Source organism: Microchirus variegatus (assembly GCF_963457635.1).
Source record: "Microchirus variegatus genome assembly, chromosome: 1".
Lineage (NCBI taxonomy): Eukaryota > Metazoa > Chordata > Actinopteri > Pleuronectiformes > Soleidae > Microchirus > Microchirus variegatus.
In genome coordinates this window covers 27,876-172,054 of record NC_139802.1, presented here as the reverse complement: position 1 = coordinate 172,054, position 144,179 = coordinate 27,876, and the positions used below count along the sequence as shown (strand labels likewise).

Sequence of the window (144,179 nt, the reverse complement as noted above, 5' to 3'; positions counted from 1 at the left end):
TAGTGTGTATCTGCATCATTACCTTGTTTATGAAGCCCTGAAGGTTCTAAACAAACAGTTCAGTCACTGCTGAGAACACTGTGTTTTATTGTAATCTCAGGCTCAGCGAGATCTCTGAAAAAACCCGGTCCGGTTACGTAAACATCGGTTCTCCTGAACAACAGATCCTCCTGCTCCGGGCACTAGTCCGGGCACATCCTGTTGCGTACATTGAACCACAGAAGAAGAATAACGTCCGTTGTGGAGGTTTTTCACGAGCGACAGTGTCTTCTGACTCTGGGTCTGACTCTGGGTCAAAGGTCGTCAAAGGGACTGAGGCGACTGAAACTTGACACAACAAGCCATTTTATCTCCAATCATTTATTTGGTGAAAGGTTTTAAACTATGGCTACTGTCCATTCAAGCATTTTTGGTGTATATTATTAAATGTAAATAATGTTGTCCAGATAAACAGTATTTGCAGATGTTACCCCTGAGATCTGTGGGGTTTAAATATAATAAATAAATCATTGAGAAAATTAAGACGAATGATAACCAATGGCAAAAGAAAAGCAACGTCCTTCAAAAGACTAAGAAAACATGAGGTTCAGCTGTAGTTCAAGCTTTCAGAGTTCATCAGCAGAAACTCTGGATACCATGAGAATGTCATGACATGGGCTGAAGACATGAACAGGCAACTATTAACAGGAAGATTTGTAATCTGAAATTTTGTTAACAACTGAGCAAAGATCACATGGAATGATTGAAAGTGCCAAAGTGAAACTGTACAAGAAAACTTTGATTTAGAGAGATTGCAAGTCAAAATTGTGTTCAGTTCACTAGACTAACAGTGAACCTAAATACTTTGTGAAAAATAGGGAACGATGCATCGTGACACGATTAAAAATCAGTACAAATGTGTGACGATTCGACAAAAATGAACCGCGAATGCGAGAGAAGTAGGTTATGTTTTTTTTCCTCTTTCTTCTTTTTTAGAAATAGGTTACGTTATCTTAAAAAAAGTCACTGGTTGGTGACTTACGTCACTACGTAGATACGGGGCACAGAACGAGGGAAGACATAGCGACGGTAGGCAACAACTTTGAGATAGAGGATGCACCGAGCTGTTTACAATCACTTGTGTGGCGGCATTTTGGATTTACCCATATACACAAATACAGACAGACAAAACCAAAACGGCATGTAAATATCGCAAGAGACTGCTAACATATAGCTGAAACACGGGTAACATGCAGCAGCATATTAGCCGCCACCACAGCGAGAAGCAAAGTAACGTTACGCCACCTGTGAGCTGCCAAACTATAATACGTCATATCTTAACAGACACAGCACATGTTTAGACTCTAAATGACAAATTTCTCACCTCAAATTATCTTAAAACTGTGTTCCGTGACACAGAAAAGTGAGAAAGTGAGAAACAACAGTCTTTCTCTCTCGGACGCCATTGCTCACTGTCGCCAAAAGCATAACAACCTTGCGTAGCGACCCCTACTGATCGGGCGGGAAATTGCAGTGCGTATCCGTCACCACGACACAGAAGTATGAAGGCTCGAGGCGTCTCCGTGGTTACGCAGTCATAGAAGTATAATGTGGCCTTTTACTTGTCAGAGTGTTTCTAAAGAAAGGAGATATTTTTCATGTTTTTTGTTGTTTAAGATGTTTTACAGAGTTTCTGTAAAGAAAGCACCTCTAAGATTTTTTCCTACGAATAAAAAATCATTTTATTTGGTCATAATTTGTCTGTAGCTCATTTTGATTAAAAAAATAATAATAATTGTGAGAAAATCGTATTGTGAACAGAAAATCGTGAATCCTTACATCCCTAGTGAAAAACACACATGATTTCATACTGCTAAATACCAAATGTACCACTGTCTCTGTAATACCACCTGACAGAACGTGGCATTTGACAAGTGAATACCTGAGGGTGACAGACTCGTGTGCTAATTCCTAGTAGCTGCTGTAAAAGCAGTGTGATAATAATGGATTGTCTGTCATAGAGATCTGGAGGGTGGAGTACATGTCAGGTGGATTGGCATCTATCTCCTGATGTGTCAGGTCCATTTGCATCTCCATATGGTCTCAAGTCTGCTTTTAGCCATTAGCTTTCTGTCTCTTGTCAGATTCCTTCATTCTTTCTATTTCTCAGCCCCTTTTTCAGTCTGTTCAAGACTCGTGTGCATCGCGCTTATTCCTGCATTTGCCAATTTCTTTTCATTTTCAAACTCGAAAGTCCCTCAATTCTTTTGCACTCAATCTTTGAATGAAGGATGAGGATATTTAAATCAGAATTAATATATGACCGTCATTATGTGAGTGACATTAACCATACACAGTTAATAAAGTGCAGCTCTTGGTTCACCTCTCACACATTTGCACTAACCTGTTTCACAAATCTTTGTCTTCATTCCCTGCTTTCTGTCCTCTACTGCTCAGTAACATCATGTATTTTTCACGGTTGACAGATTGTGCAAAAAGGGTTTCAAATCATTGTCAGCCTTGACCTTTCCTTTGATAATTGGTCCTCATGCACGACATATATTTTGTGGGCGTGAATGTGTTTCAGTGAATAAGTGTGCATACAGTGTGCGAGAGCTTGCTCGTCTCCAGGAACAAAAGCAACATCCTAATTAGAATGCCATGTTCTTTTTCTTTCATTTCTTTCCAAAATAAAAGGGAGGGGGTGGGAGTTTAAAATGTATTAGGAAAAGGTCACATGGAACAGTCCAGCGACTAATAGTTTCATATCGTACCACCCACCACCACTATGTTCTAGCTCCATCTGTCCTTCACCAAAGCATTCTTCAGACAAACGCAGCTCATCTTGCGTTGCAAGGCAGCCACAGACAGCAGCTATCAGCCTGTCACGCCTCATCTGACTGTTTCCCCTCTTAACAGGGAGCAGATACAGCAGTAGCACAATGACACTGTACATTCACAACCATTAAAGGTGCCATATGTAAGAATGTGGCCAAAAACGTTTACTACATTCAAATTCAAAATACCGAGGTCTTTTATGTTTGGTTTTCTGACGTAACTGGTAGAGCTGGGCGATATATATCGAAAATTTGTCGTTATCGAAATTAACGACGTTAATCGATGTCATTTTGCCGTTATCGATACATTCGGTAATTAAAAAAAATTAAAAAAAGAAAACTAAATAAAAGTTGTATTTGGCTGTGTGTGTGTAGGTAGACAGGCTGCCTGTATGTGCATGTCCCTTTAAGACACTCGGACACTTATATCAGGCAAATGGTCAATTATGCAAATTAGGCGATGACGTCATTTAGCAACTTCAAAATGATCGTTCCTTTATCGTTATCGAGGTGAGCTGCTCAATATATAGTGATATTGATTTGAGGCCATATCGCTCAGCCCTAGTAACTGGCAACCCGTGGTTGCTCGGCAGCTGAGACTCTACTGACTGCAAAGATTGGTAGACGGCGGTAGGTGGCGCCACATGCCAAAACATGATTTCAAAACATAATTTGCAGTCTGCAAAATAAATTGTTTAATGCAAATATTTTGTCTGTACTGTTGTTGTTGGTGAGTTCAGTTTGTTATATGAACATTATTCCTGAGTCTCTGTGACATATTAGGAGGAATATTTTTATTTTTTTTATTTTATTTTTTTAAATAGAAAACATTTCTCCCATGTTCTATTTCATTATTTCAGGAAAAGAGCTAAAGTCCTAATGATGAGTGTGTCAATTGACTCAGTTCTGAATGAAAAGCCCATTTCAATGAGTAACTGACAATACTGACGGATCTCTAGCTATGTCAATTTAGTCATTTAACATCAGATCCAAATTCCAAAACAGCTGTTAACTTGGCTCCTTTACAGCATAAACATGAATAAACATAATTTGCTTTTTAAAATTAGTTTTCACTATATAATATTTACACATTTATGGAATTCTCTGACTAGCGACCTGTACTGCGATGAGTTTTTCCTTGTCCATGTTCATTCAACGGTGAAAACACCCACAGTTTCTCAGAGTAGCAGTAACAGTAACAAGCATCAGGAGCAGTCATGTGTTTCCTCTGTCACTTGCAGCTGAATCATTTATTTTTGCTTTGTATTGAATTATAATTTAAACATTTTCAATGAATCTCATATTCTTCATAAAGTAGTTAGGTAATAAAGAGCTTGCCCTCACAGAGAGATAAACCACCGACTAAAACCACAGTGCTTCTTCTCTAAAAGAGTTTTCATGTTTGATGAAGTTTATCTGCAGCCTGTGGTTTGGTCAACTTCAGCAGTTCTCCAGACTTCAGTCAAACATTTAAAGATAAACGAGGGTTAAAACCTATTTCTCCAACTTTAAATCAGAAGATTATCGCCCTCTATGTGTGTGTGTGTCACACACAATTACATTTTAGTGGTGCATAATATAGCAATGGTATTTAGGGTGTAGTTGAATTCAAAATACAGACTGATGTGGTTTCACCCAGTTCTCAGGTAATCTCTTATTTTTGCACCAGCAGCATTATGACCTATATATTAGGGATGTGAATCTTTGGGTGGCTCACGATTCGATTCGATTCAATTCCGATTCTAAGGGTCATGATTTGATTCAAAAATCGATTCTCGATTCAAAAATTGATACAATGCATAGTGTGTTAAGGCAAATTATGGCATCAAAACAAACAATATAGTTTGTATAAGATAATGTGATAATGTGATCACACAAACGCAAACTTAAGACAAAAGTTAACATTTATTCATTCAAAACAAATAAAAACTTACTTACTGTACAAAAAAATAACTTGCACAAATGAAAGCTTAGACAAGCTGCCTTTTTCTCCGAGAAGTTACAAAAATAAACTGTACACAAATAACACAAATTGGTGTTTTTTCAAAATAGAAACTTTAAAAAATATATATATATATGTATTTATAATTTTTTTTTCCAAAAATCGATTTTTGAAGTTTATGAATCAATTCAGAATCCTGGACGATTACAATCGCGTTTCATATGTGAATCGATGTTTTCCCCCATTCCTACCATATATCTGTGCGATCCAGAAGATTCGATTTCACCTTGAATTCTCATTTCTTGTTCATCTATTTAAACTTTTCTCTAATTCTTAATCCAAATTTAAGGTCGATGCCATGGTCGCTGGTTTGGAAACTGATGACTTACATTTAACAATATTTGCTCACCAACCAGTTGGAACCGGTTTTGTTCTATTCTGTATCTTTTGTTTAATTTCATTTCAACGTCGACTGATTTTGAAGGTTGACGTTATGTGCGTTGACTTAAAGTCTTCCATGCTGTCAGAATAGGTAAGAAGCTTTCTAAATGTGAGTGAGACCCATGAGACGACAGCCGCACACAAAATGCCACCACCATGCAGAATAATCCTGGCAGAGAAAGGCTTAGTGAGTGTAGTTTAATTGAGGATATGATGCTCTGCGAACAAGGACACACAAGCTCACTTTTAAACAACTTTTTAAAAAAGTTGAAGTGAGGGCTCACAAGGCTGCTAAGGGATTAAAGTTGTCCCAAACGATTATTTTTCAAACGATTAATCTAGCGATTATTTTTCCATTAGTCGACTAATCTAACTAGTGTGTGTGTGTGTGTGTGCCTGCGTGTCTGTCTGTTTGACTCTATTGAACGGAATCAATAACTAGACAACAACTGTCTAACGTAGCGTTTATCTTTGGTTTACTACTTCACCTGCTTGATAAACGAACATTTCAGGGCTAAGAAGGAGGAAAATCAACAGCGCGTACAGAGTTTTGCTGCCATTCTGAAACAGCGCTCCAGGGTTTTTTTTATTTCAAATGCTCGTGCATTGCTGTTGTACTGCTGTGGTACGCCAAAGTAAATTTGCATAGTCTGCAAACAACCGCATTGTTAGAAGAGGGTAAACAAATTCCCACACTTTTGAAGACCGTAGGCATGTTTTTTTGCCGTTTATTCCTCGGTGCTCCCGCTACAGCTTGCCGCTGCCATTGTTGAATTCTTCTTCTTCTGTTTTAAACTCACGCGTCTCCGTGAGTGGCGAGGAGCGTTCTAGTGCATATTTACCGCCACCACTGGACTGGAGTGAAAGTTCATCTAGTAGGACGCTTCGAAGCAAAATATTCATGTCGACAAATTTTTGAATTCGACCATGACGACTAGTCATCGACTAGTCATCCCAGCTCTATAAGGGATGAAGGCATGATGTGAAAATCTGCTTCATAGACTCTGAAACTAACCACATGACATTATTATTGTTGAAGAAATATGTATTGTTGCACAACAAAATCTGAACAATTTGTTGTAGTGATGACGGTAAACCTAGCTTGAAGCTGTGAAATGGAAAATAAAGATGCTAAAGACGATGAAGATAGAATGCGAGAGACCATGGCCTGATCACTGGAAATCAAAGATGTATATATAAGGGATGGCTGTAATGCTGACAAATACAGACCGTTCTATTACAGCTATATTTTAAGTGCATCATTGATGCTTTTATTCACAAAGACTCATGGTGAGAAAGAGAGATCATGCCCCGACAGCCAATGAAATCACTCAACCAGCAAAACCTGTTATGAGCCAATGATTTCACAATCACAGGCAGAACATGGTTTTATTTATTTGGAAAACCTCTTCACATAATCCTTAAGTAGATGTTCAGTGTTAAGTTTTTTTTTTAAAGATATTTGCTTGTCTAAGATGAAGGTGTAGCACGCACGCACGCACGCACGCTTGCTATTGTCAGACTGTCAGGTGATGGTTTTGAGATTATTCACACATGCATGCAAAATCTGTAATGAGCACCAACAGTGTAACTGTGCTTCACAAGTCAGCAAATAAAAGCTCATCAACAGCTGATTAACTAAATATTGAGATTAACCCTAGAACACTATCGCTCAAATTCAAAACACCATCACTAACGGCGGGTGATTTTTACCCAAGATAATAAATACACCCAATAAAAAATACTCGTCACTTGTTCTTTTATCTTAAACTGTGTCATGTCTAACAAAATGAAAGAAAAGCACAATGAGGGGACCATATAAAAATGCTCCAAAATGACTGTAAAATTAGGAATTTGAAGACGAAAACTTGGTTTTCATGAAAATCACATAAATGTATTTGCTAGGTGAAAACCACCCGGCAATGGTGTTCTAGGGTTAAGAAATTAAATCTGATGGCATTCCTGATGTAATACTAGTTTGTCATTTTAAACAACAAGAGACAAAGATGATTTTAGACCATGTCGACCATGGGAAACCAGAGGCATCTGTGAAAATGCACCGAGGACAAATGGATATGTGACTTACAAGACACCTCGTTCCATTTAGAGTGTTTATTTATGACTGCTATAATTCAATCCCCAAGGTGAAGTGCAGATCAGTAAAAATATAACACAGGCGAGAGGATACAGGGAGGTTTGTGAATTGTAAATTCTCAGAGGCCCAGAGGGAACGTGAATTCATTTACACATTATTCTGTTGTGATGAATTTTGTCTTTTATCTCCACATGAAATGTCCAATATGCCTGCTTCCCTGGGAAGAATGATGGATAACAGTTGTCAAGCCAGGTGATGCATGGGACCTGCGGTAAACTTCGTCAGTAGCCTGTATCATTCTCCCTGCTCCAAGGGGCTGCTGCAGATCCAAATCACTCAATATTGCTGGTTTATAATTTATAAATGCCCAAACTCTTGAGCCAAGTTTGCTCAATATTGGTTTTGCCCTAATTATCAGTGATATAATGAAGGTTTGCCATAAAACATTAAAGTTTGCTCAAACACACAGTAGAGAATTTTAAGTAGACATGTCGTCAGAAAAATCTACAAAAGACCAAATTCTTCCCAACTGTCTTGTGATTGGCCAACAACCGGAAGTGACATATTCAGCACACCCGCTCTCAGAAGCACAGCTCCCCCCTCTGGAACGGTGGATGCACTGCTCCTCATTATCAAAACATTGTTTTAACAGTGTTTAAAAATAGCTTCTTCACGAATCCCCGCCTCAGTCCCTTTGACGACCTTTGACCCAGAGTCAGACCCAGAGTCAGAAGACACTGTCGCTCGTGAAACACCTCCACAACGGACGTTATTCTTCTTCTGTGGTTCAATGTACGCAACCGGATGTTCAGGAGAACCGCTGTTTACGTAAACGTAACGTTTTTTTTTCAGAGATCTCACTGAGCCTGAGATGACACTAAAACCCAGTGTTCTCAGCAGTGGCTGAACTGTTTGTTTCTTCATTAAAACCTTCATTCTGCATGGGACGACACAGAATAGACCAGCTCGACGGTGATGACAAAATGTGGCAAAAACGTCACTTCCAGGGAAGCTCAGCCTCTCTCAGAGTCAATGGAGCAGTTTGAGGGAACAGACGCTGGACACGATGATTGGAGGAACCGTGTGAAAGGCGGGACCAGTTTTTTGATTGACAGCATTGCATTAACCTATGACAGCAGAGCCTTTTCAGCCTCAATCCTGATTTTTGCAAAGGAAGTCTGTAGACAAAAAGCTGGTTGTGTAATTTGCTTGCCGATATCGATTATATAGAGCATTATAGCATTTCAGTTTTACATAATTATCGCATTTCCTTGTTCTTGTTGTTCATTTGCAGAATTTATGCAAGAATTTATGTGCAAATAGCTGTGCTTGAAGTTAGCTTCTTTAAAATGAGTTTTAAAAACCAGCAACTGCCACTGTTGTGCACCATTAATCATAAGTGATCCAATCAGCTTTGCTTGCCCAGACATAAGCAAACTAGTAACGACATCGGCACACCAAAGTCTGTGGTGTGTCTCTCAAACACTCCAAAAAATGACCTGTGTGTGTAAGACACCAGCTCTGTATCTCTGTGAATGTGCTTAAATCATATCATAAATACAGCAAACCACCACACATATATTAAAACACTCAGATTTACAGTCTGTCACGTCAGGGAAGATAAAGACACCAAATGCTGCTTTAATGTCACTGCAGACACATTATGCATCAGGCAGCATTTGTTCCCCAATATATTAAATGTGCTATGAGCTCTGGTACATTTTTCTTTTCCATTCTTCTTCCTTGAATCAATTTTAGACTACAAGTGCAAATGGGCTATCAAATTATGTCTAGCAGTTGAAAAGACAGGTTGTCATGGAAACAGATGACATCCTCCATTCCCCTTCTTTCCTAAATAATCCTAAACCTTTTCCTTACCTGTCCACCAGTCGTCACTGTTGAGTTTCCTCACACAATGGTTCACCCAACAACACCTCATCAGCCTTTATACCACAGAGAATAAACTTTAACCACTGCCCTGAAAATAGTTGTAATTTAAGTCTGTGACTGTTACACAAGTCTTTTCTAAACTTCTTACTGAACCAGCAACATTTTCAAACACAGAACTTTAGCACACATATTTAATACTGAACAACTGATGACATACTGTGTCATCTTGTGACTGAACAGGCAAGATTCATTAGCCGATCCTTTTGGTTGCACAAGATGTTATTTTAGGTTGGCAAACTTAAGATGTATAACTGAAGTACACCTTTGAGCCACATGAGGGAACTTGTTTTTAAGTCATAGTTTCGTCCATATTCCAAGATGCAGCAGGCAGCCACACGAAATGGAGGCTTGGCTTTTATTTAAAAAGATCAAGTTAAAGGTCACATAGAGTGGTCCTGTTGCACATATATGTTAGTTATGGAGGTCTACTTACATATATTAACTTATTTTTATGGTCAAAAACCTCCTAGTTTCTGTAAACTAGCCGATAGGAAACCTCTTTTCTGACAGTGTTTTTCAGCCGCGATGTTTCAGAGTGAACTTTCACCTCCAGAAGACAGAGTCTTGCGATTGGCCAGTACTATCCAGCACATCCGTTCTCAGAAGCGCAGCGCCCCCCTCTGGAACGGTGGATGCACTGCTCCTCATTATCAAAACATTGTTTTAACAGTGTTTAAAAATAGCTTCGTCACGACTCCCCGCCTCAGTCCCTTTTATGACTTTAAACCGGAGTCAGACCCAGAGTCAGAAGACACTGTTGCTCGTGAAACACCTCCACAACGGACGTTATTCTTCTTCTGCGGTTCAATGTACGTAACCGGATGTGCCCGGACTAGTGCCCGGAGCAGGAGGATCTGCTGTTCAGGAGAAATGCTGTTTACGTAACTATTACGGGATTTTCAGTGATCTCGTTGAGCCCCGAGATTACAATAAAACACAACGTTCTCAGCAATGGCTGAACTGCTTGTTTCGAACCGTCAGGCTTCATAAACAAGGTAATGACGCAGATACACCAAAAAAAACAGCGATAATAGGAACTTCCGGTCTAGTTCCGCTTTAAAGAACAGACTGCAGCTAAAATGACCAAACCATCACCTGTAAGGTAAGCTAGACACACAAAACACAGAAATGCATGCTGCACCAAATATGCATTTTGCACTCACTTGTACACCAAACTGGAATACAATACTAAAATAAACAAGGGGTAAATATAGTTGATATGCGTAATGCCCAACTACAAAAATGCATTTCTTGGGTCTCATTTATAAAGTATTCAAAATAGATATACAGTACTGTGCAAATGTCTTAGGGCACACCAGCACTGTTTTTGTGATCATCGGCATTTGTATTGAAATGATGTGGAATGATGGTCTTCAAGACCCGATTTCTTGCAGTAATTCAAAAACTACATATGAAGTGTAAACAAAAGAAACAGCCGAACGGAGAACGAGAAGAAAACGCTGGACTTACAAGAGTGTCATTGATGTAGTTGGGCCTATAGAGGCTGAGTATATGTTGCCAACCACTAACCCTAACCCTAAGCTAACAGACTAGTATTTTACTATGAGGAAGAAACACAACGTTTTCCTAATCAATAAAATAACACTCAATTTCATGCTTTGTTTCTGATTATTTGTTTTCTTTGGAAGAAGCCATGCAATAAGCAGGATAACATCCAGAATGCAGTAGGTGTACATAATGGGAGGAGTAGGACCACTGCGCCCAGCACTTCCTGCAGTGTTGCAGTAATGGAACGTGGTTCTTGAGATTGCTGTGTTTGAATTAAACAAACTGACGACACATCGACAAAGTTTAATCACTGTTGATTATGTCAACTAATCATTGCAGTGCTATTGTACTGCAATGACAGTGCTGGTACCATCTGCATACCATGTCTTATGTTTATGTTGCTTCTTCAAAAGTGCACAATAAAATGTGACACTGACTTTAAAACAGCACAATATAATGTCTGCATTCATTATCAAAGTATTTATCAGTAATACAAAATACAAAATTAGAGGAAATGCAAATATTTGCTTTGCAAGTCAATTTACAGTGTGTGACCCCCAAATTTAAAACAAAAGTTAGTCTGGAGGCCTGTATATTAACAAACGGTCAGTGAGTATATAATGCTCAAGCATGTTTTGAATAAACCATAGACCTTTACTTTTTCGCAGAAACACTGCTCATATCATTTTTCATCGCTGGTGTTTTGTTCCAACAAAGGTATTCTTACTTAGACAACCTAAACACACAGTCTGCCAGAGTGCTGTCAAGTCATTGCTTAATTTTGGCAGCAGCGGTTGTTTTGAATATGGACTGGTAGGGCCATCCCCGGACCTCAGCCATGTTTCTTTAAGACCAGTTTAACAACATATTATACATATGAAACTTAGCTTTAAAAACATTGATTCACATAGTGAATCAGCGCATTGAGTTTTGTTGATCCATCTGTCCTGTGACTCAAAAGAAAGGTACATTCATAGCACACTCTTGTCTAGTTTTAATAGTGCAATAATCAGATTCAGCTGTGAGAAAATTGATTGTGTCCTGTACTATGAAAGTATAATTTTCCAATACTGAATAACTATTCAACTCACTAATGACTGCTTGATTAAATCTGTTGTTGTGATGCATTATTCAACAGGAGGAATAAATAACCGCATCATTAATAAAAGAGTCTATAGTTTATCAAGTTTATTGCATTCCTTCTTCATCATTAATGCTGCACCATCAGTCAGTCGCTCAGGTTTACATTCACTGGCCTCCCAAACACCTCCACCCTAAAATGATCATGATCTGGTGTTGTGTTATTGGAGCGACTTGAATAACACCGTGGTATAAGGTCAGACATGCACCACACAAATCACATTACTGAGTCTGTGGGTCTTAGCCTCAAGTCACATTGTAGATGAGTTTTACATAATAATTAGTCTTCATTCATTTCTGAAAAGGGCAAATGATTATATGGCCATTAGTGAGCACATAATACATACTTCAATTTTGTTGAGGGCGTTGCAGTATTTTAATGAGAGTATATTATAGTGTAGAATACAGGTGCATCTCAATAAATTAGAATATTATGGAAAAGTTCATTTATTTCAGTAATTCAACTCAAATAGTGAAACTTGTGTATTAAAAACACACAGACTGAAGAAGTATTTGGTTCTTTTAGTTGTGATGATTTTGGCTCACATTTAACCAGAACCCAAAAGTATCTCAAAAAATTAGAATATGGTGAAAAAGATAAATGTTGTAACTTTATAGTGTCACATTCCAATCAGCTAATAAACATCTGCAAAGGTTTTAAGAGCCTTCAAAATCTCTCAAATCTCTGATCTGACAGTTATTGACACCCTTGACAAGGACGATAAGCCACAAAAATCCATCACCAAAGAAGCTGGCTGTTCACAGAGTGCTGTATCCAAGTATGTGAACAGAAAGTTGAGTGGAAGGAAAAAGCTCATAACCCAAGTTGCAAGCTTTTTGAAGATGCTGATTTCATTTTCCAGCAGTATTTGGCACCTGGCCACACTGCAAGAAGCACCAAAAGTTGGTCAAATGACCATGGTGTTGGTGTGCTTGATTGGCCAGCAAACTCACCAGACCTGAAGCCCATAAAAAATCTATGGGGTATGTCAAGAGGAAAATGAAAAACAAGAGACCAAAAGATGCAAATTAGCTGAAGGCCACTGTCCAACAAACAACCTGGGCTTCCATACGACCTCAGCAGTGCCACAGACTGATCACCTCCATGCCAAGCCAAGTTCAGGCAGTAATTAAAGCAAAAGGAGCCCCAACCAAGTATTGAGTAAATATAAATAAACATACTTTCTAGAAGGCCAATGGTGTTTTTTTGTTTTTTTTCTAAGTGGTCTTTATTTGAGATAATGAAGTGTGCTTTTTTGTAAAATATGGGACCTTTAAAACTCAACCCAAGACCTGATCCAGAGCCAGAATCTTCCCAGTTCAACCTTTGTTTACTGCAGATGATCAAAGGTTCGGCTCAGTCAATGTGACTCAAACAGGCTGGCCAAGGTGAGAGACGCAAGAAACTTTTGATTTGCTGTGACAGTGCAAAGGATGATTTGTTGATGAAGTTCTTGAAGTGCAAGAGCCTACAGAAGTACTTCACATGTCCCCCAGTTTGTGTCCAACAACATCAAAGCCTTCCCTCCTCCCAGGGACGACGAGGGGAAAAGGAAAGGATCTCACATGCTGAAAGTCACTGCAGCATGACATGAAAACTAAGTGCAGTGCTGGAATAAAGTGGCGTCAGACTGAAAAGCCAAGCTAAGATTCCATTGATTACTGTTGTGCTTTTGTTTGCAACTTAATTTTGTTTGAGCTTCAGAGAGAATTTTGACACTTTGAACACTCCGAAGTCATGGTGAGAGGGCATCTCGTTACTGTTCATCATGAACAAACAAATTAGGATCAAAGGTGTTTTCATTCTCTTAAACATCATGTGGTGTTTTTCTGCTATAAAACTCCAAATCACACATTGACAAAGTACCACGCTACCAACAAAGAAGCGCCCGTGAAATAAATTCATCATCAGTGAATTCTACTGTACGCCCATGCACTGCTGTGTATACACACATTTAATGCTCCCTCAATCAGGTCTGATAGTATTGCTTGACACAGCCCATTTTCAGATGAAGGACACGTCATACAAATAACGACACATGATTTATGTTAATGAAGACCAAACAGGCAGAATGAAAACTAAAAGTGTAGTTTTAAATTTTAACCAAATCAAGTCAGTCAATCAGTGCTGTGAAATTAACGGGGTGATGAATTAGAAATTAGATTGAAATATAGGGGTGGCGGAAAAATCGATTCACATATCAATCACAATTCTAATCGTCCACGATTCTGAATCGATTCATAAACTTCAAAAGTCTTTTTTTGGAAAAAATATTTTTTTTTAAGTTTCTATTTTGAAAAAAAACACCAGTTTGTGTCATTTGTGTAAAGTTTATTTTTGTAACTTCTGGGAAAAAAGGCAGTTAGTCTAAGCTTTTATTTATGCAAGTTATTTTTTTGTTTTGAAAGAATAAATGTTAACATCTGTCTTAAGTTTTCCTTTGTGTGATCACATTATCAAATACAAAATGTATTGTTTTGATGCCATAACTTGCCTTAACACACTATGCATTGTATCAATTTTTGAATCGAGAATCATTTGAATCGTATGAATCGAATCGGTTGAATCGAGAATCGATTTTGAATCGAATTGAGAATCGATTTTGAATCGAATTGAGAATCGATTTTGAATCGAATCGTAACCCTAAGAATCGGAATCGAATCGTGAGCCACCCAAAGATTCACATCCCCATTGAAATAATATACTTTGTTTGTTGAGGCAAAACCATTCAGTTATTTTATTATAAAACAAAACATTGACTTGTTTAAAACAAATAGAAAATAATAAAAAAAAATGATTATTGTCCAGCTTTAGGTTTAGCCACAAAAAGAGCAAACACATTAGACAGAGTAAGCTCAATCTAAAGCAGGGTGATCACTGAGCTTGATAAAGGAGCAGAGCTTGTTATCATTGTGTAGCCATGTGTCTTATTGTAATGTCACTGGTTACAGAAGAGTAGTCAAACAACCAGCTAATTAAAATGAACCAAGCAAACTACTGCCAGGATGGTGTTGTTTATAATAAGGTGTCACTGACCATAACTCACTGAAATCTAATGACACCAAAGGTAAACCAGATTGTGCACACAAAGATCAATCAGTACAGGCAATATTGGGGAACTAAATCAATGACACTACTCATATTATACTTACTTAACATGTTTTTGTAATTTGTGCACACAAAGCACAAATATACAGAACACATAACTTACATTTAAGACTGTAAAGACTGCTTCTGTGGATGTATATTAGTCTATCCAAGATAGACATAAAATTAATCATTTTGAAAACAGCATGAACAACAAATATAGTATTAGTATAACAAATGTTCAGACCTTTTTCTTAATGTAATGTTAGAAAGTAAAGATCCTGCGTTTAAACATGTACAATATGAATACTAAAATAAGTACAACTATATTAGCATTAAGTCACTTTGAACAATCTCAGAATACATTAGTTTTTACTGTGTTTATTGGTGCATTCAGTGAACACCACTTTAATGTCGCATCTGATGAGGAGGAAGGGATGATTTTAATTTTGTTTACTGTTACAAATTGTAAAAAATACCCAAGGAGATCAATACAATTGTACCTCAAAATATGATAGTACATCATTACTTATTTTGTAACTGGAATCAAATTTTCAACACAGTCGTCAAATGCATGCAATGCAGTAAACATTATAACAGAAAACAGAGGCACAACAGAGTACATGCACTTATGTTTCATCTTTCTTAGGATAAAGGAAAAAAAAGTAATTCTGTCATGTGTTATCAGGGAGCATTTTATTCTCACTGCAAATGCAAAAGTTGTTTCAATCCACTGGTTCAACATCTCCTCCTGAGGGAAGAGTGCAACAAGAGCGCAAAGAAAACCAGGAGAAAAACAAACAATCACATTCACCTCTCCCGGTTTTGATTTTAAAAATTAACAGACTACAAGAGAGAGAGAGAGTATCATTTAAAAGCAATCTGCTGTCCTGGTTTAGCCTCCACCACTAAATATAATTTAACTATATTAGAGCAGGGGAAAGATGTGGGTTGCAGGTTAAGTAAATATAATTCAAGTATTGCCTTTTCAATAAAGTGCACAACAGAAAAACAAACCAAAGCATCCCCTGACTACCTGCAGGCAAACTGGGTCTCTAACACAGACACTCATTTTAAACACCCAGAGTTCAGACTGCAGGTTTAATATTTGTTCAGGTAACTTTGATGCTGATTTGGTCTCAAGCACAGGAAGTAAGCACATTGCTTTGAGGAGGCACACTATATATCAACATCTGATGTAGTATAATATATTAAGCTTTATCTCATCTGAAACATTATGCCACCAGTGAAAGAGAAGGCGTCTACAGTGATTCAACTGTCTTATTTGACCAACAGCAAAACAAGCAAAATGTTACTTTGGTGTATGAATAAACATTCAGTATGTAGTTGATTAAGTAGATCTTTAAACAGAAGCAGTTTAATTCAACAGCCCTGCAATAAATCCTACCTTCCTGGGGGTTATAATGTTCTCTCTTTATTTATTGTTCAGAACGGCGTTGATTCAACTGCTTAATAATGTTGGACAGTGTAGTGTGTGCGCCACTGTTTTACTGCACACAGAAAAGCAAATCTGCCAACCAAAATGTCAACCAGGCCTCAAAAAAGAGAGAGTACAGCGAACACAAAGTACACATTTAAGCAAACTTGATTAAATGTACATTAAGGCAGAACCTTTTTTTTTGGCTTTATCGATCAATAATTCCATAGTAATCTTTCAGCGTAACGTGATCTGCGAGGAAAAACAACACTTCCACACTTACGTTCACAGCTAACTAAATTTACAGCATCACAGAAAGCTTCGACTTAGAGCAGAGCCGAACAGGACCAGCAACAACTGCCTAAATCAAGCCAGAATCAAAAGAACAAATGAGTTTCCCAGCAATCCTACATACTGCAGCTTTAATTAACAACAGCCAATGAAAGAACTAACTAACTTTACATTGATGTAATAAACCAGCCATTCTGATTGGGTTGTAGTTTTCTCGTCAGGAGGAACAGGATCCAAATGGAACTGGCTACTGGAACCAAATGACAAAGTGATTATAGATAATGCTACAAATGTTGATGTCATGCTGCTTTGTAATGGGCTGGGGTTAGTGTGAACTTGCGTTCCAGAGCCCATCCAAACCAGTTGGACGTGGGACTTATCCAACCTCCAACTACAAAAAGTGCACTGGAATGCCTGTCGAAGTGGGACCTCCTACTCGCGAAGTCGGGGCTGATCGACCTGCCGAATAATGGCGGCTCCCATGGAGTCACACGATTAGGCTATAAACTGTACTTTTCTGCGTGTAGAGTTGTTTTAGACACAGCAATTTTATCACAACTTGTTTCTCATGTTATGGCGTGAAATTCTGCCGTCGTCATCTGTTCGCATGAAGGTATGTAGGGCTACGGTAAAAGTATACTCATGACGTTACATATCGATATATGTCCCACTTTTACACATATACGGCTCGCTTGTGTATGTAAGTAGACTGAATTGCTGACAGTCAAAATGCCTCTTCAAATATGAAGCGCAAGCGCCTCGATCGTCCATGTTTTCTAACATTCTACTTCAATTGCTGCAATGTTTTTGAAGTAGGAGCTAGTAGAATTCAGGTAGGATAAGTCCCACATCCCATTTGTTTGGATGGGCTCTGGAACGCAGCATTACACTAGGATAAACTCTAGTAAACCACTGGACAAGCCATTCGTGAACATGGGTGGATAAATCACACCAAAATCACACCACTACTACTTCCAAACGTATTTATAACAATGGTGACATAAACTACAAAGTTTATTTGTTCATAATCTAAACTGCACAAGAACAATGTACGTGGTTTCCAGTGGTATGAGTTCACACCTGTAGTGATGCAGAGCATGACCAAGTTCTTTCACTTTCTGTCCTCTGCACGTCTCGATCATTTCCAGTAAATGGTAGAAACCAGAAAGACGAGTGCAGAGAGAGAGAGAGAGACAGAAGAGAGGAAGAGGGTGTAATAGGGAAGTGCCGTCTGGAGAAAGAATGTAAGTGGGTGGAACATGGAGTAGAAGAAAAACAGGAACAATGTGATAACATATGCCAAAGTACACCTTCACACCTGTGCAAAGACACTCCTTTCCCTGGACGCAGAGGTGGTTGAAGAGTAGACGGGAGAATTGGAATTGGAAATTTAAAGCCGTTTTGAAGTGGACTCTTGTTGTGTTTGCTTGTTTATTATTATTTTTTTTAATATATATATATATATATATATATATATATATATAGTGTGCGTTATATACTGTTTTAGTTTCCAAACATAGTGGCAGTTCATTACAGAGAAGGACTTCAGTATATTTTTGAGACACATAACACATGATGAAGATGTGGTCTGTGGGTTTCCTCATTCTCCTGTTGTTCTGCTATGGTGAGTAGCAACTAATATTGATTGTTTTTGAATATAAATATAATATAAATGTATTTTTTTATACTAAGCAGACCTAATAAGAGACATAAATAAAATACAAATAATACATTTGACAGAATGATTCCCTCTCATTTGAAATGAATGAAAGTCCCACAAAACAATGAAGACTGAAAATGGTCAAGTAAGAGCTGATGTAAATTGATTATATGATTGTTTAGCTATAACAGATATTTGTGAAATAATTCATTCGTGTGGAGTTTTCAGCCTTGTGGTTTATAACTTTACAACTGTACTATGCTCTGGCATGGAAAACCACTCACTGTGTGGATAGTTTAAGAGGAAAATATACTTAGCACACTAAAGAATTGTGTTCCACGTACCAGTCTGAGATCATCATTATTTCATCATATTAACTATATTACAAGCAACATGGCACAACATTGAGTTTCACCAACCCACAGAAACTAAGTCCATATTGCATAATCTCTCTGTAGTCCTGGTTAACTAAGGCTTTGACAGGTGTATGAAAAGATTAACGTAAAACATGGCGCTACCGGCTGAGAGCGGATACTGGAGCTTGAACACTTTTATGGCATATGCTGGGTTTCAAGGTCTGGGCTGCGAATCGTAGCTATTATGAATCAGAGAACAGACAGTCGTTTAATCACACATTTTCCTCCTCTGCATTTATTGCTTTAGCTTGCCTTTCGGTTGATACTGGAAAAGGGAGAGTACATTTCATCTCCAAAAACTTTAACAATACACTCCACTGGGAGGCTGTGGAACCTTCCTATCCAGGAGAAGAGATGCTATATAGTGTCAAATACCTGAGGTAAGTAACAAGATGACAGACGTCTGCTCTACTCATGCTTTACTTCAGCTGCTCACTTGCACATTTACTGAAATAGAGCGGCACGGATCACTCATGTGACATGCAAGTCTCTGCGCAGGCAGTGTGGCTTCTCTGATTAGTTAATGTGTGTGTGCCTAACAAAAAACAAGACGTCCCGTAATGCAGACATGCTGCTGACTCGTCCATTATGGCCCGGGCCTAAAGCCCAATTTATACTCCTTGGGTTAGGGTTAGCGTAAAGTGCTCTGCGTCGTCTCCGAATGCACAAAATATTTTTTAAATGTCCGTCAAGGGACAACGGAGACGGCAAGAGCTGCGATTGGTCCTCAGGACAGGCCGAGCTAAGCTGCTCTGTGCCGGCTCACAGTCGCACCAAGCGTCCACAGAGGCGGAGCTGATCACCACTGACAACGTCGCTGCCAAACTATAAATACGTCATATCTTAATACACACAGCACATGTTTAGACTCTAAATGGCTAATTTCTCGCCTCAAATTATCTTAAAACTGCGTTCCGTGACACAGAAAAGTGAGAAACGGCCACTGTTTACAACAACGACAGTCTTTCTCTCTCGGACGCCATTGCTCACTGTAGCCAAAAGCACAACAACCTTGCGTAGCGACTCCTACTGATCAGGCGGGAAATTGCAGTGCGTATCCGTCACCACGACGCAGAAGTATGAAGGCTCGAGGCGTCTCCGTGGTTACGCAGTCTGAGAAGTATAATGTGGCCTTAAGAGTAGAGTGAGACTGGAGTCTCTTTATCCTTCAAAATCTAGAAACTGTTTAATTTAGCTATGGAGGCCGACCTTGGACCGCATTGTGCTTATAACAGGAATCTGCCAGCCTCCAAATACATTTTGTTTCACTCAGGTTTCTATAAACATCCTCTACAAAGTGGAAATGTCATCTCGTCTAATTACTCCCAATGCTGTTTCTGAGACAAATGTCAAGTGCCACCCCTACCCTATTGACTTTTTTCCACAAGCCCCATCACTTCAAGTTTTTGGAGAGATTTTCAACACGAAATAAGCTGAAGCAAAAGAATGGCCTAACTACGCACATCGAATATCGACTAATTAAAAACAGAAATGCTGTCATTTGTCCTCCTCAAAAACAGACTGTGTTGAAATGAGGAAACAGGTCTGCACTATTTCAGTGTAACTATGTGTGCACCAGTTTAGTGCAGAGATGCTGGTAGACTAGAATTTAAAAACAAAAACAAAGAGGACAGATACAATGCAAAAACGAAATGCTGTAACTTCGGAAAAATTGGGAATGATTTTCTGATTAATCTCACGACTGTGACCGTTTTAAGACAGAAGAGAAATATTGTGAGCATGTCCTTCAACAGGAATATTAACTGTGTCAAAAGTGTAATATGTCCCAGTAAACATACACCATAACATTGTACTAATTGCATTACAGTGACACTGGAGGGCAGTACCAGACGAAAGAGGAGTGTCAAAACATTACTGAGCTGTCATGTGACCTGACTGCAGAAACCCCGTCACTTCCTGAAGTTTATTACTATGCCCAGGTATTGGTTAACGGTCGCCTGCTTGGCCACACCAACTTCAGGTTTAAACCTCTAAAAGACAGTAAGAATCTTAATCTTAAGAATTTTGGATTGTTTCCTTTCAGTCTGATTCTGCTGCTATATTTCTTAATTCATCTTTCCTCTTCTCATCAGCCATTCTTGGTCAACCCACCTTGTCGACGAACACAACTGGGTCATCCCTGTACGTTAATGTCACCCTGCCCTTGGGGCCAAAAGGAGCCTCCATTGCAGACATCATCAGCAACAGCACACACCATTCCTCAAAAGCTGCTGTTGTTTATATTTTAAAGATCACTAAACCCGACTGGGCTGCATTTGTGAGTCTGTCTTTTAATAACATACAGTATTTTTGAATTCATGGAAAATAAGAAATCTCAACGAAATGCATTCCAGTACAACAATGTGACAATATATGCTGTAGACATTGTTGATAAACATACAGTTCGCGTTCTAACAAACCCATGTTTTAAAAACAATCGAATGGTGGAATTTGTGATTAACTGCTGCTTAACATATGCAGTATATGTTGGGGTATGAAATGTTATCTATTAATTTGTTTTTGCAATCAATCATTCATATGATCCACTGTGTCTCCAGGTCAATAAAACCAAAACTGGAAGGTTTGTCGTCAATTTGAAAAACAGCAAAACTCGGTACTGCGGCCATGTGGTCTACAGGCCTGATTCTGAATGGGGTCGCAAAGAGAGTGAGAATACGTCCTTCTGTATCACATTGCCAGGTGAGCATTGGTAACCGTGACCTTCAATATATTGATCAGATAATACTTCATGAGCAGATGATGTAAATATGTGGGTTATTTTTCCATCCTCAGCCACATTAGGTATATATGTTCAACTGCTGTAGCAGTAGCCTTATGCATTCAGGCCAGTAGACTTAGTCAAGAGGACCAGCTTAAGTTCAACCTGAGTGGGAAAAAAGGTGATTTAACAGACTTTGAAGGGGCTGGTTTGGGTATTTCAGAACCTGCTGATTTAATGGGATTTTCACCTACAGCCTTCTCTAGAGTTTACAGACAATAGTCCACAAATGAGAAAATATTCAGTGAGTGGCAGTCCTCGGAGAAAAAATGCATAGTGGATGCCAGAAGTCATAGGAAAATAGACAGGCTGGTTTGAAATGATAGAAAGGCAACAGTTACTAAAAGAAATATGCATTAGACCGTTTCTGAATGCACAACATGTTCAATATTTGAAGCAGATGGGTGACAGCGGCAGAAGACTACACCCAATGCTAGTCATGCTGCTTTAATAGGTGTCCTGTGTGCCTAATTAAGTGGCAAGTGAACATACAGTATAAAGTGAGAATCACTTGCCAGTTATAAACATTAACATAAAAATAGTTAATATCAAGCTTCACATAACTACAGTTACAGTTAAAACATGGAAGGGAACAGGTCTAATTACAAAAAAAAAAAACTTGACTTCACTTAAGGGTCCAGTGTGTAATAATTAGTGACATCTAATGGTGAAACTGCAAAGTGCAGTACACCTTCACAACTCTCTCTCTGCTGTGTCTTTCCTTGTTTTATACACCTGGTTAACATGGGCAGAGCCATTCTTGGAAATATGGCGAACAAGATGGCCTCAAACAGGTAAAATGTGAATGCCAGTAATAAAAAGGATGGCTGGCACTGTTACCGCACATCAAGTTAGATTAAGGGCCTTCCTGTGTGGATTTTCCATGCACTGGGAATACTTCCCAGAACCCCTACAGTTACTCGCACATTCACAAGTCTACGTCACAGGGATGTAACAGTGCTGCTCCCTGTGAACATGCCTGAACTTGTTTTCATAATGGGAATTTTTCAACATCTATTTATAAGTGATCGGGGTTACCCTTTTACACCAATGCTCTCTTTTCCCTCAGACAACCATCAGATGATATTACCGTGGCTTTTCGCAAGTGCTGGTCTTCTGGTGGCCATAGTCACAATGGCTGTCATGTGCATGCGCAACTATGTGATGGGTGGAAAGAAAACCATATTGCCACCTTCATTGGTAAGACCTTTGCTTTCTGGCACTTCATTTGTGGCTGGGTTACAACCAGGAAATGTTGCTTTACAGGAAAGTCAAGCCCTTGGGCAGATGAATTCCACTGCACATGCTTAGTGTGCCCATTTGAGGCACCAATGTCAGACTAATTAAACATGCTGAAACACTGGGGACGTGGTTTAACCCATTGACGCCGGGAAAGCATTGCCGCATTTCTAGCATTGACGCCGGGAGAGCGGCTGCACGTTTTATTCTCCCATAGACGCCGGTAAAGCGGATACGTCAATTTTCGGGGGGTATGAGGGTTCCTCGTGACATTGTTTTGAAATGGCTTCGCGCAAACATGGAGGACTTTGACAGCGAAGAGATTTCTGAAGGCAGTGATTTTGAGGAGTTTCGTCTTCGATGACGTCATCGCTGATAACTTCAGACGCGCTGAACAAACCAGGATTTATTGTTAAGACATAATTATGTTTGAAGACGACAAGGTCGGCAATAAATACCACGGAGTGTTTACAACCGCGCACCAGGGCTGACAGTGGATTTACCTGCAGATGCCACAGCGCTGTGAGCTCTATCACTGTCACATGTGAAGCAGACTGTTACAGTCATTACATGATGTTCTTGTTCTTCACACTCTATCAGGACTAAATCAAGTTAATATTACTTTATTTTCTTACTGTTTTTAATTGAAAATAGTTATTCACTTTAATTTTACATTTTTGTATTTAAATAAACTAAATTTCACAGGGAAGCCACAGGTGTAAGCTCTCAAATACTTTTTGAATTGTGTTCCTATATCTGTTACAGAGGCTGAGAAATCATTTAGTCGGCTTTGAAGCTCAGGTTTTAGAGGCATTGTTTTCCAGGCGCTTCAGGCCTTAATGGGTTAAGAGAAACTGTGCCCAGTGACTCACTGTGTTTTCAGTAATGAAAAATGTTTTGTGGTTTCAGTCTTGTGTCATGCATGTTTCTCTATTTATTGTACATGTATAAAATCAAAGCTGTTTAAGCACTCTGCAACTTTCCTGGTTTTCTCAACAGGAAACCAACTTTGGCAACTCATGTAATGTACTGCACTCTCCAGACAACTGTATCACTTCCATACCAGTGGTCGGCACTGAGAATGACCCAGTTTACGCCACAATCCAGATGAAGCCACATGTGCCTGTTGTGAGGTGTGGAGGTTATTCACCCCAGGACATCCCATGCCAAGCCTGGCAAGACAACACTGGGTCTTCTGTGGACACCGTTGCCAACGGTCTAATGCCACAAACCCTGGATGTGAGCGCCCAGTCATCTGAAATATACAGTTCAGTGGCTGTCCATGTACCTGAAGAAGGGAGTGGAGATTTTCAGCAGCCTGCCATGGAAGACAGAGAAACATGTACCATACCATCGCCTTCCAGTGCACAAACATGGGACAAAGGTGGAAATGGTCCAAAGCTAATGTTAGCTGGAGTACCACCTTCTCCAGATGTGGATGACTGTGACAGCAATTCAGACGGGCCTTTGCTGTTGCACACAGTGCTCGACACCAATGGACAACTCACATTGCCTTCTCTCACAATGTTACAGAGCAGCATAGAGGACATGACCTCACCTCGTAATCCACAGAGAAAACCTCTTTTATCAGACCTCATAACTTTTAACACGGAGACACCATTTTTAGCATCGCTTCAGAGCTTCGACAGCTCTGAGTGGTCAGACTCTGGATGTGATGATAGCAGTGTAAACACAGCAACCCAACAATACTGCAACAGCCATTATTTCCCATCTCAACCAGTTTCTCCCTATTCTCATCAGCAATGTCCGAGCACACAATGTAGTGATGCCAATTTTGAATCGGGTTACAAACAAAACTGGATGCCTGCAATACTTCTTCAAAGTGTATCCAAAGACGGTTGTGAATATATAAGGACAAACAATCATTGAACCTGGACTGGTACCAAAAAAGTGGAGGAAGGAGGAGAGGAGCGATCAAAGTAAATTGATCTGTGGAGTTGGCTGGTACAAATTCAAGAATAGTTCCCCACTTCATAATCTCTGTATGCTTTTTTCCTCATTTTGGTTTGTAGATAAATAAATCTTTTCATTGCAGTTTTTTTAAGACTTGATTTGATAGATGCTTTAGTCACTGCAGAACTCCGGAAGTGAATGGCTTGACTTTCCTGGTGTGCTGTGTGATTAGTGATGCAGAGACAGACCCAGAAACTGTTCTTATTTATCTACATTTTCACTGTTTAAATCTAACTTATTTTTAACAGACATCAAATAGCTGAAATATGTAAATGTTGAATTATGTCTTTCTGGATTTAACCCCTTTATGCGATATGTGTAGATCAGTAGATCAGCAAAGGGAATACAGCCATACTGTATTGTTGTCAAATCCCTTAATCATAATCTTTAGACATCAGTAATTTTACATGGACAGTATTTGTTACATTGTCATCAAAGTAAAAGTGGTTCAGATGGGGTAAATTAGATGTTTACATAATCCTAAAATCGCATGTCAGTGTTTTGTATTTTCTTTTTATACCATGTAGCCAATGGTTGCAAATGCATCTTAAATTTAAAATGATGCTAAAGGCGGACGTGTCCGGTGGAAATTCTCACATCGATTAGAATGGAAGCGATCAGCAACGGCGAGCACGTTTGTAGTGTACACACGAAGGCATCATTTCTACTAATTTAAATAATTTATGTAACAATAACCAGTCAATTGGAAACTAACTGTAAAAAGAAGAGAAGTCATGGAGAGTCTTGTAGCTTCTGTAGGTCCAGCAATCTGTTGTTTAGGCCACTCGATCTGCTCTGACCTCCAATAACATTATCATACATGGTAGAGTATACATCACAATAGTGATGTCTACTATGTATATTGTATACTGTGTATACAACAGCATTGTAACTATTGTAAAAAGAAAGAAAGACAAAAAACACTCCAAAGTGTAAATATATCTTATGAAGGTTGGGTCATGGTCAAGCTTTAGCTACAATGACAACAGCAAGGTTTTAAATTGCTCCAGCCCAATCTTGTATACACAGCGGTAATGTCATAAAGTCAGGTGGTTTACTGTAATTACATACGACCACAGATGAAAAATGTATATGTGCCTCTGAGCTGTGTCTCCTCAATGTACTGCATATGACTGAATGTAATAGTAAGGTGAAAGTTATACCACATTTAACCTTTAGACTGTAAGTGTTAGTAATGGAAGGGTTGAAGTTCATTCCAGGATATTAAACACCGAAAAGGCAAACGTATACTAATCTATGAGATAATGAATTTACTTCATTATTTTTCTGCTGCATTTACAGTACATCACAGTATTCATTGACTTGTTAAATAATAGCATTAAGTATTTTGACTTAAAATTAGTGGCACAGAACCATCCAGCAAACCAAATAAAAGACTCAAATAGTTAAAGGTTGGCAAGTAGTGCATAATAAAGTACTGTATTTAAGAAGTCAGTCGTTGAACCAGTGACTGTACTGTAAATGTTTACCATGTGTCATATTATCAAGATAAGGTGGATTGTGCAAATAATCCAAAGTACAGGTCAGCCTTTTGCTAAGTAGGGCATGTCAAGGAACGACAACATCACTAAAGCATTGTTTAAATGTTTAAAGCCATTTTACCTGTTTTCACTGTGGGTCGTTGTACAGTCTGTTGTTTAAGTAATGTCACGATCAATGTATTTATGTGAAAAAAGAAAATAAATAGTTATAAAGAAAACACTTCTTGTGTGCTTTTGAGTGAATTGTGCCTTTAGAGTATATTTGTTGATGAAAAAGATCCTCCAAAGATCCTCCAGTTCAAGTTTAAAATAACTTCAAAAACACAGATCAGACTTTGTATCTGCTGGAGCCACAGTTTAGACAAGGAAGTGATTTTCCCGTTTAACTGCCCTGCACAGAGAGGAAAACTGTGTCGCAATCTGTATCAATGGAATATTTTCCAAGGGACCACATATGAGCCTTGAGTGGATCTTTTGTTTATTATGTGCTAGATTATTCAAGTGTGATCAGATACCCCACTGGACTTTTTTTTTTATTGTAGAAGCCTGAACTACATCAGATAACAGGAAAAAGGGAATACATGCACATTGTGAAAGAGCCTGAATTAAGCAGAATTACAGTGGCAGCTAAACAGATTATACAAGGAATATACCTAAGAGGTCTGACAATTGACAAGAACTGACACAAGTACTTCATCAATGCAACATGTATTGAAGAAGCAAAATGAAAGATCAGAATTGGTACTTACTGGTAGGGCTGGGCGATATATTGAAAATTTGTCGTTATCGAAATTTACGACGATAATCGACGCCATTTGCCATTATCGATACATTCGATAATTCAAAAAAAAGAAAAAAGAAAACAAAATAAAATTTGTTTTTGGCTGTGTGTGTGCAGGCTACCTGTATGTTCATGTACCTTTGAGACACTCGGACACTTATATCAGGCAAATGGTCAATTATGCAAATTAGGCGATGGCGTCATTTAGCAACTTCGAACTTATCGTTCATTTATCGTTATCGAGGTGAGCTGCTAACAATCCGTCCTCAGACATCTAAAGACAATAACCAAAAAGTAGACAGACAAGGGAGGTGTGAGAGAGATGGGGAGAAAGAGGGAGAGATAAGAGAGGGGGAGGGAGGGAGGGAGGGAGGGAGGGAGGGAGAGAGGGAGGGAAAGAGAGACACTAGATAGAAATTAGTAGCATAACACACTAAGGCAGTAATGACAACATTACAACATTAATAACACTGATATGCATTTGTATTACAGTACCATTAGAATTTGTTAACAACCACATATAGATAAGGTGATCTTGTCTATAACGGTTGTATCAGATTATATTGGTTCTATCATGAACCAGAGTTTGTCTGTGTGTGTATCTGTATGTCTGTGTATTCGCGCATCCATATATATGTATGTGCGGAGGTTGTCACTTGGTGTGGTCGGGAATCGGTGGTGAAACCGTGTCGCCGCCCCCCAGCCCCCCGGTAGGAGACCGGCGGTAACCCAGGCACACGGGGCGTCCACCAGCCCCCCGGGCCCGGAGATACCCGCCACCGCCCGACCCAGGGCCAGCCGCGAGTCCACCCCGCACAGGACCAGGGCAGGGCGCCGCAGATCCGGCGCCCCCCACGCGCAGAGCACGCCCCGAGGGGGCAGGAGACGACGGCACCACAAGCACAGACCAGCCCACCACACGCCGAGGCAGGTCCTGAGGCCCCAGGTCCCCACACCCGGGACCCACCCAGGCCCCCAGGGCAGCCCAGCCCATCACCAGGGACAGTAGAGCCTCCCCCAGAACGTCCCCCCAGGAGGCAGGCCGGAGCCCGCCACAGCTATCCCCGACGCCTACCCCGGAGCCAACCACATGACTTCCCCCCCAGAGGGGAGCCGGCAGAGGCTCATGTAGGGATCCCAGCCGGGGGCCCCCAAGGAACAGGAGGCAGCAGGGTCCCAGATCCGCCCCGGGCAAGCCCCCTCACGCAGGTATGGGTCAGAGGCCGTAAGACCTGTCACAGCGGACCCCACGCCCACCCGGCACAGGGACCCACCGTCCACCCAGGGCAGGGCGCCCAAAGTCAGCCCCCGCCGAGCGACCAGCCCGCCGCCCACCATCACCCTTCCCAGGAGTCATGGAGAGCCACGGCCAGGTCCCCCGGGGCTCCCCCCGACAGACCGACAGCCGACCCAACTACCCGCCGCGGCCGCCAGCGCCCCGGAGCTCCACAACCGCCCCCCAGCCCAAACCACCGACCCCAGCCCAGCCGGGAGGCGGGCGGGACACAGGTACCCGGGAGGCCCCCCCCCACCCATCCCCCACCCCCCCCCACCAGGATGTGGTGTGGTGTGTATGTATGTGTGCTGTGGGATGTGTGTATGGCGGATGTTGGTATCTAGTATGCATTAAAAATGTGGGGGGGAGGATGAGGTGACAACACCCCGCTGCTTGCTGACAGCGGGGTAGTCGATATGCCCCACCCCACCCCCAGGCCCTAGTGTCTAATATGCCATAAAATATTGGGGGAGAGCGGAGACCCCTGGAGGGGAAGATGGGGGATAGGCCCACTACTTGGTGGGCCCGCCCCCCAACCCCCCCAATGGTCTTCCTGTATCTCCCCCAATACCCTAGTTGTGTGTGTGAGAGTGATATACCAGATCTGGTGGGGGAGCACGGAGGGCAGGCAAGGTTGGCCACCCGGGCCGGCTGCTAGCTTCCTGACTAGCAGACCGTGTATCCCCGCCCACCCAGCCCCCCAGCCCAGCAGAGGCCAGTACGCTCAGACCGGGGCGACGCCGCAGCTCTCCACAGGCACCACCGGTGCGGCAGGGCCAGGTCCGCCCCCGCTCCCCCGGGGGGGGAAGCCAACAGTGAGCGCCGCACCCCGGACGCCGGCAGGACCCGTAGCCAGGTCAGCACGGCATCCGCCATGACAGTCCAGGCCCCCGCCCCACCCACCGCTCGGAGACAGCCCAGGCCGGGCCAGGCCCCCCCCCCCCAGTCCCCGGGACCCCCCATGCCAGGAAGCCCACCCGCCTCTACCACCTTACCCGCCCAGGGGAAAAGAGACGCGTCGGTCCACCCCAGGGCAACGCCGGGGCGCCGCAGCGAGCGCCCCCCCCACCTCACTGGGGAGCGATTCCAGCGGGGCCCCCCCGCCACCTGCAGGGGCCAAGCCCACCCATAGGGGCCCAGCGAGCCCCAGCATACGGAGGCCTAGGGCCCCCCCCCCCACCCACGACGCAGGACAGTCCAGCCCACACCCGCAGCCCCGCCGGCCCCAACCCCCCCCCAGCGCCCCCCGCGCGAGTGCGGCAGCCGCCCAGCCACCCCCCCCCCAGTCCCCACGGGCCAGGCCCACAGCCACCGAGAGACAGCCGGAAAGCGGGACCACCAGACGCCAAAGGCCACCAAACAGCCCCAGTACCCCGGACCCCCGGCCCCCACCCCAGGAGGCCGGCCAGCAGAGACGCCAGCCCCCACTGCCCTAAGTAATATAGTTAATTAAAGGTGCCCAGGTAGAATTGAAGTCGGCCAACTGTTTTTTAAGTGAGGCAGACATTCTCTCCATAGAGATGTGGTCAAGCAGAAGATTTCTATATTGGCTTATACTTATTGTTTGTTTGTTTTTCCAGTTTAAGAGGATTGTTTTCTTGGCGATGCTTAGGCTAGTAATTAGCATGCGTTCTTTTCCTGTTTCTATATTTATTTGACTTAAATCTCCCAGTATACACAGTGCAGGAGAAGGTGGTATAGTGTGGTCTAGGCATGCTGATAGGTCCTCACATATCTTATACCAGAATGTATGTACAGGTGTGCACATCCATATAGCATGCATGTAATTATCGGCTTTGTCTTCATTACAGTTTAAGCAGGTGTTTGATTGTGAATACCCCATTCTGAACATTCTTTGTCCTGTGTAGTGTATTCTGTGTAGAACTTTGTATTGTATGAGTTGTAAGTCTGGGGTTTTAATCATTTTGAACATGTTAGCTGATATTTGTCTCCAAAAAGTTTCGTCTGGGCTGATGCCTAGGTCTGTTTCCCATTTTTTAGTTGGTAAGGAGATTATTGTGTCATTTTCTGTCAGTAGAGCATACGTTTTTGATAATCTTCTGGGAGATGTGAGGTTTAGAAATTGATTTATTATTGGAGGTAGTTCTAGTTCCCATTTACTAGTTCTAAACCTTGTTCTAATTACAGATTTAATTTGCAGGTACTCGAGAAACTTACTACTGTGGAGGTTATATTGCTCCATCAGGTTCTGGAACGGGATGAATGTATTATGTTCGAGTATTTGTTCCAGGTGCCTTATTCCTTTTTCGTGCCATGTTGAGAAGTTTAACATAACTTTATTTCGCAGAATGTCAGGATTGTTCCAGATTGGGGTAAGTTTACAGGGTATATGTGAGGACTTAGTGATTTTAATAAATTCCCACCAGGCTGAGAGGGAGCTACTTATAGTTATGCTTTTAAAACATTGGTGCTGTTTAATGGTTGTACTGATGAAAGGTAGATCACAGATTTGGATATCTTTGCAGAATGTTTTTTCTATGTCTAACCATTGATTGTCCAGTGGGTCAGGTTTCATCCATTTATGGACATACTGTAGTTTATTAGCCAGGAAGTAATTATGAAAGTTTGGAAGTTCTAATCCTCCACAGGTTTTTACTTTTTGAAGGGTTTTTAGACTTATACGTGCTGGTTTATTTTTCCACAGGAATTTTGTGGTAGCTGAATCTAATGATTTAAACCAGGTTGGTGAAGGTTTGGTAGGGATCATAGAGAAGAGGTAATTAATTTTTGGTAAGATCATCATTTTTATAGTGGCGACTCTACCCATAAGTGATATGGGTAGAGAGGTCCATCGTTGGAGGTCATTTTCAATTGTTTTAAGTAGCGGTGTATAATTTAGTTGAGTTAGATCTGAGATCCTAGAGGATAAACTAATTCCTAGGTATTTAATGTTGCCTGATTTCAAAGGAGTCGGTAAAGATGTTTTGAAGTCGGAGTTGATCGGTAGAATAGTCGATTTTGTCCAATTTATTGAGTAATCTGAGACTGCTGAGAATTTATTGATGAGTGAGATAGTACCAGAGAGAGTGTTTTGTGAGTTTTGAAGGAAGAGTAATACATCATCCGCATATAGGCTTATCTTGTGGTGCAGATTTTCTGTTTGAATACCTTTGATATTTCCATTTTCTCGAATTGCAGCTGCAAGCGGTTCGATAAATATGGCAAACAGTGAGGGGGAGAGTGGACAACCTTGTCTGGTGCCTCTCTGGAGCTTGAAGCTTGGAGATGTTTGAGCGTTTGTCCTGACCGAGGCACTGGGTGAACTATAAAGAATTTTGATCCAGGAGACAAAGTTTTGTTTGAATCCGAATTTATCCATTGTCGCAAGAAGGAATTTCCAGTTTACTCTATCAAATGCTTTTTCTGCGTCTAGTGACATAATTGCTGATTTAAGTTTATTGATTGTGCAATAGTCTACTATATTGATTAACCTGCGCGTATTATTTGTTGAATGTCTGCCCTTGATAAATCCTGTCTGGTCTGGGTGAATTATGAAGGGGGTGATTTTTTCCAGTCTCCTCGCTAAGGCTTTGCAGATGATTTTAAGATCTGCATTTATGAGTGAGATTGGTCGGTAGCTGGATGGGAGTGAGGGGTCTTTATCTGGTTTGAGGTGGAGGCAGATATGTGCTGTGTTTATGTGTGGGGGGAGAGTGCCACTTTCCTTAATTTCCATTACCATTTTATGAAATATGGGTGCCAGTATGGGCCAAAATGTTTTGTAGAATTCCGCTGGGAATCCGTCTGGTCCTGGGGCTTTCCTGTTTGGCATGTGGTGGAGGGCATCATAGAGTTCTACCATTGAAATGGGAGATTCTATGGTGCTGATCTGTTCATTGTTAAGTGTTGGCAGATTTATAGAGTTTAGAAATGTGTCTATCTCTGTACTAGATGAGGTATTATTGGAAGAATATAAGTTTTTGTAGAAATCTCTGAAGACGTTATTTATTTCCTCCGGTGTGTGGGTTAAGTTCCCGTCAGGACCTTTTATGGAATGGATAGTTGTTTTTTCCTTATTTATTTTAAGTTGGTTAGCTAAAAACCTACTGGATTTGTTACTATGTTCGAAGTTTTCTAAGCGTAGCCTTTCCAGTTGGAACTGTGTTTTCCTTTCAATTATTTTATTTAATTCAAGTTTTAATTGTCGTATATTGTTCAAAAGGTGTTCGTCTTGTGAGGTGGTGTAAGCAGTCTCCAGTGTTTTAATTTTCTGTTCTAATTCTATTTCTAGTGAATTGTCTTTCTTTTTTTTAAATGAGGAGAAGGAGATTATTCTACCCCTTATTACTGCTTTAGCTGTTTCCCACAGGATACATTGCGAAGTTCCTGGTAGGTTATTGAACTCCAGAAAGGTTGCCCACTCGTCCTCGATGTATTTGATGAAGTTTGGGTCATTTAGCAAAGATGTATTAAGTCTCCAGTTTCTGTTTGGTGGGGTAACTGCCTTTATAGTTATGTTTAGTGAGACTGGTGCATGGTCACTGATAGTGATAGGGTGGATATCGGTGTCTGCAATATTTGCTAAAGTTGAGCTGCTGGTCAGGAAGAAGTCAAGTCGTGAGTATGAGTTGTGTACCGGTGAGAAGAAGGTGTATTTTTTCGTAGCTGGGTTCCGGGAGCGCCAAGCATCACAGAGACCACAATCCTCCATATATTTTTTAAGAATCCCCGTCGACTGCCAGTTTCGTGTTGTTTCTGTCATACTGAGCCTGTCTAATTCTGGGTTGAGTGTCATGTTGAAGTCCCCTCCCAATATGACTGTTGTGTCCAGGTGAGTGGATAGTGAGGAGAAGAAGGAGTGAAAAAAGGAAGGGTCATCAACATTTGGTCCATATATGTTGGCAATGCAGAAGTCTGTACTATTGATTAGTAGGGTAATTATTATAAACCTGCCTTCTGGATCTGTAATAGTGTTTTTATGTGTGAAATGTAACTTCTTATTGATCAGAATAGCTACTCCTCTCTGTCTAGAGTTATAGTTTGCTAGGTACATGTGAGGGAATTGTAGTGAAGTTAACTGGCAGTCTGACTTAGGCAGGTGAGTCTCTTGTAGTAAGACAATGTCTGCTTCCAACTTATTAAGGTGATTAAGAACTTTAAGTATTTTATTTTTAGAGCCGATTCCTCGTACATTCCAAGTGACAAGCTTCAGTGTGGTCATCCTGGCTTATCTAATTGTGTAATGTAGTTGTGTGTATTGTCTGTGTGTGTGTGTGTGTGTGTGTGTGTGTGTGTGTGTGTGTGTGTGTGTGTGTGTGTGTGTGTGTGTGTGTGTGTGTGTGTGTGTGTGTGTGTGTGTGCGTGTGTATCTGTGTAATCAGTATTATAATCCTATATATGGGTGTAGGTGTAAGTCCTGGTGTGCATGTATGTATGTGGGGTGTGTGTCTGTGAGTGTATGTGTAGTTGCCCGACTATCTGTGTGTGTGTGTGTGTGTGTGTGTGTGTGTGTGTGTGTGTGTGTGTGTGTGTGTGTGTGCGCGTGCGTGCGTGCGTGTGTGCGTGTATGTGTGCGCGTATGTGTGTGTGCATGTGTGTGTGCGCGTTCGTGTGTGTGCATGTATTTGTACCGGTATATGCAAGGTCCTTATCGTGATGTGGTTGCTAAGTACAATCAACATATCATGAATAACAGTGATAGCTAAGTTATACGTCTCAATAGTGAACAAGGGTGTAACAATACAATATGAATAAGATACAAGTATACATTCAGGGACGGGGAGACACAACAGACAAAATACACAAACAAATAGAAAAAAGTTTTGATTTGAATTTTAACGCAAAGCTTCAGCTCAACATCTACTGTGTTAAAGATAAAACATATTTTGACAGCATCTCCTGGAATAATAATAATTCTCTGCTATACCCTAATGCAAGAAAGAGATATTGTTTTCGATATGAATGGATTAAAATTCCAACCAGCAGAGAACATAAAACCAAAACTAGCCTTTTACATCTGCTGATGGAGTTGTCACAAATTGTGTTTTCAACTTGATAATTCATTGTTAAACCCATATAAACAGAAGCACAATGATAATAGTCATCAATTGCCCATGTATCTTTTACAGAAGTAACATATTTTCCCTTTGTGTATAATAGAGCAGATGTTCTGTGCAATTCAGTATCAACCAAGATAAGCATATTGCGTGCTGTGTTTTATGACCTTCAGACATCCCGTGACCCAGTGAGCTCGTCAATAAATATCATCTGTTTGTTCTGCTATTTGAGAACAAGTCAATTGTGGTGCTCTGGACATACAAGTAGAATCTGAGCTAGTAGTAAAAATAGGGCTTTGTCTAAAAGAGCAGAAAGGAAAGTAGGTATTGTGAAGAAGGATTGAACATGATCAGAGAGCTGCAACTGGCAAAGCACTAAAGTGCATTGCTGCAACTAACAGAAAAAAAAGACAATAGCACTAATGTGTGAAAAATATCTCCAGTGAGTAGGAGTGAGTGGGAGGCAGAGAGACGAAAAAAATTGGCTGGAATCCAGTCAAAAAACAAACAAACCCATTTTTCTCAAAGTGATTCAACAAAGACTTAAAACAGCCAAGAGGGAACTCAAACAACAAAAATGTATACGTGTTCACAGCCAAACAAACCTCACTGCAGGGAAATGTGAAGGTTTTGTCGTGAGAATGGTTTCTGGTCTCTGGTTCTTCTATTATGGAGGACCAAAAATGACACAACAATAAATGAATGCCGATAAATATTTAAGTACATAAATAAATTAGAAAAAATTGATTTTTTTTCATCACGAAAAGGGCTATTTCTGTATTTTTTCATGCAATTATTCATTTATTTATGTATTTATAAATACTCTCATATATATAAATAAATGTATAAATAAACAAATAAATACCTGTAAAACTAGAAATAGCCCTTTTCATGATGAAAATGTATTATTTTTTTATGTATTTAAATATTTATATCTGGAGTCGGGAGGAACCACAGAAGAAGAATAACGTCTGTTGTGGAGGTGTTTCACGAGCGACAGTGTCTTCTGACTCTGGGTCTGACTCTGGGTCAAAGGTCGTCAAAGGGACTGCGGTGGGGAGTCGTGAAGAAGCTATTTTTAAACATTGTTAAAACAATGTTTTGATAATGAGTAGCAGTGCATCCACCGTTCCAGAGGGGGGAGCTGCGCTTCTGAGAGCTGGTGTGCTGAATATGTCACTTCCGGGTACTGACCAATCACAAGACAGTTGGGAAGGCTCTACGCTGGCTGGCCAATCACAACACACTCTGTCTTCTGGGTGTGAGATTTCAACGTGAAACACCGCGGCTGAGGAGAGCGTCAGTAAGGAGAGATTTCTATCGGCTCATTTACAGCAACTAGGAGGTTTTTGACCATAAAGACAAGTTAATGTATGTGTGTATTAATATGTGCAACAGGACCACTCTATGTGAGCTTTAAGTCTCACAGGTCATATTTCTCTTTTACATTGCCCAAGGACAATCAAATGGGAGATCAACTCCTCTGAAGTTCTATAGTCACAATAGAACTTGGAAAACTATGTGCAGAACTGTTGGGTTCACCCAAGCAGAATTGTTATCACAACTAAGAGCCAAGTGTCTTCTCCGAGTCAGTAAATATATTGTCGGACAGAGTCGTGGCTACTGGAGTGATTTCTATCACAGACGACACACATCACATGTGGACGATGATCAGAGTTGTACAACAAAAACCACTGCGAGAAAGTGAAAGGCTGGTTCAAAATCCAAAAATCTAACCCTCAGCATAAAAAAGTATACTGAAATGCTTCCTTGAAACTTGATATCATTTATATATCTTGCCTATTTGTAGGATTCAAATTAACTTTTAATGGGTCATTAAACTCCACACCCTTTCAGAGGGCTATTTTGGTACATAAGCATTTATGAATGTAATACATTACACAATATCCACACTTAAGGCAAAGTCCCAGCATGGAGGGATGCTGGTAAAAGTCTAGAAGAAAAGGGAAAAACATCCTTTCCAGAAATTACATCCTCATATGAAAGTGTTTGAAGATATTGAGAGAAATGATGAGAGATGAGTTCAGTGTCTCAGTCAACATTCATAGTATTTTGAATAATAACTTTCTCTTCTAAATGTATTCAGAAATTCAGAATAACGTGCATGGAGTTGATTGGGTTTAGCGAAATATTATTGTGTACTACGAGTCTGTACTCTGATCTGCGGCGGCTTATTAGGGCCAAACTTTTGAGAATAGTCGTAATTATTATTCAAGTAAAATCTCAGATGATGAGCTGCAACCTGCGTCAAGATGAGAAACGTGGTTACATATTAATTTGGGCTTCACAAATAAAGAAATACTTTCATCTTTAGCATCAGAACTTTGTGTGTGATGATTATTTCTTCCAAACAGACTGTGTTTCTTTCACAATCTTTACAGACTTGGAGAAAATCATCTCTTTTGTGGAGGAGGAAATGGCTGGTAGTGGTCAACTCTCTAGTTACATCTGTGTTCTGTTGCAAAAGTTCAAACAACGATGTTCAGCAATACTGTGATGTATATTTGTGTTTGGAAGCCACTCTATGCCAATTTCTGGTTGGTAGAGGGTTGTTTTGTTTTACTGCAGCCCAAAACGTATGAGAATTAAAGGTGCCATATGTAAGAATGTGGCCAAAAACAGTTACTACATTCAAATTCAAAATACCGAGGTCTTTTAGGTTTCGTTTTCTGACGTAACTGGCAACCCGTGGTTGCTCGGCAGCTGAGACTCTACTGACTGCAATGATTGGTAGACGGCGGTAGGTGGCGCCACATGCAAAAACATGATTTCAAAACATAAACATGATTTGCAGTCTGCAAAATGTTTTTTTTAATGCAAATATTTTGTCTGTACTGTTGTTGTTGGTGACTTCAGTTTGTTATATGAACATTATTCCTGAGTCAACTAACATTAATCCTAAAACTAGTTAACTAAAATCCAACAGGCTGGCCAGTTCTCTGCCCAATGAAAACATATCATTTAGCAGAGTTAAAATAACATGAAAAGATCAGGTTAACACCAATTCTGATAAATAACAGTGACAGGGGAATGTGAAGTTGAGGAAAATCGGACACGTTTTTCAATTTGACATGAATCACAACAAGCAGCCATCCTCATTGAAAAGAAACCTACATTTCCCGTAGGCCTAATTACTTGATGAATTGAAGTCTGCATGTGATCGGATGCAATCACATCACCCCTCCCTGTCCTTTCTTGCATTTTAATGAGTTCTTAATAGCTCCTTGATTAGAAGAAGACACAAAAACAGCTGTCAACGCTGGCCAGGAAATGATGGATCATCCTGGAGACTTTGCTGTCCATTAAGGTCTATTCTGGGCCAAATCACCAGTGGGTGAGAAGATGAAAAGAAAGTTCAGTAGTATTTCTTTTCATACAAGACATTTCTCTGTGGAAGAATAATCACTCCAATCTTGAAATTGACAGATGTTGAGCACTAAGGGGAAGTGTTCAGTATGCAAGCCAATAATCTAACAAACATAGTTTAATGCTAGAAAAGAGCTCCATGGCTATTGTGCCATTTTCTCAAAAGCACAAAAAGGAAAATGGAGACGTAATAAGAAAATTGTATTCATTATTATGAAACAAATGTCTTCAGGAATAAAATGTTCACATCCTGCATTCTGCCTCATGTATTGTTACTATACATGTAAAGGTACAAAAAAAGCGGAAAAACATTCAGTACAGCAGTAGCTATACATGGGAATTTTCAATGCTATTAGATCCAACACCAAAAGTTTTTCTCACTGAAATTAGATTAAACATTAATACATGAAACTCACAGATTAACAGTTGGAAGTAACACAAACCTGGTTATAATGAGGTAATTCCAATGGCTGTGTTCAAATCCACTGTCTATGCTTTGTTTTGTTTTTATTGACTAAATATTTTGGAGGTGCTACTCTAAAAAAAACTAATACTTGTTGACACTCCAGTTGTTTACTTGTGTCCAAGTACTTGTGTTGTCACTCCACACTGACCTTCACATTCACAAACTATGATAATCTGCATCTGTAAGGTGCAGATAAAATGAAAGAACATCCAACGTGAAATAAATGTTTGCCACACAGTCCCACCGACTCCTGCTGCAATTAATAATTTAGACAAGTAAAACCACGCAGCCAACATGAATTGTGAATAAGCATCAATGATTAATAAAACACGATAAGTCGTTCTGGGTTTGCAGCAAATATTTATTAGTTGTTGACTTGTCATACATGTTTAACCTGCTACATGTAGGAATTTATAACATGCAGTATATTGTTCTTCAGGTCTTTTGTGAAAGAGCAGCAATGGTCTTAAAACGTAACCTTAAAGACTGTAATATACACTCTAATTTATAATATAATATAAAATATTAACTATAATAAGAAAAAGTTGTAGTTATTGTTATGTGACAAAACAGAGTAACTATTCAAAAATAACGGTACAACTTTATCAATAAAGTGGCTTTAATTTGGGAGCATTAGGATCAATTTCAAAACAAAAGTCCTGGAGTAATGGCAGGAAGAACACAATGGGGGTTGATGATCCAAGTGTCCACCATTAGCCTCACGCAGAGCGGTACACCGGTGACGCATGGCCGACGCATCACCAGGTTGTCGACCGTGGCCTGGGGGATGTTCTCCCATTACAGCAGAGCCATTTGAAGTTGTTCGGCCGTTCTGGGGAACCGGAACCCGGTTCGCTGTCGTTCTGAAATGAGTCCACAGGCGGCTGACAGTGGAATGATGCACAGTTCAGTTGCGTTGCCACAGCTGTAACGCTGAATCCGGCACTCAGCATGCCAATGGCACGCTTCCTCATGATTTGTGGGATATTGACAAGTGACAAAAGTCCACATTTTGGTGTGCCCTTTTATTGACCAGACCATAAGGAGTGTCTGTGTACTGGTCACGCGTATTAACCACCACTCTGCCATGCTCCAGGACTCTTGTGAGTTGAAATACTCGATCTGAGATTGTAGTCATTAGGAGTGGCCAAGTGACACTGGACTACTGGGTTTGAGCAAAACAAATCATCCCATAAACAAATGCATCAAGAATCGGAGCAAATGTCATGACATTCTATTTTTGTTCACCATTTCAAGTTTGTGCGTTTGTATTTTTGTCGAGTATAAGTACTGAAATGCCTTTTTTGAGCAACCACCTTTTTATTGTACGCATTTTGAAAAAAAAAAAAAAATGTGAGTATGACATGAGATTGTCTCTGGAAGACTCGCAAGCTGAAGGGTCTTCAAAACCAAGAGGTCCTAATTAAGGTGGACCTCAGCTGCTTTGTTCCAGTGGTTATTCTTAGTCTGACAGTCACTGTCTATGTATGATGAGAAGAAGGTCGATCTGGCAACCCTGGCTTGTATTGTGTGCTGATATTCCAGAAGCAGGTGTGGCCACTAAAAGATTATATAAGATTATATAAATAACCCCCAACCCTTCCACAGAATGCTGGGCCAGTGAATGATGATGATGTCATTCCTTGCCGCCCCTTTGGACCGTCAGTCAGCACTGATGGACAGTAATAAACTCAGACAAAATCACGCAACCATGGCAACAGATAATTATAGTGCACTTCCTTAAAATGACTTGCAGTGAGAAATATAACAAAATCATACAACCATCAAAATGGGGATAATTATGTTATAAATAAAAGCAGACAAAACTATTCAGGGGGGGAGCAATGTTCTCACAGAAACACAGTTCTAATGGACTGCCCGGCCAAATACATCATTTAATGTGAGGAATTCAAAGACCTCCGATATGACCAACCGCTCATATCCTGATAACAAGACGCATCATTTATCCCATTACTAATATCTTTTCTGGACTCATTAAACTTAGGACATGTCTCGCCATTATCTCTTCTCTATCTCCATGATTCACAGACGAGTCTCTCCATATTATTGGATCAGAGCTGGTGACTCTGTTCAGTGTCTGAACTTATGAAGGTGGTAAAATAAGTTAGTGGTAAACAGCATTTAACACAAACATATTATTTAACACAGAAATCAGCAAAAGAGTAGACAAAGTAGTACAGTGGGAAAGTTTACTAGAAAGAATGTGGTGACAGAATAGTCTCAGATGTTGCCTTTAACATTATTAACCTCTGACTCCCTCTCCTACTGTTGACATCACAATACACAACATGGTTAACATGGTCTCCATGTCACATTAGACAGCCAGAGCCATACATTTAGATTACACATACCTGACCCAACCAGTCATCAGTCATCAGGGCTTGTGAGATTTTCATGTGTAATTGTGAAATACCGACACTGCGCAGAAGGCAGCCATGGTCGCATCCTTTTTGGATCCAACATCTAAATTGGATCCAAAAACGTTATACCCTTAAGCCCAATTTATACTCCTGCGTAAAGTGCTCTACGTAGGTTACGCAGAGCCCTCTGCGTCACCGGAGAGCCTGTCGGAGAGCCTGTCGGAGAGCCTCAACGTCGTCTCCGGCTGTACGAAATATTTTTCAAGTGTCCGTCATGTAACCTGACTTAGTGAAACTTTCCATTTAATTTTCTTTTCCATTTAAGAGAGCCTGTTTATCCCTTCTTGTCTCAGCATGTCCCATTCCCCTACAGCTCTCCATCTCCCATCTTCCTATTTGTCCTTTTCTGGCTTTTAATTTAACCTGTTGGGCAGACATTTCATTCCACCAAAGCAAAGTGTTCTTCCAACTTTTCCATTCAGCTGCTCAGGTCATTTGTTCCAGCTTCTATTGCTGTACAGGAAGATACCATTGTTTATTTTTTCACTGCTCGTCTGTGTAAATTGATCCGACTGATGACAAAGAAATGTGCCTGTGTGTGCGCGCCTGTTGTGGTTTTGTGTGTCCATATAGAACAGATTGTGGTGTAAAGGCAACTGTGTGCATGTGTGTGTGTGTGTGTGTGTATACAGGGGAGATGTCACTGTCTATATTTATCAACTTAAGACTGAGAGAGCAGTGGTGTCAACATGCTTGGCACTGGAGGACTCATTGTGTTCAGGGTCACCCTCATCAAGAGAGGAGGGGAGAGAATGAAGTGCAGACAGACAAACAGTGACAGGTAACAGAGGTGAGAGTGAGACTGAACTACATCTTCAGACACAGACAGGCAAGCAAAAGAGGAAGTGCAATATTTTGGTTCGACAGGGCTTTGACAAGGAGGACTTCAGTTGTTTTAAAGAAAAAGTGAGTGGAAATTCCTTTACTCAGCCATCATTTAGATGTAGCACATACAGCATACAGCTTTTTAGTTGCCTTTCATCAATTTAGCTAGCCATTAAAGAGCAAACTAACCTTGAAAACAGCAGATATACTGTAGTTAAGCCACTGAAGTAGATCAGTATAATACAGTAAGTTATTTGTTCATTTATTGTCAAATCGGCTTGTTTGGTGATGGCATGACGCCAAAATGTTTAACTTTTCCGATGATAGCGAGGGTTATTTTATGGTAGAAGGTAGTGATGATGATGAGTTTGGCCAAAATCTTGGTCAAATAATGGTAATGCTGTATGGCTTGCAAAACAAGTACCTTAAATATATCAAATTCAGCAGTAACTTCGGTTGTCCATCATGCTGTGGTTGTTTGTTGAGACAACTACTACTACAACCTTTGACTGGTTGTAGTAGTAGCAGCAAGACACTTCTCAATGATGCTTTAGCTTCTTAGCTTGGCTGCCAGCTGGACACCCAACCTCTGCCAAGAGGTTTTACCTCACGACACTAGACTTACTACAAAAATGCATATCGTTTATCAGTCACTGAATTTGATATAGAGCTGCAACTAACGATTATTTTCGTAATCGATTAATCTGTCGATTATTTTCTCGATTAATCTGTCAATTATTTCCTCGATTAATCGATGAATCGTTTGGTCCATAAAATGTCAGAAAATGTTAAAAAAAACATTGATCAGTGTTTGTCAAAGCTGGAAATGACGATGTTCTCGAAAGTCTTGTTTTGTCCACAAACCAAAACGATTCACTTTGGATGATTTCTTTGTTTATGTGGAGCAAAGAAACCAAGAAAATATTCACATTTAAGAAGCTGAAACAATCAGAAATCTTGTTTTAATCATAAAAAAGTTTCAAACCAATTATCGATTATCAAAATAGTTAGCTTTAATTTAGTAATCGATGAATAATCGATTCATCGATTAACCGTTTCAGCTCTAATTTGGATAAAATGATCCAATATGAAACATAAACCCTAAATATCATGTGAATGCTTCACCAAGCATAGGGCACATGCTGTAAAGAGAGTGACTATGTTACTCTCTTAACATAGTCTATACTTTAACATGTAGTGACCACTATCATGTGACGAGCCACACTTTTTTTTTTCAGCATTAGGTTTTTGATATGGCTGGTTATAGTTAGACAGTACAGGTATCAAATCACATTAACTTCTATTGACACTTGCCGTGGTGCTCATGAGCAAGGACAGCTTTCTCCATCAATTTGTACAATATAAATATTTTTCTATTTTTTCCCCCGATACAGTCCTTCAGAAAAATATCAGGGGACATGAGATTGTCTTAGTTCACTCTAGAGACTGAAAGCTGCACTGACTATGGAAAACAACACCACTTTGCTTTTGCTCTACTCCCTCCAGGGGCCCAGGAACTGGCCAACCCACGGAGGCTGATCAATTTTAATGTGCCAGAGGTCAACCTTTCATTAACAATGTTCAAACAAATCTATCTCCCACTGCACAAAGTGAGCCACAAAAAAACCTGACAGGGGAATCAGCCGTCCCTCTAGCCTGTTTCTCCAACTGACCATCGTTTTTCCACAATGTAATTGAAGGAGATGAGAAGAAAAAACACACATTATGCAATTGTGTAAGCACAACACAGGTGGTTGCTACTGGGAATGGGTGAATGAAGTTATCAATCAGGCGTAACCTGATTCTGTTTGTTGAGACCATGTTGCATTCACCTCCCCACAGCAGCCACATGATTAATGATGGGCAGGTTGTGGGCAGCACCATGGCAAACATCAGCTGATGAATGATCAGTGCCTCAGTGGCCCACAAAAGGGTTGATCCATTCAACCTGGGACTGATATACACCTTTCTCTACACCTAAAAGCAAGCCACATATAAGTTGGAGTCTCCTATCAACATAGCAGAAAGACATCCTAAAATTGAGCCAGAGATGAATCAGCACAAGCATTCTGAGAATTTGATTTTTTTTTTTTTTTTTTTTTTAAATGATGAATTTCAAGTGCAGCTTCATAAATGCAATAAGTTGCTGCTCTGGGAAAAAAAATGAAAATCTTTGAATTCAGGGCTTTTTGTCAGACAAAAAAATCTCCAAGCGATCAAAAGCAATTTTTATAAACCAACACTAGAATGATTTTAGAGGAAATGTTTCCATAAACAGATATTAAAGATTAAATATTTCATAAAATAACAGACAACACCTATCGCGCCCTACAATTATGTTTTAGATTGAAACATAATTTCTGTAAATGCGTTTGCCCTTTGCTGAAGTTTATTGCACAACGTTCTTCCATGTAGGATTCAATTGTGGTCTATAATGATCAAAAAACTTCTCAGTATTTACATATAGTTTTGGTTGCTAACCACACCACTCTTGTAAGATGAACGACTGGTGCACTTTTTGATAGCATTAATTTATCACATTGTGCAAATTGGGCAGTTAACATTTTGCATAATTAGCACAGCCTTTGGCTCCATTATAACTCTCTGGAGATGAGGCTGGAGACAAACACCAATGATATGCAGCAGCTATTAGCCACCTCGACCGAGGAAATAACTAAAAAAAAATGCAATAGATGTGAATAAAAAGCACAAAATAAATAACTATGCATCTTGCCAAGGTTGTTATACTATTGGCTATAAGCTGCTCACAAAAACACTGCCTTTAGTGTCCCACTGATATGAACTGTATTTCACTTCCTTCGCACCCCCCACTCTTACTTCCCTCTCCTTTCTCAGGTGCTGGTCATAGGGTTACCATGGAAACCAGGATGGTGATGCAGAAAGAGCAGGAGGAGCAGTCTTCCCAGATGTCTCACAGCATTCAACTGTCCTCCCAGATCAAGAAGAGGACCTTTACTTCCAGGTGCATATATATATACACGCATACAGTCCAACACATCAGCAGATTTTCTGAGAAAGCATGCTGTTTTATATTCAGTTAGTAAATGTGGTTAACCCTAACCCATGGGATTTTTTTTCTAATAGCAAACATTTCTAAAGCCATTAATCGCCCTGTGATAATCATTCCCTGGTGCACTGCATAGTCACCGCAATAAGAAAGAGTATTGTATTTGCACATTTCTTTTTACCTCCAAGCGTCATTTGTTGTGATTTGGTACAATAAAATGCGTTGAGTGAGCACAAAGTCACTTCCCCTGTGTGAGAACAAGTTCTGTATTTCCACATTTAAAAAAAAAAGAAGAAAATGTAATGATTTATTATGAGCTTTAGATAAAAGTTCACCTTTGTCAACAAGAAAATGTTCTTCTTGACAGAGACTTATTTAATCCTCAAACCTGTTTTTAGAAATCAATATCCTGTAATGAGAAAAAAAAACAAAGCAAGTCCTTGTCATGCCATCAGTATATCATCAGTATATAGACACCTGAGGCTACAGACCTACTGAAACAAGGGGATTAACATTTGAAACAATTATTTCAGGTAGATTTCATTTTTATTAATTAAAAATATAATTCAGGGCGAGGGAGAACAGGGAAGGATGTGAAAAAAGGGAAAAGAACAGATCAACACATCAAAGCCAGTACAAAAGAACACACAAGAACCATGCAGCAAAAAAACCACAAAACAATTTTCTTTTGTAATCTTAAAAAAAGTAAAAGTAAGAAACTCATCATTATTTAATTCTCATTATTATAATAAAAGTATGGCCAATTAAAATATTCGGACCAAAGAGCTACCTTTCTGAAAAACAAAAAAAAACTGTCACAGCAGACTAACCAGCTCTGCCACAATGAGATCTCAAATGAATCACTTCTGGTCTATTTTAATAGTCTCAAATAAAATTAGCCTTTAATTCAGCTACCCACTAATGCAACAAGTAATTACATTAGGCTAACCTAGGGTGGGGGGTGTTAACTGCAGAGTATTCGATCCACTTCATCGTAATTCCATATCTACTTTAGTTTAGAAATGTCAAAATTTTAAATAGTGGATAGACATAGATATATTTAGTCGATCCCGAGTGGAAACACATTTAAATGTATCCTGTTAAACTGAACAAAATGGGTAACGTTTAAATAAGAGCACAATTTTAGAACCCATTTGTTCTTGTTTGTACAATAAACTGACAGGTAAACTGTTTTTGATGCTAGTTGTTATGCAAACAACAGTGAGGGCAATTCATCAAGCCTCGACGGTTTCCTCTTTTTATTTCCTCCTGCTAGTTTTACCAAGTTAATATTTCAAGGAAGCCTGTTGTTTATAAACACATAAATGCACAATGCACGCCATAGCAGGATCATCTCTTTAATAGATTGTTTGCCTGTGAGGACACGCACACCTGTGGCGTTTAGGTTCCTGTTCACATGCAAGCGACTAGTGTTTCTGTCCCTGTGTGCATCTGTGGCAATTCAATGAAGCCGCAGGCTCTGCACTGTGTTATTCAACGGCCCAAGCCTCTCAGCACATCAGAGGGAAGGGAAAAGAGAAAAATAAGATGGCAAAAGCAGAAGTTGTCCTCCGAGTGCTGTGAAATGGGGAAATTTCCCAGCTTATAAACAAAAGAGAACAAGAAGCTAATTTGCATTGCCATTTGTAAGGTGGCTTGTTGAAAGTAATGCCTGAGGCGAGATACTAGCAGCAACGGTAGTTGTGGGTGTGTAATACACACCTGGGTAAATATACAATTCTGACACAAACTTGCTGAAATATATTGTACTATATTTCACAGTTAGGCCAAAGATTCTGTAAATACTGATCTAATAACGGACACAAAGGGCTGTAATTGTTCATTCAAATTATGCATTAGTGTTCTGTGGATACATTAAAATGAATGCTTCTCCCGTTACAAAACAGCCCGTCACTGCCTCAAATAACCTCGTCACCTGTCACAAATACCCACTCTCCTGTTTATGAGGGATGTAGTGAAAAGGTCACCTCAGTTGATTGTGCATGCTTTAAATGGAGAGCCCACACTTTAGTATCACTTTACACATGTGCACCTATTGTCTGCATGAACATGTTGTGCCTGTCATTAAAAGACTAAATGGAGGGAGAGACAGCAACTGGCATTGTTTATGATTTATGACCCCGTTCCTGTACGTGTCCAGTGACATAAACACAAACAACTTTGACATCAGAGGACACAAGTGGATGTAAAAAAAAGAAAAGCTTGACTTGTTATTGCTACACTTTCATACCAGCAGATCTGGTTGTTCCTTTTTTACATAAGCACATACAAACAATAAGTGTGTTTGCCCACAATTCAGAAAAAGGGGAACTTGGATAGAAGAAGCAATTATGATCCTATCATTTCACAGTGCAGACAAAAGGTTAAGCGTAAGTTTAGGAACTAGTGCCAAATCCTTGCAAAGACTTGATAATGCATTCCAGTGTTAGGGCCAATTCCAATTCCTATCTTAACCCTCAAGCTCAACACTTAATCTTTACTGGTCCTCAAAACCAAGTGTTGAGGGTTATTTTGTCACTTAGTAATGGGACACCCCTTAAATGCAGATACGTCTTCAGACTGTAGGGGGCAGAATAACGTGAAAGCTGCGTCCAGTCTGTCAACTCCAAAAAAGAAGAAGAACACATTTACGTCAGGATTATTTATTCTGATCCGTCAAGTTATTAGGTTGTCAGTTAGTTATAAGATGATACTCATACAAATATTCAGCTGACAGTTACCACACACCACGACTTATTGAAAAGTAAACCACACCGGCCGACTATTGACAAAAGATGGTAAAATAAAAATAAATGTTACGCAACAATGACGTCAGTTATCCATAATATGGGCCTAAACTAAGATAATACAATGGTTTTCATCATTTTTATATCTCTATTAACAAAGAAAATACTTCATTTGTAGCGTACTCGTTTCGCTGCTTTCGGCGCCATCTTTGTACACCTTAAAGTGTAGTTAGCGACAGGATGGCAATCAAAATTACAAAACACCCACAAAACACTACAATATTCTATAGGGAACTGAATCTGAGTCTAATCCCATTGTACTGTTGATAACAACACAGGAGTATGTGTTTATACTGCACAGAGACAAAGCTGCAGTGCCACACAGAAGAACCACACTGAGCTGCATGGACTGACACAAGAGTATTAGTGCCACAAACGATGCTGACATCATATTTCAAAGAGCCTCTACTTTCACAGATTCTCACTTCTTTGCAAATTGTCGTTTCGTTAGATTTTTGATTTGCCATCGTTTATCTCCACAACAGGAGAGGGAGACGATATATAAATTTAAGCCTTTTTAAGTCAGATAAGAGCTGCCAGCTTTAAACAGAATCCCTGGAGTTCATGAATAAATCAAACCTTGTGTATTTTTGTTTGCCTGCATTACTGGAGCTCTCACTGATGTATGGCCTCCTCTTCTGTTCAGACAAAGAATAGGAGCTTCACTGCTGTTTTATGGTGGCAGAGGAGAATAATGCTCTGATGAACTTCAGATGGGATAATGTGCCGTAAACCATGACAAAATGAATAAGTGTGCTAATATGAACACTCCATCACTACATCAATAGAATAAATTACTGTGGAGGATGACAAGGAATGATATGCTTTTTTTTTCTCTAATCTTTCACCTGAGTCATTGGAGGATTTCCAGAATTGTGCTAATCAGGATTTGTCTTTTTTTCTCCTTCTGAATGTTACAGTGATGAGGAAGCATCCTACTCCGATTTCTATCCCATCATCCCCGCTGACTTGATGTCCGTGAAAGAGATCCTGAACATGGATAACATCCCCCGCCACAGGACATGGTGAGACACAGAGAAAATCTTTTTCTTTGCTGTTTTCAAAAGGTTCCCAGTAAAAACCCTCACACCCCTAAACGACAACACGCTGCAGTTGCTCTCAGTGGCGATTTTGGTCTGGAAATTCTAGTGGGGCCATGCAGGAAAATCTTAGAATGCAATCCAGAAATACCACATATTACTCTCATACCCTCAACAATGCTAATCTGATGACATAATATTATCATATCAATAGCACAACCAAATGGCAGTGTTCAAAATCTCACAATATCAAATACTCAGGATCGAAAACAACAACGTGACAACAATAAAAACAGAATGCATGACTCATGGCCACCAAACACAATATGTGAGGTTGTGTCCCCACCACACACGTATCACCAGTTACACATGACAGAAAGTCCAGCATAATTCAAACAATACGTAAACTACATCATCAATTCCACTGGACTCCACATTAGACTCACCGCTCACTTCTTGAAGAGGAATGACGCTCTGTGAAAACTTCTCTGTGACCCTTGCTGTTAAAATCCAACAGTTCATGGATGAGTTCACGTTAGCCTAGCTAGCCTTGTTTATACTTGCTAGTGGCGCGGGGATCCGCAGACGGCAAGCGACCTTACATGCAGTGCCCGCCCTTGCTTCAAATCAGCCAAAGATAAGCACTTCAGGCCCCACTGCGGAAGCTGAAGTGTGCGCGTTCACCAGTCCACAACACTGCAGGCGTAGGGCCATCTTAGCTGTGACACACCGAGCGCAAACAGAGGACGCGCACAATCTGGCAGAACGATCTATTCGCACACAACTACACTACATAAAGTGTCTACAGAGGAAATTGCGTTCATCAAATGAAAACTGTGGACATTTCATTGCGTACAAAGTTTAATTTACTACCAACTTATACTCAACAACACTTTTGACACAGGAAATCTTATAAAAGCGTATAATCCTGCCCTGCACGGCAGTGCCCTCTGGTGGCACCAGCCCCTAATGCAAAGACGCCACTGGTTGCTCTGTAATGTTACACCAAAAAAACGAGGACATTGTAAATATTACATATAATATCAGGAGCGGAAACAGAAGAAACCTAGCTCGAGGAAAGAAAGGGAAGTTAACAGTTCGTATCGTATCCGAGTGACAAATCTTGCAAATGTCTGTCATAAACCTAAATACTTGAGAAGGAAATTGCAGATCACAGACCATCTATTTTGCTGTGAGTCTTGCCCGGCTCAAAGTAAAAATAGGCAAGAGTGAGAGCTGTGTACCGTCTGCACTTCTTGTCGATAATAGGATGGGCAAATTCAAAACTCCTTCTGTCCTCTCCATCACTCTCCATCCACAAGTGCATTGTCTCTTGAGGAAGAGGAGTGGGTCAAGTATCAAGATGCTTTTCTCTTGACAGATGACATCGTGATAGCTTTTCTGCTGAGAGTAAGCATCGATAAATAAGTAAAATCAGGGCCCTTTCTTCACTGTTCTCCCACTGTGAAAGGCCAGCTGGGGACTTGCCCCATCATTTGTGGTTGCATGTCATGAAGCCAATAAGCCATTTAAGTGAGTCAGCCGGCAGAACCTTGTTCATTTGTATTGATGGAGAAAGGAGAAAGAGGTGTCACATCCTTCTGAAAGACAGAGCTGGAGTTAAATAATCAATTAGTCAATCTGGAGAACGCAAAACCAGCTGTTCTGCAAGCAGAAATGCTACACTGCAATGTGCTGCTTTTTGTCCAACATCACATTTCATACAGTATACTGTATTTGGGTGTTGGACGTATGATGAGACAACACGAGTCGTTTTAAGACCTCTCCTTTGGCATGATTTTCGTGGGACAGAACTTTTATTTTGTTGCCCAAAGTAAATTAACCGACAATGAAAAATGTCATTCGTTGCAATCCTAGAATAAAGTTAGAAAGACTAAGGGCCAATTCCAATTCTTATCTTAACCCTCAATCTTAACCTTCAAGCTCAACCCTTAATCTTTTGTCACTTAGAAATGGGACACCCTTTAAATGCAGATACGTCTTCAGACTGTAGGGGGCAGAATAACGTGAAAGCTGCGTCCAGTCTGTCAACTCCAAAAAAGAAGAAGAAGAACACATTTACGTCAGGATTATTTATTCTGATCCGTTTGTCAGTCAAGTTATTAGGTTGTCAGTTAGTTATAAGATGATACTCATACAAATATTCAGCTGACAGTTACCACACACCACGACTTATTGAAAAGTAAACCATAGCAAACCATCGCTTGAAAAATTCAGAAAATCTCCCCAATAGACAACTTTTTCTGACTGAAAACTGAAATGTAAACCACTCACTCTTCGGCATCAAAAGCCAGAGAGAAAGCTTGTAGCTCGCAGGGAAACAATAGCTGCTGATGTAGCGCTGCCTTGTTTGGCAAGTTTGTGTCACTTAAATCCAAACAATGGATTTCAAAAAGCCAAAAGTCACAAAATAACACATTTTAACTTAGTGGTGGATCAGCAATTACAGTGAGTCAGGATGTAAAATCACTATAGACTTTGGTGTGGGGAGCGAGCAGAAAACAAAGCAACACAAACTTTGGCTTGGAGTCCAAAAAGACTGCAAGATAAAAATGCAAAACACACGTTTAAGATATAGAGCTGAACTTTTTGTCAAGTGGTTAAAATCAGGGTCACCTTGTGTTGCTGCTGATAGCCATGTTTAGCCAAGTGAGAGTGGAGCCTCCATGTCTCCAACGCTGGTTTATTGTGCAGACTATGTTGGTAACTCATGCAACCACTTTTAAAAGGACTCAGATATACTCAGGTTATATGGTAATAAAGAAATAAAATGAGGCACATGGGGAAAAAAAAGTCTGCATGTACAATCTGGTCTTAATTTGATGCCACTCCTGCAAGTCTAACTTATGAATCACAATCTGACAGGATTTAGTTCAGCAGAAACACACGGGCCATCTTTTACTTTCTAGGTGTCTAAGGATCTTGTTGGACACCATATATCTAAAAACAAGTCCCAGAAGAGGGTGGTTTAGGTCACAGAGAACAGGAAGCCTCTTGTGACACAATTTGTTTCACCAAAATCCCTTTTCTACTGTGGGGGCACCTTGTCCTGTCTGGGTCACAAAGTATCTGTGCCGGTACTCGATACCCCTTTCACATTTGGAGGATTAGCAGCTTCTTTTTCCTGCTCTGCAATTCCTCCAGAGCCTGATTGGACTCTTGTGTCAAAAAATATTTGACATGCCTCATATGTGACCGTCAAATCTCTTCAGTATTGTTCAAAACAACAGAAACAAAGTAAAACTTTGACTGGAAACTACTGCTGAAAGAAAAAGTGTGGATGGGCCGAGGCCACAATGAGAACTGACGGCAATACTGTGTACTCGAAGGGAGAGTGAAAAGGCAGGAAGTCATGGAGGGTGAAATCACACCCTCTTGAAAGACAAAAAACACATCTGACAGTAATGAGCCTCAGCTGCAGCGATGTGGTCCTGCCAACTTGGCATCTCATTACGTGCCCTCTCCCATGCTGCTACTACTCAAACCCTCCATCACTAACTCTCCATTCTATCCACCAACACGGTCATCTCCACTTTATCCATCCTACCTTGCCTTCAGATTTGTTCACCTGTGAAACCCTCTATCGCTATATTAAAACAAGGTCAACTCCCACTGGAGTGCACTTCGTCCACCAAGGCTCCATTCTTCACTAGTCTTATCTCCCTTGGAAGTGCGAGGATTAATATAGCACGGGTGATATTTTAAGCCGAAAACCTAATGATGCAGAAAGTGATCGACTCCTCTAAGGATAAGAGAGGAAGGACAGAGGGGTGATGCTCCGAGCTCTCGAGGACTGACTGTTATACGATGGGCCAGCATGACATTTGTTTTGATTTGTGTGAAAATGAAGGCACTAGATCTTTCTGCATTGACACGTGTGGCTCCGAATGCACATTACTGTCTGATTGATCGTAATGTAAAATAGTCACGAGTTATGCATGTCCATGCTTTGTTTTGGCAGGAGGGGTTTGCTGTTCTTCATAACAATAAGCAATATTACATTTTCCATTTAGAGCAATAATTAAGCCATAAACCATCACGCACACCCGCTGACTTGATATGTTCCAGTGGTTCAATCCCTCAAGGCTTAACATCCGAGCGCACAGAGATTAAAAACAGTGACAGGCAGGCACACATTTAATGTCTACATGTGTAACCAAAGTTTTCACCAATCGTTGGGGGGTTGTAATTGCATCTTTGCACGTGCTTATTTATTTTCATTTGTAGGGCGACGCCGACTCGTGCTTTAGTGGCAATCAAAGCTCACAGAAGCTGTGTTTTAAGTACATGTTTAACTAATTAAGCTGTCGGGACTGTCAATCAAAAGACAATTCAGGATGCACTCACCCCTGGCAATGAGAGTGGGGAAGTAAATTAAATGCTGTGTTTAAAAGGCAAAATTAAAATTTATGTTGGAGTGCATCTACTTCCATGCATTTGCAAGAAACACATGTACACGAGACAAAATGCAAGTTCATGGGACATAAATACATAGAGCAACAATATACAGTGTGTGTGCAACTACAGAGTTGTGTTTGATGGCCTTCACAATGAGCTCTGATTTCATATAAAGCAGCTGAAGGCAGTAATTCTGTGTAGCTTAATCACTTCTGAAAAATGCAAATTTAACAAATTTGAAGATCAGCTCGTAGGGAGACAGTTGTCCTTGTTTGAATGACACTTTGCTGCACAGGCAAAGAAAATGTTATCTAAATGAATAAGCTACCACAACCATCTTCCATCTCAAAGACAACAAACTTAATTAAAGAGAAGTCATGGCAGCAAGGCCTGATATTCCACACAGAAAACACTAACTTTCAAACCCAGTGTGATAATGGGACGCATGTGAAACGGCAAAATGGAGCAAAAAACCACCAATGCAACTTCTTCTTTTAATGAACAAGCTGCCAAATATCATATAAGCAACATTAGGCGAAAAGGTTTAGAAGCCAAATAAAATGTAAACATGCCATTTTGTTTCTTTCAAATGTCATCTCATGGTGTTCAGCTCTGATGGAGGAATGGGTTGTTGTGACTGGTTATTTGGCTTCAGTTTAAGAAATAGTGTTGAGCTCAATCATTTTTGAGATGGTTTTTTTGCATGTCTGCACCCATCTGTACTATCATCACAGGTCAGACTAAAAGGTATAATTACACAATTGTGCCCAAAAAGCATAGTCCTTAATATGGTTGTGTTGTGTTATGTGTTGCAGGGAAATTCTGAAGGAGACGCTGGCTGCTGAAGAAGAGTATCACAGAGACAAATGGACACTGTTTGGAAACGAGGTTGAGAAGGTGGAGATCGATGTGATCAGGAACCAGCGTTTGTTACGCACACGCATTGACAAAATGGCCCTTCGCAGACAGGTTAGTAGAAATCAAGTTGTGGTCTCAGGACCAGTGGCTCTGCATCACTGCTCAACTGTTGACAGTCGAAAAAAAGAAAACAGAAGCATCTCTCTTGCCAGACTGGCCATAAGAGGCATTAATGGCTGTTTGGGATCTCAAAATAAAAGTTTACCACCCTCAGCAGGCTGGCATAACACCAGCCCTCTCTTTACCTGTAAATTGAGCTGCATACGAGAGTGTGTGCACCAGCCAAAATAACTATGGAAACCACTCAAAGGCCACTTCATTTCCGACAGTGTCAATATATTCCATCTTGCAAGGTTAACCTGATCAGATACTGATCAGTATCACCAAAATTACTATTATCTTACATGCAGTAACTTTTGTTTGTAAACATTTCTCCCTCTGGATCTGTCTATGCTACAGGCAGAAAAGAAGGCATCTGACCATATGAAATACCTGCAGTGTCTGAGTCAGAAGGTCCCAGACTTTCCAATCCCTCTCAGAGCTCACACCGTCTGGGAGGGCATGACAGTCAAACTCTCCTGTACCTTCCTGGGATGCCCACCCCCGAAGGTCACATGGTAAGAACTTGTGTCTGTGCAGCACTTTGTTCCTTTGCCCCTGATGTGCAGCCTTTTGAAAATTTATATTAAATTCCATAGTTGGGGTCAGATCAAAGCCATCTGGCTGGAGTGAGCTGAGGTAGAAAACCTCAGGGCCAAAACTTAGAACTTTCAGGGAACTGAACTGTTTTATATCTTCAGAGTTAAAGATATAATGCCTTATATTACTGTTTTGTTTTTTTTAAAAAGCTAAATTTCAAATAAAAATGACAAGATTAATGGTAAGCATACATTTTGAAAAGTGCACGTTTCCATACTGAAATCCATTGTTTTATTGAAGGTAACAGACTAATTCATTCATATGGCGACCTATTAATGATGCCATCATCTTGGCTGAGCTGCTGGTGTTTTACATAGAGTTTGCCTCTGAAAATCAACGTGAATAATACGCATTCAAAGGTGCATTATGTAATAAATCTAAAGCAACTGGCCATAAAAAAATCCTCACAGAGACTCAGGAATAATGTTCATATAACAAACTGAACTCACCAACAACAAAATATTTGCATTAAAAAAAATATTTTGCAGACTGCAAATCATGTTTATGTTTTGAAATCATGTTTTGGCATGTGGCGCCACCTACTGCCGTCTACCAATCATTGCAGTCAGTAGAGTCTCAGCTGCCGAGAAACCACGGGTTGCCAGTTACGTCAGAAAACCAAAACTAAAAGACCTCTGTATCTTGAATTTGAATGAAGTAACAGTTTTTGGCCACATTCTTACATATGGCACCTTTAAACACACGTCTCTATGCTCCTCTGTACACAATAAAATCCCACAACTCTTCAGTGTGATGCTGCAAATCTACTGGCGTTGAAAAATTTCAAAATAGATATAAAAATAAAATCCCTCTTGAAACACTATAGTGCTTTTACTTTCAAGGTACTACAGTACGTGTTAGTGACCAATCCAACAGATAAAGACACTGACCTGCTGTCAGCTGATTCACCAGCTGTAGTGAGGTGAATAATGCTCTTCAGTAGAGAGCAGAGAGAGTGAGGGAGGGGGATTCAGTCGGTTTCACACTTTTTTTTAATGAAGCGGATTTTCTTGTGGCGTATGCAATTTAAAAAAAAGGAGCTTTGAGAACACAACCTAGGGGATCAGTCACCAAGTCTGGTACAGAAACTCTTGATCCCACGCTGCTCTTTGACATCAATCCAAGTATTTTGTTGCCGTTTTGAATAAAGAGACCTCGCATTCTACAGCCAATCAATGAATAAAGTTGTCCAGAATTAAAAAATAATCATAATTTAATGCAGTGTATATAGCCCTCCCAATACAGTGATACACAACCAACAGAATGGACTGGATCACCGGTGTACTCGTCACTGTGGCGACAACCAACGGTTATTTTCATAAAGTGTAATCAATTGATCGCTTTTGCATTAACATTCCTTAAAAAAAAAACAGCAACAAAAAGACTTCTAAAACCAAGTGATTTGTTTTAACAACAGGTACAAAGACGGTGTTCCACTGAGAATGTCTGACCAACCATGGAATTATGGCCTTCAACAAAAACACGGTCTTCAATCACTGGAGATCAGAAGGTAAATAAGAAGCTCAGTTTCACTCACTTTAGGCTTAGAAACTTTGTAAAGAACACAGCATGGTGTGAGTGAAGTAAGATGTATAATTATGTCATTAGATAAAATATGTAGTATGTATACTAGGGATGCGACGGTAACCGTTCGGTACACCCTGTTCGGTTCAATACGCAACGACAAACAACGGTATTTTGGTACGTTTCAGTCCGTCAAAATGAATTTAAATACACAATGCTGCGTGTAGCGGCATCGTCTTCGTATAAGTCCGCTGTGTTAGATCATTCAGGATTCAGCGTAGACTACGATGAGAATGAGAAAACGAACGTCAACAAACAAAACACGGTGTGCAAGCATCTGTTATGCAGCGTAGTGAAGTCGGTTTGAAGTTGGATATTTGGACAGACACTCGCTCTACAGCGCCACCCAGAGCAAGCCTCTCATTTACAGCGTCATCACCAGTCTCTTTCACTTGGAGTATTTGTAGTTGTAGTTTCTGTGAGTGCGTTACAATTGTGTTTATTTTTGTTGGATAGCACTAAACTTTATTTATTTTTTAATTTGTGTGGTTTCATGTTTGCTAGTCTGCAAAAAAATGAACCCACCCTCCAGAGTGGAAATCTTAAAAATGCTCCGCCGTCACGTTCCCGTCTAAAGGGTTGAAAACGCAAAAGTGTGCTCTGAGCTGCTCACGCTGGCTATCCTCCCGTACGTGTTGACGTCAGATCCATGTGCAGTACAGACAAACAATAACAAACATGTCGGATTATATCCATCAGTCGGACATTCAAGTTGCCTTAGCTGCTCTGATACCTATCCAGGAGTCATTTCAGCAATTACGCCGAGTTAATGTTTTGGTTTGTCGACTGTGGGCTACTCAGCGTTACTAGAGAGAAGTAGAAGGAAGTTTCAATGCTCCTGCGCTCCTGGTGTTGTTGTATGGCAGTGCTTCACAGTGCCACCTAACCACCTGGCATGCATACTACATCAAATTTCACACACTTGCATGCAGATTTCCACCCAAAGACGCTCGTCTAAACCCGAAATAAATAGTGGGAGCGCAACGCCACTTTTGTGTTCAGATCATTGTCGTGTAAAGGTAGCCTAGGATATCGAAACCGTAACCGATATCGTGGCCCAAAAACCGCGATGCATACCGAACCGTGGGGAAACTGTACCGTTGTATCCCTAATGTGCACCCAGTATGAGTATGGAAAACTAAAAATATATGTTTTCATTTTTTGCCCATCATGTATTCTTGGTGGTAATCTGACATAATAGTGGCTTAGTGCAACGCAAATAGTAGTAAAGTGCTTTCATGACTGTATCCTCTGCCAAGGTGCTCTCCTGATGACGCTGGCGAGTATAAAGTGGTGGCCAAGAATTCTCTGGGTGAAGCTACAACCTTTGCAACATTAGTGGTGAATTGTGAGTAGAGTTTATTTGTGTCATATTGGCTTCACTTTGCTGGAAAAGCACTATTGATCATGAAGAGAGCAGTTAACGCACTTAACTCAATGACTTTCAAGGGTTTTCAGTTTTACAATTTAAACTTGTGATGTTAAATAAACTGAAGTAAAATCATTTAAATAAAACCGAAGAGCTAGAGAGAGTGATCGTAACTGATCCGATGAAAGTCTACTAATAAAACCTCCCCATACTGATGACAACGCCCCGAGTGGCTTTGTTGTATAGACTTAATTGTTCAAGCATTAAAAAAAATAAAATAAAATGTAGCTTACATAGTTATTTTGTATTATTAATAATATAAATCAAGTTGATAGCTTGTGTTACACAATAAGGTCACATGAATTTCTCCTTCCAATAAAATAACAAAAAGGTCCCTCTTGTGTTAGCTGCTCTGGTAAAAATACTCAAGCTGCCAGCGCTGAGGAAAGCAAAACAGGATTTAAAGTGCATTTCTGAGGAGTCGACTATAACTCTGGAGCTTATACTCTGGGTCAAGGCTGTTCAACTTAAGGCCCGGGGGCCAGATCAGGCCCTTCAAGCAATTTGGACCGGCTCGCGGCCCATTAACCCATAAATAATTAATGTATTATTAAAAAGCCAATAAAACCATAGCTTCGCCTATTTCTGGCACTTTGCGTCCCTTTTTGGCAAATACTAGTACAGCTGTAATTGTAGGCAGTCTATGTATGTACCAGAATATTTAGCACTATGAGCCACCTGTGGCAATTGTACCTGAATATTATTGGTACTGTAACTTATATTTCTGCAAAAATAGCCTATTGTGGCCATTGCACCTTAATGTTGTTTATATTGTTACCTCTAATTTTGTAAGAGCCTTATCCAAATGTTGGTGGTACTGTAACTGTAAACTTTTTGCACAATACTATAATTGTATTGTACTTGAATGTCGGTGGTTTTGTTACTTAACTTTTTTAGCACAAAACTAGCAGCTATTTCAATAAATACGTGCTAAATAATTAAAAACATTTTGTATATATATTTGTATCCGTTAACTGTACATGCAACACTAAATAGTAGTACAGGGGTTGACCGGCCCTCTGGCTGGACAGACTTCCAGAGCTGGAAGCTAACCCTCCAGAAATGTTAGTTGAATAGCTCTGTTCTGGGCATATTTTATATTCAGTGATCAGCATCTGATTCACAGACAACAGCAGAACTTGCATGAAACGCGACTCCTGATAAACACTAGTTACAGTTGAAGCATTAATGAAAACAGAAGCTAGGGTCGCAATAATGAATTGTAAAGTTATCGCCCGCTGAAGAAGTCATCTATTTTCTATTTGAGTTCTTATTTTCTGATCAGTAAACAGAAGAAAATATGTATTTGAAGGTTAGCTGCAAATTCACACAGCACTTTATGTCTTACGAGACATTTGCACGACCATTAATAGACAAACTTAGAAAATACCAAAGCTGCAAAGTGACGAATGATCATATCATATCAACTTGTGATACAACTAAAGACACAACAGCACAACAACACAGAGCAAAACACACATCCAACTGTCTGTGTGAGTCACCATCACATCCACAATTCAACACCATGATGTCACAGCAACACCTTATACAGATGTGAGATATACACATTATGCACAAATGCTAACAAACACAGCAAAGCACAAGCCATGTAAAGTGCCAAAGATAACACACAACAAAACAAAACAACACAACAAACAAAAAGGCTTCACTCACCATTTGCTGAAGTCGTTGGATGCTGTCGTGTCCTCCATCTTTGTCAGGTTAAGGCCTTGAATGAAAAGTCTTTCCTCAGCACCGTCATCCCGCGTGTGTCTCTGTCTCAGGTGAGTGACGTCAGCTTTAGCCAAAATGCTATAAAAATATACAAACACGAAGAAGAGAATCCGGTGAGAACGTGGTATGAACGAAGGTATTTGGAGCAAACGTCACGAGCACATTTAACTGCACTAAAGTCACAAGTGTGTTAGCTTAAATTTGAACTTGTACGTATTTTTCGTTTTACCTTGCCTTGTTATAGCCGTCACTCGTTCGACGAACACACGTTACAAATCCGTTTGCGCCACTTATACACATAGATATAATACAAGGGTAGAAGTCTCGTCTGCGCTTCCGGCCAACGGAGTCGAACGTCAGCACTGGCGGCCATCTTGTCCCGGTCAGCTCGCTCACTCATAACATGTGTTGTTGTTGTTGATGTAGTGGAACATGGACTTTTTAAATAACCACAACTCGCTCAATTTTCGACCGATTTTCAAACGGTTTGGTTTGTTAGACACGTCAGAGATGCATATTTATGAGTAAGTACAACCACAGGCTTTAAATAACATTAAACAGAACAGAAATGCAGAAAAAGGTAGAATTTGCTATTTCACACACAAGGTGTGACATATTTAATGAGAGCGCCTGTTGCTAAGGCTGTCAAACGCTGAATAAATTGATTTTGCAAAGAGATGTGGCAGAACCTGAGCGGGTGACCGCTGTGCCAGCGTCTGTGTCCTAACACGACAAAGGCATCTCTTAATCCTGACAATATTTGTTTGGCCGGAGTTCAAAGCTGCTGAGCGGCTTCCACTCTGTGCCAATAACCAAGCAATCATGATCGGACAATCAGCTTTTCACATTATAGGTGAAAGAATAAGCATAAACATTGTGTGCCAATATTTCAGCCAGTAAATGATAAAGGAATCGTAGAATTTTTGGAAATAGATTATCCACTGGAGAAAACTGAGAAGTTCATTTTTTTTAAACTCTAAATTGTCTTATCGGTCTTAAACTTGGTCAAGAATCCCCATGTATCGCATTAAAGTTATATTACTGTTTCCAAATGCCTCCAATCATGTTATTGGTCAAGTAAAATGTATATTTTCTGTTTTTTAACCCTAGAACACTATCGCTCAAATTCAAAACACCATCACTAACGCTGGGTGATTTATACCCGAGATAATAAATACACCCAATAAAAAGTACTTGTCATCAAAATATATCAAGGCATGACAAATTTGAGTAGTGTTCTTTTATCTTAAACTGTGTCATGTCTAACAAAATGAAAGAAAAGCATGATGAGGGGACAAATATAAAGATGCTCCAAAATTACTGGAAAATTAGGAATTTGGGAACAAAAAACTTAACAAAAAAATTATGAAGATGAAAACTTGTTTTTTGGTCTATTCCTGGGATATCTGAGACTTCCCTGGTGAAGGCTCAGTGTCCTTGGCACACAAATAGCTGCATGAGAGAGAAACCAAATATGTCATATTTTGAGTAAACATGACCAGCTGACTGAAATAACTTTATCATAATATGAATTCTCTTGGAAAGCCTTGTAATTAAAAAGTATGGGAAAGTATACATAATATATATACATATACAAAGTATAAATGTAAAGAACAATAAAATACTGTAAATAGCTTTTAAAAAACTACATTAACTGAGAAAAAAAGATATGCATTACACTGTAAATAATCCTCTTCATTTTCCAACTTGCAGAACGATAACTTCACACAGGTTAAAGTGAGGTGGGGCCCCTTTAGGGAGGTTTACTACTGACATGTCATTGTTGTTTAAGGGGGACGGGGAGGCGGCTGGTCACTGCACATTTCAGTAAATGTTCAGGCTCCGAGTGTCGGGGGGCCCCCTATCGGCTCGGGGCCCCCAAGCAGTTGCCTGCCCTGCCTGTTCACCAGAGACACTCAGATAAACGCAGCGTAATGAAAATCACATACATTTATTTGCTCGGGTGAAAACCACCCAGCAATGGTGTTGTAGGGTTAAAGAAAGTGATGCTTTTTTTAAAGTGATGCTATTTGCTGTTTTCAGTTGGCACAGTGCTTTTTTTTTATATTGTGATATCTGACAATCAACGCCACTGAAATGATGAGGAACGACAGACAGATCCCATTTCAGTGTGCTCATGCATAATGAATCACAATGAGGACAGTTGGTGTAGTGGCCACTAATAACCTTACAGCTCAGTGGCAGCACACATTCATAATGATAATATAATGAACTCATTAACTGGCACACACTTTCTCGAATGCTCTCAGTCTCTTGCTTCCTCACACTATACATCAGTTCAGTGGTCAGAGCGGTAATGAGACATGTCAAGGCTTTTCCTTGACATCTATAATATTTCACAGGCTTTTTTTGGTTGTTAAAAAGTAAATTAAAGGCCGTATCAGATGTTATCTGCATAATTGTGACATTGCCAGGTTTTTATTTTGTCTGCTGTATCTCATTCTCTGTTTCTGTCTCCATCTCCATGGCCCTCCCTGCCTCTCTCCATTGTGTTGGGCCACGTCGCTCTGCTATTCAGCATATCAAGGAGCCGCGGCCGGTTCAGAGCGCTGGCAGACACCCGGTAAGTTTCACGCCAGGACCTAATGAAAACTGTCCGCTTTCATTTTCTCTGCCAACCTTTGAAGTTCTTCCCTCCACCAGTAAAATGAGAGTGGGCTGGAAGGCTTTGTGACACAAACACGCTGCCACACACTGAACCTCATAAAGAAAAAATCTTGGTGAAAGTGAAAATGAGCGGCGGATTAAAGGTTTTTTGTTTGTCAACAGGGTTTCTGTTTCTGTGTGGGTGCACAGATGTGAGAATGTATGTAATGTGGAGGACAGTTGCTGTAGCAATGGAAAGACTCGCCTCCAAATGAGCAGACTTGACAGTCATGTATATTTCATTCCTGGAACAGCAGGGGATTTATTCCGTTTTGCTCCAAGCTATAGAGCTACTTATATTGGCTGAGGCACACTTTGGCCTAGATTATCCACCAACATGTATATGGATGAGGATGTTTTCAGGCAGACCTCGCTTGGTGTCAGATCACGCTCGCTGTGAGCGGTGATACTGGAGCGATGCTGCTTTTAATCTATACTTAAACATTGTTTTCAACAGGAAGGAAAAACAATCCAGGGAAGAGGTGATAGTTGTGTTGTGTTAGTGGACCACAATCTCAGGGGTTTGTGGTCAGAAAAGCATGAGACAGAAGCCCCGCTGCCCCAATCAGCAGTCAGCACTGATTCCTTTTGACAGTGCAATACTTTGGCCAAGTAAATTGTCTCGGAACTGTTCCCTAATTTAAACCAGGAATTTAAATTCTAAACCAAACCAAGACCTTTTACTTAGACCTTGTGTTTTAACCCTTTAAGGTACCACTTTATTTTGTACAATATGTACTATAAGCAAAGACCTTTTTTAAATGGGAGCTTACTACGCAGGCAAAGGAGAACATCCTTTATCCTTTCTGGTATGCAAAGGTCACCATAGTTTCCTGACATGCTTGAGAAAGGTAGCAGTGAGTGGAGAAGTCGTCCACTTGCAGTCTCACCATTAGAGGCCACTTATTCTTACAGAGCAGACCTCTATCCAGCAGAGTCACCTTTAAGTAAACACCCACATTTTTTGGACTTCACCGCTGTTGAAGTGCTACGAAGGCACCGGCCGACGTGTTCGCCACACGCTCAGAAATAAAGTCGACGTTTTCAATTCCGCTCTGTCAGCTTGTCAGCGGCGTCGGTGTTGACTGAAGGATTGCGTTGCTGTTTTTTCTCTGTTGCTGATATTTTATTATCACGGTATACAGCAGATTATATTTTCTGACACGAATCTCTCAAAAAACAAAAGCAACAACTGTGGTGAATTTATAATGGTCATTGTTGTGCTGAGGGAAGCACATCTGAGCCGTGTATGTTCAATAAAGCCACACACGTTCCTGTGGAAGCTCAGACTGATAAGACAGAACAAGATTATTATAAGAAACATGTCACAGTCCCTCACATTTGTCCCTGACAATAGGATTTGACAGGACCTTGTGTTGGCACACATACGTCTCACTTACAGACTGCATTGCTCCGGTGCTTTTGACAAGTGGGTGAATTATAACTGTAGGGAAAAAAAAGGGAATTGTTCACTTTCAAAAACAACATCACATCTTCAGCTTTTTTCTTGCTGTGCTTCCTGTGAGATGGCTCTCCTGACTCTGTCTCTGTGCTCTGCAGCAGACGCTCTTTAATGACGATGTCAGTCTGTATAAGATGGTCTCTTCAGCTAATTAAGCCTCTATGGTTTGTTGGGCTCATTTTCACTTCCTGTCACCGAAGACACCGAGTAAGGAAGAGCTTGTTACTGCCACAGCTTAACGATAACAATGACCGGCTGCCAGCTCGGCTCAAACGGACACCGTGGTACAGAGACATCTGCGACTAATGAGAGATTATTGACCATGTTTGGTGGGGAAACGATCACTTTCTGTAATCATACAGAACAGTACTGTTAATCAATCAAGCACACAGATTTCTGTTCATCATTAGCCTCCACATCCTGTGCTTTCTCATCCTCCTCTTTACCTGCCATGATTGGTACCATCGTGTACCAGAGGAGTTCTGCTCAGTTTTATACTGCAACATTCAGCCAAGATTACAACCATCTGGAGTGAAGTTTTGGTGCAGTACAGCTGCGCCTTTAGTGGAGCTTACTTTTACCTTATCAGTTATATCTCTGCCCTGTAGGGTTCCACTGTGGAAAATGAATACGTGCTCAGTATGTTCATTTTCTTTCTTGACCGTTCATTTTTCTATCCCATGTTTTTTCTTTTCTTCCTCAATCCCCTAATATAAATAAGTAAACGTGTAGCACAGCCCTTGTTTGTATGTATTAGTTAAAGCTCACATAGAGTGGTCCTGTTGCACATATATGTTAGTTATGGAGGTCTACTTACATACATTAACTTGTTTTTATGGTCAAAAACCTCATAGTTGCTGTAAACGAGCCGATAGAAATCTGTCTTAGCTCTCCTCAGCCGCGGTGTTTCAGACATAAATCTCACACCCAGAAGACAGAGTGTGTTGTGATTGGCCAGCCAGCGTAGAGCCTTCCCAACTGTCTTGTGATTGGCCAATACCCGGAAGTGACATAATTAGCACACCAGCTCTCAGAAGCGCAGCTCCCCCCTCTGGAACGGTGGATGCACTGCTACTCTTTATCAAAACATTGTTTTAACAGTGTTTAAAAATACTTTTGTCACGGCTATTGATGACTAATTCCAATTCCTATCTTAACCCTCAAGCTCAACCCTTAACCTTAACTGGCCTCAAAACCAAATGTTGAGGGTTATTTTGTCACTTAGAAATGGGACACCCCTTAAATGCAGATACGTCTTCAGACTGTAGGGGGCAGAATAACGCAAAAGCTGCGTCCAGTCTGTCAACTCCAAAAAAGAAGAAGAAGAACACATTTACGTCAGGATTATTTATTCTGATCCGTTTGTCAGTCAAGTTATTAGGTTGTCAGTAGGTTATAAGATGATACTCATACAAATATTCAGCTGACAGTTACCACACACCACGACTTATTGAAAAGTAAACATAGCAAACCATCTTTTGTCCTGCACCGGCCGGCTATTGACAAAAGATCGTAAAATAAAAATAAATGTTACTTAACAATGACGTCAGTAATCCATATAATGGGCCTAAACTAAGATAATACAATGGTTTTCACCATTTTTATATCTCTATTAACAAAGAAAATACTTAATTTGTAGTGTACTCGTTTCGCTGCTTTCCGCGCCATCTTTGATATGTCAAAACACGCAATGCATTCTGGGTAGCCCTTGGTCCCAAGGCGATACAGCCCTTAAACTTGCCCCTCAACTGAATTTTTCTGAGACAGCAAAAAATCAGGACATCACTTGCACTAGAGGGAGCGCGCATTTTTGAGATTGAGGATTAAGATTGAAGGAATTGGAATTCACCCTATATGTCCTGTAGTGAATTTTGAAATACACTTCCTGGTTTTATTTCTCTTTTTCATCTTTATATAATTTCCGAACGTCTCTTTCAGGGCTGAAAACAGGGCAGGAAGTCTACTTTGACACTTGCTTCCCTCCAACATGGGTGAGGGAAGGTGACAGCCTCACCCTGCAGTGCTTCTTCACCTCCACTCTGCTGCCATTCCAGGATGTCAGCTGGTTCAGAGATGGTAAATATTATCAAAGATAACTGGTGGTTTTCTTTGAATTGAATTTAAATTGTCTCTGCAGTTTTTATGTCTCTTCTGATTTTTTTAGGTAAACGGCTGCAACGATCCAACACTGTGGACATACACACAGTTGACAACAAGGCTTCTTTCACTTTAAGGCCTGCCCACAAAGAGCATGAAGGTGTTTACACCGTTCAGTTGAAGACCTTTGACGTAATCCAAGAACACAGTGCTTTCGTCTATGTCAAAGGTGAGGTACATTGAGGATATATACATACATATTCGGCTTTTGGGTGAAATTTCAGGATGGACCTAAAGCTACACGATAACCTTTACAGGTGAACCTAATGTGACCTTGTGGGGACATTTTGTCTGGGCTTTTTTAGGATTAAGACCTGGTTTTAGGGTTAGGGTAATAGTTGGGGTTAGTCACTTTGTGATGGTTGAGGCTAGGGTAAGGGTCTAGGGAATGTTTATGTGGTGTCTTCACTAAGATATAGAAACGGGTATGTGTGTGTGTGTGTCAGTGTCAGAACACACTACAAACCACAAACTTCTCAGATACTAAAAGTATTTTCTTTGCAGCCTGAGAACCTGAAGTACTTTACTCGGAAAAGTTCAATTTACTGTTTTTAAAGAAGCGATTGGGTGAGACCTTGTGTATAGAAACACCTTAACTCAACCTTAACTCCAAACAGTTTCCTGTCAGCAAACTTCCTTAATTGATGCAGGGAAATTGCACCATCAGTCAAGCTTGCTCTGCAGTATACCTTGTTTGCTACTTGCACATATTATGCCACAGAAAAATGTCCACTCGACTCATCAAACATTTAGTATTTGGCTGGAACATCTGTGGAAGAATGTGTTTGGGATGAAGAAATATGTGTCTTAGCATCATAGAAGTGCTTACTCGTAAATTTCCCTCAGTCACTGCACAGTGTGATCAGAGTCATTCTGCACAAATACACACCAACCAAACACACATGCTTTATGTAAAATAAAAAGCGGAAAGTACCACATTGCATAAGTTGACAAACCCAATATGAAGGAATTAAATATAATATTATATATCGATTATTCATGTGGAGATTGGTGCAGACGAAAGTGTCAGAGGGGAGGTCGATTTGTTTTTGTTTATGCATCTTTGTAAGTCTCCATCTCCTCCATTACCCTTTACTCTCTAGTATCTTCACCACTTCCTTCTACATCTTACTCGCACCCTCCATTTTTCCTCCTCCATGAGTTAACCTGGAGTCCTCCGTCCTCAGATGCTTCAGCTGCAGTGCTCGGAGGTCCTGCGTCTCCTCTGGCAGTTTACGTGTCTGACGTCAACAAGGACTACGTCTTCCTCACCTGGCAGCCCCCCAGTGCTGATGGGGACTCACCTGTGGAGGGTTATTTTGTTGAGCGGTAAGGATGAGGAGTGTCATCAACAACAACAAAAAAGTGGTACCCATCCATTATCTACCTGGGTCGTGGGGGGTGCTGTGCCTATCTCAGCTGACATTGGGCGATAGGCGGGGTACACCCTGGACAGTTCGCCGGTCCATCGTAGGCAGACAAACAACCATTCACTCACATCTACAGTCAATTTAGAGTCACCAATTCACCTCATCCCCATATCGCATGCTTTTGGACTGTGGGAGGAAGTTGGAGAACCCGGAGAAAACCCACCCACACACGGGGAGAACATGCAAACTCCTTGCAGAAAGGCCCTTGTTCCGAAGTTGTTCCAAACGGAGCTCGAACCCAGGAACCCGGGTCTTCTTGCTGCAAAGGCAAGAGTGTGATCATATCTTATATAAGTAAACACCCTATATATCATATATATTGATCATATAAAATAAATTGACGTTGTTTTTCAAGCATCAAGATGAGTGATTTGACTCACAACTACATGAAATTGATCACTTTCTAATCTTGCAAATTGTGTTCTTGGTTATTTGACTAATTGTTTTGTGTAATAATTGTCAAAAAATACTGAGAAATTATGTGACAGAAACTCAAATAAGACATTATGATTTTACTGATCACCCGTACACATGCTCATAGATATTTATTCTGCTATCATGACACAGAAAAGCAGCAAATCTTCGGTTCATTCATAAACGTATTTTGAATAACAAAACTTGTGAATTGTCAAAATCATGGTCAATTTGTTTTTTTGTTCTTTTTCTAGTTTCATGATCATGTTCTGTCCTTCTAAATGATAATAAACGGTATTATAAAACTATGATTTTGGCTGAAATTACACCCACTTTTTAAAAATATGTCTGTAGAAACAAACTTTTCAATCAAAATTGCTATTGGTTTTTTCTCACTAAGTATATTCTGTAAAAAGATAATATCCCTTAAAGTGAGAGCACATTGATTTTGTCTCATAAAAAGGCTCATTGTGGACTGGACTCAGAGCAATTTCCTGCAGTGTAAGTCAACAAGCGACCTACTGTAAGACTACACATTTGCAGCTTAATCTCGCACGCTGCTCGTGAGGAAATTGGATTAGGGCAGATAAAAGATGGCGATGTTGGCGACCAGTGGTGGTGTAATATTCATTTGGCAGCGTTTGCACTAGATGGATGGTGTACGTGTTAATTATCAGCCTTTAGCGCTGTGTTAACAGCAGAGTCAAAGACTCTCACAGGAGAACAGGTGCTGCACTTATCACCACCAAACACCAATCAATCAGGATCATCCTGCACATGTGTTTATGTGTGTGTTTGTGTGTCTTCGTGTAAGTGTCCGTGTCCATCTTTGCCCAAAGGTGTTTGTTAATGGCATTCGGTATAGTGTATTTGTGTGTTTTTCCTTCTCTTACTCCACAATGTTATTGGTTACATTGGTGTCAGTAAAGGCAAATGTACCTCTCAGTTCCCTAGCAACCCCTTATTCTTAGAGAAGTGCACTATTTTCTCTCTTTGTTTACCCCAAGAGGCAGCAGTTTGTTATCGACGTTGTATAATCTGGTCACAATAATAGGCCTTGGTGGGGTATTTACTGACCGTGATGTGTTGTTGTGCAGGCTAAAGTGTTTTACAATTGCTTTTATAATGCTGCACCATGCAGAGTGCACATAAAATGGTCAAACTTCATGAATGTGGTTCTTTGCTTACCTCTTATTCAGTTGTCTCTTTCTTCCTTTGTTGTTGCATAAATGTTGCATGTGAAGAATTGATTTGTGTTTTGTTTTTTTTTGTTGCCAGATTTGCTGTAGGTCAAGGCGAGTGGGTGCGCTGCAACAAGCACATTCAGAAAACGTGTCACTACCCAGTGTTTGGACTAAAGGAAGGAGTTTGGTACCAGTTCAGAGTTCATGCTGTAAATAAAGCTGGAGCAGGACGTCCGTCCAAGGCCACAGAGCCCGTCCTCACTGCAGACCCCCAGGACTGCACCAGGACCACGGGTAACACCTCACTGATGCACTGATATTCCAAAGAAAGCATTGTTGGTTTTACATCACCGCAAAGAAACTTACATGTAAATATTTAAAGAGGAACAAACATGACCTGTTTGGTTCAGTTCATTAGTGGTGAGAAACGGACAAGCCGACCACAATATTCTCAAGTGATAGTTCAGGGTGTTTTTTGACGATGATGTGGTCGTATAAGGTGCAGCCGCTGCTCTGGGAACCAGCTTTAACACAAAAGAACACCAAACAGAGATTTCTAGCCACTGAACAAACGTCTCTCCTCATAAAATGTATGCAAGCACAAGTCTTTAATATCATTAGAATATGTTTCCTGCTTGAAATGGGAGTCACTGTGCAAACCGAAAATTAGGATTTTTAGCTCATGCACACTTAGAAATCAAAGTACAAGACTGTACCTAAAAAGGCACAAATGCTTTGTCGCTCCAGTTGTACCCTATCAGGGTACAAGCACCAGAGGCGCAGTTTGTGAACAGGCAGGGCAGGCAACTGCTTGGGGCCCCGAGCTGATAGGGGGCCCCCAACACTCAGAGCCTGAGGGCTGTTTTTACTGAAATGTGCAGTGAGCAGCCGCCTCCCCGTCCCCCTTAAACAACAATGGGCGATTTGCAATGACATCTCAGTAGGAAACCTCCCTAAAGGGAAGTTATTGTTCTGCAAGTTGGAAAATGAAGAGGATTATTTACAGTATAATGCATATCTTTATTACTCAGTTTATATATGTTTTTTTTCAGTTATTTACAGTATTTTATTGTTCTATATATTTATAGTTTCACATACTTTTTAATTACAAGGTTTTTCCATGTTATTTCATTCATTATATCAGCGAGAAACGTGCGCGGATATTATGGAATCGTCTCGCGCATCCGCGTCCGCGTCTGCGTCGTCGTCGTCGTCGTCCGCTTCCACGTCTGCAGATTTTAGCCGTTAACATGATAACTGGAAAGGTGTTTGAGATTAAATTTTCTTATTTTTTTATGGGTCACATACCCCCTGTAGATGATCCCTATTGATTTTGAGCTGTCTACCATTATTATTAATTAGTTAATGAATTAATGATATAAAAACCATATTTTCGCCTGTATCTTCCAAAGTGTTGCAGGCATTGGCTTCAAATTTTGCATGAGCATCACATACCACCTGAGAATTATCCCTATCTTTGTAGCTTTATTATTAATTAGCAAATTAATTAATTTATTATGCTAAAAACACATTTTGGGCTTTATCTTCCAGACTGATGGAGATATTGCCTTCAAATGTACAATGATTTTGATGACATTTTAATATTCATAATATTTAACAAGGTATAATTGGTTAACTAGTTTTATTAAAAACTAGAGAGAAATGTATAAGTTCAGGTATTCTGTGTTCAATATGGAGTTTATATGGATACTTTGAACATGTATAAAGTGTAGTCAGCATTATATCATAATATTTAACAGTTATTTTGTTGAATTTATGAATAATTCATTTAAACAGTTAGTGGCAGGTGCGAGTGCGTATACTTTGGGTATATTGGAAAGTTGAGGATTGGACAAGTTCGCGGATATACCCTTGCTGTCGGCCCCCGACAGCGTAGGCTAGTTTTGAAGAAAAAATATATATATATATGTTGCACTCATACATTTTTCGTTGGTGTTAGATTATTTATAACATAATGGTGATGAACACTGGTTGGAACGAAGGGCCCCCTGGTAAATTTTGCTCAGGGCCCCTACAGACTCTAGAATCGCCTCTGACAAGCACTGTACCTTTAAAATTTGTACCTCCTTGTTTGTACCGCTAAAGAAACATTTCTGCACCCCTAGTGACAAAAATGTGTCTGTACACACTGAGAAAGGTACAACTGGAGCGACAGCAAAAGGTAGAGTCTCGTACTCTGATTTCTTAGTGTGTGGACACAGGAGCTGCTGTCTACCACTGCCTCATGTGGTACGTTTGGACTAATCATTTTGAACTTACTGATGGAGGCAGCAGTGGATGAACAACTCCTGTGCACCGTAGTGTTAAAGGTGCCATATGTAAGAATGTGGCCAAAAAAACGGTTACTACATTTAAATTCAAAATACAGAGGTCTTTCAGGTTTCGTTTTCTGACGTAACTGGCAACCCATGGTTGCTTGGCAGCTGAGACTCTACTGACTGCAATGATTGGTAGACGGCGGTAGGTGGCGCCACATGCCAAAACATGATTGATGCACTTTTAATTTTAGACTATAAACTTTGTGTGAGGAGTGAACGTTTTTCTAAGTATTAAAACGGCAAACATACTCTTAACCCTTTAAGGTACGCAGACTACGCACCAAGAAAAAAAGCAAAGGAAAAATGATTTCTTTGCATTTATATTTAATAATGACAATCAATCAATATATATTGTTTTTATATTAGACCCTACAGTATTTCAGATACAGGCCTCTACCAAACGGTTGAGACGTCTGTTCATAATAAACCTGGTTTGCATAATTCATAAAGTACAACATTCAGAAGAAGTCACATTAATTTAGTGTTAGTGAGTTCAGCTTGATGCATTTTTCAATGAGATATAGTGACTTAAAGTGTGCTCGACCAAATGGTTGAGTGGTGCCTTAAAGGGTTAAGATATCAACAGCAGACATAGATTTAGTGGATGAGCCTTTTGTAAAGTGACTATATTTGTACTTGTATGTCACTGGTACTCTCAATGTTCTCAGTGAGAGTGAGTGTCCGTGTCTGACCATGGTTACCGGCGTCTTGTTGCTGAGTGACTGACTGTGTGTGTGTCGGCACCTCATACAAATACATTTTGTATGAGTTGTGTGCCGTAGGAGAAAGTCGAGATAGTGACATCTCTTGTGTTAGAGCTGGTTATGACTGAAGACGAGTCTGAGACAGAAAGATACTCTGAGGGTTTGAAGTCGAGCATCTGTACCCAACTCATCATCAGCCCCTTCTTTGCCTTGAGCCCTTTTTGAGGAAAAAAATGTTTGAAATTGGAAGAAAAAAAGCGTTGATATGACATTCTGAACTGAAAACAAGGTGCTCTGACTATATGGCATTTAAATTCATGTAGTTTTTATATTTGTGCAACCTGTATTTGCATATATATCTGCAAGCCATCAAAACTCGACTATAATCTCACTGAAATTCCACTCTCTTATTTGCTATCTTGACATCGGAGACATCTCTGATGAACTCACCATTCCAACAAGCTTCATTCTTCATTTTGCTTTTAAATCTGGCAACTGTGCAGAACATCACACATAGCATTCTCAAAACCATCAGACCGTTCAGTGGCACCTGCATCATTCACAGTTGCCTTTTCACTATGTATTCAGATTCTTACCCTGCTGTTGCCGCTGCATCAGCCTTTATAACATAGCATCCTACAGTCGACCACGGGCAAGATTACCTGTAAGGTAATAGGTTTTCTTCTTTTCCTCACTAGAGGAAAGGGAACAATTCAAGGAGAGCTAATGTCAATTGCTGTGTGTGTGTGTGTGTGTGTGTGTGTGTGTGTGTGTGTGTGTGTGTGTGTGTGTGTGTGTGTGTGTGTGTGTGTGTGTGTGTGTGTGTGTGTGTGTGTGTGTGTGTGTGTGTGTGTGTGTGTGTGTGTGTGTGTGTGTGTGTGTGTGTGTGTGTGTGTGTGTGTGTGTGTGTAACAGGGAGGACAGATGGGCTCTGGTCAGATGCTGTGGATCATTAAACACAGATGAAGGACAGGCAGAAGGTTGACTTGCCTCTGGCCTGCTCTCCATCTCTCTCTCTCTCTCTCTCTCTCTCTCTCTCTCTCTCTCTCTCTCTCTCTCTCTCTCTCTCTCACACACACACACACACACACATTCTTGTACTTGCTGCATACTGAGGACCGGGTAAAAGTGCTGGCAAAGTGAGGACCAGCATTTCCACTTTATAAATCAACACAATAACAAATATCTACTTCATGAATGACATTTATAAAGAACTACTGGGTGCAGTACCATAAAATGTCTGCAGGTGGAGCCCCAGAGCAAAAAGTGTGTGAAACACCAGGGCTGGAAAACGGCTTTTTGTACCAAATTGAGGACCTCTGTTAAAAACAGAGTATAGCATCTTTACAACCTAAGGAAGTGATTTCAATGGAAACAAAGTGAGGACCGGCCAAAATGTCCTCACTTTGTAAAAAAGACCTCACTTTGTTGGTTAAATACCCCTCACTGGTCCTCAGTATGCTGCAAGTACAAGAACACACACACACACACACACACACACACACTGCTCCTCTAACATTTACACTAATAGTGTTATCATGGGCTCTCATATAACTTCATTACCCAAATGTCCCCCCTCTCTTTTTCTCTCCATCTCAGTGGTCAAGGTGTGCAGAGGGAGGACCATCACTATTACAAAAGATGATCTGGAAGGTGAGAGAAAAGCTGTTTTTTGTGTTTTCTTTGAATTCAGTGACTTTTGTCATAAAAAAAATGCCATTTGAACATTTCCACTCCCTGGTTTGAAACAGCATCTGTGTATGTACAGTACATGATGTGCTGCTGAGCCTGTAGGTTTCCTCAGGCTCGTGGGTTAATGCATCTTTATATTATATTTTACTATGAGCTGATTTAATTGTAACGGTTGTAACGGCTGTAACAGCGATAAACGCATTTGTTCCATTTTCAGAAATGAATGAAAATGAATGAACAGTCCCTGGTGGTATCCTGGTAAATGCACTTAATGGGGGCGTGACAGGAATGAGTGTGAAGAGGGCCGATTACTCTGGTGATGTAACTCACAGTCAGGGGGAGATAAAGGAGCAGGGATATGTGTTGGAGAAGGAAACCACAAAATATATGTTTTCATTTGTTAGGTTTCTCTATCTGTCTATCTATCTATCTATCTATCTATCTATCTATCTATCTATCTATCTATCTATCTATCTATCTATCTATCTATCTATCTATCTATCTATCTATCTATGTACACATACACATCTTTATAGTACTTTGATTGCAAAAATAATTTCAGTGCAGTGCAGAAAAACATAAAGCCATGTAATTGCAAATGCTTTTTTGTTGTGCTGGTTTTTGCGAGTGTGTTTTGTCCTAGTAGCCAATATGAAAAGAATTCATATTTGACTTGATGACTCCTTCCACATTAAGGAGGTACTATTTTGTCGTGGAAATGCAACCAAACCGCGTAGAGCCGAGAGGCCAAGCAGGAGAGCACAATTTCACAACAGTGTGAAACAGCTAAGATACAAATAAATGCTGCGTCACATTCAAGCGTTAATGTGGGAGACGCTTTGCAGCTTATTTTGATTCTCAGCTGAAGCAGCAGTAGAACAGTTCACTAATGCAAGTGAGGTGAAAACTGTGGTTGTGTATTTTACACAGACGGTCTTATCGTAAAAAGTATCTCGGAATGACTTGAAATTTACCATCATAATAGTCGGCATCACCCTGAACAAGGATCCGCTGAAAATATTTGCAAATCTCTTAAGGAATAATTTTAATGATTTTTTTTTAAGTCAGGAAATGATCCATTTGCTATGATGCACTTTGACAGTGAGCTGAATATCTCGGAAGGACTTGAGATATCTTATCATCGCAGGTGGCTGATTAATGCACATTGCATCTCAGGTGGTACAGACCACAGGAGGCTGCTGGTAGACTGAATTAAAAGAAAGAAAAGCTGTTTTGATAAGACTATGATGTGAGCAGCTCATATCCCCAGTGCTGATTAAAATCTTCCACTGTTGGTGTGTCCTATGCATGGTGGAACACCCTGTAGTAGCGGGTGCACTCCTCATGCCCAAGTTATTTTAATTGTTATGGTGTATGTATGACACTATGCTGGGGCTGTAGCACCCCCCCCCCCTTCCCGTGGTAATGGGCTCACCCCCGTGATGGAATTGATGAATCTGAATGGTACACTGGGTTGGAGCAGGGTGGGGATTGCAAGAACCATAAAGTGCTTTATTGGGTGGAAATTAGAATACTCCCCGGAGTACATGATGAGTCATCTAAAATCTTAAAGCACAGGGTATATAGCATCCTCTAAAATCTAACAGTAATGTTGGAAAAATTGCTTTTTTTTTTTGATATGATTAGGTTGTATATGGGCATGAAGGTGACATTTTTATATGTCACAGGGGAATTTAAAAATAGAAGAAAATGGAGCCATTATACAACTCCACAAACTGTTCTTTAAGAGGTTTTATTTCATATTGTGCTGAGACACAGACGCACAACAATATAAACTTCATTACAAACACACGGACTGACTGGTTCTCTCCTGTCACTCTTTACTGTTTTCCACCTTCTACACACTACACTGCAGTTCAGTTTCAGGGGAAACAAAAGCAGAGAGAAAGAGAGGAACTAAAACTCAAGACGTTGGACTAAATCACAAATTGTTCCACTGTCCGTGACATGAAATGTTGCTGAAAGTGTGCTGACTCCAGCTTTATTTGTTATTTAAAACAAATGAGGAATGGAGGTGAAATTATAGGGCATTATAAGTTCAATTCCACCTACTCAACACTTTTACTCAAATCCAGCAGACAAAGCATGAAAATTCCTGATGCAAAGGTTTTTAGCGAAAGCAATATCTCAGCCAGCACTTTTTGGACTCTGCTTTTATTCTCCCTGACCTTGTGAATGTTCCTCCACCTCCTCATTTTCTTCCTCTCTTGGTTCCGCAGGTCAAATTAAAGCTCCTCTACCTCCCACAAACGTTCACACCTGCGAGGTGAGCGACACCTACGTGGTGCTGAGCTGGACCGAGCCTGAACCCAGAGGCAGGGAGGCGCTCAACTTCTATGTGGAGCGGGTCAGTCCTCACTCCCACAGACAAGCTATGTATTGTATAAAGACACACAGACAAATACCCGTATTACATAACTCCAATGACCTCTGGTGTTATTTTGAGGTTTATACTTGACCCGTACTCTTATTTTGACATCATATCAGTGCAGGAAAAAATTGCACTAGCTGAGTTGTGAAACTGGCTTCAAACAACCATGCACTCTTCTTTGTTTTGTTAAAGTTACATTACTCACACACCCTGACTTCCACTGTAGTTTCACGCTAACTACACTGTAAATCATTTCTGTGAATTTACACATTTGCAAAACTCTTAAGGAATAATTTTAATGAATTTTGAAATTCAGGAAATGATCCATTTGCCCTGATGCACTTTGACAGTAAACTGACTTTCTTCAAAAAAACAAAAGTATCTTGGAATGACTTGAAATTTACCATCATAATAGTCGGCATCGCTCTGAACAAGGATCTGTTGAAAATATTTGCAAACCTCTTAAGGAATCATTTTAACAAATTTTGGAAATTTCCTGAAATGATCCATTTGCCCTGAGTTCCCTGGGAACGACTATTCATCATCCATAAGTATAGTTCATTTTGACTGACATGACATAAGCAAATGATAAGGTTATAAAACAGCAGAGAATAGTATGAAAGCAACTGATACATGTCCGAAAGCATTTGCAGTTTGTTCAGAGGAAGGAGAAGCTGCTACTATGATGTGCACAAATGACTAAATGTTGTTGAGGTTGAACTTATAGTTATGAGAATTAATTAATTCTGGTCTGAGATAAACTGTAATAGCTGAGTGGTGAGGGCGCGTACTTAGTTTCACCCAAACTACACACCCTCAGCTACTGGTTTTTCTTGTCAGTGACTGTGTCCATGCAGACAGTGACCATAAACCTCACCCACATGCCCTTAAGCTCACAGCCAGAAGCGACTACAAGGAAGGACATGTTAGTCTGTTATTTTATGGTATTTTCTTAAAAGTAAATACTTTGAAATGAAATTTCACAGCCGGGGAACAAATGGATTTTAAATCACCTGGATCGCAAATTTGAAGGTTTAAAAATCGATCACTCTGTTGTGGTTTTGATTTGCCCTGCTATATTTCAATCATAATTGCTGTAAAAGAAAATACATAGATATGAAAAAGTGTGCTTGTTTTTCCCCCTTGGATTTGATATGAAGTTCAAAAGGATGCCACAATAACAAAAGTTTTCCTCCAATGTATCACAGCGTTGGGAATGACCTATTCTATATAACAATAACGTCTCTGCTCCCCAATATCAAGACAGACTAAAGCCTCCAGCTCAAATAATCGGAAAATTGCCTCAGGAAATAGATTTTCATTGGACTTTTATAAGTTACTGAGGTAATAAAACTGTCAAATCTGTCAAAGGCATCTGAAATTACTAAAGTCTGCTGCTTCGCTCCCACTATTATAATGAAAGGAACATTCAAATATCCCTTTCACCCTTGAGCAAGCACTGTTTAATCACTGGTCTCTCTGACGGGCCTGGCTCTATTGTTAGGTTTTTCCTCCTCAAACAGTGAGTGAGAGCAGGGGGTAAAGGTAAGGGCTATGCACATCATAGACGTCAAGTAAACATGGAATATGAAATCGCAGTTTGTATTGTATATATTGACAAAGGTGTCCAGATGAGTCGCTGGTGGCAGAGCTGGCTTTATCCTGGCATATCTGTCTTTACTGTCTACATGCACATGTTGGGGGAATTCCAATTCCTTACTTAACCCTCAATCTCAAAAATGTGCTCTCCCTCTAGTGCAAGTTCTGTCCCGATTCTCAGAAAAATTAAGTTGAGGGTCAAGTTTTTTCAATTTTGAGATTTTCCAAGACCACCCTTGGGCGCAAGGGCTACCCAGAATGCATTGCGTGTTTTGATATAACAAAGATGGCGCCGAAAGCAGCGAAACGAGTACGCTACAAATGAAGTATTTTCTTTGTTAATAGAGATATAAAAATGATGAAAACCATTGTATTATCTTAGTTTAGGCCCATATTATGGATTACTGACGTCATTGTTGCGTAACATTTATTTTTATATTACCATCTTTTGTCAATAGCCATGGTTTGCTATGGTTTACTTTTCAATAAGTCGTGGTGTGTGGTAACTGTCAGCTGAATATTTGTATGAGTATCATCTTATAACTAACTGACAACCTAATAACTTGACTGACAAACGGATCAGAATAAATAATCCTGACGTAAATGTGTTCTTCTTCTTCTTCTTCTTTTTTGGAGTTGACAGACTGGACGCAGCTTTCGCGTTGTTCTGCCCCCTACAGTCTGAAGACGTGTCTGCATTTAAGGGGTGTCCCATTTCTAAGTGACAAAATAACCCTCAACACTTGGTTTTGAGGCCAGTTAAGATTAAGGGTTGAGCTTGAGGGTTAAGATAGGAATTGGAATTGGCCCTTTATGTCTCTCTGAATCTGAGGATGTATTCACATGTCCACCTTGCAGTCACTCTGCCTAACACACCACACAGCAAATCTGTCTGTTCTTATTTTTATGTTAAGTGGTTTGTTCAAAATGTGACAATCGCATCCACGTAGAGAAGAGAAGACAGTACAGCATAAGAATAAATCATGGACTTTTTGAAGTATACGTGACCATCTTTGCACTACTTCACTCTTGTGGAGATTGAATCCTCCAGCATATCAGAATGATACTTGTATATCCTGAGGTAGATGGTGCATTTGAATCATATTTTGTGTGTTTTGTTGTGTTTTTTTCAGTCACTGGCAGGAACAAACAGCTGGGAGATGGCCAGTCTGGATACAGTGGTAAACTCTCCCAGGTTCCCAGTGTTTGACCTGCTCAAGGGCAAACAGTACTGCTTCAGAGTGCGCTCTGTCAACAAGTACGGTGTCAGTGACCCCTCTGAACCGAGTGGACCGATCTCCTTGGGAAAGCCGCAAGGTGAGAGAGAGAATGTATGTGTTATTTACCACGCATTTACCACTTGGCCTGTTGTTACTGCAATATGTAACAGACAGACACTTACACCTCAAGTTGTCTTTAAGGTCCAGCATAATGTGGTCTTTATAGCTTTAGAATAAATCTTTTATATGTACTTTAGGCTTTATGAAGGACTGTGAATATCCTTGTGGTATGTCAACTGAGTCACAGAAGATTCTGCTAGTGATGTTTAAAAATAGCAAAAGTTTTGTCAAACCAGTGGTTCTAAACCCAAACATATATAAATGAGTTTATTATAAATGACTGAAATAATTGACTAATAAACTGAATGACTAATTGTTTTGTCTTATGTAAAGGATCACTATGGGGAGTTTTCATGTAAATAGATAGATATAAAGTATATGTAACATTTAACCAAATGTTGAATATATTACTTTTTTATATTACTTTTTGGATACCCTTTAACTCAATTAGCAAAAAAAAAATTGCTACTAATTTGAACTACTGTATAAACATGGTGGTACAACGTGGCAGACTCTGTGGAAGAAAACCTCAGCAGACCTCAGAAAACCTTGTGCAGCAAGGATTCATTAGAGTTGACAAATTATTTTGAGGTAACAAAACTCAACTATATTTAACTATATATAAGTATTTTACGGAGCCCCCGAAGTGACATGAGAAAAAATGACTTAATTACTTTTTTTTTTTTTTTTTTATTGAAATCTCGAGTTTCAAAGTCGAGATCACGAGTTTCCAAGAAATTATGAAAAAAAATTATGATTGTTTTTATGAAAAAAAAAATGTTTTTTTCATAACTTTTTGGAAACTTGACATCTCAAATTTCCAAAAAATTATGATTTTTTTTTCATAATTTTTGGGAAACTCAAGATCTCAAGTTTCAAAGTCGAGATCTCGAGTTTCCCAAAAATTATGAATTTTTTTTTGAAAAAAAATGTTTTTTTCATCTTTGTTTGGAAACTCGAGATCTCGACTTTCCAAGAAATATGAAAAGAAAAATTATAAAAAAAGTTTTTTTTAAAAATACAATTTTTTCCCATAATTTTATGGAAACTCAAGATTTAAAAAAAAAAAAATTCCGTCTTTTTTTTTTTTTTTTCCTCATGTCACTTTGGGGTCTCTGTAGTATTTCATTTGCAGCTGATATATATATATATATAATAATCCGACACACTGCTCCTTTAATCATATGCCAAAGTATTACTTTACATTCCATTCCTAAATTTCATAATTTCACTGATGGCTGATTTGGATTGATTGATTCCCATCAGCTGTGCCGGCGTCTCCTCACTCTGTGTTAGCCTTCAGAGACACAGACACATCAGTGCTGCTGCAGTGGCAGGAGCCCAAAGACAAAGACAACATTCTGGGATACTACCTGTACTACAGTGAAGCTGACAAACACCAGTGGAAAACTGTTAACAACAAGCCTCTAACCAAAACCAGGTGACGGCTCATGTTTGAAGTTAACTTATATCACAACTCTTCCGACGTCTAAAAATATCTTTCAATCTTCATCTCTCTCCACCTCAGGTTTATCGTCCACGGTCTCAAGACACGGAAAGAATATGTGTTTCGGGTGAAGGCTGTGAGCCGAGCAGGAAACAGCAAATACTCAGAGCAGTCTCAACACATCCTTGTCAAAGCAGCTATTTGTGAGTGCAGCAGTATCTCTTTGGCTTTCAACACTGAACACACAGTTCCTGTTTCAAAGCACCTCATATTTAAAGGTGCATTATGTAATAATCCTCCTAATATGTCACAGAGACTCAGGAATAATGTTCATATAACAAACTGAACTCACCAACAACAACAGTACAGACAAAATATTTGCATTAAAAAAAATATTTTGCAGACTGCAAATCATGTTTATGTTTTGAAATCATGTTTTTGGCATGTGGCGCCACCTACCGCCATCTACTAATCATTGCAGTCAGTAGAGTCTCAGCTGCCGAGCAACCACGGGTTGCCAGTTACGTCGTTTGAATGTAGTAACCGTTTTTGGCCACATTCTTACATACGGCACCTTTAAATGTTTAAATGCTGAATATATTGATTGGAAAATGTGTGTAAAATGAAGGGCAGAAATTGAATACACTGCCCAACTGTGTTTTACATAAGTGTATAATGGCTTCAAAATGATACTCGTTTGGTTTTCATAGCTTTACAATAAGCCTTTTATATGTACTGTAGACAGTGGCCTTTCCTCTACGGAGGCTGCTGTGTTTCTACAGAACCAACAAAACAGTCAGAGCATTTCACATCTCGAGGGAGTCGTTTACGTTGAAAATGGAAGAGAACGACATCTTGTCTGATGTGTGAAGGTCACCACAGTTGTTACAGTCTCACCATTAGCTGTCACTCTGATGGTGAGACTTCTTACTCTCTGAACCTTTAATACAGGCAAAGTGTGAAAAATTGCATGCTAAAATAAACAGAAACTTTTTGCAACATTTAGCAAAAAAACAAGTATAAAAAACATGTGAGTTTTTTTTATTTTAATTTAGTGTGTGTTCAAGTTGATTTCCCCCGCTAGGGTGGTTTTAATTAGTTATTTGATTGTATAAACACAGCCTGACCTCCTCAAGCTTTTATTTTGGTACATCCGGTTATTCAGATTAAACATTGAAATTATATTTTCACAAGAGAAGTAAATATCACAAAATTCCCAAATATTGCTGTAAATCTGGTCAAAACTAACATTAAAAAATGTTTTTGCTAAATGTGGCAAAAAGTTGCTGTTTATTGTAGCAATCGGCGCCTCATTAAAAATGTGCGACTTCAGAGAGATGCTAGTCATTTCATTATTTAATCAACAACTGTCAGTTGTTTTTGTTTACATTTCTCTGGTTGTTTACAGGTGTTCCCTCTGCTCCCTCTGCCATCGCCCTGCTGTTGTGCACTGGGTCAGAGATGGTGCTGGGATGGAGAGCTCCGTCCTGCAGTGGGGGAAGTTCTGTTCGTGGTTACTATTTGGACCAGAGTGAAGACGGCGAGGAGGCGTGGAGAGAAGTCAACATCACGGCCGTGAAAGAGAGGCAGCTTAAGGTCAGTGAAGCTCAAACATCACACAAATACAGTTCTAAACAAGAGCACTTATCCATGTCAGCAGCACTAGACTGCACTACAGTCTTCTATCAGTCAGTTCATTTGGGAGCAAACGGTAACATCAGCACTTAATGGGTGAAATGCTAAGAGACTGTAGACGAGCAGGTTCACATTTTTCCTTTCATATAAATTTTCAAATATCAGACTTTCATGTTTTTAGATGGTAACGACATTTTCTCTCACACAACCACGGAGTTTACGGTTTGATTTCTTCACAACTATTGGATTTATCCTCTTAGAATTCAATCCACCAGTGAAAGAGTGGAGAATCATTTTTAAATGACTACAGTAAGTGCTGCAAAAGTATACTGATAAAGTCTCATTTAAAGCAGACCTGGACCGGAAGTTCCAATCAACGCTGTTTTTTAGTGTGTATCTGCATCATTACCTTGTTTATGAAGCCCTGAAGGTTCTAAACAAACAGTTCAGTCACTGCTGAGAACACTGTGTTTTATTGTAATCTCAGGCTCAGAGAGATCTCTGAAAAAACCTGGTCCGGTTACGTAAACAGCATTTCTCCTGAACAGCAGATCCTCCTGCTCCGGGCACTAGTCCGGGCACATCCGGTTGCGTACATTGAACCACAGAAGAAGAATAACGTCCGTTGTGGAGGTGTTTCACGAGCGACAGTGTCTTCTGACTCTGGGTCTGACTCTGGGTCAAAGGTCGTCAAAGGGACTGAGGCGGGGAGTCGTGAAGAAGCTATTTTTAAACACTGTTAAAACAATGTTTTGATAATGAGGAGCAGTGCATCCACCGCTCCAGAGGGGGGAGCTGTGCTTCTGAGAGCTGGTGTGCTGAATATGTCACTTCCGGGTACTGGCCAATCACAAGACAGTTGGGAAGGCTCTACACTGGCTGGCCAATCACAACACACTCTGTCGTCTGGGTGTGAGATTTCAGTCTGAAATATCGCAGATGAGGACAGCGTCAGTAAGGAGAGATTTCTATCAGCTCGTTTACAACAACTAGGAGGTTTTTGACCATAAAGACAAGTTAATGTATGTAAGTAGACCTCCATAACTAACATATATGTGCAACAGGACCACTCTATGTGAGCTTTAAAAAATAAAAAAACACTATTAAAGTTATGCCCACATTTAGCAGCTGCCTTTAAATTGATGGCAGTGTTGACCTTAGCTTCCTCATCCACGCTGACACCGGCTGTGTCACTAGGCAACAAGCTGTGTCCATGGAGACCTGAAGGAAAGTTGAATATCCTGACTTACTGTAGGTAGAATAAACACAGTCCTCCTTAATAAGACATCATACAAATGTGTTGTTTTTTTTCTTCCTAGGTTAGACAAAGACTACGCCAATTACACAGAAAATTACTGTTTCAACATGATCTGTACACATTGTACAAAGGAAAACCTCAGAAAACGTGCAGCACCCCCTGTTGACACACCAAGATCAAAGGAAAACCTACACATTTGCTGTGTGTTGGACTTACTGTCTATTACAAGTAATAATCATTCATTTAAAATGACAGTTTAACGAGCAACATGTACTTAACATGACGTATACTGCAGAAGGTGCCTTTGAAATACACTGCACTACACAGGATATGAAATTACTAGATTTAATTCTGATTTTATTTGACGTTGGCGTGTCACAAACAAACTTAGGTGTCATCAGATGATTAAAAACAAACAAACAAGGGCTTATTTGTTTAAAATGTTCTTATATTATTGACAAGTGACAAGTGATCCCAGCTACCAGCTGACAATGCATTTTAATGCAAAATCCTGTAACACACTAATAGACCTGTCAGATAAACGTAGTAGAATGAAGAGTAAAGAATGTGCTTGATTTATTTACATGAGGGATGTGAGGAACAGAGAATTGAGGAATTGAGATGAAGGTTGCAGGAAATGTGTCGTCTTTCAAAAGCGTTTGCCTGAACATGGCACTGAATATCCTCCACACAGAGGCTGTCAAGAACAGGATGAAAAATAATGTGTCACACTAATCAAATGGAGCCTGAACACCATCTAGTGGATTAAAAATGTACTCTTTTCCCTTTTCATCAACCAGACTTTACAAGGTGGACTTTATTATTCCAATAAGCAGCTTGTCATTCTTCCTAAACGTGGTAAGATAAAGAACTACAGATAATGAAGGGGGGTATTAGGTGTGCACCAAATTGGTTTTTGGACACCATGCTGCCATCGCTCTCAAATAAGGTCCCTCTGGTCGTGTCAATTAGTTGCCAGGAATGAGCTGAGGGCGTCAGGAAAAGTTCACAAATGTTCGCGGAATAGATAAGGGCCTTAAAGACTAAGTGGCTGTGAATAGGAAGATCGATGCACAGATCAATAACGCTGAATCCCCTTTATTCCCAAAGCAAAAGTGAGAAAATGCTGTGTCAGCAGCAGCAGCAGCAGCAGCAGCAGCAGCAGCAGCAGCAGCAGCAGCAGCAGCAGCAGCAGCAGAGCTAATATCCCATAAAACGCCTGCTTGGCTCAGTGTACAAGCCACCTGTGCTCCTGCATGATGTGACCGCTGATCCATGATTTATGTAAAGCAATTAAGTTTGCATTATTGTGTAGGCAGAATACGGGAGGCTTCGCATACATAATTAAACAATACTCGAAGAAATGTTTTTACAAATAAAGAAAAACTCATCTGAATGATTGTTTATTGTTTTCTGGAACAGTGACTGAAATATGTTGAGACCCTGATTTACATTCAAACGTCATCATATCAAAGCTAAACAAACGTTCCAGTGTGTAATAGTGTGTGCACATGAATATTTCAGTGCTTTCAAGCCATTAAATGACAAATATTAGACTCTGAAATCATTAGATGTGAAAGTGTTTGCTGTTAAACAAAAGGGGCTAATTTTCTTCAGCTCACATGAATTCTTAAATAAGCCAGTTTATGAATCAGGGCGAAAGCAAAATGTGTTCATTTTGGACCAGGTTTTTCACTCTGACCTATAATATGCTGTTTATTTTACCCACACCTGTTTCCTCCATAGGTTTGTGGCCTGAAAAGTGGGCACATGTACCAGTTTCGTGTGTTTGCTGCCAACATGGCTGGCGTCGGGAAGCCGTCTGAGGCCAGTGAAGCTTTCCTGTGTGAGAAGTGGACGATGCCAGAGCCAGGTAAAGAGAAAATGTCAGTTCACTTAAAAAATAAGTTCATTCAGGTTTGGGTTGTTTTCTTTTAGAGTCCAAGTGCTTGACTGGAAAAATGTCTTTGCACATGTGAGTATGTGAAAGGTGCGTCAGAGTGCAACTCACATCCTGCACACACTCACTGATGCTAATGAGTGTGTCCTAGACCTTTTGAGATATATATTGGAGATAGTGTTACTGACCCTTGTCGTTCTTCCGCCATATTGGATTGAATAGAAAGCGAAACTAAACTTTCACAGGTCACAAATTGTGTCCGATCTTTCAGTCAAGAAACTTGACTTGCATAGTCCTTGAACCAAGCCTCACAAAAGTTACCAGGGAAGTTTTTTCCTTACACACCCGAGCAAGCACACTCTGCAGTTCCCCCGGAAATGCATTCTAGTATAATAATAATATTCAGTACTGTCCAAAAGTCTTTGGCCACTAGTCACTAGCTTTGTTGTTGACCTTGTTGTTGCAAAATTACAGCTTCATGTCTGTCAAGTTCTGTGATCTTTGGCTTTTTGAATGAAACGATGTGAGTGAAAGTCATATTTGCACATTTTTACACGTGTGTGTAATACTCAAGAATGTTTTACATAAACCTGGTGTTAGGTTTTTGCAGGTTTTTGCAGGTTTTTGCAGGTTTTTGCAGGTTTTTGCAGGGCCTGAAAGCAGAGACACTTGACTTTATTGTCCAAAAACATTACAGGGCAATTTCACCCATTTGGTCAAGAAAATAATAAAATTAAAATCCTTATGATGCTGCTGTGTTTGTTTAATTCACATTCTAATACAGAGTTGGATTAATTTTGACCAGTTTTTATTACATTTTCTTTTCCCAGCTCTTTTGTTGTTATCTTTTTACATGTTATAATTCACCGAAACACATGTGAAGAGCAGTGTAAAGCCTTTATGTTCTTTGACGTGACGTCAACTTTTTTGTCCCTTTTCTTTCTTTCTTTCAACTTCCTCTGTTGTTGTGGGAATGAGCCATGTATCTCAGATCCACTGTCTGAGGATCAATGGACATTTATCTCTAGTAAAAAATATATATATATATTTTATGGGCGAAGTGGCCCTTTAAAGGCAGGCAGAGGTGGCAGTGGACTGATGGTTTACAGAAGACAGGACACGACAATGCAGCCTGGGAAAAGCCAAAGTTGTCATGACCAGGCTTTTATACGGAGGTTGAACAGGAACAGGAACAGGAACAGGAACCAGGTGTGTGTTGTCAGCTGTCACACAACTTACACACACACACACACACACACACACACACACACACACACACACACACACACACACACACACACACACACACATTCTGCAAGAGAAAACAGGGAGAACAGAATCCTCCCATCTTTGTCACAGCAGCCATCAGCACAGGTGTTTCCTGTGACATTAGAACATAAAGAGAGCACACTAAATACTTAATACTACACTTTATCTTTGAGGAGATGCTTTTCCCCTCACATAAAATGGTGTTATGTTAATCCTTCCTACATATCCTCTGTATTTATTGCTCAAGCGATTGAGAAATAGTTATATTTGGTCATTTTATCATTGTTAAAGCAGCAGATGTATTGGTGGCCGTAGACATTTGCACAGTGCTGTATATCAATGAAAGGAAATAGAAAATTATGTATGCACCGACTAAAGAGCTCTGAAACTCTGTATATAATATATGCATACTGATATTTATTATTTACAATCATACATTTTATATAGAAAGTGCTTTTAAACAGACACTTTAAACAAACGACACATTCTAAAACTACACGACTACATCACTTTTGTTCTGCTGCTTTGTTTATTCAGTATAATTTCTATATATATTTTCTGCTTTCATTATGAAATGTATTCATTATACATGTCACTTTGCACAGCGACCTTGAATATGAGACCTTGCTCTCGGTGGCATCCCCCCCCCCGTCTTAAATAAATGATGATTGCCCATGAAACACAGCATTATTTAAACATTAAAAGCACAGATGAGGTTTGAGTTGTGAAGGTGAATGAATCCGTACAATCTGTGATGTGCTTGGCGAGGAGTTTGAGAACGCTCTGTTGGAGGTTCTGGAGGACAGAGGTAATGTGGTCTCTGGAGCAGCAGAGTTTTAATTGAGGACTTTGGATGAGTCCAAGAGAAAGCTGTTGCACCCAACATCACCTACTATATGATACAAAATGATGCACAACTTTAGGAGTCAATCATTTTTCACACTTTCTAATTATTTCTGAGCATTGAGCTCCTGTCATCAGAGGCGCAGTTTGTGAACAGGCAGGGCAGGCAACTGCTTGGGGCCCTAAGCTGATAGGGGGCCCCCGACACTCGGAGCCTGAGGGCTGTTTTTACTGAAATGTGCAGTGAGCAGCCGCCTCCCCGTCCCCCTTAAACAACAATGACATGTCAGTAGTAAACCTCCCTAAAGGGGCCCCACCTCACTTTAACCTGTGTGAAGTTATCGTTCTGCAAGTTGGAAAATGAAGAGGATTATTTACAGTGTAATGCATATCTTTATTACTCAGTTTATATATGTTTTTTTTTCAGTTATATATGTATGTTGTTTTCTAATGTGAGTTCTTTACAGTGTAATGTTTTTTTGTCTTTTAAACTAAGTTTATACAGTTTTTTTTAAAAGCTATTTACAGTATTTTATTGTTCTTTACATTTATAGTTTCACATACTTTTTAATTATTTCATTAATTTCGAAAAGAAAAAAAAATATTTTGAACTCGTACATTTTTCGTTGGTGTCAGATTATTTATAACATAATGGTGATGAACACTGTTTGGAAGGAAGGGCCCCCTGGGAATTTTTGCTTAGGGCCCCTACAGACTCTAGAACCGCCTCTGCCTGTCGTTACCAACCCACAAAAGGCTGTGACTTCACATGACCAAAGGTTTATTGACCATCTATCAGCTTCTCATTACTCTAATGTAATTTTTATTTAAAATGACACCATTGAACGTCCATATAGTCATTTCACTAGAAAATAGAAAAGAATACCAAGCACCAGGTATTATGCATATTGTGCCATGAAGGTGCAGCCAAGTACATAACACACTAACAGGCATAATAGCAGAAATAATAGGCGGTAGGTTGTGGAAATCATTAGGCTTCACATATATATATATATAGGACTTTTCCTCTAATGGTGCCATATTTATGAACCTTTATTGCTGCTGCTGAAGAGTTTTAGAATGAGACACTGATTCTCACCTCAGGACTCATGAACAGAATTAACTTACCGTTTTCAAGGTGCTGAAGGTGAAAACTGATTGAAAATGGTTTTGAGAGTACGTGTCATATAATGGTGAAGTGCTGTGTGTGTGTCCATTGTTACACTAAATTACACACTTGCCAAATACCTGTTGCCATGTGAATGAGCACTTGAGTGCAAAAAAAACATTCATGTGGGTGTTCCAGCAAATGACAGCAGCCTTAGAGGCAAAACAGAGGCAAAAAAACACAACTCTTGCTACTGCTCATTAAACTCATTGCTTCAAGCACAAAGAACAAAAAAAAAACAGACGTCTTACTCCTCTGTCCTTTCCCCTGCACTGGCTGGACAGTAGAGGACACATTTTAATAAGAAAAAAACAACATGAAACAATAAAAGTATGACATAAACCACATCTAATACCTCTCACACACACACACACACACACAGCCATCACCTAGTGTGTGGTGGTTCAGTTTGTGGCTGCACTCACATTAGCCTCCTGTGACATTAATATTGAAAATGGCGAGCGGCTCCCTCACACATGCCACTTCTAAAGCACAGCTCGTTAATCTTAGCAAACGGGTTTTACTCTGTGTGGCATTATTAATTTAAAAGTGACTGAAAATCATTAAGCAAATGAACTTCTCTGTGCAAACATGAAGTCACTGGGGGCAAATTAAGGAGGTCACCGCGCTTTTTGAGCTACAGTGCGTTACTTTCTGTGATTTTTGTTGTTATTCTGCTATTCTCTATTTGTTAGGTTGAGTCCTTCATCTGAAAATAGACTCTGTGAAGCAGAACTATCACACCTGACAGAGGGAGTGTTTGTGTGTATACAGCTGCAGCACATCTTTCCCATCAGCGTTTTGTTAAGCAGTTTCATGGTGCTTTTCTGTGTGTTTTCAGTCATTCTCTAACATGTTTCAGCTTCATGTCTCGCTTTACTAGCACAATGTTGTCATGACATGAAACAAATCACTTCCTGTGTACTGAAGCGTGAAAGGAGTGACACAAGACCTCAGCTTTTCAGCAGAGTAGAGCTGAGTGATACACTTTCATAAACAGTACAGAAGAAAAAAAACATTGTTGTAAAGCCGTTCTTGTGTTTGCAGCTCTTCAGAGGAGAGCTGCAAACACATGATTAAAGGTGTCATATGTAAGAATGTGGCCAAAAACAGTTACTACATTCAAATTCAAAATACAGAGGTCTTTTAGGTTTCGTTTTCTGATGTAACTGGCAACCGGTGGTTGCTCGGCAGCTGAGACTCTACTGACTGCAATGATTGGTAGATGGCGGTAGGTGGCGCCACATGCCAAAACATAAACATGATTTGCAGTCTGCAAAATATTTTTTTTGATGCAAATATTTTGTCTGTACTGTTGGTGAGTTCAGTTTGTTATATGAACATTATTCCTGAGTCTCTGTGACATATAAGGAGGATTTTATGGCCAGTTGATTTAGATTTATTACATAATGCACCTTTAATATTATGACACTAAACTGCTCAATCTTTAATTTATTTGTCGCCTCCACCAGAGAATTAGCATTATAGAGTTGTGTGTGTGCATGCCAACGATTTGATCCATTTATCTATAAATGTAGACTAAAAAACACACCGTCTTTGTTCTGCCGCAGCTGCAAACCCCTGTTATCACACTGTATGTCAATGACCCTCTTGCTCTTCTCTATCAGGTTGTCCCTATGACCTGGAGTTCAGGGAAGCGAGAGACAACTCAGTGGTGCTGATGTGGGAGGCTCCGCTGTATGAAGGACAAAGCCCCGTCATTGGCTACTTCCTGGAAATCAGTCAGGGTGACCAATCAGATGACTGGACGACTTTAAACGACAAGCCAATAACTGACATGCGTTACAAAGTGAGTGAAGCTGCAAAAATGTTATACTCTAACACAGGGCTCTCAAACTCAAATGACCTGGGGGCCAATGTGCATCTATTGTGGTCAAGAGGGGGCCGGCCTAGAGAACTAAATATTGCATACTGTTCACAATATTGCATCATGATATCACACGTATACTTATTAATACTATATATGATGCAAAATTAATGTATTAATATAAAAAACAGACATTTATTTTAAATTACATTAATAATAGTGTGGACAACTGTAATTTAAAGTCGTATCAGGAGCCGTTCTGGCCACTGCCATTTGTGGCTCGGGCCCTAACAAGTGTATTTCTATATGTAATTGAATGTTGTATATGATACATTTAATAATGGGATAATTATGACCAAATGTCTTATTATTACTGTTATAAAAACATTGCTATCAAACATATATTATATTCTATCACCTCGTTGGCAGCTGTGCCTCAGCTACACACTGTGTTTAATAGACAGTGAGGTTGTGGGTCATGTTTTCATTATAACATGATATTAAGTGGGGGCTGCATGTAATCGATTGGGGGGCCGCCAGTTTGAGACCCCTGTTCTAACACAGGGTTTTTGCCTAATTTAGAGTCCTGATAAAACATGAGCATCTATGTATGGGTATCTATGTCGATATCTGGATTCTGATACCAAATATGGAGCGATATGTTTTTTTTTTTTAAATACCAGTTATATCAATGTGTTTGTTTGGTATATAAAACAATTATGATACACGTCATGGTTTCGTTTCAGCTGATCTTTTGGTCTTCTTGCAGTTGAATATGTAGCACAATTCTGCTCTCACATTTATTTATAGATCTTCGTGACAAACCTTCATTAATGAAACAAGCACCAGCCTCTTAAAAGACTTAAAGGTCACATAGAGTGGTCCTGTTGCACATATATGTGAGTTATGGAGGTCTACTTACATATATTAAGTTGTTTTTATGGTCAAAATCCTCCTAGTTGATGTAAACGAGCCGATTGAAATCTGTCCTTTTCGAAGCGCTTGTCAGTCGCGCTATTTCAGCCATAAATCTCGCCCGAGAAGACAGAGTGTGTTGTGATTGGCCAGGTATCTGGAAGTGACGTAATCTATCACGTCAGCTCTCAGAAGCACAGCTCCCCCCTCTGGAGCGGTGGATGCACTGCTACTCATTATCAAAACATTGTTTTAACAGTGTTTAAAAATAGCTTCGTCACGACTCCCCGCCTCAGTCCCTTTGACGACCTTTGACCCAGAGTCAGACCCAGAGTCAGAAGACACTGTCGCTCGTGAAACACCTCCACAACGGACGTTATTCTTCTTCTGTGGTTCAATGTACGCAACCGGATGTGCCCGGACTAGTGCCCAGAGCAGGAGGATCTGCTGTTCAGGAGAAATGCTGTTTACGTAACTATAACGGGATTTTCAGTGATCTCGTTGAGCCCCGAGATTACAATAAAACACAGCGTTCTCAGCAGTGACTGAACTGTTTGTTTCGAACCGTCAGGCTTCATAAACAAGGTAATGACGCAGATACACACCAAAAAAAACAGCGATAATAGGAACTTCCGGTCTAGTTCCACTTTAAAACAGACTCTCGTGCACATGTTAAATCCCGTCTGTACACATCGAGACAGCCCAACATGAGCGCTGTCAGGTGTCAGTCAAACACCATCCTCAGGTACCTGAGGCCCAAAGTTTGGTTTATACCACAAAGGTATTGAAGTTTCATACCCAGCACAAGCAGAGAGGTTCACAGATGGAGAGACTGTCACAGATCATCTGTTGTGTATGAAACAACTTCTGTGCTCATCTAATGAGAGGAGCTCAAGACACAGAGAGAGAGAGAGAGAGAGAGAGAGAGACAATCCCAAAACACTAGAGTGTTAATAACCAGTGGATGAAACTCGGCAATCAACTATTTTCCCATCAGTAAATGTGTGATGTGTTTCTGATGACATCCAGGTGGCGGATCTTCAGGCAGGTCAGACCTACCGTTTCCGAGTATCTGCTTCTAATGCGTCTGGAGTCGGTCGTGCCTCGCTGCCCTCAGAGCCAGTCACAGCTCAGACTAAACCAGGTCAGTATCATGGTCCCACATATATGAGTACTGGAATAAAAGTATTCAAGAATCTCCAACCTCCAACATGCCTTGGAGGTGCTTGACCTATAGATATAATATTTAAAGGTGCATTATGTAATAAATGATAAAATCCTCCTAATATGTCACAGAGACTCAGGAATAATGTTCATATAACAAACTGAACTCACCAACAACAACAGTACAGACAAAATATTTGCATTAAAAATATATTTTGCAGACTGCAAATCATGTTTGTGTTTTGAAATCATGTTTTGGCATGTGGCGCCACCTACCGCCGTCTACCTAATCATTGCAGTCAGTAGAGTCTCAGCTGCCGAGCAACCACGGGTTGCCAGTTACGTCAGAAAACGAAACCTAAAAGACCTCGATATTTTGAATTTGAATGTAGTAACAGTTTTTGGCCACACTCTTACATATGGCACCTTTAATATTGTGCAAAGTATTCACACTTCAGATATAAAAAGGTATTACCACTCACATGTCAGTCTGTTAAACCTGGACCCAGGAGATGATTAGTTTAGGTACCATTTAACTTATCTGTGTCCAAAAGGACTATCTAAAAACTATCTCTCACAAAGAAAGCAAATAAGTTAATTTCCTTAAATCCTGAAGTATTCCTTTAAAGGTCAAGCATGTAATATTTAAGTGAGTTTATTGGCAGAAATGGAATATACTGCCTGTACTGTTTGCATGAGTCCTTACTTATACTTATACTTATACTTTGTCTTTGTCTTATAAGCAGCCCACACAGAGAAACCAGCCTGTCCATGCGTTTCTCATTTTTAAGTCAGCTCTTGAATGCAAAGGCCACTATAGTTTCCTAACACTAGGGAAAGGGACATGTGATCATGGGCACTCTGTTTGTTCCAATAACCCTGTTTCCACCAAGCAGTCTCGTTCGGTTCAGCATGGTAGTGTACGCAATTATGTGCCGCTCTAAAACAACACTGCAGTTGATTTGTGGACAGAGAATCATCTCTTAGGCGTAGACAGTAAGGAAAAACAGCAGAAGGCTGCACGAAAAAAGAAGCTAGTCTTCTTCTTCTTCTTCAACAGCCATAATCCAAGATTAAATAACACAGGATGCTGGATGTCCTCCATTGATATGTTTATGTTCACTGTGTCGCCTTCTTCTTCTTTGGGGAATTTATTGGTGAGCTACACTGTGTTGCACTGGTATGAAATCACGTGATTTATGGAGCTGATGCGTATTACGTAAATAGCTACTTGATTTATGTATCTGGCTACAGTCACCGCAGTGGAAATGCAAGTCATATCAGGGTGTATCAGTCCAAACTGCACTAAACTGCTTGGTGGAAACAAGGGAAATCTGCCTTCTCACAGTAGTAGTTCACATCACTAGATATCACTGGACTTTCAATTGTTTTAAAGCTCACATAGAGTGGTCCTGTTGCACATATATGTTAGTTATGGAGGTCTACTTACATACATTAACTTGTTTTTATGGTCAAAAACCTCCTAGTGGCTGTAAATGAGCCAATAGAAATCTCTCCTTACTGACGCTCTCCTCAGCCGCGGTGTTTCAGACTGAAATCTCACCCCCAGAAGAGAGAGTGTGTTGTGATTGGCCAATATCCTGAAGTGACATATTCAGCACACCAGCTCTCAGAAGCACAGCTCCCCCCTCTGGAACGGTGGATGCACTGCTACTCATTATCAAAACATTGTTTTAACAGTGTTTAAAAATAGCTTCTTCACGACTCCCCGCCTCAGTCCCTTTGACGACCTTTGACCCAGAGTCAGACCCAGAGTCAGAAGACACTGTCGCTCGTGAAACACCTCCACAACAGACGTTATTCTTCTTCTGTGGTTCGATGTACGCAACTGGATGTGCCCGGACTAGTGCCCGGAGCAGGACGATCTGCTGTTCAGGTGAAATGCTGTTTACGTAACCGGAAGGGAGATCTCGCTGAGCCCAAGATTACAATAAAACACAGCGTTCTCAGCAGTGGCTGAACTGTTTGTTTTGAACCTTCAGGGCTTCTTAAACAAGGTAATGACACAGATACACACTAAAAAACAGCAAGCAGAGACTGAGCAAAGAATCAAAATAAATAAATAAACTCAAATACAAGGAAAAGCTATTAAGTCAAACATGGACAACCAAAACATAGAGGAATAACGTGCTCACCCAAACAGGGTCATGAATTTCAAAGTGAAAACAATAGTTCCAGAGCTAAGAGTCGCAAGTCAAAGACACCGAGCTAGTGGAGTTTTCTACATGTGACTAATGGCTAACTGAACTAAAAAAAAAAAAAATAATAAATGAACAAAAAAAACTAAATATAAGAAAATATTTGCCATGCTGATGCATTTGTCTTCCTCAGGCACTAAAAACATAGAGATTGGTGTGGATGACGACGGCTTCATATTCTTGGGTTATGAGGCGAACGAGATGAACGAGGAGAGCGAGTTCCTCTGGAGCAAAGACTACAAAGAGCCTGTTGATGCAGAGAGAGCTCGAGTAGAGACCAACGACAACAAGTACATTGTTCAAATGCACCAAGAAATCATGTGATGGTGTTGATTTAAAACAAAAACAAGGCTTTGCTCAAGTGAGAAAATGTTTCAGATATGTGTGGAGCAGAGGTGGAAAGTAACTAAATACATTTACTCAAGTTACTGTGTTGAATACTTTTTTTGTGTATTTTGTATTGTAAGTACAATTTAAAATCAGGATTTTGTATTTCACTTGAGTTCGTATTGACTTAGTATTGTACTTAGTTACTTTATAAATCCTATCCGTTACTGAGTAAAAATAAAAATTCAGCACAATGAAGACCTACAGGCGGAAAATATACACCAGAACCAGACCAATGATCATGTGATTAGCACCAGCACTGACGCGTGAACATAGAGGGCGTGGCCAAAAGTGACGTAATATCCTGTGTCACACTGGGCGTGAGCTTCAAAATAGTTTTGGATTTCTGACCCTTGTCATATTTCTACTACCCTCACACCCCACGCAGAGTAACTAAGTAACTTTTACTTAAAGTACATTTCAAATGAACTACTTTTTACTTCTACTTGAGTAATATTTCAACAAAGTATTGGCACTTTTACTTGAGTACAATATTTTAGTACTGTTTCCACCTCTGGTGTGGAGTCTACGTATAACTCCCTCAGGGCCTTTGTGATTTTCACACTTTTACACACAGGATTTACACATGCAGCTATGGAAACCCAGCCTGGCGGAGGGTCTACATGTAAAAACTGCAAAAAAAGTTACAAAAAAAAACAGGCTGTGTTCATTTTAGCTGTGTTTTGAGCTAATTAAATCCACTTTGTAAATTGATATTGTGGGAGTATTTCTCACTGAATAACAGCTTTTTTAATTACTATTAATTATCATTTTTAATTGTTCTGAATGTGAAGAAGACATGCCTGCCAACTCTCACATATATGCTTTTTTTTTTTTCATCATTCATAACGTGTTAGAAGGCTTCAGGTCAGAGCTATAGACACAGGCAGCACTGTGAGCTTTGATGGCTGCACTGTGCAGCCTTTGCTTCAGGGTGGATGGATAAACACAAGGCTGAAGATGTTGTGTTGATGTATTTGTCTGTTCTTTTTTGTTTTATTTGTATTCATCCATCAGGTCAGCCCTCACCTTCAGCGATGCCTCAGAGGAGGATCTGGGTCTCTACACAGTAGAAATGAGCGACAACTCTAACCTGTCGTCCAGCTACGACTTCACAGCCGAAGGTAAACCAAGCCTTTTGTTGTTTCAAATTTGTCAGGAAACTGTCTCGTCCAGTTCAGATTTGACTTTAAATATAACAGGAATCGCCTGGTGTGTTGTCAAAACGATGGCAGCATTTTTAAAACGCCATCAAGCTTTTCTGTCGAGCAAATAATTATGTCCCTCGCAACCACTTCCACAAGGTCACTTCTTCTACTAAGTGTGTTTTCGATCAATTTTCCAGCCTAACAGCTTTGAAAAAGAGCTATGTCAGCCGGTGCTCGACTCTGTGCTGCTGTGACCATATGTGGTGCACAACAAATTGTGAGGAAAAATATAATTAACCTTCAGCTACTGTTTTATTTTGTTTCCAGACCTTGAGCGACTCAAAGAACTCAGCTGGCAAGTTAGGAATCCACGTATGTACCGCAGAGAAGCTTCATTATGAGATAAAGAGTTCACACGTCACACACAGATAAACATGACACATTGAAGACATTTGTCGATAGATAAAAGCCTGTAAGACTGTATTCCTGACAGACTGACGTGTGTTTGTTTTGCTAGTCATAGCTCTGAAGACTGGCTGGCAGGTGGACGTTTCTGAGAAAGGTGACGTTCGTCTTTGGCTTCAAACGGAGAGTCTGAGCGAGGATGCTGAGCTCCGGCTCATCTTCAATGACCGAGAGATCTCCAGCACTCCGGTGAGAGCCTGTGGTGCAGCTGTCACATGTCACTAACCCTGTTACAGTTAGCAGAGCCGTTTCTTGCTATATGCGGACTATGCAGCTGCATAGGGCCCCACAGCCACCAAACTGCAAGTTCAGAATCATATTTTATTATATTTTTAAGACTTAAAAATACCTGTCTTTATTTGCATGTATTGGATGCATTAATAATGCATATATTTGCAAAGCATGTAAGTGTTTGTGGGGTAATCAGAAAAAGTTAGGAATCTCTACCTCGAGTTTGAAAAAAATAGGGGCCCCCAAATAGTATTGGCATAGGGCCCCCAAACAGCTAGAAACGGCCCTGACAGTTAGACACTCACACTCACACTCTTCCTAAAACAAAATCACACTGTTCAGTATTTTGGATAAAAGAAAACCAAATGTTATATATATATATACATAGAGTGGTCCTGTTGCACATATATGTTAGTTATAGAGGTCTACTTACATACATTAACTTGTTTTTATGGTCAAAAACCTCCTAGTTGCTGTAAATCTCTCCTTACTGACGCTGTCCTCAGCCGCGGTGTTTCAGACATAAATCTCACACCCAGAAGACAGAGTGTGTTGTGATTGGCCAGCCAGCGTAGAGCCTTCCCAACTGTCTTGTGATTGGCCAATACCCGGAAGTGACATATTCAGCACACCAACTCTCAGAAGCACAGCTCCCCCCTCTGGAACAGCGGATGTACTGCTACTCATTATAAAAACATTGTTTTAACACAGATCTCTTGTACTGGATTAATTTGCTCTTTAAAAGTGGAAAACAATGTGGAAGTGGAAGAATCTATGAATATTATTTTCAGATGAATTCATTGTTCATGACTCAGTTTAGTGTATGTATGGCGTCAGTAATGTGTATTATGTTCAGAATTGATCAAGTTAATTTATTTTTATGAGCTAAAAAAACAACAACAACTGTGGGAGCTGTAGCTGTTTGCAAAAAAACAGAACAAAAGCATTTCCATAAACATCCGTGCCATTAGTGCAGAAAGGAATCTGAAAAATGGAGACATTACATCTTCACATCCCATTTTAGTGTGCTGTTTCACAATGAGATGACCTAAAATAACCAGTATAATCACGAGGAACACAAACAGAGTGTGGACAAACCTCCTCAGCACTGTTATATGTTATGACACCATGTTAAAGATAATCTACGCTGCCATCTCGGGTATTGAACCATGCCCCGATGTGTCCACAGAGAGAACATCAAACACATCACAGTGCCGTTATCCAGGTTTCCTAACTCTGTCTGCTCTACTTTGGTTTGTCTGTGTTTGTCTGTGTTTGTCTGTGTTTGTCTGTCTGTGTCAGGCGGCTGATTCCTCTGAACTCAGCTGAGCAGATGCCATTCATCGCTTGCATTTCATGTCGATTTGCTCCATTATTTTTCTACTATCCGAGCTCCATCTGAACAGTACTGATTGCGCGTTATTTCCAAATGATCACAGCTGAGGTTTTGCAAATTCAAAAACCATTTAGCTGATTAAGACCCTCAGGCTCACCATTCATCACAAATCACATCCACCACTGAGGTCGATCAACATGCAAAGCATGCACTCATCCTGATGAACACAAAAGCTAGAAAATGAGCCCAAGGGCTGTTCCTGGTTTGTTTTGTTTGTTTGTGTTTATTTCTGTGAATGTCTGCATTTTCAACTGTAGTTCTTCTGCAGCAAAGGGCTATATGTAATGCTTTTAATAGAGCATCCATTAGCATGTAAAGCAGAGGTCACTAACAGACGGACCACGGTCCGAGTCCGGACCCAGACGCCTGTACGGACCTGGACCTACAGTGGATAAATTATTTAAGTGTTTTAAATGTTGACGAGGTGCTTCTATTTTGACCGGCGCAGCTTCTCTAGACTTTACGGTACTGGTTGAGCGAATCCGGAAATCCACTGACCAATTGCATTCGACTGAGCCATCCCACGTGACGCCACTAAAAGCCAATCAAATGTGTGCATCCCGCTAAATAGCGAGTGACAGACGGGGAGAGAGAAGACAGAGAAAATTGCGTTTACAGTGAGAGAAGACACAAAGACAAAAGAGAGTTTACAGCAAGAGAAGACAGAGAAAAGTGTGTTTACAGCGAGTGAAGACAGAGAGAAAAGTATGTTTACAGTGAGAGAAGACAGAGAAAAGTGCGTTTACAGTGAGTGAAGACAGAGAAAAGTGCGTTTACAGAGAGAGAAGACAGAGAAAAGTGCGTTTACAGAGAGAGAAGACAGAGAAAAGTGCGTTTACAGTGAGTGAAGACAGAGAGAAAAGTGTGTTTACAGCGAGAGAAGACAGAGAAAAGTGTGTTTACAGAGAGAGAAGACAGAGAAAAGTGTGTTTACAGAGAGAGAAGACAGAGAAAAAAGAGAGTTTACAGCGAGAGAAGACAGAGAAAAGTGTGTTTACAGCGAGAGAAGACACAGAAAAAAGAGAGTTTACAGCGAGAGAAGACAGAGAAAAGTGTGTTTACAGCGAGTGAAGACAGAGAAAAGTGTGTTTACAGAGAGAGAAGACGGAGATGAGTGAGCGATACAGGTAGAGAACAGTGTGCCAGAGAAAAATAATTAGCATGGCGCTCTTTAAGAAGAGAAAAGTGGACAGCGAAAATAGAGCTTTCAATCCAGAATGGACAGACTCATTCATGTTCAATTTTCCCCCTGGAAGCACAAACCCAGTCTGTCTCATATGTTCAGAGACGGTGGCAATAACGCAAGTTAGACATGATGTTCCAGACCTTTGCTTGAGGAAATTTTCTCAAAGTGGACCTATTAGAATTTTAGTTGATTATCCCTGATGTAAAGCATGTACAATCCCAAACCCATTGAGTTCATTTTCATGTGTCAGCATCAGGTGGCGTTTGAAAGTGAAAGTGTGTCTGGTCCAAGCAGCAGCAGACAACTATCACCTGATGGGAGGAGACTGTAACTTATCCACCAACAACATACACATGTGGTGAATGAGAGGGAGAAAGAGACCTTGGTCGATTGTCAATAACTTACCTCTCCAGCAGAAAATGATCCAGTCTGGCACGTGTGTCCTTTAGCTGAGGCCTTTTAGGTTCACTAATGTTTGGCATTGCAGATCCACAGCTGCAGCTTAAATGAACTCTTTTGGCCGACCTGTGATCTGACGTGCTGCATTATTGGATGGGTGACACAAAAGGCCATGACAACAAACAAAAACATGAACTGAGTTTTCAGAATATTCAGAACATATTTTCAGATTTTGACTTAAAACAATAAATTTCTTCCATAAAGTACCTTTAAGTGTTCCTTCATTATAGTCTCTGTGTTATGAGCAACCATCCGTACACCGTAGCAAACACAGTGTGTTGCCCTTCTGTCTGCATTGAGCTGATGTGTACTATATGTGTGCTTGTTTGTCTTCCTGCAGCACCGTAAAATCAATTTGGACAAGGCCAAAGGTTTGGTGGAGATAGTGTTTGATCAGCTCAGTCAGGAGGACGAGGGCTCATATACGGCACAGCTGAGAGACGGTCGCGCCAAGAACCAGTTCACTTTGGTCTTTGTGGATCAAAGTAAGTCATTCGCACGACCGCCCACTGAGTGGCCTTTTATTTTGTATGGTAATGAATGACAAATAATATTAAAATTAATAACAAATATCAGTGTAGATGTGACTTCACACCTTTTGGGTCATTTGAAGGTTTGTGCAGCTTCACATGTGATTTACACAAATTAGATAATCTGGGCCAAAGCTGTTATTTAGTGTTTCCCCACAAATATAGTGGTATTCCATCCATCATCTATCCAGGATCTACTAATCCTTAAAGAGTTGCAAAAAAACAAAATTAACAGAACACATATCATGGTTATTTTTGTATTAATTTGATTGTGTTGCCTTTTCATATGAACATTAAAGGCGCCATATGTAAGAATGTGGCCAAAAACGGTTACTACACTCAAATTCAAAATACAGAGGTCTTTTAGGTTTCGTTTTCTTACGTAACTGGCAACCCGTGGTTGCTCGGCAGCTGAGACTCTACTGACTGCAATGATTGGTAGATGGCGGTAGGTGGCGCCACATGCCAAAACATAATTTCAAAACATAAACATGATTTGCAGTCTGCAAAATATTTTTTTTAATGCAAATATTTTGTCTGTACTGTTGTTGTTGGTGAGTTCAGTTTGTTATATGAACATTATTCCTGAGTCTCTGTGACATATTAGGAGGATTTTATGGCCAGTTGCTTTAGATTTATTACATACAAACACATATTATTCAAATTGTATTACTACCTACTACTAAAATAACAATAATAATAATAATAACCCTAAACACATCGTAGTAGTAAAATCACAAGACTTTATCTATTCATATTGGATTTTTCTTATATTTAATAACAACATTATGACAACTATAACATCTTCTTCCATGTGACACGTTCACTTTTATAATTGATTTGGTCCTTACAAAGATACCAAATACAAACAAAGAACACCCACACACACTCATCATTTGCATGCCTATAACCAGACACAGTGTTCCACCATTCTACTATAAATTGTGCTAATAGTTGTCCTCAGCCAAAGAAATAGACTTTTGGAGTAAATAGGTTTTCAGGTCGTAGGCCTTTGGTGGTGCAATCATTTCTGGCTGCCGCACATTTACTCTACTTAATAACACCATCATCGCACCATCATCTACAGCCAATTACAGGGTTTGATTTGCACCACAGTAGCATTTGGCTTTGGCGGGACATAAAATCCAGGTCACAGTGTCATGTTTTAAATCTCATTTTGAAGCGTGCTTTAATCTAAGAGCTCCTCCAAGTTTATTTTTTACTGGAATTACTTTTACTGTTGTACTTGCAATTCCTGATTTGAGTCGATGTTATATTTGGAAGAACAACAACATAATTGGCTGCTTTGTGTTGAGCGTTTTATAAACAGCCTATAAAAGGGATTTATGAGTAAAGAATAGATAAGAATTATAGAGCTGTTAGTTTTAGGGTGGCGAGCCCTGTTGCCTCAATGCAAGAAGGTCAATGGTTCAGATCTGGTTTGTCCACTAAACCAAAATTAATGTCTGTTTGGGTCTTAAAAAGTCTTAAATCCAATAATTTAAATTTAAGGCCTTAAAATGTCTAAAATTCTCCTAAAATTTCATAAAAAGGTCTTAAATACAATTTTGAAAGATCTTAAAAATCTATTAACGTTACCTTTATTGAAACCAGAGGCGATTCTAGAGTCTGTAGGGGCCCTAAGCAAAAATTCCCAGGGGGCCCTTCCTTCCAACCAGTGTTCATCCAATATGTTATAAATAATCTGACACCAACGAAAAATGTATGACTTCAAAATATTTATATATATATATATATATATATATATATATATATATATATATATATATTTTTTTTTTAAATGAATGAAGCTCCAGCTCCTCGTATGACCCTCAAAAGGATAAAGTGGTAAAAGAAAAAGAAAATGAATGGTTATTAATAGGCTTAGTCCAGCTGTAACGTAGTTGCACATAGACGTTGGCTTCGTTTGTGTTGCTGTTCTGTCTGTCGAGTTAATTGTTGTTGTTTGCTTTGCTGTGTATCTCTGCTAGAGTTCCACGAGACGCTAGCGTTGGCTGACGCAAAACGACGTGACCATCAGAGGAAATGTGGTGAGAAATCATCAGACATCATAAATGTATAGTAAATCACTCAGATACTCTGTTTTTTTTATAGTGCTTCCCTATCACAATCTTTTTTTGTGTGATTAATTACTACAATTATTACAAAATCTCATCATTTCTTCTTTTGACCAAAGCCTACATCCTCAGCCCTCAGATGTGGTTAAAGTGTTATACAGTTTCCTTTTGTGTCTCCAGACTCGTATCAATTGGACATTTTAAGAATGTTGCTTCGTTCAGTCACTACTATGATGGATCGCACAGCTTTAAAGCTGCAGGATCTCTGCAGGATCTCTGGCAAAATAGTTGACTGTTGAATTTCATCCACAGGTTATCAAGATATTCATGTTTCTGTCTCCTCTCAGCAGATGAGATGCAAACTACAAAGTACTTGTTTTATTTTTGTCTGTCTCTTTAGACTTGTGTCCTTTTTGGGGGTTTACTTTGCAGTGTAGGCCGTTGCAGCTGGTTCTAGAGTAGTAATCTAGAAGACCTACGTGCAGAATGGGTGTTTTGGAACAACTAATAGGAACGCACACACACACACACACACACACACACACACACACACACTGTATATGAATTACCCTGTAATTGGTCGAAGCCTCTCATTAGTAGTGAGGCTGTAATTGGAGTCCAGAGAAGTTGCAGAAGTGTTGATTTACATCATGCTGTGAGGTTATTATGGAATTCTTGATCCATCAATTCCAAGAAAATTCCTGCCTACTGTACATTTAACTTGCCATAACTATATATATATATATATATATATAAAGTCACATATACAGCATATGTACATAACCGTGTCATTGCTCTGTTTTCTAAGGGCCGTATTTCCAGGAATTCTTGTCGTGGAGTATAAATGAAGACTGTGAACTCATAATTAAGTGCAAGGTATTGTACATTTGTATTTATGGAATGGAACAGGAATAATTAACCAACTCAACAACAACATATGAGTCTAAGAAATGTCAAACTTCTACTCTTACTAAGCAAAGCATTTATTTAGTATTAAATCTTCTAGTCTATGATCTCTGTCTGTTCATGTTCGTGCTATATATTCTATGGTGGTTATTTTAATCATTTGTTTCTTCTCACACAGGTGACAAACACAAACAAGGACACGTCTCTCCAGTGGTTTAAAGAAGGTGCAGCAGTGACCGGCGTTGTGTACGAGCGGTCGTCGGGGGTCAGCACTCTGACCGTTCCACAGGTATTCACCAACAGTTGTGCTCTGATCTGTTTTCAGGACAGCAGATGTGTGTACGAGAGTGAAAGGCTCAGGTCAGATGAGAATCAGCATTCATTAAGAGAAGAGGAGACAATACAAAGCAGACACTTGATGTTTAAACGATTAAAAGTCTTACTCTTGCTATTTTAAGAGCCTGCATATTCACAACGATGTATGTATTTTTACAGGTTGATCTCGAAATAATGTGATTTTAAAGCTGTAGAGCATAAGATTAGGTCATTTTTTATTGCCATTATTATCACACTACAATTTAAATTATTTTGATAATCTACAGACAGAGATATTTTCTTCTCAGGTCACAAAGAAAGTGTCAGGCTCGTACAGAACTGTGGTGTCAGATAAGAGAGGAGAGGATGTGAGCAGCTTGCAGTTGCTGGATAAAGGTGAGATATTGTGTTTTTTTAACAGCAAACACATATCCACATCATTATATATATATATATGTATACATAATAAATAAATAAATAAAAACACTGTAAAATAAGAAGTATTAACTGTCCCGTTTTATTTGCAGAGTATGACGAGCTCCTGCAACAGCTGAGTAAACAATGCGGTAAGTTCTTCACAGGTGGAAGGTCTTTCTTTGGAGAAGAGCTTTTCTTCTCCATGTGCCATGTAAAGATGAGGATAATGAAAGAGAGATAACAGTGTTTATTGTTATGCTGCGAGTTGTTCCCTCTGTCTGTCTCCACAGCTTTGTCAGCCGGTCCACTGAGCATTCAGAGCACAGCTGAAGGTTTCAAGCTCTACTGCTCACTCAGATACTACATCAGCTCTATGAAGACCAGCTGGCTCTTCAAGTGAGTTTGACCTGACATGGCGGTGTGTTCAGCAGCTGCTGCGCATGATGTATTTAAAACGTGATGAAATATTGTGAAGAGAACGTTTAAAAAAAAAAAAAAAGTTTAGTGTCTAAGACTGTAGATTTTAACAAACTCGTCAGTTCACTCCTCTGTTTTCTAAGGACATCAGAGAACTACGGTGGCCTTAGTTCACATTGAAAGCTTGTACTTACAAAAATTGCAATATGCACAGTCTGGCTTGTTTATATATTTGGGCTGTTGTAGAAACATGGCCGTCTCTATAAAGCAAGCAGAGGCGCAGCTTGTGAACAGGCAGGGCAGGCAACTGCTTGGGGCCCCCGAGCCGATAGGGGGCCCCCGACACTCGGATCCTGAGGCCTGTTTTTACTGAAATGTGCAGTGATCAGCCGCCTCCCCGTCCCCCTTAAACAACAATGACATGTCAGTAGTAAACCTCCCTAAAGGGGCCCCACCTCACTTTAACCTGTGTGAAGTTATCGTTCTGCAAGTTGGAAAATGAAGAGGATGATTTACAGTGTAATGCATATCTTTATTACTCAGTTTATATATGTTTTTTTCAGTTATTTGCAGTATTTTATTGTTCTATATATTTATATTGTTTTATAATGTGGGTTCTTTACAGTGTAGTGTATTTTTTTACTAAGTTTATATAGTTTTTAAAAAGCTATTTACAGTATTTTATTGTTCTTTACATTTATATTTTCACATACTTTTTAATCACAAGGTTTTTCCATGTTATTTCATTCATTTTGAAAAAATAAACATTTTGAATTCATAAATTTTTCCGTTGGTGACAGATTATTTATAACATAATGGTTGGAAGGGCCCCCTGGGAATTTTTGCTTAGGGCCCCTACAGACTCTAGAATCACCTCTGAAAGCAAGGCACTTGCTAAAAGTACACATTAAGTCTTATTCTGAGGCCACAGAGCTAAACCATTTTATTTTAAGACATTTATTATACAAGCGAAGCACATTCAATTTCTACCAATCTAAATGTGACGCACAGACCCCAAATATCCAGATTAGGATTATGTTAATTGGAGACTTTAAACTGGCTTTATGGTTTGAATGCTAATGGTTGTTTGTCTCTGTATCTTGGCCCTGTTGTGATGCACTGGTGAAACTGTTCAGGGTGAATTCTGCCTTTCGTCGGCTGGGATTGGCTCCAGCTCGCCTCACGACCCTCAAAAAGATAAGTGGTCGAACAAATGGACAAAACCACTTTCAGGAAAACAAATGGGAGTAGTTTAAACATTTATTTTTGGCCTCAGTTCCAGCTGTGTGGTGTGAAGGTCTGACTGTCACCTGCTCCACAGACTGGTGACGTGACTTTAGGTACAGCAACCACAGCTGCAGTCATGAGCAGTAACTGCTCATATGTGCTTGGCTGCTGCACCAGCAAAAAGTGGTAATACTAAAATAATGCTTAAGTAAATGAAAAAGCTCATGCTTATTATATTATAACATTTCTGTTTGTGTTGGAAAAGTTGGCAGATGTAATATATGATAGTGCCAGATAGTGTTTAAAATTTTTTTCCATAATAAGAAGTAATTTCTGCTCTGTTCAGAGGACGAGGGAAGACAAAGTGGTCGTTCCTGCTCTTGACTAATTGTTAAGAGAAAAACCATGTTAGGTGCTCTATCATTTAAAACACTCAAACATGTGTATTTCATCATATTTAAAGACTGGTAGCTATAATGCATTTATCACTGGATGTGTAATGAAAAATTATTATGCTTAAGCCAGTGTCACTGTTTTCTTTAGTCAAGTTACTGGCACCACCTGCTGGTATCTGTGCGCCACTGCAAGTGGAACAATTCAAATATACTTGGAAATCTACTACGCTGACACTTGGTGGGATGAGAAGGAAGTGTTTTCTTGTCACTGTATTTTGTATGTATTAGCTAGTTTTTTCAGCACTTTCCAGAAGCTGTTGAGTTTGTGAACAGGGTGAGGGGAAGCTACACAGTGAAATAAAACTGTGTTCATGTGGTTCTTCACCTGCAGGGAGAAGAGGATTGACCAGCAAGGCAGGACAAAGCCTGGGAGCAGCTTGCAGATGGTCTGGATCGACATCCCTAACCCGACAGAAAACGATAAAGGCAAATACACTCTGGAGATGTTTGACGGCAAAGAGACGCACAAACGGTTTATTGACCTTTCTGGACAAGGTGGGTAGAAAACGTTGAGTTTCACAACTCCCATATCATGCAATTATTTCTGAGCAAATTCAATGAGATTTCATGTGATCATCACTGTGACTCCCAACAGCCTTTGCTGACGCCCTGCTGGAGCACCAGAGGTTGAAGTAAGTGCAGCACAACACGCAGTAGATAAGGCACCACATGACCAGAGGCGCAGTTTGTGAACAGGCAAGGAAAGGCAACTGCTTGGGGCCCTAAGCTGATAGGGGGCCCCTGACACTCGGAGCCTGAGGGCTGTTTTTACTGAAATGTGCAGTGAGCAGCCGCCTCCCCGTCCCCCTTAAACAACAATGACATGTCAGTAGTAAACCTCCCTAAAGGGGCCCCACCTCACTTTAACCTGTGTGAAGTTATCGTTCTGCAAGTTGGAAAATGAAGGGGATTATTTACAGTATAATGCATATCTTTTTTACTCAGTTTATATATGTTTTTTTCAGTTATTTACAGTATTTTATTGTTCTACATATTTATATTGTTTTATAATGTGGGTTCTTTACAGTGTAATGTATTTTTTTTTCAAACTGTTTATATAGTTTCTAAAGCTATTTACAGTATTTTATTGTTCTTTACATTTATATTTTCACATACTTTTTAATTACAAGGTTTTTTCATGTTATTTCATTCACTTCGAAAAAAAACCATTTTGGATTCATACATTTTTCGCTGGTGTCAGATTATTTATAACATAATGATGATGAACACTGGTTGGAAGGAAGGGCCCCCTGGGAATTTTTGCTTAGGGCCCCTACAGACTCTAGAATCGCCTCTGCACATGACTTTCTGTGACAATAAAAGAAAACACTTAGAGGTCAGAGTCAGACTATTTACACAGAAAAGGCCTGTACACAAGGGGCTGTTGTTTTACCGGACAACTATTAAGTGAGACACGACGTCTGAACTCCCATTGTTGCTTGACATTGTGCAATGTTGTATTGATTTGACCCTTTGTTTTCATCCCTTAGGCAAGCCGCCGTTGCTGAGAAAAGTGAGTCACAGATAATATGTTTACTCCTTGGATATTTCTGTGCACAATAATAATACTTATATGTAATATTTTACAGAGAATGTCGATAGGAAGTGGTTGTTGCTTTTGTTTGTTTCAGATCGGGCTAAAGTAACCAAAGGTCTTCCTGATGTGGTTGCTATCATGGAGGGGAAGGTATATGTCACACAGCTACACTCTGCTGTGATATTGTTGTCATTATTTTGTAGGTTTGCACCAGATTTGACCCTTATTTCCTCCTCTCATCCTCTCCTCAGTCTCTGTGTCTGACATGCTTCATCGAAGGCGAACCGGCCCCAGAGATCTTCTGGCTCCGTAACGACAAAGACATCGTTCACGGAAACCAGTTCACCATCACCAAAGAGCCCAAGTGCAGCACCATCACTATCAACAACGTCAACATGGAAGATTCAGGAAAATACAGCATCTTTGTACGCAACAAACACGGCTGTGAGACGGCCGATGTGACGGTGAGCGCGTACAAGCTCGGAGAGAAGCCTCCAGCAAACGCTGTGGAGATGGGATTTTAAAACAGAACATATGATACACTTGTGTTTATTTTATTTAGAAAGTACAGTGCACATTAAATAGCATGCATAATGTGCTAGTTTTCATCAGGCTGATGGTAAAAACATACAAACAGCATAAGGCATAGCCATATGTAAGCATAATCACCAATACATCATGACAGGACGGTATGACTTATGAATATTAAAGTACACATAATACTACTTTGTATTCAGCAAAATATTTAATTGCTAAAAACGTAACACATAATACATTTAGGTAAGTAATAAACACTGAATAATTAGTAAAACATGTCCTCACAGAGAGACAGTGGTGTGGATGATTAATATGACAATGGCTCATGCATTGTCTGAGCCATGCTCTGCTTTGTTTATTTAACAGGACTGAAACTTTTTATTTACCTGTTACAAAGGAAAAAATACATGTACACAAGCTAAGATCTGTCTCCATAAATTGAATTTGAATTTAATGGCTTTATTCCTCTCCACCGAGGGGGAAACACACATTTAAAAAGGTGACAAGAGGTGCAGAAATGTGCAAGGGAATAATAAGTAAAAAGAAATAAACGTAAAGATAAGAGTAAAAATAGGATAAATAAAATAAAATACAATATGGTAAAAAATGACACTCTAAATATAAGTAAAACTAGAATAAAATAAAATACAATATGGTAAAAAAAAAATAAAAAAAAATTGAAATCTTGAGTTTCAAAGTCGAGATCTCAAGTTTCCCCCAAAAAATATGAAAAAAAAAAAAAAATTCAAATTTTTTTTTGAAACTCGTAATCTCGAGTTTCAAAGTCGAGAACTCGAATTCCCCCCCCCCAGAATAAAATAAAGTAAAATAAAAATACACAATATGGTAAAACTTACACTCTAAATATAAGTAAAAAAGAAATAAAACGTTAAGATAGGAGTAAAAATAGAATAAAATAAAATAAAATATGATAAAAATTTTTTTTATTAAATTTAAATAAACAACTGGGTGTCATTATCTGACATCATCTATAACCTTGCTATCAGCTAATGTTTGCATAAATGCAAAAGAAAAACAGGGAAAGTTTCACCTACTGATTGAGTTTATTAATCCAATGACTAATTTTGTTTGTGTGCCGCAATGATGAATAAAGCAAATTCAGTCATACATTTCCTCTGCTCTGTGTTATTTTTGTGGCAGTTTTTTTAAATCTTCATATTAATCATTTGACTTTGTTCTGGACAACAGATTTCTGTGCATGATTTTTGCAAGCGGAGATCACGTCTTGTACCTTTCAACGCAAACAGTCCACGGTGTCATTAACCCTGCTGGTCCACAGCCAGTCACAGGGTTCAACAACAACAAAAAAGAGGGGAACTCATGAATGAAGTTCATGTTGTACGAAAGACTCCTGAAATGAAATACATGTTAATGTACAGCAGGGATATTCAACTCAAATGTCCAGAGGGCCAGCTTTTCAGAAGGCTGTCCAGCCAGTGGGCCGGTCAACCCCTGTATTACTATTTTGTGTTGCATGTACAGTAAACAGATACAAATGGATACAAAATGTTTTTAAATATTTAGCACTTATTTCATGAAATAGCTGCTAGTTTTGTGCTAAAAAGGCAAGTAACAAAACCACCAACATCCAGGTAGAATACAATTTGTGTATAGTGCAAAAAGGTTACAGTTACAGTAAAACCAACATTTGGATATAACAGTCACTATTGGCTCTTACAAAATTAGAGGTAACAATATAAACAACATTAAAGGTGCCATATGTAAGAATGTGGCCAAAAACGGTTACTCCATTCAAATTCAAAATACCAAGGTCTTTTAGGTTTGGTTTTCTGACGTAACTGGCAACCCGTGGTTGTTCGGCAGCTGAGACTCTACTGACTGCAATGATTGGTAGACGGCGGTAGGTGGCGCCACATGCCAAAACATGATTTCAAAACATAAACATGATTTACAGTCTGCAAAATATTTTTTTTTATGCAAATATTTTGTCTGTACTGTTGTTGTTGGTGAGTTCAGTTTGTTATATGAACATTATTCCTGAGTCTCTGTGACATATTAGGAGGATTTTATGGCCGGTTGATTTAGATTTATTACATAATGCACCTTTAAGGTGCAATGGCCACAATAGGCTATTTTTGCAGAAATATAAGTAACAGTACCAATAATATTCAGGTACAACTACTACAGTTGGCTCTTAGTGCAAAATATTGTGGTACGTACATAGACTGCCTACAATTACAGCTGTACTAGTATTTGCCAAAAAGGGACGCAAAGTGTTGCAAAGTGCCAGAAATAATTTTCTTTTTAATAACACATTCATTATTTATGGGTTAATGGGCCGCGGGCCGGCCAAAATTGCTTGAAGGACCGGTTCTGGCCCCCGGGCCTTAAGTTGAATAGCCTTGATGTAGCAGAACTTCTCAAACTCCACATTGGCAAGAATGTAGCATCGCATTAGGTAACAATGGTATTTTTTACATCATCCTTATTATTATTATTATTATTATTATTATTTTATGTATTTATTTATTTATTTGAATAACCAACCCGTACGTCCAAGACTGAACCAGTGGGCAGTGGTCCACACTTTGGAAAGCACCGGTCTACATTAAATTATTATATTTTCTGTCACCTGGATCATCTATTTTATCTATCCTGAATAAAGGGCAGTGCAAATAGATCAAAAGCAATTCAGTGATTTGATGATGTGAGATAAATTTCACGATGTTCCTGCAGGCGAACACACACACATCTCTGTTAGTGACGCTCGTGAGCACACTTTACAAATTCATATTCAGGGGTCAAAGAGGAGTGAGCGAACTCCAGGTTGTTCACACAGCAGTGGTTACTCATTATCCTCAGCACTGGGAGCTCCTTTACTCACCTGTATAAAAAGGTTTGGTAGCAGACTCACATTCTCCACATTGTGTTTGAGCTTCACACAGCTGTCTCAGCCTCCAGAAAACATGGACTTTAATGGAACATGGCAGGTTTACTCGCAGGAGAACTATGAGGAGTTCCTCAGGGCCATGGGTGAGAAAAACACTGAGCATGTATAGGAAAGCTATTGGTTTCTTTACTGCCATTTTTTACTTTACTGCTTGTCACTATGCAACAATTTGCATAAATCTGTTTTCTTGTCCCAACAGACCTCCCAGAAGATGTCATCAAGATGGCAAAGGACATCAAGCCAGTTACTGAAATCAAGCAGAATGGCAAAGACTTTGTTATCACCTCCAAGACCCCTGGAAAATCTGTGACCAACACCTTCACCATTGGCAAAGAGGCTGATATCACCACCATGGATGGCAAGAAGCTCAAGGTTTGTCGCTGTAATTTACAAAAGCAGCTTAAAAACGACTTTAATGCAAATAATTGCACGTTTAAAGCAGAATAAAATGTAATAAGCATGTTTATAAGTCTACCATCTGTTGATGCTTTTTGGGTCCATGCCTGTTGTATACTAGTGATGATATATCATATTTGTCCTTCTCTGATCACCAGTGCACTGTCAATCTGGAGGGTGGAAAAATGGTCTGTGATACTGGAAAGTTCCACCACATCCAAGAGCTGAAAGGAGGAGAAATGATAGAGGTACAGTGTAACTCAGCCTCATTACAAATGTCTTCATTCAAACAAGCAAAAGGTGATATTTGTATATTAATTATCCTGTTACTTTGTTCTTATCCCGTCAGACATTGACCATGGGCTCTACATCTCTCATCAGGAAGAGCAAAAAGATCTAACTTGGCAGTGAAGAAAAACAATGTCTATTTAAATAAAGTGTTTTGCTTAAAAGTGTGTTGTCATTGAGTCATTTTACAGTGCAAATGCATCTTTTTTAGCACTGGCCTGTCCTATATCTCTATGCCTGACATCTAGTTTAATAAGATATATGAGTGACACAGTGATTTTGAAAAATTAACTGAGACCACAGGTCGTATGTGTGTAGGATAGAGCCACCATTCGATAACGTTATGATGACCATGTATAATTATTTATCTGTTTATTAAGTACCAGAGCCGGCCCAAGGCATAAGCGAACTAAGCCGCTGCATAGGGCCCTTTGACCACTAGAGGGCCCCCAAGAGCAATTAACTCAAAAAAAGAAAACGAGTTTGGATTGCTGTAGTTTATTTAACTTTATATTTTAATTTATAAATCGTTTTTATTATGTTGTTCCAGGGTATTATTTAAGTATTTGTTTGATATCTATTTGTTTATTTTATTTAATGCTGTGTTTTTTTAATTTTTAATCCCCCCCTCCCAAAGATTGTGCACATTTTTAGATTTTCAGACCTTAATATCTTAATATTTTATTTATAAACCGTTTGGTTTTATGTATTGATTCTCTGCGTCGCCAGTAGGGGGAGTTGCTGAGTTTGCCAAATATTAATTGAAAGATTTTTCTGTAAGTTTGCAAATTTGGTGTCAAACTAAAAATTCTCCCATTTAGTTTTACAAGTGTATTCGTATTGGTGACAGGTGAGTAGAATAAGTAGAATAGCTTTAGTATAGTAGGTGTGTGAATGATCAATAATCATTATTATGGGCAGTAACAGAGGGCCCCAAAATCAAATTTTGCTTAGGGCCCCATGGAGGCTTGGGCTGGCCTTGTTAAGTACAAATACACAGATTAACGTGTCAAGTATTAAGTGTGGAACCCTAATTAATGTCATTGGTAACACATGTGTTTCTGCTGTTTCATGTCAAAAATGGCTGCTTTATTAAAAAAAAAAAGTATATTATGCCAGGTTTATTCAAAACATGCATGACATAAAAATCACAAATTCATTCAAAATCAGCTCTTATATATTAAAAAGCATTTAAATATAACTTAGAGAAGGTCTTCATGTGTGTGTGTGTCCTCAAACCTGCGCAATGTGCGCATGCGCTGTGACTCCGCACCACTTTCGACCACGTCGCTCGTCTTATCCGCAGCTAAGCGTTAGCGTTTGTGTGAAATATCGGTAATAAAACACAGTCTCAGGCCGTATAACCTAGTTTTACGGTGTTGGATATGGCGAGGTACCTGAGGCCCCCTAATTCCTCGCTCTTCGTTCGAAACATCTCTGACGAGTCCAGGTATGTTGTCATTTTTAGCCCCGCTGCTTGCCGCGTGTGTAAGTTTGCTCACGCTAGCAGAATGCTAAGTCTGTTAGCAAACAGACATGACACCAAAATAGCTAGCGAGCACTACTAGTTAGCGAGTGTTGCCATAAAGGGAGAAGTAGAGTCGACTTGGTGTTTTTATTTAGCCACAAAACGGTTGTTGACAGGTAAACATTAATAAGTACCGTTAAAAATGTCTTTGTGTACGGTTTACAAGGAGCGAACCCACTATAAACCCGAAACGCTGTGTGGTTAACGTGTGGCTACTCTCCAAAAATATAGTTGCTTTTCTGTTATTATATTATTGCATGACGTTATTTGTCTGAAGCGGGTGAACTGCATGCATGTAAACAAACGAACAAATAAATACACATTTTAAATATATGTTAATCCGAATGCAAAATTGCCATATCTCAGTTCCTAATTCAGTTTAAAGGTGCATTATGTAATTAATCTAAAGCAACTGGCCATAAAATCCTCCTAATATGTCACAGACACTCAGGAATAATGTTCATATAACAAACTGAACTCACCAACAACAACAGTACAGACAAAATATTCGTATTACATTTTTTTTTGTAGACTGCAAATCATGTTTATGTTTTGGAATAATGTTTTGGCATGTGGCGCCACCTACCGCCGTCTACCAGTCATTGCAGTCAGTAGAGTCTCAGCTGCCGAGCAACCACGGGTTGCCAGTTACATCTGAGCTACAATGGCGGAAAAAAAAACGAAACTTGGAATTTGTATAGTAACCATTATTGGCCACATTATTACATATGGTGCCTTCAAAGTTATGGGCCATCCTATTTTGCAAAATGGTTAAGATCATAAATACATATTATTGCTGCAACTGATCATTATTTTCATATCCGAATAATCAGTTGGTTATTTTCACGATAAAGGGATTCATTGTTTCCTCCCCAAAATGCAGATCTTTCCCTTACCTCAAAAGAACAATCCTCAAATCATCTTGTTTAAGTCCTCAAACCAGATTATCAGGTTACCATTATAGAGGAGGAAAGTAACCAGAACATTCTCACATTTCCTGGTTCACATTATCAGGCTCCCCATGCATATTCTCCTCATCTTTGAGTTTAACGTCATTTTTTTAAATTGAATATACATTGTTTCTGTCCAGTCTACACTAACTGTTTTTAAAAGTTCAAGTGTATTTAATTTGCTTGAACACGGAAATAAGACGACGAGTAAGACACCGTGGCACCGTTACTGCTGTAAAGTAGTGATTTAAAAAAAGTAGACACAAGGTGAGGTTACTAACGGTTTGATTGTTTTGCTTTGAAAAGTCACTGTGGACTCTTGACAGTTAACCACACTATAATGGCTGCTGTATATGTGTGAAGCTTAACATCTGGGTATTTATATGTATATTATTTACATCTTGAAATGAACACATGAAACACATTTGGTTCAAGTTAGAGAATAATTACACGTATTTTAAAGCCTCTGTGTGGTCTACGACCGCACAAAATATTTTTTAAGTGTCCGTCAGAGGACAACGGTGACGGCAAGGGCTGCGATTTGTCCTCAGGACAGGCCGACCTATCGCTGCTCTGTGCTGGCCACACAGTGCGCACCAAGCGCCAACAGAGGCGGAGCTGATCACCGCCGACAACATCGCTGCTAAAATATAAATACGTCATGTCTCAATGTTTAGACTCTAAATGGCTAATTTCTCGCTTCAAATTGTCTTAAAACTGCGTTCCGTGACACAGAAAAGTGAGAAACGGCCACCTTTCTCGGACGCCATTGCTCACTGTAGCCAAAAGCACAACAACCTTGCGTAGCGACCCCTACTGATTGGGTGGGAAATTGCAGTGCGTATCCGTCACCACGACGGAGAAGTATGAAGGCTTGAGGGGTCTCCGTGGTTATGCAGTCGGAGAAGTATAATGTGGCCTTTATGTGCTGACCTGGCACCTGTCCTTGTGTCTATCTTGTACATTGGGCCCCAGCTAATCAATTCCATTGATAGACAAGCAAAATAAATGTGCTTATTTCATGACACTTTAGGCCAGAGGATTTACGACGAGAGTTTGGTCGTTATGGGCCTGTTGTAGATGTCTACATTCCACTTGACTTCTATACACGGCGACCGAGGGGATTTGCATACATTCAATATCCTTTCTTCTTTTAATTTGGGAGTGGGGTTGTCACTGAGGAGTTGTGAAATGTTTAATCAGTGAAACTTGAACTGGCATTTACTTTTGTTTTGTATTTTTTATCATAAAAGTTTGTCCCATTGCATAGGAGTGTTATTTATGTCATTTTATTTTTATTTGTTATCTAAGATGCTGTATCCTAACTTCCTAACCATTATTTCCTCTGTTGTTGCCTTAGAATGGTAAAGGTACAGTTCTGGAGACACCACACCAAAGAAAGTTGAAAGGCGGTTATAGAGTAGGTTCAAGCCAAAGACACCCAGGCGGCAAGCTGTAGTGGAATTGGGAAAATAAAGAGAGAGCAAAAGCATGAAGATACAAAGAGGAGAAAAGGGAGCACCCAGGCTTCCGTTTGTCTTCCAAAGGGAGGAAAAGCAAAGTGTTTATTGGGCAAAGACAAGCAGGAAACCTCAAGTTCTTCTGCCAAGACAATACAGATCAAGCTCAAGGTCAAAGATCAAGCATATTAAAGGTAACAAACAAAGCCTTTTGTATCCTACCAAATCTGATCCCCATCCACATTTGTCTTGTCATCACAATCTAAAATCACAAATGGCCCTTTTGATTTTATGTCATTGTTATTGCAATGTAATTGGCAGCTGTGATTGCAGTAGGTATTTCTGAGGACAGTAATTATGCCAAGAGAACAGATTATCATAATAATTTTCACTTTTCCACAAATTAATTTACTACTTTGCTCTAATGTGTGTTTTCATTTGACGCAACTTGCGTTTCAGTCTTTTTTTTGTTTAACTGTGTATTTGTGTAGACTTCTCTCCCTCTTTCCCAAATTTCAAAATAAAAGGCCTTAACAGTACAGCATGTTTGAAGATGTCCGTGACGCAGAAGATGCACTTCACAATCTAGACCGTAAGTGGGTTTGTGGACGCCAGATTGAGATCCAGTTCGCCCAAGGAGACCGCAAGAGTAGGAACACTTTGCATATCTACATATAAATACTGTACATCTTAATGCAGTTTAGATTTGGGAAAGAGATTGAATTTCTGGATAACGCTGTGATGTAATTTTTTTCCATCAAGCCCCTAACCAGATGAAGTCCAAGGAACAAACCCCCCCTCGCAGTTTCTCTCGCCATGACGATGATCGGGATAGCCGCAGAAGACGATCCCGGAGCCGCAGCTACGATCGGCGGAGGTCACGGAGCCCCTCCTATGAACGCGGTCCTCGGAGAACCGAGAGAGATGAGAGCCCCAAAGAGTGAGTTGTTGGCAACTGCAATTTCCTAAATGTTTGACACAGAACCAGTGACTTATGCCAGCTACATTACATGCTGTTTTCCTCTTTTTGGAAGGATAACTGTGTCCTTAAATGCATCAAGGGTTTGGTATCAAACATTAACAAGAAGTATCTACACCACTTGGAAAATATCAGATCAAATAATTTCAAGGTAATAAGTCGTAGCGGAATCATTTTCCAACTTAAAAACAATGATAAATTTAGATCTAGTGGAGGAAAGAGTTCTAGGAAAATAGACCTTGGCAGACATAGACCCCCTTTTTTCTGTGATCAAATAGCAATCGGATTGTGCTTCACCACATTGCATTTACACCTGGTATTAACATGAGTCTCTGTGTCCACATGAAGATCTTATCGTGATCTGATCACTGCCATCCCGCCGTATGTCACCTCTCCTCTCCCGGTGCGCTGCCATATCAACAACAACGTTAGCCACGTGTGAAGTTGTGTTATTGTATGGAACACAGTCATCTTTGACATGTGCAAAACCGACAAAAGCAGAGACTGCAGTTTTGTCGCCGTTGTCACGTTAAGGCCACATTATACTTCTCCGACTGCGTAATGCGTTATCCGACTGCGTCACCACGGAGACGCCTCGAGCCTTCATACTTCTGCGTCGTGGTGACGGACACGCGCTGCAATTTCCCGCCCGATCAGTAGGGGTCGCTACGCAAGGTTGTTGTGCTTCTGGCTACAGTGAGCAATGGTGTCCGAGAAAGAAAGAAAGAAAGAAAGAGAGAGAAATACTGTTGTTGTTGTTGAAACAGTGGCCGTTTCTCACTTTTCTGTGTGACGGAATGCAGTTTTAAGATCATTTGAGGTGATAAATTGACCATTTAGAGTCTAAACATGTGCTGTGTGTATTAAATATGACGTATTTATAGTTTGGCAGCGACGTTATCAGCGGGGATCAGCTCCGCCTCTGTGGACGCTTGGTGCGACTGTGGCCGGCCCAGAGCAGCTTAGCTCAGCCTCTTGCCGTCTCCATTGTCCCTTGACGGAGTCACGGACACTTAAATATTTTGTGCAGTCGGAGACGACGCAGAGGCTCTTCGACAGGCTCTGCGTCGTCGCAGAGGACTCTGCGTAACCTACGTAGAGCACTTTACGCAGAAGTATAAATTGGGCTTTAGCTGTGCTCGGAGCCACCAAGTATCTCTGTTTTGCTCAGTTGTTGTGGGTGGAGTGGAGGTACATCAGAGACACATCTCACACAAAGCATCTCTGACCACCGCCCAAAGTGGTTTTGCAGATGAGATAACAATCCGTCCTCGGGTGTATTTACACCTGTATTTACTACAATGGTCAGGTGCTATCTGATTTCAATCTGATCACAGAAAACGCATTTTAATACCAGATGTATAGACTACATGATGTCTGAATCACTGGTATTAAACACTCAACATTGTCATAATGACCCATACGCAGGTCAGTTAGTTACAGTTATACCAGAAAATCAATTCCACCCAAACAGTAAGAAGCTGTTTATTACCCTACTGTAAGGGCTACAGACTGCGGATTTTATTTATTTTTTCCCCCAGAAAACGTTAACTGGTGGCTATCAGAATGTGAAGATTTCATTAGACCCACCATTAACTTATGTCACCACAAAAAAGGTGCTTAATGTTTATTTATACAGTCCCTGACAAAAGACGACAGCTTATAACCTGACTTTTAATTATTCTATTGGTTTTAGAAATGGCTCATATGAAAGCTAAAACCCTCCCAAATTATGTTTAAAGGTGCATTATGTAATAGATCTAAAGCCCAATTTATACTCCTGCGTAAAGTGCTCTGCGTAGGTTACGCAGAGACTCTGCGTCGACGCAGAGACTGTCGAAAAGCCTCTGTGTCGTCTCCGACTGCACAAAATATTTTTAAGTGTCCGTCATTCTGTCAAGGGACAACGGAGACGGCAAGAACTGCGATTGGTCCTCAGGACAGGCCGAGATAGCGCTGCTCTGTGCCGGCTCACAGTGAGCACCAAGCGTCCACAGAGGCGGAGCTGATCCCCGCCGAGAACGTCGCTGCCAAACTATAAATATGTCATATCTTAACACACACAGCACATGTTTAGACTCTAAATTTCTCGCCTCAAATTATCTTAAAACTGCGTTCCGTGACACAGAAAAGTGAGAAACGGCCACTGTTTCAACAACAACAGTCTTTCTCTCTCTTTCTCTCTCGGACGCCATTGCTCACTGTAGCCAAAAGCACAACAACCTTGCGCAGCGACCCCTACTGATCGGGCGGGAAATTGCAGCGCCTATCCGTCACCACGACGTAGAAGTATAAAGGCTCGAGTGGTCGACGTGGTGACGCAGACGGATAACACATTACGCAGTCGGAGAAGTATAATGTGGCCATAAAGCAACTGGCCATAAATTCCTCCTAATATGTCACAGAGACTCAGGAATAATGTTCATATAACAAACTGAACTCACCAACAACAACAGTACAGACAAAATATTTGCATTAAAAAAAACATATTGCAGACTGCAAATCATGTTTATGTTTTGAAATCGTGTTTTGGCATGTGGCGCCACCTACCAATCATCGCAGTCAGTAGAGTCTCAGCTGCCGAGCAACCATGGGTTGCCAGTTACGTCAGAAAACAAAACCTAAAAGACCTCAGTATTTTGAATTTGAGTCTAGTAGCTGTTTTTGGCCACATTCTTACATATGGCATCTTTTAATATAGTAAAATATATTTGCTTCACTGAAGAAATTGTGATCATTTAATGAACACAGAAAGACAAAAGTTTTGTCGCCTACAGAGAGTAATGTGAATATTAAACAAATAATTTACTTCAAATACAAAAATATGTTGCATAACATCAGTGAATTAAGTAGTGGTGCCGTGAGATCCATATTTAATATCTTGTATGACTTCCATGAGCTTGAAAAACTGCATCCATGCGGTTCGACAATGATTCATACCATTTATTGATGAAGTCATCAGGAATAGCAAAGAAAGCAGTCTTACATGCCTCCCAGAGTTCATCAAGACTCTTTGGTTCGTCTTCCATGCTTCCTCTTTCATTCTACCCCAGTATATTGAAATATAGTCTCAATTTGATAGTACTAATAAAGGATCTGTGGAGCTGTCTGTATGCAGATTCACGTCTACTCGGGGTTGAGGTGATTTCAATTGTTGTTGGTGGTTCATTTTCGAAAATACGTGCTGACTTTCATAACAAAGGAGGTCAGGTCCTGCTCAATGTGTGTTCTGTCAATTTGAACTAGGAGTGTCAAAACACACAGTGCCTAATTACAGCAACACATTGTTCTGATGCTGGAGATAAATTAGTTCAAGCTACGCCCTGAAAAACTGGTCTGTTTTTGTTTCCCTCCCAGCTCTCGGTCCCACAATAGACACAGACGCAGCAGAAGCCGTGAAAATGACAAGTATGATCATTTGACATCTTGCAGTAATTACATACATAACAAGTATTGCCCTCTATTTATTCATGAATGTATCGTGCATGCGTTTATCTGTCCAGGCACAGACATCCTCCCCGTGATCACCACAGGACACACAACGAGCAGCGCTCTCAAAGCCGATCTGTGTCGCACTCACCTTCCTCCTCCAGATCCAGACCCAAAAGTAAAAAGAGCCAGTCCCGGTCTCACAGCCCAGCTGAAAATTTCCAACCAAAGTCCAGCTGCCAGAAAGAGTCGGTGGGAAGATCTCCCTCCCGTTCCCACTCTAGATCCGTGTCTCGGTCACGCTCTCGTTCCCGGTCCTGGGCTGGACGCAAATCTGGTGGTCACTGACTGTCTGGTCTTCCAAAGCTTTCCCTGTAGTTGTGTTTGAGGACGTTTCTGTTAACTGCATTTATGTGTTATTACTAGAATGTTATGTGAGGGCAGCAGCTGAGATTTTTTTTTATTCTAAAGCTTAGAAAAATCTCTTGTTTTTGGATGACTCATGAAAGCATGGGCCAGGTTAAGTTGTTTAGTACCTGTGTAATGAGGACTGAAGTTGGAAGAAATATTATGGTTCTATTTTTACTTCAAGTTAGCAGTAAGTACGTGGATACATTTGTCAATATTATGCTCGTCTCTGTTTGGTGTATGTAAACATGAATAAACAAGATGAAATTCAAGCTAGTGTTGTCAAAATTACTAAATCTTACATGCCTGGTTTCTGGGTCACTGATGTCGCGTGCAAACTGATCGGTTGTGTCCCTTTACTTGTGTCCAGTATTTATGAAGTGCCCAGGTACATTTAGTAAATGTAATGGAAAGAGTTTATGGTTTTAAATGGTATGCTATACCAAGTTAGTCTTTGTTTTTGACCACTTAAGTTGTGTTTAACTGCAATACTAGCATGGAAAGTCAGTTACATACAGTATGCTTATGCTCAAAGTATACTCAAACACAAAAGGTAGGGGGGAGGGGAAGGGATTTATTTTTCTTTTGGTTAAAATTTAGTTATCAATTCCAGAGTGCATTTTCGTTCCACTTTTTAAAAAACAATTCATACCAATCAATAAAACGGGGACATTTTCATCTTCAGTGACATAGTATCAGGGGGACAAATTCATAGCCAATTCATTAAAAGTTTCAAATTTTAGAATACGGAGACAGTGCAATGCATGGCTCAATCTGAACAATACAGAAAATGTACATGTAAACCAATGGAAAGTTATTAACAGCTTGGGGCCCAAATTCAGTTGTCAGCTGGCGGAAGAACGGCTGACAACTGAAATTGGTTTTGAAAGGAGAAAAAAATAAAACATTTGGCTTTTTTGTGAAATCACCACCTAATAAAAATGATTCCAGCATGGGGGGGTTCAACTTAGGCACTAACAGGTCAAATCAAGTATAAGAACACATACTATAAGCACATTCAGAATTTGATTCCATACATGTGCAAGTCTCCTAGGATCGAATTTATATTTTTTGCGGTCTCGCCAAGTTTGCACTAAGCATCTTTCACCCTACACTGCATATTACAAAACAATAAAAAACATGTGCAAGATCTCTGGAAAGATAGCAGTGCAGGGATACTGGCAAATCGCTTTTCGGCAGGTATTTTTTTAACAAAAATATTCTTCAGTATTGAAGTCAAGACATGTCCTTAGCATGTCTATACATTCAGTGTTATTACTAAAAATACTTTTGTCACGCAGACCTCAAACACAGTCTGCAAATGTACATATGCTACAAGTACTTCTTTATACATTTCATTATTTACATGGCTCTTGAACACACTAACAAGCTCTCATAATTTTGTTTTGTCATCTTAAGGCTGGCCATAAACAGCTCCAATTCTGCAAAGGGAAAACAAAAAAGGACCTCATTGGAGGACCAAGTCACAAAAATGGAGAATCCAAAGATAGTCGTCTCGCCACCACTTCAATAGCATCCTGACCTGTAACTAATGAATAAAAAAAAAATGTCTGATTGCAGTGCAAGAAGTTAAACAAGAGGCTGAGGCAAGAGGCAGCAACTACCTGCCAATTCTGGGATGGTCAAAGAAAGACCTATTTTGTAAACACACCAGCCTCCCATCTTGGGTCACTTCAATTCAGAAACCTTTCTCAGCTCTGCCTAACCTTGCTTGTAAATGTCTGCAGCCAACAGGACCATGTCACGCCACTCGGAGTGAGCTAAACACTCCCAAAACTGAACATAGTCCTCTTCCGCATGTTGAAGCCACAGCATTGTCCTGAATAGGCAGAGACTGAGGAGGAATAACAGTGCTGACTGGAATAAACGAAGGATTTAAGGGTGACCCTGCAAACTCTAGCCCATCCACCAACTCCGGCTGTTGAGGTTTAAGTGGCAGTGACAGTAATGCCAACCACACACACAGATGTCCAAAATAAAAGAAAAATCACAAGAATAACAATGCTTTGGTTACACACAGCTCTTCATACATCTTTCAACCATAACAAAAAAGGACTTGTACAAAATAATGTTATGACAAAGTGTTATGGGCCTTAGACAAACTCATCTCCTATAGTGCATATGCGCACAGCGCAATAAAGGGGGTACAGGAGTTGACAATCCAAGGCCCGTGTGCCGTGGTCTCTTATCACCCGTCAATTTGGGGTTAAATGTTTGACCTGTAATTACTGGCTACAGCTTAAGATAATCTTTTTCCCTGCAGAATTGCAGTCGAGTGTCTTTTCATCCCAAACAAGAAATGTTAGAAATAACAAAAACTATGTGACCTGGGAGGGGGAAAATGCTACAACTTTTTACGTTTGCTTGAGCAAACTGACCCTTCAGATGTTACTCTAAAGGATCGTCAAAAGGTGTGTAAATCAAAACGAAGCTCGTCTGTCCACAGAAATGGACCATAAATGCGACGAGAGCTTTCCTGACCTGTACTACAACACTTGTTTGGAAAAAAACTACACTCGCACACTGCTTTTGACAGCCAACGTTAAAAAGAACAAAACAAAAGTACAAAGGATATCCAGTTAAGTCACAGACGGACTCCACTAAATGCATCACAAACCAACAAGGCAACAGTGCTGTAATATTTTATAATAGTGGTTAAAATGGGTGTAAACATTAGAAGCATGATGCATTACTGCAACCTACCTCCCAACCCTCATAGAAGTCAAAAAATGTTAAAAAACAGCTAAAAGTATTACAGCACTGCAGAGTTCCTGGTGAGTGGGTACCTTTAATGGGGTCCCAGTTCGGGCATTTTTTTTGATCGGGTGTTGGTATCCTTCTCAGGCCTGCATTTTGAGGAGGCTCTTGAGCTCAAAGGCCATCATCTCCCTGTTGTCGCAGGAGCCCATTGGGAAGGACACCCAGTGACTGGGCGGTTTGGGCAACACGCTGGGCGAGGGTGGCTCGCTGAACTTCGGCCCCGCGTAGCTCGGACTTCCCTGGGTGGTCAAGAGTGTGTTGAGGTGAGACACCGCGCCCTCCCAGTTCTGATCGTAAGCGGTGGCAAAACGGACAGAAGCATTCTTCTCTGCAGACGCGGCCTGCCGCGCCTCTGGCGACCTGTGGTAGGCTATGCCTTTGTCGCTTCGGCGGTGGCTGTGGTGGTGAAGGCCCCCTGCTCCTCCTGCAGATGCTGCTACAGTTGTTGCTCCGTTTTGGTCACGGCTTCTCTGCTTAACCCGGCCAAGCTGGTGGTTCTTCTTGGGCAGCTGGCGCTCAGGGTGGGAAGCTGGAATGTTGTATCTCTCTCCACCTCCCATACTGCTCTTGCACTATGTGTCACCTACCCGACAAAGAATATTTGTTATTAAAAATGAAATGGTGCCATGGGTAAGAATGTGGCCAAATACAGTTACTACATTTAATTCAGAGGTACCGAGGTCTTTTAGTTTTCGTTTTCTGACCTAACTGGCAACTCGTGGTCGCCCGGCAGCACACATGCCAAAACATGATTTCAAAACATAAACATGATTTGCAGTCTGCAAAATATTTTTAATGCATTACATAATGCACCTTTAATTATAACAATAGGTAATAGTGTATAATAATGCTAGGTATTAGAGCGTGCATCAAGTGTCGATGGTGTACAAGGCACTATCAGGTTTTATGCAACCGCAGAGGGCTACGTGCAGGAACACCAGACACAGTGGCTTCGCCCCTCCCCCACTCACAGCCCAGAGGAGGAAAAACAAGCCCAGCTCACCTCTTTGTTGTCGAAATAGAGTTGACGAGACAGAGATCCCCCTTTAATCGTTCACCTCCAATCGGGCCCCAGGTCCTCGAAGTAGCTTTTTGTCTACTTCTCGCCGCACTTGTGTGTCCAGCAAGGTCCGAGGTTCTCATGTGCCAATGAGTGTTGTTGTTTATAAGTGGAGCCGAGCTGAACATCAATTCACCTCGGCACACGATGCTCCAGGAAGCCGTAGACCTTCAGTGGGAGTAAAATGTACCCGTTAGATGCGCACATTAACCGTGTCTGTGCATGTTTTCGTCGGGTAGGGGTGTGTGTTTTTCTATGTGCGTCATCACTTTGTATACCACAAAAAAATTAAAACAATAACAATAGTGAGACAAAAGGTCATCCACTGGTGTTTTTAATTGTAATTTACAAGTAAAAAGCTAAATTACATGCAATTTAAGTTAATTAAATTGCCAATTGCGCTATGTTAGCCCACTTGCGTCTCAGACTGTACTTAACTGTCGTCATTAGCCTTTGTTCTAACTCTTAAGAGTGGGGGTAAAACAATGCTAACACAAACGACTATAGCGTTGTTGTTTTTGTTTTCTTATAAATACTAGTTGAATATTCGGCGCTTAAATTAACCGTGTCACACTTCTTTGGCACCAAACCAAAACAAAGGAACGCTGAGCTCAATATGGCGACGAAACAAAACGGGCTCTTACCGACTTCTTCAGGCTTGGTTGTTAAAGCCTTTCGTCGAAGAAAAAGAGTGAGTATACACTTTCTGGACTATCTCGGCGGACTACGTAGGGAGCACAGAAAACTATATTCCCCACAAAATCCGTCACCTTCCAAGAATGTGTGATGTTAAAACAGAGTCCCAGTCGCGGACTCCACTTCCTTCCCGACTCCGTCTCGATTGCAACAAAATGGAATCTACAGCAGGGCTATGTAGCTCTCTGTGGCCCAGAGCTGACCAATCGAACGTCGAGTACGAACTGCACGACCAATCAGCGAAGAGATACACAAACCCCGTATACGCCCCTTGACACACTGGTGACGTCAATCGTGGAACCACATCCCCCACCCTCACCTCCCGAGTAGCTACGAGCCCCAGCACCGGAGACCAACACCCTGGCGTGACAACAACACCCTGGCTTGACAATAGTGGTTTAACGCACGGGACTTTTTCCCCCAAAACTTTATTTGATTTGTTTTTATCTTAAACAAGAACGAAGATAGAATATAAAAGTACGTTAGCCTGTCCATGTGCTTAATATATTGAGTATAAGTACCACAAGTATCTCTCCACGGAGCTCCACGTTTATACTTTTTTCAACTTTTTACACATTAAACACACTATTTAGAATATTATTAACTGTTTTACATTAGTTTAACTTTCCTATTTTCTTCATTTACACACATTTCCGTGCCCCCCACACCCTGGAGCTCCACAGCGGGGACAACGACCACCACTAACCCGCCTCCATGGAGCCCCAGAGCGGATACAACAAGCACCACATACACACGCACCCTGGAGCTCCGCTGTTGTACATTTTTCACCTTTTTACGCATTAAACACACTACGTTAATTAATATGAACTGTTTTACATGTACTTTAACTTTCCTATTTTCTTCATTTTCACAAATTTCCGTGCCCCACACACCCTGGAGCTCCACAGCGGAGACAACGACCACCACCTACCCGCCTCCCTGGAGCCCCAGAGCGGGGCTCTACACATTTTTCCCACTATTAACTAATCAAACCTTGTCCGATATCAATGTTTATTCCCTCTACTACTACTCACTTAATGTTTATTTGTAAAACTAACTAAACTAAATCTGTCACGCCAGGGTGTTGTTGTCACGCCAGGGTCTCCGGGGATGCTGCTGGGTACTATTGCCCCTCCCCTCCCGTTTGTTGAGGCACTTCCTGATCCAAAGTGAGAATAATACAGAACAAAACAACCTTTTTCGGTAAGTAGTTCGACCGTTTTCATACCATATTATGGTCAAAAAGTCACAAATGTGACATACAACACACAGTAAAACATGTTTTTTTCCCCTAAACTGGCAGCGTAGGTGTCGTGTTACGCAATGCCTGTATGACTGCACGAGAAAAACAGGTTTGTTGTGCGTTTGTCTCTTAAAACGTAGAAACCACAGTGGCTGAGAAGAACAGCTGCAACAGGCTGTGATACAAAGCACTGCCCTTCCCCCTTTATCACACCAAGACTTCCAAACTGATACTGACAACAACACCTCGACCAGTTTACTGGAAAATGTAACCCCACTTATGAAAAACATCAACATTTTTCAAAGTTTCTATATCATATTTTAATTCAGGGTATGAATCCGATAATTTGAATTTAAGGCCTTAAAATGTCTAAAATTCTCCTAAAATTTCATAAAAGGTCTTAAATACAATTTTGAAAGTTCTTAAAAATCTATTAACATTACCTTTATTTAAACCAGAGCCGATTCTAGAGTCTGTAGGGGCCCTAAGCAAAAATTCCCAGGGGCCCTTCCAAACCAGTGTTCATCACCATGATGTTATAAATAATCTGACACCAACGAAAAATGTGTGAATTCAAATTGAATGAAGTAACATGGAAAAACCTTTTAATTAAAAAGAATATGAAATAGCTTTTAAAAAACTATTTAAACTTAGTAAAAAAAAATACATTACACTGTAAAGAACCCACATTATGCAACAATATAAATATATAGAACAATAAAATACTGTAAATAACTGAAAAAAACATATATAAACTGAGTAAAAAAGATATGCATTACACTGTAAATAATCCTCTTCATTTTCCAACTGGCAGAACGATAACTTCACACAGGTTAAAGTGAGGTGGGGCCCCTTTAGGGAGGTTTACTACTGACATGTCATTGTTGTTTAAGGGGGACGGGGAGGCGGCTGCTCACTGCACATTTCAGTAAAAACAGGCCTCAGGATCCGAGTGTCGGGGGGCCCCTATCAGCTCGGGGCCCCAAGCAGTTGCCTGCCCTGCCTGTTCACAAACTGCGCCTTTAAACCATGCATAAACTTCAGTCTCGCCTTGAAATGTTTCTTATGTCTTTTTTGCCAATATGGATTTGAAATGGGTCTTAAATTTTTATTGATTATGGTCTTATGGACTTGTTGAAACCTGCAGAGACCCTGTAATTATATCTCACAGTCAAATCCTATTGCATTTATTTCATTTATTTAGAGACCAACTTTCTTTTTGCTAATTGTCATTCAAAATGTCACAGGAAAGTGTTAAAAACTGAGCATACATTTCATCGGTAGAACTTGAAGAACTTTTAGTTTCACTTGTGTGACCTAACATGCATGTGTGAGGGAACAACAGGTCACTACTTTGACTTTAGTTTCTATAGTACATGCAGAGGTGGAAAAAGTACTACTAAGTACAATACTTGAGTCAATACGTACTCAAGTAAAATACAAAATCCTGATTTTAAATTGTACTTAAAAAATACAAAATACACAAAAAAGTATTCAATACAGTTACTTGAGTAAAAGTATTTTCCACCTCTGCTAACAGGAATGTGTGACAGAGAATAACTGAAGGGCGAGTATTGCTGCTCGGGACACATTGCAGTTGTAAACCTAGGAGTGTTTTTATAATGTGGTATTTGGTATCACTTACTCGTACTCAAGTGAAGGACTACACCAATCTTACCACAGTTTGAAGGACTTTTTGTCTGACATACACACACACTGGCTGCATATGAAACAGTGTTAGGTTTATTTAATGTAGTACACTGTACAGGGAACATCTTACAAAAACCTTTTACCTTTGAGCTTTAAAAGTAAAGCCGTATTAATGACTTTGCCTTTCAAAGGAGTGCTGTAGATCTGTCATAGTGTCATAAATCAGTAGAGGAACATGTGGACAAGTCGTTTCAGGTCAGTGGGTGAGAGTCTTCTTCCCCCATGATGTTTTGAGTCACAACACTCTCCTGGAGGAGGGGGGGGGACTCCTTTTTCTAGATGTTACAAAAAGGAGGTTCTAGCTTTCTAGAGCAGATGTTAGTGAGTACTAAAAAGCTAAATTAAGTTAGAATTGCTCCTTTCGAATAAATGCTTACAGTGACAAAAGGTAAAAGTTAAAGGTGCATTAAGTTATAAATCGAAACTGGCCATAAAATCCTCCTTATATGTCACAGAGACTCAGGAATAATGTTCATATAAAAAACTGAACTCACCAACAACAACAGTACAGACAAAATATTTGCATTAAAAAAATATTTTGCAGACTGCAAATCATGTTTATGTTTTGAAATCATGTTTTGGCATGTGGCGCCACCTACCGCCGTCTACCAATCATTGCAGTCAGTAGAGTCTTAGCTGCCAAGCAACCACAGGTTGCCAGTTACGTCAAAAACGAAACCTAACAGACCTCGGTATTTTGAATTTGAATGTAGTAACTGTTTTTGGCCACATTCTTACATATGGCACCTTTAAAGAGAAAACAAATTAACCCTTTGAGGTACGCACCAAGAAAAAAGCAAAGGAAAAATTATTTTATTTTATTTACTTATGATAACAATAACAACAATCAATATTTATGTTTAAATTAGACCCTACAGTATTTCAGATACAGGCCTCTACCAAACGGTTGAGACGTCTGTTCATAATAAACCTGGTTTGCATAATTCAAGTCACATTCAGTGTTAGTGAGTTCAGCTTGATGCATTTTTCAATGAGATATAGTGTGGTAAAGTGTGGTCGACCAAATGGTTGAGTAGTACCTTAAAGGGTTAAAGTATGAAATGTTTAAAAAATATATTATTAAAATTATGGGTTATAACCCTATAAAATTATAGCAGCTAAATGTTGTTTATGGATATGAGTTGTAAGTTATTTTGTGGCTGTAGTATTTAATTTGGAATTTTGGTTGTTTCTATTTGTATACTATGTGTTAGACTGGGGTACAGTTTCATAGATATCCTCTTTAGCAGGTTTTATGGACGACTTCAAGTCTGAAGAGTACAAAACAATCACCGTGACCCATTAACTGCTAACAAAGTCCACGGCCAGTTTCACCCTTCCTACATTGTACTCGGTCTGGATTTCAAAAGTTACACAACAACACACACACACAGACTGCACGTCAGCCAACAGTCACAGCTGAAGGCCATGGAAGGACACTCCCCAGGGCAAAGCAGCCTATGAAGACGGGGGGTGTGCCCATGAAGACCAAGCTATGAATGGAAAGTAGGTCACAGGGTTCTGTAGGTTACATAGACCATAGAAGACAGATATATCTCCATATTTGGACTGTAAACACGTCACGGATATTATGACTGTACAAGTCGTCTTGGAAAGACAAACACTTGACAGCAAAGGTTTTCAGGGTCCTTAAAGGGATATTTCACCGCTGGGAAGATGAATGTCTATTAAAAATGGTTCATCTATGGAGTATAAATGAGAAATAATTTTTGAAGAAAGTGTCTTCTTGGCCGAGAAAGGCAGATTTTTTTTTTTTCGATCATGTACACGAACGACAACAACTCCCAGAATGCACTGTGCTCGCTGCCCCACAAGCCCACGCCTGCTACAGCCCTAGGCCACACCCACTGTTTACTGCCGGTATTTCTAGCGTAATACCTGTGGACATCCACATTCCCGTGACCAACTCTTCGGCGAATACAACTTGTAATTTACGTGTTATTCTTTCAATATGGTGAAAACGTGCATTGTACTGGGTCAACTTTAGCAGGATGCTAACGTTAGCTCAGCTGTGACTCATCGAAAACATGCAGGGCATCCCCAGGAACATGAGTGAGATATACTGTGTACATATAGTGTTAGTAACAAAAAAGAAATACTTGACACTCAGACGTCCGTTTCTCCCAGCGGTCTTTGGCTGGCGTTTCCAATTCACTTTAGGGATCCTGAAATATGTCTCCAGGACCCCTCTGTCCATATGCGGCACAAAGCTGGGGTGCTGTGTCACACACACTGCCGTTTCCTCGGCCGACTCCGCGATTTCCTCGATTAAAAACTGACATTGCTGAAATTCCCCGCAGCACAAGGACTCTGTCTCCGTGTCCATAGGAGCATAGTGTGAGCACTTGCACCACCAGTCCACCCCAGCTCGAGTCAACCCGGGATCCTCACTCTCGGCTGCTGCCGCCGCAGCCTCAGCATCGGCTGCCTCCTGTTCTTCCAACGCCCTCAACTGCTCCTCGCTGTACTGAGGCTCGTACAGGTACCCACGAATATCAGATTCCAGGAGCAAATCGTAAAAATCATTTTCTGAAATATCACTTTGAGAACTCCCTTAGTTAGCCATAGTTTTTACTCTGCAGAGCAAGAGCCGGTCAGCGTAACTGATATCAAAGATGGCGGACACTGGGTTTACATTCTGGGGATCAGGTATCGCCCCCCTGTGGGTGGGTCTAAGAAATGCGGAAATAGCAGTTTTAGAAGTTGTAGTTTCACCACTGAAACTAATAGAGCCCCCACACACATGACACACCGCGTCAGATGACGCAAAACGCGTCATCTGACGCGGTGTGTCACGTGTGTGGGGGCTCTATTGGAAAAGAGAAAACGGATTTATTACAGCTCAGTGAAAAACTGCGGGAGGGAAACACATTTTCTAAAAAATACTACTCCTATTCTAGCAATACAAAGTCACATGCAAATCAGTGAAGTATCCCTTAAGAGTCACATTAATGCAGCTTAAGGTCAACAACCTACTATCATCTTAAGGGGCCAGTTATCCAGATTTGGAAATCCCATGTTTTGCTATCCAGGATCAGATAATCCGTTTTACTTTTAGGTCGGTTTTTTCAAAGCAACATTGGATTGGATCACCCTGATCCAGATTCACAGTTTTCAGGATTACCAAATCCGGATGTCACCAGGCGTCAAGTCTGTTAGTGTTTTCCTTATATAAGTCAGTTCTTTGTGTTTAGTTTATGTTAAAAGTCACGTTAAAAATAATTCATATCACTTTTGGTGTTGGGTTTTGATTTTCACTTCCTCTTTTATTTTGGTAAATGTTCAGGGTTTCCTGTTATACTGACATTTCATCTAGCTTGACACATCTCCCCGAACTACCTCATGAGCTTCACCTGGTGATCCTTAGTCAATCACGCACACCTGCCCGTCATTCCCTCGCCCCTATATAGTGTTCCCAGTATCCCTTGTCAGTTATCGGATTGTAGGATTCGGATAAGTTATCCGAATCCTACTGAAAAGTTTTGAACAACACAAACTGAAGGTTTGATCCATTTACAGACTAGGATTGGATTACATGATCTGATCCAATTTCAGAATCCTTCTTCCCCTTTTGAACAACCCCTTTTCCAGATTTGATCCAATCCGATAACCAAAATCCGATCAGATTTCCTTTGAACAACTGGCCCAAGAACATATAAGGACTAAAGGAGCGATGGTGAAGCAGGATTTGGTCAAACTTTTCATTTATTTCCAGACAGCTTTATGGCTGGTAATTGTGTATTTTCAAATCTCTATAATAGAATTCAGATTCAGAACACTGCTGCCTGGTTCCTCACAAACACCAACAACGTGTATCACATCAGTCATATTCTCAGATCTGTACACAGGCTTCCTTTTAATCAAAGAACTGATTTTTAAAAATTCTGCGCTTGTTGTTTTTTTGTTTTGGATTTCTGCAGCTTGCCTCAGGTCATCTGGGATACGTTTAATTTCTGTTCCCAGCAACAAAACAATTTATATCTCACAGATCTGTAACAAACACCCACAGACCTGCTGTATGGAATGAAATATGTGCCACCAGAAACTGAATCTGAATCATTTACATTTGAATTTGAATCACTAAACTTGAATAATTGCATTAAAAAACTGAATCTGAATCGTTTACATTTGAATTTGAATAGCTAAACTTGAATAATTGCATTAAAAAACTGAATTTGAATCACATAATTTGAATTTGAATTGCTAAACTTGAATAATAGCATAATCAGCCACATAATTTGAATTTGTATTTGTATTGTGAAATTGAATTATTCAAATTCAACACTCCATGTGTCTTTGCATTCAGTTCTCACGATTCAAATTCAGTTCTCACAATTCAGATTCAAATTACTGCGACATACATCCGGTTAGTTCATTGGTTTGTGTGTGTGTGTGTGTGCGTGCGTGCGTGCGTGCGTGAGTGAGTGCGTGCGTGAGACAGAGATTATATAAGGCAGCAGTATTCAGACTGGACTCTCCCCTCAAATCCGATCATTTAAACTTGACTTTATTCTACCGTTTTTCCCCACTCACTCTCCCACACCAAAGCGCATAGAGTAAACCAGTGATTTTAACATCACAGAGACACAGGAGTTGTTGATCCACTGCTGCCTCCATCACTAACTTACAATGACTGAGGTAATGAATTTACCTCAGTGACACAAAGTGACCACACGAGGCAGCAGTAGACCAGCAGCTCCTGTGTCCCTGTGAGCTAAAATCACTGGTTTTCTCTCTGGGCTTTGGTGTGTGTGTGTGATAATATCACAGGTTTATTGGTGTCAGAGGTCACAGAGGACAAGCAGGGCCATCCTATAGCAGGAAAACACACTGTGTGTGTGTGTGTGTGTGCAGAGAGAATGGAGGGAAGTGATGCATTATTCTCGGTCATACGGTGCTCGCCACACGTCCGTCCTCGCGACGCCTGAGACCTCACAAGACAATACACACACACACACACACACACAGAGAGAGAGAGTATTTAACACATATATTATTTTATGTCAGATATGCAGTGTTTCTACAGTGTGTGCGTGTGTGTGTGTCAGTCTTTAATGCACTCTCCGACACACTCTATGAATGTGTGTTGTTTGAAGATAAAATGGTCCATTGTTGTGACGAAGGAAACGTGACAGTGACAGGCGACCGACCTGCAGGTGTCGCTCTACTCCACTTCCTTCCTGTCACCTGACCCTCGTTTCCCTGTGTGTGTGTGTGTGTGTGTGGTCAGTAAAAAACATGTTTTGGCATCAGGTTTTGATGCAGCCGATGTTTTATATGATGGAGTTTATAAACCGCTCACTCTCCCACACCAAACCCCATAGAGAAAACCACTGATTTTAGCTTTTTTTAAACATCACTACGGTGGCCCAGAGGTGTCAGGACAAATACAAAAGCCACAACACGAATGCAAAAGCCACAACACAAATACAACGGCCACAGGGTTAGGGTTAGGCACAACGGGAGTTTTTTTTTTTTTTTCATTGAAACCAATAAAAAAGAAACGGAAATACCACGCTTGTTTCGTTTTTCGTTTTTAACCAAAAACGAGAAAACACATTTTTTTCGGCGACCCCCAGAAATCATAGAATTTTTTTTTTTTTTTAAATATTTTTCCTAATTGATTTGGCGACCCCCCAGAAATCATCTCGGTCCAATTGGGGTCGCGAGATGCTTTCTGGGGGTCGCCAAATAATTTTGGAAAAATATATATAAAAAAAAAAAGTACTATTTAAAAAAAAAATATATTTTTCCAAAATGATGTGGCGACCCCAGAAATCATAGAAAAATATATTTAAATTTTTTATTTTTTTATTTTTTTAAATATATTTTTCATTTTGGAAATTTACATATATATATATATATATATATATATATACATATATAAAAAAGTACTTTTTAAAAAAATATATTTTTCAAAAATGATTCGGGGCCCTGATCAGATGTTAGAATGATTTTCTCTATGGACTTTGGTGCAGAGAGAAACGTCAGTTTCATGTTGAACTGTCCCCTCAATGTTAATATTATAAGGACGGAGCTGACCTCTGACCTCTGACCTTTCTGCTTCTGCTCCTCTAGATACTGAAGGAGAACGACTGAAGACAGAGGAGGAGGTGGAGGAGGAGGTGAAGGAGGAGGTGGAGGAGGAGGTGAAGGAGGAGGTGAAGGAGTGCCCAGCAACAAAGCGTTGAAGAGGCCTGAAGCTCTAATCTGCAAACACGTCAACACACTCGACAATGTACGATTGTGTGTGTGTGTGTGTGTGTGTGTGTGTGTGTGTGTGTGTGTGTGTGTGTGCCTGCTTTCCAGGCTCCCTGCGCTCTCACATGATGGTGCGCGCATTGTGGAGGACGAGTCACGGCCCGTTTTTGTGAATGGAATAGGTGAGGGTGGGTCGCTACGGTAACTGTGGAGCTTCGGCCGCCGTCCGTGGTGCTGAAAGGCTGCTTTGTGGGATGAGTGTGTGGCTTTTTTTTTTTTTTTCCCTCTACATGTAATGTCACTTTTGTGATAGTGTGTGATGGAGCCTTAAAGGATTCTGGACTCATCACCAGGCTCGCTTCTCCTCGGCCTCAAATCTCCACGGACCTGAAACACAAGGAAAAGCAGCTGAAGTCACTTTCACTCATGACAATCCATCATTATTGAGTCACTGTGATGAAAGAAAGAAACTGTAGAAACTTAAGGTAGAACATTAGCTGAAAGGATGTTGTCAATGAATTCATTCTTCATTGATGAAGCAGAGCATGAGAGAGAATAGATCAAAGCAGGAGAAACATCTTCTACATACGTAGGGTAAGATTAGAAGTAAGAGTAAGATTCTATTGAATAATATCATGTCAAATATCCAATGCCTTACCTGAACATTACTGGCTCAGAGATGGAGAAGCTGGTCTCCTGAAAGTTGCTGCCATCTGCTGGTTTAACAGACAACGCCAGATCGGTCTGATCCAGGACCAGATTAAGTCCAACTGTGTCAACGATCCCTATAGAATAGAATAGAATATAAATACTTTATTCATCCCCAAGGGGGAAATTGTTGTGGCACAGCAGCAAAATACAATACAAGAAAAGAATTCAACATAAATAAGTGTACAAAAGTATGTAAAGAAAATAGTGCAAAAAGTGAAGAATGAATGACCCATAGGATCAGGTGCTATGACATAAAGGATAGACTAATGTAGTCTGTCTGTTATAGTAATATTAATCTCATGAAGAGACACTGTGCTGTTGTGCAATTGAGCGGAGTCAGTTTTACAGGGATGAGTTGTAAATCCTGATGGCTGATGGCAGGAATGACTATATGAATCTGTCCTTGTGACAGCGGAGCTTTTCTGAATCTCCTGGAGAATGTGTTCTCCTGAGCCTGGAGGATGTGGTGGAGAGGATGATCAGATTTATCCATGATGGAAAGCAGTTTGTTCAGCATCCTCTTCTCCACCACCGTTTCCACGGTGTCCTGCTTGCAGCCAATGATGGAGCCGTCCTTCTTAATCAGTTTGTTGATTTTGTTGGTTTCACCGGCTCCCATGCTGCTCCCCCAGCACACCACAGCAAAGAACAGTGCGCTGGCCACAACAGACTGGCAAAATAACTCCAGCATCTTGCTGCATACATCAAAGGGTCTCAGCCTCCTCAGAAAGAAGAGCCTGCTCATCCCCTTCCTGTACACAGCACTGGTGTTAGCCTTCCAGTCCAATCTGTTGTTCAACCTCACACAGGAATTTGTAATCCTCGACCATCTCTATGTGCTCCTCCAGCACCGTCAGCGGTTGTGGAGCTGTCCTCTTCCTCCTGAAGTCCACCACCATCTCCTTGGTCTTGGTCACATTCAGAAGCAGGTGGTTCTCACTGGCCCACTTCACAAAGTCGGCTACCACTGTCCTGTACTCCCCCTCATGTCCATCCTTAAAAGTAAAGTCCATGTCAAAAGTAATGAGTATTAATATGAAGTTTGTATCTTACAACAACACTGTATACTATACTGGCGTTTCATTTCACTTCAAAGAAAACATACTAAATAGTAAAAGTACATTAAAGGTCCAGTGTATGTACTGTAAAAGAGGAAGTGAGGTGTGTTTGATAACAACGAGCGTATATTTACCATTGAATTTATATTTAGAGTTCATTATTTCATATATTTCATAAGTCAACAACTCTTGCTGGGAATGTGGTCAAAGGTGAAGTAAAACACTGAGTGGTCAGGTGAGGGCGCTGTGAGCACAGAAGGTCAGAAGTTGATTTGTTTGGCTTTGGCAGGTGCTGACGCTCAATCACTGCAGAAAATCTAACAAACAGATGAAGATGACGAGGAACGTCAGCTCAAGTTCAAGTGTTTTCTGCTCCACAAAAGAAAAGATGAAAGAGTAAGAAGTCAAGTTTGTGAGATTTGTGAAGAACAGCACGTTCTGTCACTAAGACTGAAGGTAAATGTGTTTGTCATTTTTATCTCTTCTTCATTGACCTTTGACCTTTGACAGGGATCAGGGTTATTAATTATTCTATTTCAATGATTGCAGTTGTTTTGAGCCTTTTGCTTGTATTGTGTCTATTATCATTGTGTACATCACTTTGGTCCACTGTGCTTGTTTGTTTGTGCTTTACAAATACACTTTGATATCTGTATGTCAGTGTGTGTGTGTGGAGTTCATGTGAGGAAGGCCTTTCTGTCATGTGTGTATGAGGCAGCAGGTGGCGCTGTCATGTATTGTATGAGCAGTGTTTAGTGACGACCATTACACCATTTCTAACTTGTATTTTGATTGTAGGTGATCTTATTTTTCCTGCAAACTGATTCATGCATTTGATCCAAAATAGTTTTGTTTCTAGCGCCCCCTACTCTGAGACCTAACATGTTAGCATAGCGTTTCCAGGTGTAGACTCCAGGAAGTTTTAATTGGATAATCCCTTCAGATTGAACTGGGTCTGTAATGGTCTGCTTTTCTCGTCTTGATGACCACTCAAGGTTGTTTAACACTTCAGTTTCACTAAAGTTTCACCCGTTCACAAGCTTTCACTTTCATACAGTATCTCAGCTGTGTGCAGTGCTTTGTTCCATCAGTCAGGGGTTTATGTACCTTGCCCAAGGACACATGGGCATTTAGACCAGCGGAGCCGGCAATGGAATGAAAGACAACTGGCTCTACCACTGAGCTACTGTCACCTCCCAAACCATGATTCTGAGATGGCTGCCATTGGTGTGGATAGTAAAATCACAGTGTTTCACGTTAACAACTGTTTGTGGACATGTTGCTATTGCTATTTTGGACCTTTAATCTATGTACTTATACCTTATTCCTACACAAGCACAGAGTGTGTTAGAGATTGTTGAATAAGTGTGTGTGTGTGTGTGTCACCTGGCTGCAGAGTTGGCCAGCTTCTCACGAGTACCACCGATCAGATTGCTGACGATTATGCACTGAGATGTTTCCCAGAATCAGGCTGATGGTGACCTGACCTGACAAGATGTCCTCCAGCTCAGACACCACCTCATCCACCTGGCTGGAGTTCAGGCTGGACATGTTTCTGGTCATTTCCAGTCTTCAGCTGATGATGATTGGATGTAATGATGCTACACTGATGAAATGACTGTATCTGCTGCTGAGTTTGATTACATACCTGATAAAGCAGTCGTTTGCAGTGGTGTTCATGGTTGTTGTCACTGTGCTGTTCACAGGGGTCCATGTCACGTTGATGGATGAGCTGGTGCCGTTTGGTTCCATGGTGGTCACGTTTGGACTGGCCGTGGTTAAAGTCTCTGGAACACACTGCTCCTGCAGCTCTACCACCACAGGTTTGTCCCGTTCACTGTAAAGAAAAACAGACAAATGAACATCGTCGTGGGGAAATAGTGTCTGCAAAGAGCCAAAAACAAAGGCCACTGGACACGGGTTTCCCTTCTCTTCTGGTCTTCAGTTCTGATGGATCACACCTTGGCTCATGTGACCTCATGTTAATGACACTAAGGGTTTAAAAACCTGGGGACTGGATTTTGGACAGAAGTCCAGTTTGGGTCAGGAGGTCAGGACAATATTTCATCTATTTCATGTTGATGAATTGTTGAGCCCGAGTCCAGAGACCTTTGTTTTTAGCACTTAAAGGATGACTGAGAACAGACATTGTGTGTGATCTGTTAGATGAGTTTAATCATACAAACCAGGTGAGGGTGAGCGGCTGATCTGAGCAAACTGTAGCAGGCTTCATCTCACTGTTATGCCACGTCAACTCTGACGTCAGTGGGTTGTCGCTGATATTTCCACATAGTGCTGCGTTACATTTGACATGAAACACAAGACACACGTTTCTCCTTTGGTTTTTTACTGCATGAATGGATGTGTAGATGTGTGTGTGGTGAGCGCACACACACACCTGCCCAAGTCACCAGTCCATCAAAAGTGATAAATTAATTTTCCCCAAACATATCGGTCATAAATGAAGACACGTTACAGATGGGAAGCTGACGACCAAAACGCATGATCACTCTGCAGCTCCGAGAACTGGAAGTTAAAAATACAAAACATGGTTAAAGGTGTTTCATGTCATGTCGTCTCCTGATGGGATTAGATGGGATTAGACTCACTCTGCTGTTGTAGATTCACTCGTCTCGGAATGACTTGAAATTTACCATCATAATAGTCGGCATCGCCCTGAACAAGGATTTGTTGAAAATATTTGCAAACCTCTAAAGGAATATCTTTTATGAATTTTTGAAATTCAGGAAAATTATCCATTGATCCATGATCCAAATTTGAGACTTTGCACAAGTGTAAAGTATTTATTTAGTTAAAATCAGTTTTCAATATTTTAGCAGCTATTTATTAATTTTTCCTCTCTTTATTTCAAGTATTTATTTATTTAAAATCAGTTTTCAATAGTTTAGCAGATATTTATAAATTTTTCCTCTCTTTATTTCAAGTATTAATTTATTTAAAATAAATTAAGTGTCCATGCAGTGGACACTGCATGGACACTCGTGTCCAGTCGACATGGAATAATGCAAGAATGCAAGTCTCCACAGACACGGAAAACAAAACACTGCTATCCTGAGACTCACACACGTGATGAATTCTATATAATATAATGAGAAATAGGTTCATAGAAACACAAGTATTTAAGAAGGTAAAGATGAAGGGAAACACATGTAGAATCAACAGAAAAGTCAAAACATGCACAGATGACTGAACTCCACAGAACTGTCCCTTTTAATCTGGGATTTAAGCTGAATCAGGGCAGACATGAGCAATGTCTTCTAAAAGAATCCTGCAAATGGAACCTGCAACTAACTCGTACATGCGATCAAACATAACCGTATTATTATAATAACAGATACAGTATTATTATTATTATTCATGACATTTGGGTAAAATGTAAAATGGTAAAATTATAGTCCAAACATAGATGGTAGTTCATTGGCAGAATGTGAGAAGAATAAATGAAAGCTTATTGCTCTTCTTCCACGACCCCTGATCTTGTTGAACTAACACATTTATTTAGCGTGTGATGCTTCAGTGCCGTGTGCTGAAGCACTGATTGAGAAGTAGCTGGTTAAATGTTGACCTGCCTGGTTTGACCTTATATGTAATCTCAAACTTGTCATCCAGAGGGCAGTCTGAATGATTTCTCATCCATAAATCAAATTTGACCTTACATGTAATGACACGTTTATCCACCAGAGGGCAGTCTGAAGAATTTAACAGCCATAAATCACATTTAACCTTTGATGTAATGAGACGTCTGTCCACCAGAGGGCAGTCTGAATAATTCAGCAGCCATAAATCATATGTGACCCTCCTTGTAAAAACACATTTGTTTACCAGGAAGCTGTTCCACCATAATGCTTTGTGAAAACTTAAAAGTGAAGAAAACAGTGTATTTTGTCTAAAATAAATCAAATTTTCACTGTGAAACATTTGACAAAAGATGGTAAAACAGTGTCAAAAAGTTTGTGATACATATTTCTGTAATAATTCAAGTTTTATCATTTAATTCTTTACCAGCACCATGAGTGATAAGACTTTAGTGGACTTTAAATACTCTGTTATCCCCCTAGAAATGTGGTTCATTACAGCTCAGTTTAAACTCTGTAGCAGCATTGGTTGAAACCCACCATGTCATACTGTGGTTTGCCCTCTTGAGGGCAGTGTCAAAGATTAATTTTATTGATTTGGAAGTTTATTAAAAATATTAAACACACCACTAAAGGTCATATTAAATAATTTGTCAGCTAAAGTCACATTAAATTATACTTCCAAAGATATACTTGTCCACTGGGGGTAGTCTACATTATTGTGTATATGTGAATTATATTTTTTGTGTAATAACACTTTTGTCCACTGGAGGGCAGTCTAAACAACCCAACATCAATAGATCAGATTTGACCTTACTTGTCCACTAGAGGGAAGTTTGAATAATTTCTCAGCCAATAATCAGATTTAACCTTACATGTAATTACATGTTCATCCACCAGAGGGCAGTCTAAATAATTTACCATCCATAAATCAAATTTGACCTTACATGTAATAACACTTTTGTCCACCGGAGGGCAGTCTGAAGAATCAAGCAGTGATAAACCTGATTTCACCTTACATGTAGTAACATGTTTGTCCACTGGAGGGCAGTCTAAATTATTTACCATCCATAAATGAAATTTGACCTTACATGTAAAAACACGTTTGTCCACCGGAGGGCAGTCAGAAGAATCAAGCAGCGATTAACCTGACATGTTTGTCCACTAGAGGGCAGTTTGAATAATTTCTCAGCCAATAATCAAATTTGACCTTACATGTAATTACATGTTTGTCCACCAGAGGGCAGTCTGAATGATTTCTCATCCATAAATCAAATTTGACCTTACATGTAATTACATGTTCATCCACCAGAGAGAAGTCTAAATAATTTACCATCCATAAATCAAATTTGACCTTACATGTAATAACACTTTTGTCAACCGGAGGGCAAGTCTGAAGAATCAAGCAGTGATAAACCTGATTTGACCTTACTTCTAATGACATGTTTGTCCACTAGAGGGTAGTTTGAATAATTTCACAGCCAATAATCAGATTTAACCTTACATGTAATTACATGTTTACCCACCAGAGGGCAGTCTAAATAATTAACCATCCATACATCAAATTTGACCTTACTTGTAGTAACACTTTTGTCCACTGGAGGGCAGTCTAAATAATTTAGCATCCATAAATCAAATTTCACCTTACATGTAGTAACACTTTTGTCCACCCGAGGGCGAGTCTGAAGAATCCAGCAGCGATAAACCTGATCTGGCCTTACTTCTAATGACACATTTGTCCACTAGAGGGCAGTTTGAATAAATTCTCAGCTAATAATCAAATTTGACCTTACATGTAGTAACTCTTTTGTCCACCGGAGGGCAGTCAGAAGAATCCAGCAGCGATAAACCTGATTTGACCTTACGTCTAATGACACGTTTGTCCACTAGAGGGCAGTTTGAATAATTTCTCAGCCAAAAATCAAATTTGACCTTACATGTATTAGCACTTTTGTCCACCGGAGGGCAAGTCTGAAGAATCAAGCAGTGATAAACCTGATTTGACCTTACATGTAGTAACACTTTTGTCCACCGGAAGGCAGTCAGAAGAATCCAGCAGCGATGAACCTGATTTGACCTTACATGTAATCTCAAACTTGTCCACCAGAGGGCAATCTGAATGATTTCTCATCCATAAATCAAATTTGACCTTACATGTAATGACACGTTTGTCCACCAGAGGGCAGTCTGAATAATTCAGCAGCCATAAATCAAATGTGACCCTCTTAGTAAAAACACATTGGTTCACCAGGAAGCTGTTCCACCATGTGAACCAATCCATTACCCATAATGCTTTGTGAAAAGTTAATAGTGAAGAAAACAGTGTCTTTTGTCTAAAATAACTCACATTTTGACTGTGAAACATTTGACAAAAGATGGTAAAACAGTGTCAAAAAGTTTGTGATACATATTTCTGTAATAATTCAAGTTTTATCATTTAATTATTTACCAGCACCATGAGTGATAAGACTTTAGTGGACGTTAAATACTCTGTCATTCTCCATTGAATACAGTTCAACACAGCTCAGTTTAAATACTGTAGCAGTACTGGATGAAACTCACCATGCTATGTCATAGTTTGCCCACAGGAGGGCAGTGTTAAACATTAATTATAAATATGTTTCATATATTTCAATACTTGTCCCCTAGTGGGCTGTTTAAATAATTTCAGATCATAAGACATATTTTACTTTAAATGTAATGTCAAATTTAGCCACAAGAGGGCAGTTGAAATAACTAAACAGCCATAAAACAGATTTGACACAAACATGTAATGACATGTTTGCCCATGAGAGGGCAATTGAGGCATCCGGCAGCAATGGATAAGATTTGACCTTACATGTAATAACACCTTTGTCCACCAGAGGGCAGTCTAACCAATCCAGTAGGCAAAAGTCAGATTTGACCTTACGTGTAATTACACATCTGTCCACTAGAGGGCAGTCTGAAGAATTTAGCAGCCATAAATAAGATTTGACCTTACATGTAATAACATTTTTGTCCACCAGAGGGCAGTCTGACCAATCCAGTAGCCAAAAGTTAGATTTGACCTTACATGTAATAACACCTTTGTCCACTAGAGGGCAGTCTGAAGAATTTAGCAGCCATAAATCAGATTTGACCTTACATGTAATAACACCTTTGTCCACTAGAGGGCAGTCTGAAGAATTTAGCAGCCATAAATCAGATTTGACCTTATATGTAATAACACCTTTGTCCACTAGAGGGCAGTCTGACCAATCCAGCAGCCATAAATCAGATTTGACCTTACTTGTAATGTCAAACTTGTCCACTAGAGGGCAGTTGAAATAATTAAATATCCATACATCAAATTTGAGCTTACATGTAATGACATGTTTGTCCACTAGAGGGCAGTTTGAAGAACCCAGCAGCCATAAATCAGATTTGGCCTTATATGTAATAACACCTTTGTCCACTAGAGGGCAGTCTGATCAATCAATCAGCCATAAATCAGATTTGACCTTACTTGTAATGTCAAACTTGTCCACTAGAGGGCAGTTGAAATAATTTAGCAGCCATAAATCAGATTTGACCTTACATGTAATAACACCTTTGTCCACCAGAGGGCAGTCTGACCAATCCAGCAGCCATAAATCAGATTTGACCTTACATGTAATAACAACTTTGTCCACCAGAGGGCAGTCTGACCAATCCAGTAGCCAAAAGTTAGATTTGACCTTACATGTAATATCACCTTTGTCCACTAGAGGGCAGTCTGAAGAATTTAGCAGCCATAAATCAGATTTGACCTTATATGTAATAACACCTTTGTCCACTAGAGGGCAGTCTGACCAATCCAGCAGCCATAAATCAGATTTGACCTTACTTGTAAAGTCAAACTTGTCCACTAGAGGGCAGTTGAAATAATTAAATATCCATACATCAAATTTGAGCTTACATGTAATGACATGTTTGTCCACTAGAGGGCAATTTGAAGAACCCAGCAGCCATAAATCAGATTTGACATTATATGTAATGACACCTTTGTCCACCAGAGGGCAGTCTGAAGAATTTAGCAGCCATAAATCAAATTTGACGTTACATGTAATGACATGTTTGTCCACTAGAGGGCAGTCTGAAGAATCCAGCAGCCATAAATCAGATTTGACCTCACATGTAATAACACCTTTGTCCACCAGAGGGCAGTCTGACCAATCCACCAGCCATGAATCAGATTTGGCCTTAATTGTAATGTCAAACTTGTCCACTAGAGGGCAGTTGAAATAATTAAGTATCCATGCATCAAAGTTGAGCTTACATGTAATGACATGTTTGTCCACTAGAGGGCAGTTTGAAGAACCCAGCAGCCATAAATCAGATGTGACCTTACTTGTAATGTCAAACTTGTCCACTAGAGGGCAGTTGAAATAATTTAGCAGCTATAAATCAGATTTGACATAACATATAATGACATGTTTGTCCACCAGAGGGCAGTCTGAAGAATCCAGCAGCCAAAAGTCAAATATGACCTTACATGTAATGACACCTTTGTCCACTAGAAGGCAGTCGGAAGAATCCAGCAGCCATAAATCAGATTTGACCTCACATGTAATAACACCTTTGTCCACCAGAGGGCAGTCTGACCAATCCACCAGCCATAAATCAGATTTGACCTTACATGTAATGACACCTTTGTCCACTAGAGGGCAGTCGGAAGAATCCAGCAGCCATAAATCAGATTTGACCTCACATGTAATAACACCTTTGTCCACCAGAGGGCAGTCTGACCAATCCACCAGCCATAAATCAGATTTGACATTACATGTAATGACACCTTTGTCCACTAGAGGGCAGTCTGAAAAATTTCGCAGCCATAAATCAGATTTGACCTTACATGTAATAACACGTTTGTCCAACAGAGGG

The 144,179-nt window shown here is 40.1% G+C and overlaps 4 protein-coding genes across 6 annotated transcripts; 3 read left to right on the top strand and 1 right to left on the bottom strand.

Annotated features, from left to right (window-relative positions):
- The first annotated feature begins 41,418 nt into the window (after positions 1-41,418).
- On the top strand, positions 41,419-108,937 carry myom3 (myomesin 3). 2 transcript variants are annotated; one of them, XM_083892874.1, is made up of 37 exons: positions 41,419-41,554; positions 44,330-44,456; positions 48,229-48,333; positions 53,583-53,736; positions 54,145-54,302; positions 55,802-55,894; positions 57,228-57,316; positions 61,671-61,715; positions 65,199-65,336; positions 65,425-65,586; positions 66,605-66,746; positions 68,540-68,739; positions 73,088-73,141; positions 75,421-75,548; positions 78,305-78,488; positions 79,778-79,952; positions 80,040-80,161; positions 81,367-81,554; positions 84,598-84,724; positions 89,660-89,841; positions 91,804-91,918; positions 94,291-94,447; positions 95,562-95,668; positions 96,020-96,064; positions 96,210-96,346; positions 99,770-99,914; positions 101,951-102,010; positions 102,846-102,913; positions 103,122-103,232; positions 103,567-103,654; positions 103,786-103,824; positions 103,966-104,071; positions 106,106-106,269; positions 106,370-106,406; positions 107,265-107,287; positions 107,406-107,461; positions 107,563-108,937. In XM_083892874.1, the coding sequence occupies exons 2-37, from the start codon at positions 44,350-44,352 to the stop codon at positions 107,833-107,835; spliced, it is 4,284 nt and encodes a 1,427-aa protein (XP_083749000.1). In that variant the 5' UTR covers positions 41,419-41,554; positions 44,330-44,349; the 3' UTR covers positions 107,836-108,937. The 2 variants fall into 2 exon arrangements, with proteins under 2 accessions (XP_083749000.1, XP_083748999.1); XM_083892873.1 differs by having other exon boundaries at positions 107,364-107,461.
- Positions 108,938-110,796: 1,859 nt separating this feature from the next.
- On the top strand, positions 110,797-111,576 carry fabp10a (fatty acid binding protein 10a, liver basic; the record flags this gene model as incomplete). The annotated part of the gene is made up of 4 exons (XM_083901597.1): positions 110,797-110,863; positions 110,980-111,152; positions 111,335-111,424; positions 111,526-111,576. 4 exons carry the CDS (start codon positions 110,797-110,799, stop codon positions 111,574-111,576), a joined length of 381 nt encoding a protein of 126 aa, XP_083757723.1.
- A 1,200-nt stretch (positions 111,577-112,776) lies between these two features.
- Positions 112,777-120,376, top strand: srsf10a (serine and arginine rich splicing factor 10a). 2 transcript variants are annotated; one of them, XM_083894638.1, is made up of 6 exons: positions 112,777-112,914; positions 114,976-115,080; positions 115,945-116,051; positions 116,165-116,342; positions 119,739-119,789; positions 119,885-120,376. In XM_083894638.1, exons 1-6 carry the CDS (start codon positions 112,850-112,852, stop codon positions 120,156-120,158), a joined length of 780 nt encoding a protein of 259 aa, XP_083750764.1. In that variant the 5' UTR covers positions 112,777-112,849; the 3' UTR covers positions 120,159-120,376. The 2 variants fall into 2 exon arrangements, with proteins under 2 accessions (XP_083750764.1, XP_083750763.1); XM_083894637.1 differs by lacking the exon at positions 114,976-115,080 and having other exon boundaries at positions 115,303-116,051.
- Positions 120,377-120,778: 402 nt separating this feature from the next.
- On the bottom strand, positions 120,779-124,889 carry pnrc2 (proline-rich nuclear receptor coactivator 2). Its single transcript, XM_083898411.1, has 3 exons — positions 124,704-124,889; positions 124,003-124,227; positions 120,779-123,582 (listed from the first exon to the last, which is right to left on the bottom strand). The coding sequence occupies exon 3, from the start codon at positions 123,557-123,559 to the stop codon at positions 123,080-123,082; it is 480 nt and encodes a 159-aa protein (XP_083754537.1). The 5' UTR covers positions 123,560-123,582; positions 124,003-124,227; positions 124,704-124,889; the 3' UTR covers positions 120,779-123,079.
- Positions 124,890-144,179: the final 19,290 nt, after the last annotated feature.

What these genes read in the sequence shown, in the direction of transcription:
- srsf10a (XM_083894638.1), top strand. Translation starts at nt 112,850, where the DNA reads ATGGCGAGGTACCTGAGGCCCCCTAATTCCTCGCTCTTCGTTCGAAAC. An exon ending in CGCCCAAGGAGACCGCAAGA is followed by an intron (nt 116,052 to 116,164) that starts GTAGGAACACTT and finishes TTTTCCATCAAG; the next exon opens with CCCCTAACCAGATGAAGTCC. An exon ending in AGAGATGAGAGCCCCAAAGA is followed by an intron (nt 116,343 to 119,738) that starts GTGAGTTGTTGG and finishes TTTCCCTCCCAG; the next exon opens with CTCTCGGTCCCACAATAGAC.
- myom3 (XM_083892873.1), top strand. Translation starts at nt 44,350, where the DNA reads ATGGAAACCAGGATGGTGATGCAGAAAGAGCAGGAGGAGCAGTCTTCC. An exon ending in ATCCCCCGCCACAGGACATG is followed by an intron (nt 48,334 to 53,582) that starts GTGAGACACAGA and finishes TATGTGTTGCAG; the next exon opens with GGAAATTCTGAAGGAGACGC. An exon ending in TGCAACATTAGTGGTGAATT is followed by an intron (nt 57,317 to 61,670) that starts GTGAGTAGAGTT and finishes TCTGCTATTCAG; the next exon opens with CATATCAAGGAGCCGCGGCC.
- pnrc2 (XM_083898411.1), bottom strand. Translation starts at nt 123,559, where the DNA reads ATGGGAGGTGGAGAGAGATACAACATTCCAGCTTCCCACCCTGAGCGC.